Source organism: Colossoma macropomum, unplaced genomic scaffold (assembly GCF_904425465.1).
Source record: "Colossoma macropomum unplaced genomic scaffold, Colossoma_macropomum, whole genome shotgun sequence".
Classification (NCBI taxonomy): domain Eukaryota; kingdom Metazoa; phylum Chordata; class Actinopteri; order Characiformes; family Serrasalmidae; genus Colossoma; species Colossoma macropomum.
Window position 1 is genome coordinate 21,357 of NW_023495845.1, and position 144,179 is coordinate 165,535.

At 39.1% G+C, this 144,179-nt stretch overlaps 3 protein-coding genes across 6 annotated transcripts in view; 1 reads left to right on the forward strand and 2 right to left on the reverse strand.

Annotated features, from left to right (window-relative positions):
* The first annotated feature begins 2,364 nt into the window (after nt 1-2,364).
* On the forward strand, nt 2,365-30,509 carry LOC118803120 (WD repeat-containing protein 47-like). Its single transcript, XM_036563631.1, has 15 exons — nt 2,365-2,518; nt 4,491-4,657; nt 6,656-6,739; nt 7,257-7,341; nt 7,549-8,360; nt 9,241-9,352; nt 11,454-11,635; nt 17,299-17,526; nt 20,462-20,522; nt 23,955-24,115; nt 24,545-24,714; nt 24,866-25,036; nt 25,114-25,245; nt 26,348-26,566; nt 28,581-30,509. The coding sequence occupies exons 2-15, from the start codon at nt 4,500-4,502 to the stop codon at nt 28,721-28,723; spliced, it is 2,718 nt and encodes a 905-aa protein (XP_036419524.1). The 5' UTR covers nt 2,365-2,518; nt 4,491-4,499; the 3' UTR covers nt 28,724-30,509.
* A 10,498-nt stretch (nt 30,510-41,007) lies between these two features.
* Nucleotides 41,008-111,794, reverse strand: kirrel1b (kirre like nephrin family adhesion molecule 1b). Its single transcript, XM_036563636.1, has 15 exons — nt 111,498-111,794; nt 64,625-64,777; nt 60,373-60,522; nt 59,235-59,392; nt 58,159-58,309; nt 57,044-57,149; nt 56,111-56,259; nt 54,740-54,867; nt 52,961-53,087; nt 51,052-51,152; nt 48,996-49,212; nt 46,887-46,994; nt 46,031-46,137; nt 43,802-43,879; nt 41,008-41,620 (listed from the first exon to the last, which is right to left on the reverse strand). Exons 1-15 carry the CDS (start codon nt 111,547-111,549, stop codon nt 41,036-41,038), a joined length of 2,370 nt encoding a protein of 789 aa, XP_036419529.1. The 5' UTR covers nt 111,550-111,794; the 3' UTR covers nt 41,008-41,035.
* An 11,383-nt stretch (nt 111,795-123,177) lies between these two features.
* Nucleotides 123,178-144,179, reverse strand: part of cadm3 (cell adhesion molecule 3) — a 154,582-nt gene continuing 133,580 nt past the window's right edge. The window contains exons 10-12 of one of the 4 annotated variants that reach the window (XM_036563627.1): nt 140,640-140,684; nt 129,789-129,914; nt 123,178-124,254 (exon numbers count right to left, since the gene is read on the reverse strand). In XM_036563627.1, the coding sequence (XP_036419520.1) occupies nt 124,136-124,254; nt 129,789-129,914; nt 140,640-140,684 (290 nt within the window). In that variant the 3' untranslated portion in view covers nt 123,178-124,135. The remainder of the gene's footprint in view (nt 124,255-129,788; nt 129,915-140,639; nt 140,685-144,179) is intronic. The other 3 variants (XM_036563628.1, XM_036563629.1, XM_036563630.1) reach the window with 3 other exon arrangements.

The following is a 144,179-nucleotide window of genomic DNA, read 5'->3' on the forward strand; positions in this document are numbered from 1 at the left end:
TTATTAAGAAGAAACTCTGACATACTATGTTGAAATAATGAATTATACATACATACATCATCTAAACCGCTTATCCTTCTGGGTCACGGTGGGATGCTGGAGCCCATCCCACCCGTCATTGGGCAGAAGGTATGACACACCCTGGACAGGTCGCCAGTCCATCTCAGGGTAGACGGACAGACATACACAGTCACACCTAGGGGCAATTCAGCATGTCCAATCAGCCTGACTGCATATTTTTGGACTGTGGGAGGAAACCGGAGTACCCGGAGGAAACCCACGCAGACACGGGGAGAACAGGCAAACTCCACACAGAAATGACCCTGGTCACCCAGCCAGGAATCAAACCCAGGCCATTCTTGCTGTGAGGCGACAGCGCTACCCACTGCGCCACTGCGCCGCCGACTGAAATAATGAATTATTCAATTTTAAAAAAGTAAGCAATTATTTTGGTATGATAAGCTATTATTAGTCAATTGTTTTGCATTCTGTTGCCAGAAATGGAGAGTAAAAATATCAAAGGCAGGAATGGGCTTCTGTAGGTGGCCTGTGCTCCGAAAAATAAAAAATCCCCTAAACGTCCACCCCACCACAGGCTATACAGTGTTGTTATTTGGAAAATGTGTTTTTATTAACATTATAATGCAAATTGTTGAGGAAATGGGTCAAAAGTTTTTTTTCCCTAACCAGTGGAGAAGTGTAGGTCTTGCAACAGCTAAAATTTGTCAACTAACAACATTAAATTGAGGAGTTTATTACATATTACAATTTTTTGGAGGCAGCTTTGATCTAAAAACTTAACATCTAAAATGAGCTGCAATCTCAGAAATGTGAAGAGGCTGTGCTATTAAAGAGCCCATACAGTGGTAAACCACACTTCTCTTGCTTTTCCAAAGTGAAAGAGTCTGTACAACCTTAAAATGGATGGTCTTTCAAGGGTTCTTTAGTAAAGAAAATGGTTCTAAATAGAACCATGAACACTCAAAGAACCCTTTGCATAATTAAAGGGTTCTGTGCATCATAAAAGGGTTCTTCAGATTGATGGAGAATGTACTGCAGACGGTTCTATATAGAACCTTTTTAAAAAGGGGTTCTATATAGCACCAAAAAATGTTCTTCTATTATTATGATGTCTAGCTTGTAACAACAGAAGAACCCTTTTTGGTGCTATATAGAGTCATTTTCAAAATGGTTCTATATAGAACCCTCTAAAGCACATTCTCCATGAATCTGAAGAACCATTTCACCATACAAAGAACCATTTAATCCTGCAAAGGGTTCTTTGAGTGTTATGGTTCTATATAGAACAATTTTCTTTACTAAAGAACCCTTGAAGAACCATCTTATTTAAGAGTGTACGTTAACATTGTTTCATAAGGAACTATTAACTCATGTGATGTTATGAAGCCAACGTATTTACATATATGCGCCCTATTCATGTTGAAGTTGTAAGGAGTGTTTTTGCCCAGACTGTTTTTAAAAAGGGAAAAAACAAAGCAGCCAGTCAGAACAGAGCTCATTTACATATATCAGTCTTAAAGGCACAGCAACAAAAACTTTTTAATTGTAAGGGACAAGGAAAGGTTGGAAAATTGTCATGTACAAAAAAGGATTAAGACATTTTTTGGCACATAAACCCACACAAATGGCATAAGTGGAAACCAGGGGAAAAATATATACAAGAAAAATGTAGGATATGGGCCCATTAAAGGGGCATCCTGGCCTAAAACTAGTATTTAGTGTTATTTGTTATGTTATGTAAAATTCTATAGCGCAACATTGTGTCCTATGGCCAGTTGACAGAATTCACAATTTTAGATCGTTTTTGTCCATCACTGTTCTCTGACTACAATACCCAGCATGCATTACATTAATATATAATTGGGAATGCCTACAGTGCTCAACTAGGGAGCCTGCTTGCTAGCCACTGATGTCAAGGCCAATAAACTACATCCCTGGTGCAAGCTAGCATTACTGATGATGGTGGTCAAACTTCCTTATTAAAGGAATAATTCTGTTTAAAAATTAGCTAGCAAAGCAAATTTCAAACAGACCACCCCATCTACCACAGAGCACATAAGTCTTTCCCAAATTTACTTCCACCTTAAAGACACAGCATTAGAAGAGGGTTATCCTTGTCTTTAAAGCAGTAAATCTCACTTCAGAGGCTGTGGCGACGAGTAGGAATGCATCGATCAGATGTCGGGAGTGTCAGTTTGAAGTGAGCTCACTGAGGAATGTGGGAACTAATATCAGACTTCTCAGCTCTGTGTGGGCGGGGCTTCTTCTCGAAGCGACGCCGCTCTGCACTCGGCCCTGATTGGTCGAGCTCGGCGGAGGAAACGTTCGCCTGACAACCAGAGCTGGGAGGTAACGGCGCGGAGAGGCGAGACAACAAGAGGAGAGAGAGAGCGAGTAAAGATTAGCCAAAGGAAAAACACAGGACGGCGTGTGACAGCACGACCTCCGTGACCCCCGAGCGGACCTCTGTGCTTTGTGTATATGTAGACGTTATCAGGTGAGCTCTAAATCCCCGCTGAACGCCGTTATTCCTCCGCTCTCTGTAGAGGCGAGGCTGGGCTGCAGCCAGCGAGCGCTGTCTGTCTTCATGCCGCTTAGTTAGCTTATCGCTAGTTAGCCATCCTCCTCTCACTGATCTAAATCTGCCACAGCGGATTTGGAGGGATGTCTTCGTTCGTCGCCAGGATTTCTCGGGTGACTGTAGCGGGCTAGCGTGTGCTTACAAGGCTCGTTCTGAGCTGGTACATGTTATGGAGGAGAAAGCACCGTTACAGAGCCGTAACTGGCAGGTTGGGCTTCTGGTAGCTGCAGGCAGGCAGGCGGTGGGAAAGCGTGAGTAAGCAAAGGCTCCGGATGCTAGCAGCTCAGCTGGGTGGGACACGCCGGCCCACTTGGTTTATGAAAAACTGGGGGTTGGCTGCATTTTTAGGGGGGTTCGTTTTTCTTTTCAGATGCAGCCTGGTTTCGTTTTATTGGGCGTTATGCCGACTGTTTACTTCATTAAACGGATCAGTCGTTTGTGATAGACCAAATGTGAAGCAGTCTGAGAGGCGTGCCGTCCTGTAACAAAAATAAAAATATACAGGGATAAAAGTATTTAAAGGGGAGGTTAATGTCTCTGACTCTTCAGAACTGCTGCGTATTTCAGTTGTCGGGATGTCAACAAAGTCATTCGATTTGATGTGAAATGGTGCACCATAGAGAAACTTACCGAGTCAGATTTCTTTGCTGTAGGGCTGCAGCTGACGATTACAACTCTAATCGGTTAACATACCGCCTGTTTTCCTGAATAAACGACTGGTCTAATGATTATGAAGCTCAGAATGCTTTTGTTTGAGTGAGAAACATATTTAAATAGTGGGACAAGAAGCCTGAATTAGAAAATTCATCATTCCAAATATTAAATTGCCTTTGCTTACATTACTGTGGCATTTAATTCTCAGTTGAAAAACTATAACGTTACAGTCCTACTAAGGTAACATGTCTGAAGACAATAGATCGACTTAATCACAAGTACAATACAAGAAAACTTAGTCTCCTAGAGTTAATAAACCATGTAAATAAAACATGTAAATGCTTTATTTTGCTTTCTTATTTCTCATTTACTGGCTACTGTTGTTTTTGAACGTATCACCTTATGATATTCTTAAGTCTAGCAGACATTTAAGCATTTGTCTGTTTTCCCTTTTTTTGTCACTGTTTGTGTGAATCTGAGTGGGGCTCGTCTTAAATGCCTGCACATCACTGGCTAAACTCTACCTACATTTGTCTTCTGAGTTGTTATATGTAGCTAATGTTTATAATGGTAAAATACTGGTAATTCTGAAATATTAAGTTTTCTTTTAGGACTGTTTGGGACTCCTATAATTTTGCCTTACAAATCCTTGCATGTACCTCTCTGCCACAAATGGCTTTTTAAAAATATGTTTTAGGCCAAGACCTTCTCAAAAACCATCATAAAACCATGTTTTAGTGTATTCATGACTATTTTGTGTAGTAATGTTGTGGGAGGAAGGTTTTAGAAGTGTTAAACTCTTCAAACATCTGCTTCTTGTCACAACCGTGGGCAGTTCTGACTCTGTTACACATCGGACCACTCTGAACGACTTTCTTTACATCCTAAAGATTGAATTACTTTTGATAAATAGGTGGAGTTCCTCTTTAACATGCTTTTCGGCTCTCACACAGAAGTTTTCTCTGTCAATGTTGCTCTTTCATTATTTTCCCCTTCTCTCTTATTCTGTTCTCCATCCACTTTGTTCTTTCTTTTCTTTCACTCTCTCCCTATCTCACTGTTTTCTTTTTCGCTCTCTTTTCTTTAATTATTGTTCATTCATTCTATTCTCGTTTTCCCCACACTGCTCTCTTTCTGTCTCTCATTCTGTTCTCTCTTCTCTCTGTCTCTTTTATGCACTATCCTTTCTTTCTATCAGGTTTCCTTACTTTCTCTCCCTCTTTCTTCGTAACAGCCTGCCACCATGACAGCAGAGGAGACCATTAATGTGAAGGAGGTGGAGATCATTAAGGTGGTCCTGGATTTCCTGAACTCACGGAAGCTGCACATCAGCATGTTAGCACTGGAGAAGGAAAGTGGAGTGATAAATGGGCTCTACTCAGATGACATGCTTTTCCTCAGGTTGGACTTACACTCAATCCATCTAAGCTCATCTCACTCGCACACTGGAGATTTATGAGCCTCTTAAAGGAAATACTTAATTTTTTTTCCAAACTGAGTATAAACCCGTCTTTTATCTGCACCATCTGTGTTGTACAGTTGATTACCGTGCACAGTAATTGTGATATGTTTTTGTTACTGTGAGTAAAAGTATAGAAAATGACTTGAAACTCACTGATTACAGAAAGCAGGTGTTGTCTGTGGTAATAGACTGTTTGCTACATATAGGTTACATACAGATTAGTTTCTGCGATGTAATGTTCTTTAGCACAGCATTGCATCCATCAACAGTTAGACAGAATGCATTCAATTTGTATTCCATGGAAAAGGAGTTTCTTAAGCATAGAGGCACTTAAAGAAGCATTTACTTGTGTTCTCTGTGGCCAAAATCAAGCCAGTGTGTATTGTCCTCCTCAGGTGTACAACTGAGAACGTTAAAATGTAAAAATTCTAGAAAAATGTTTGATTGATTGTTGGCTGTGAATTCCCAAGCTAATGAAATGCTAAAGAGACACTGCATTCACTTAAGACAGCAAAACAGATGTCTAGGCTAAATGGACTAACAGTAAAGGTATTGCATGAATCCAGTAGCCACTCATACCGATTTTTAATCCTGTGCTAATCAGTCATAAACATTACAGTTGTCCTGTGGTAAACTGGCGTTATCCCACTTCCACATGAATAACTAATCCCTTCTGAATAGTACTTCAGTTTCCAAAAAAAAGGAGTAGCTTAGTTGTGAAGTCTCTTCTTCATCAGCAATGGCAGGCAGTGGGAGGAGATGTGAAGGAGGACTTTTAATTTGAAGGAGGCCTGATTCACACATTGTTATTTGTTTACAGTGTTAGCGTGAGTGAATACCAAAGACTGGAGACAGTGTGGGCCTCTCCCACTGTTGCTGTGTGAGTGTTGAGGGCCAGCACTTTTACAATAGTACCCATTCATGCTGCCGTCCTGATACTGTCGCTAGGCTGGAAGTGCAGAAAGGTCAGATTAGAGCTGAGAGCAGACCCTAGACCCTAGCTGCAGTGTGTGAGGGGTTTGTGTGCTTACAGTGAGTATGTTTGTGCTGGTGTTAGGGGTGTGAGGGCTTCACAAATTCAGACAGGTGCTGTAAAATGGTCAGAGTGCCTCATCTGGCACTTCCATTTTAGAAACTCATTAGACCTAATGACCCTTAGCTGCTTAATTTGTAAAGGGTAACAGACTTGGGATGAGTGGAGCACACTGAGCAATGCAAAATTATTGGGAATTTTCTCTACAAGGAAGACACACAGGTGACAATTTTTTATCAGTATTGTGATAAAAACAGCACAGCATGTCACAGTGTGTTTTTCTTAGTGTGTAAGTGCATATAGGTGCGCCAGGGCTTAAAGAACACTGACCAACTGCATGTTTTGCTACAAAGAGAGCATAATTAGTTCTGTTTAATTAGATTTGGTGCAGCACAGTTTGCAAAATGCTGAATATCATTGCATGTATAGTTTTTAGTATTTTGTATATGTGGCACTACTTTGTCTCTTCCTGCTCAACAGATGTCAGAAATAATACGTTGTGACATGAAGTTCTTGCAGTATTATGATATTATATTTTTGTCATATTGCCCAGCTCTACACATAGGGGTGAACAAAATGTCAAAAAATGTAATATTGTAATAGTTGAAGGGATGCAGTAATATGGTATTTGTAGGCTGATGCTGATATCCAGTGTTTTTCATGTACATATCTGCCGATACATAAACAGTTTGGCTCTCTCTCTCTCTCTCTCTATATATATATATATATAGTATATATATATATATATATATATATATATAGTACTTTTTGAATACCGAGTTAATAAGAGGCTGTCTGCGTGCTTTGTCCCTTGCCTTTCTCTCACTCTCACTCTCTGTCTATCTCTCTGTCTATCTCTCTGTCTCTATCTGTCTCTCTTTCTATTTGTGCCTTTCTCTCTCAGGCAGCTTATTCTTGATGGGCAGTGGGATGAGGTGCTGCAGTTCATTCAGCCTCTGGAGTGCATGGACAAGTTTGATAAGAAAAGGTGAGCTCTGTCTCCTCTCAGGGTTCTTAGCATGTTTTCTTACTAAATATAGCATGCTCAAATCCAGATTCAGACTAGAATCCATAGCCAGTTTCTGCTGATCACTGCTTCAGGTAATGAGGCAGTGGTAACTGTAACTGCACTGTGTATTGATACATTTGTAATTGTAACTGGATCAGGTACTGGAATGTTTTCCCAATGACTTTTGATTTTATGTCAGGTTCCGCATGATGATATTTTATTGTTACCATGAATGTCACAGTGCCCTTTTCTGAGTGGTTATTGTCAGTATTGACTAACTATATGTTTTATTACGAAGTAAGCATAATAAATAGAAAAAACACCATGGTTGTATATTTATTACTGTTATTATTGTTTTTTAAATGTGACATAGATTTTATTTGTGTCTGTTACAGCTTAATCTCAGAAGAACTAAATATCGTAATCCATATTGTGTAACGTGAAAAAGTCTTGAATAATTGGATATAATATTTATTGCCATATTGCCAACCCCTAGGTTCCGCTACATTGTCCTGAAGCAGAAGTTTCTGGAAGCGCTGTGTGTGAACAATGCCATGTCAGCTGAGGATGAGCCGCAGCATGTGAGTACTGCTGCCTGTAGAATTTATGCCACTGAACTGTCACTCTGATTCACTGCTGTGTGATGTAATGGCAGAGCTTTTTGTCTGTACAGACATCGTAAAGCTAAACTCTGTAAAGTTGAAATTTCATTTTGTGTTTACCTTCCTTCTCTCTCGCTCTCTCTCACTTTACCGCTTTGTCTCTCTCTTCGCTTTGAACCCAAACAGCTGGAGTTTACCATGCAGGAAGCTGTAAAATGCCTCCACGCTCTGGAGGAGTTCTGCCCCTCTAAGGAGGACTACAGTAAGCTGTGCCTGCTTCTGACCCTGCCCCGACTGACCAACCACGCTGAGTTCAAGGACTGGAACCCCAGCACGGCGCGGGTCCAGTGTTTCGAGGAAGCCTGCGCCATGGTGGCAGAGTTCATCCCGGCTGACCGCAAGCTGAGTGAGGCCGGCTTCAAGGCTAGCGGTAACCGCCTCTTCCAATTACTAATTAAGGGTCTCCTGTACGAGTGCTGCGTGGAGTTCTGCCAGAGCAAAGCCACGGGCGAGGAGATCACAGAAGGTGAAGTTCTGCTAGGAATTGACATGCTGTGCGGAAACGGCTGCGACGATCTGGACCTCAGCCTGCTCTCCTGGCTCCAAAACCTTTCCCCCAGTGTCTTCTCCTGCGCCTTTGAGCAGAAAATCCTCAACATCCACACAGACCGCCTGGTCAAGCCAGCCAAAGCAGCCTACGCTGACCTGTTGACCCCGCTAATCAGCAAATTGTCGCCCTACCCAGCCTCCCCCCTTCGCCGCCCGCAGTCAGCCGACACCTACATGTCTCGCTCGCTCAACCCAGCACTGGATGGCCTCTCTTATGGCCTCTCAGGCCTGGAGAAGAGAGGAGGGGGCGGAACCACAGACGCAGGCAAGGCTTCGCCCATGTCACACTCGTTCGCTAACTTCCAGTATCCTGGTGGGCAAAACCTGAGCCGTAGTCTAATGATGGAGGAGTCACAGTGCCACAGCATCTTTGAGGAGTCACCTGAGAGGTAATGTTTTGGTTATGCAGCCCATGAAAGCAAGAGAAGTTAATGATATGATAAGCAGTGCTGATATTTTCAGAAGTATGTGGACGCCTGACCATCACACCTACATGAGCTTGTCGGACATCTCACTCCAAAACCATGGGCATTAACATGGAGTTGGGCCCCCTTTTGCAGCTGTAACAGCCTCCACTCTTCTGGAGAGGCTTTTAACATGATTTTGAAATGAAGCTATGGATTTTTTTTTTTCCATTGAGTCAAAAGCTATGTGCTTCAATGAGCTATGTGCTTCAGCACTTGCTGGTCGTGCTCTGTGAGTTTGCATGGTTTGTTTCTTTGTGGCTGAGCTGTTGTTGCTCTTAGATGCTTCCGTTTCACAATAGTAGCACTTGCTTACTACTTTTTAGTACAACACAGTTTTCTAACATGTTATTTTTAGAGAAATGTGTTTCCACTCTTTCTGCTTCAAGCTAAAATCAGCTAGAGCTCTACCTTCTCAGTGACGTACTTAACAACATCTCCTTGGCAGCGGACCTACGTCCAGCTGCTCAATCACATACATACGCACATACATACGCACATACATACATACATACCTACATACCTACATAAATGCATTTATTAGCGTTTTTTTCTAATTCTGTATCACAGAGGAATCATATTGTGTACGTATTGTGAAATTTGTGTTTCCTGTTTGTGTGTGAGAGAGGCAGAGATGGGGACACAATTTTTATGCTGTAATTATAATAACAGTGTGTGTGTAGGTATGTGTGAGAGAGAATGAATTATGATTGGTCTCTCATTGCCTTGTAGTAATTATTTTTATAATAGGTGCGTGAGAAATAAAGAGAGACAGAGTAATGTGTGTTTTCTGTTGGTATTGCAGCTCCAGAACTGAAACTCCCTCTGATAAAATGATGAGTTCAACGGGTCCTCAGAACTCCCGCCCAGTCCCCGCCCCAGGTCAGGATGCCCCAACTCCCTCAGATAGGAATGAGGTAATGACATGAAATTCCTGAATTTGGCATTTATCGATTGACAGAAAATGTTATGCTCAGATAGATTGGTATTTCACACATTTGTAACATACTGACATTTGTTATTATTAGTGTAGTTTTGTAGAATTGTTGATCGTGTCTGGCAGATTACAGCATCCGCTCTCCTCTGATCAGCTGTTAGCATTAACCCTGCTGTGCTCAAGTTCCTCTCACTACTTCTGCTACTCTCATTACGGCTGCAGAAATGCTTTACACAAACGTGGGTTAAGATCTGCTGTGATTTTTACACATTTTTACACGCAAGCTAAAGTGACTGGGTATCACGATAGAGCAGCTGTATATTTCTCCTTCTCAAATGTAAGTTAACTTGACAAAATTATATTCTATATCATTTTGGACCCTTTCTATTGGTTTGTTTATCATAAAATTTTGACACTTTAAACAGCAGCTGGCATTTTTCCATTTATCTAAAAAAAACAAGGTTTTGTTCCAACGGTGACAATATCAGGCTTACTTATTTGGCTGATTACATATGCAGCGTGTTTATGTATTTTGGTATGTTAGACTGCTGTGCTGTTGTCAGGGGTTGTGTAGCACACTGTGTAGCGAGCTGAAACTATTTTTCCTATTTTTCTCCCACTGGAGCTCACAGTGGGCTGTTTCCAGGCTGCAGTTGGTAGGTGTGTCACTGTGCGTTGATGAGTGTAAAAGAATGTGAGTGGCTGCTTATTTCCCACATCTCCATTTATGAGATGACTGACTCGGGTAGGGGTGATTGATATGGCTTAAAAATAATATTAGAATTGCTAAGACCAAGCAGTGTGAAGATGTGGTCACAGATACCAATTTAAGAGGCTTAAAATTTTGAAAACTGATAATATTGATAATCTGAAATAATTTTACATGCTCAAATGGTCAAAAATGGTTGTGTGTTCATAGTAAATAGTAACATGCAAACACAGTGCCTTCCACAGTGTTGTTTGTGTATCTCAAATCTAATGCTGGATCATCAGTCAACAATGCATGCATGATGTCATGAGTCTCATTTAGCGTGTAGATGTCAAACACATTTGCAAGTACCGCCTGTCCATTTCAAGGTTCTCATGGTTTTTCTTTTCTTCACGATTCTCTCAGTGTTAGTTTTGATTGTTTGATGACTTTCAAATGGTTTGCAAACAAAAATGCCTTATCCCAAAAAGTCTTTCATGAGATTTGTAGCCTCTTCGTAGACTAAAACATGAAATTTGTTCTTGTTATCGTCATCTTTGTGTTTTTCAGTTTCTTCTTCTGCTTAGTCGTTTCTCCTAATTTTAGTATGCCGTGCCGTATCTTACTACATTTTAAAAAAATGTTTTTGAAATAGACCTTTAAGATCTTCAGATTGCAGTAGCATGTGAATACCTGGTGCCCTCACTGGATTTTAGGACTTCTTTTTATTTAGTCTTAGAGTTAAAGCCTATAAACACCTAGTCTCTACAGAAAGACCATGCTGACCTATCAGTGTCATGGTTTCAGTCAAGATAAAAGCAACAGAACAGCTAGTCTTGCTGTTAAACCTTTGTTTGTTTATTATTTTTGTTTTATTTATATAGGTGTATTATAGTCTGTTTATATCCAGCTTTTTTGTAAAAGTGTAAGTGTGTGTGCAGTATATTAAAAAAATAAATAAATAAAGTCTTTGTCACTGTTGCTTGAGGAATCAGGTTGGCTTACCTCTTCTGTATTTGATGTGAAGGTTATGAAATGTTGTAATACACATCTGTTTATTTTCCCTTGCAAAAATTCTACTTGGTATGAATAGTTATTTAGGGTTACTGTCTCTGGGTTTGCTGAATGATGAAAGAGAAGGATTTTGTGGTGTTTCGCAACAGCACTGTCACTCTTTTGGTTTTATTCTATTTGTCTCTCAGGTTAAATTCAACACTGATGTATTGATGTGAATGTCTCAAGTGAAATACAGAACTGCTTTAGCACTAATATAAGAATGCATAAAAGTGTAAATGGAGTAATACAGTTATTGACCTCTTAGACTGCAAGAGCCTGTATGTTGACACTCTCTCTCTCTCTCTCTCTCTCTCTCTCTCTCTCTCTCTCTCTCTAGCTGCGGGACTCCACAGAGCAGTATCAGGAGTACTACAGGCAGCGTTTGCGAGTGCAGCAGCACCTGGAGCAGAAGCAGCAGCAGAGACAGCTCTATCAGCAGATGCTGCTGGAGGGCGGAGTCCAGCATCAGGAGACTCCACCCACTGCCAAGCACAACCTCACAGAGACCTTCCTCAACAGGTCAATCACAGTGCTTTATGTCTGGCCTCATGATTAAAAAAAAAAATAATTTTAAATATAAATTAGTCCATATCTTTTAATATAGATAATAATAATGTGCCATTTTCAGTCTGAATATTTAGAAAAACAAAAGACTTACTCTGGTATAAGCTGTAAAGTGGCTTATAAAAGTGATTTATATACTCTAATAAGTATGTATCAAATTTTGTTTTCACAGTCTTCTTTTGTTCTGACTTTTTTCCCTGAAACTCTGGCTGACCATAATTTCAATATAGAAATCAGTTCCTAATTACCTTTGTTTTGTGACTGAATGGCTAGACTTCTTCCTCTTCATCTAGCGGGAGAAAAGGTGCTCATTGCCACCTGGTGAGCTGAAGTTGCATTTGTTTAAAGTTCAAGCCATTGTTGCTAAGACCTGATTGAGGAACAGAATGGCATAATCTTTTTACTAAAAAAGTACTCAAACATGCAATGTCAGTGTCAAAAATTGCTTGATTTTAGTAGTTATTGTTCATGATTAATCACCCAGGCCAACATTCAAAACTAAACCTCAGTTGTTTAGCTTGTGCTCAGAACCTCAAAACTACTTTACTGCTGTGATATAGTCCCACAGCATCATATTCATGCACAATCATAAACCCAGCACCACCTTATGGAGGCCTTCCTCACTTGCTCTGAGGTCAGTGTGCTTTACAGCACTAAACAGGTGCAAGACCGAAACAGGACAGAATATTCTTTATAAGCACCATCCATGTAGTCACCAGGAGTTGCAACTGACTTGACGGCCCTTAATAATTAATCATGATCAGGTGCTGTTAGTAGGCATACAGAGGGGTTTGTTGACATTGTCTTTGTGCTGTATGTGTATATGATAGAGAGAGAGTCCTCTGTGCTGTGTATACTGTTCTGTAGCCACATGTCTGAACGAGTCCATAAAATCCACAGTCCCACCCTTTTGACTGTTTTTCCACTTGTTTGGCTGCAGTGTACACTTAAAAAAGCTCAGGCCTGCACCTTAATCTGGATCTTAACCTGCTTTACACCAGGTTAAGGTCATTCAGTTTCTGTTCTACATAAATGTAGCTCATAATCATGCTTGTGAGTACATGGTTGAACTTAATAACTTAACTAGAAAGGGAAAGTTCGTGAACGAACTTTAAGTTGGCTTGAAAAAGCCAGTTAATTACGTTAAAACGTTAAAATGGTTAAAGACTGTTGATAGTTGTTAAAATGTTGCCAAAATGTTGCTAAGCAGAAACTGCAATATCCGTGGTGGATGGTAATTCGTTGCTAGGTGCTACCGTGAATGAAGTTCCACCTTAAATTCTGTGCCACATTAAATTTAGTGCTATGCAAAATGCAGTTCCACCTTAAATTAACTATGTTAATTGAAATTCTGCCTTAAAATTTGTGCCACCTTAAACGAATTTCCACCTTAAATTCTGTGCCACCTTAATTTTAGTGCTACCTTAAATTAAGTTCCACCTTAAATTCTGTGACACCTTAAATTTTATACAATGTTAATTGCAGTTCCACCTTAAACTCTGTGCCGCTTTAAATTTAGTGCTATGTTATTTCAAGTTCCACCTTAAATTCTGTGCCACCTTAAGTTTAGTGCTGTGTTAAGGAGAGTTCTACCTTAAATTCAGTGCAAACTGAAATGCAGTTCCACCTTAATTTCAGTGCCAGCTTAAAGTCAGTGCTACCTTAAAAGCAGTTCCACCTTAAAAAATTCATTATTTGTGCTGATACTGCTGTGCATTAGGCTGTGAGCATGTGAGACTTTGTGTTCCATGCGTGAGTGTGTGTGTGTGAGAGGAGCCCATTGTGACATCACAAATTTGAATTTCACCAATTCATTCCTATGGGAAAAATATCATCTTTGAACGATAATTTTACGAAAACCGTACGTCGGAACGAAAACTGTGGGAGGAATAGCATTTTATATTTTGAGCGTAGAATAATAATAACAAGAAGATTACGAAGAACAGTAAGTTGGTTTTTTCCAAGCCAACTTAATAATAACAATATACTGTAAAAAATGTCTCATCAATTCAACCTAAAAATATAAATCATGTGGTAACAAGTAAATTTATTAACTAGTTTTATCAACCTAAATAAATACTTTGAATGAACAATTCTTTCAATCAGTGTAATTTTTTAAGTTAAACCAAACTAAAACTAGTTTTTAAAAAAGTAATTTTTTTAGGTTGAACTGACAAGCCATTTTTTACGGTGTAATTAGACCAACAAATATAAAAAAAATCATATTGAGTTATTAAAATGATTTTTTCAATTGTTATTGTTAAATAATATTCATGACAGACTGTTTCACAATAAAAATATTCAGTAGTTGCAATATATATATATTTTTTTAGTTTATAGTGTTTGTTTAGTTTCATTAGAAAGCATCAACTAAAAAGCAGAGTGAATCGTTTTTTCATTCAGTCATTGGAGTGAAACATTTGAGCTTTTCTTATCGTAGTAAAAAAATAAATTCAAGTTAATATTCAGTAGAAAATTCAAAATTTTGAAATTTTGCAGCCCTGGACTCTTGGATGATGTGGCTGTTAAGGAAGAAACAGGCTTTTCCAAACGAAGTTTAGGCTTAGCTTTAGAAGTTTATTTCACCTCTGTTGATGCTGATACATGGTGTGCTGGGTTCATCTGAGCAGCGGCCTCGTGGGTGTGTGTTAGATTTCTTGTGATCAACTCTGCCAAGTCATGATAATTTTGTCTCTTATAGCAAATTGTTTATATACAGTATTGTTTTGATATTTGTGAGATGTTGGTCAGTTTTATTGGGGTTCTGTTGAGTGATCTGTCTTTACATTGTTGAGTATGTTTTAGCAGGAGTTTATTTGAAGCTCATTTTGGGAGCTTTATTTTATTTGTTTATATGTTTGTTCCCCCTTTTTGAAAGACCATGTTTCTGAATGAACAAAGAGCATTTCCAGAACTCTGCAGGTTCCGAAATTTGTGTTAGGGCCAGCTTAATAAATAATGCAGAGAGACAGTAGGGTGGAGGGAGAGAGAGCGAGGAGATCAAACACTCATTGTCCTGTCACACAGTCAGATGCTGAAACTTCATTGCTCATGACACAAGCTGTTTATACAGTACTGTGCAGAAGTCAGAGCACACCCTTCATTTCCATTCAAAATCGGTATTAAATACAGATTATTTTTAGATTGCTTATTTTGAGCATTTTGTGTGTTACACTTCCTTTCAGTTTTTTGAGGAAGTCTGCAGAGATATTTTCCACACCTCCAAAGTTCAGTCCTTAGAATTGGTTGCAATTAATCCCAAACAGATTCAGTTATGTTGAGGTCTGGACTCTTTCTGAGAACACCAGCAGCTTCTTTGTTTAATTTGCAAATGTTCATCTTTTTTGTCTGTTTTCTTTTATCAGTAAGGGCTTCTTGACAGCTACACATCAGATAGTGCTGAGTTGACTTCTCAGTTCAGCAGTAGGAGGATGGACAGAAATACCTGTGGATTTTTTTCAGATCTGAAGCACGACTGGAACTTGATTTTTTTCTCTCAAAGATGAAAGCTTTAAGTAATGTTTTGGAAACTCCCCTTCCTTGTGCAGGTGGATTATCTTGTAGTCAGTCTCCTCAGAAATATCTCCTGACAATGGATAACTTGTACTTGATGGCAGTTTTGACTGGAGTTTAAATAAATGAAGGATGGTATTTATAGATGTGATTTGAATGTGTAAACTGTAATTCGAGGCATAAAATCTCAGAATTAAGGCAGATTTTTCAGGCTTTCCCAAAGTTTCTGTTTTTAGGGCTATTTTTTAAGAACAGGGCTAACTGAAAGGTGTTGCCATGGCAGCCACAGTAACCTTGGTAATGAAGTGTGCTCATGTCATAGTATTCTTTTGTGGTTTTAGAGGGAGGGAGGGAGGGAGGGGTGGCGAAATTGAGAGAGGAATGAGTAGCTAATGAAAGGGGGATGAGGAGGGCAAAAAGAAGACCACCTGGGGGTCTCCAGATGGTGCACTTAGAGTCCAGGGAAGGGGTGGAGGGGGACCCCCAGGGAAATACACTCAAGTACATGCATGAATATGAGGTCATATAAATATAAACACCCACACACAGAGCTTTGTCTCTCAGTAGCTCTCTGGATGAAGCTCATTGAACGTGGTTAGTAGACTAACCTGTGTTTTATTATTATTAATAAAATTTGCTATCTGGCTCGTTTTTAATATCCAAATCATATCTGAGTGCTCATGAAGTGAAGATCTAAGAGCTGATTATAGTGTAATGGAAGATTATTCTAATACTATTATGCTAATGAAAACCCTCCATTGGTACAGAAGTGTATTCAGTACAAAGGCCATGAAAGGATGAAAGAACAGTAATGTCGTAACTCAAGCGTATTGTAGGTTAAGAACTTATTAACCTGACAACCGACTAGTTTCTGTTGAGAGCAAGGTTGTGAATTGCTCACATACAAATTAAATTGAGTGTGCTTGTTGGCCTCACATACCCAGGTTGCAAGTCTGCATGTTTATTTAATTCAGATATAGCACATAGAATCTGAATTGATATTCATGCTCCACCCAAAAATACGTTCTTTTCACAGCTACTGTTTCAAGGTCAACCAAGCTTTAAGGAGCTTTGGTTTGATGTGGAGTGTGGTGTCAATTTCAAATGATACTTATTGTCAACACATGAAAGATGAGGAAGGCCATACTGTTTTTAATTTTGGTTTTAATTGTGTGTTTTGATGTAAAAAACTACGGCTAATCTATTCTAGTATTGTGACCTTTCATGTGGATATCAAATACACTGCAAAAGACAGAGACTGCCTTTTATTGGTGGCCATTAAGAACAGGTTATTTGTTTTTTTACAGGATGAGATAGTTCACTTGGATATTGAAGGAGAAAGTCAACGTAAATTAAAAAATTCTCTTTATTAGAAGATGTAGAGAAAATGGGACACCTAACAAGTGTGGAAGACCTGGTAGACCGCCAAAACTATCACCATCAGATAAACAGTACTTAAAGCTTTCGTCTTTGAGGGACAGGAGAGCTCCAGTCTTGCTTCACATCTGTCCATCCTTTGTCTGTGAGAAGACAATTCCACACTATGGAGTTTGATGTGTAGCGGTCAAGAAGCTGTTACTGAGGAAATAGACAAAAAAACAAACATTTGCAAATCAAACAAAGAAGCTGTTGTTGTTCTCAGAACAAGTGACTGGTCACCCTGGAGTCCAGACCTCAACATCACTGAATGTGTTTGGGCGTATGTGGATTGTGAGAAGCAGAAAAATGCAACCAACTTCCAAGACTGAATTTTGGAAATGTGGTATAATATCCCTGCAGATTTTAAATATCATGTGAAATTAATAATGCATGCTAAATTTATGCATTTTGACAAAAATAAAAGTACTTTATTTGCTGCAATTTTCATTCGGTTGAATACGATTTTTGCGAAAGGTCTGTAAAGTTTGCCCAACCTCACAATTACTGCCGAATATATTTTGGACCATCCATGGATGGGTCAGTTTTGGGGGTACTGAAATAACTGGTGTCAAATGTCAGAAGATGCAAAGTGTGTAAAGTAAGAAATGTAAAAATATACCGGATGCGTTTGTGAAGGTGCACGCGTATGTATATGTGCTTACATGCACTTATATATACTTCTGCAGGTCCATTCAGAAGCTGGAGGAGCTGAATGTGGGGATGGATGATCTGGGAGAGGAGGTTCAGGCTCTGTCTCTACAGTGTAATGGTGGAGGGGGAGAGACGGATAGAACAGCAGGGGCTACCACAGACACCCCACATCCTAAGGAGGGAGTCACCAGCAGCACTCCACAGAGACCGGGGGGCAGAAAAGCCATACAGCCCCCTACTGAATCCCCTGTGTTACCCCAGAGGTGAGATCAGACATGGCTTCTCTAACAGCTCACACATACACATACTCAATTTAACTGGGTTCTGTATCACCTGAGCACAATTTTAGTGCAACAGAGCCCAGTACCCAGGACTACCATGCTCCACCCAGAGCCTGAACAAATTAACTAATTTATTACAGAATGAGGGGCGAGGATACCCCAATGTGGGCGAGGATACCCCAAAACAATCCTGCAATGGACTGGATTAAGCCCTGAATCTTTACATGCCTAGCCAACGCTCCTGAACCAAACAGAACCAACCAACATTTCTTGCAGTAATATGCAGAAAGAATGTCATAGCTTGAGTCGTTCCATTAAAACAAACAGTATAGTACATAGGAGCAGTACATAGATGTTTATTGAAGTGAAAAACTTAGTACGTTTACATGCACACCAATAGTGTGATTAGCCTAAGACTACCAGTCTGACTAAAGGCAGGTTTACACTGTGCGAGAATCATCACAGTAATGCTGTCACAAACAAAAATTGCAAATCGTGAAAGAATTCTTGTATAGTGACTTAAAATCTGTGGTCTTTAAACATTAATATGACATGCCCCAAGTTGACCGTTTTCCTGCCTCTTTGAACAAAGGCTGCCTACAATAAAATTATTGCAGTGTCAGAAATTTTGCGACTCAGTCTGAACAGCCAGATCGGAATTCATGCGGCTTTTACGTCAATCCAACTTGACATTTGTCATAACTTCGCGCTGCTGAGACCTCATAAACATTTGGTATATTTCTGTACAAAACTTAGAAGAGACTAATCCAAAACCCTCTGTGTTCAAAGAGATTTCGAAAGAAATGGCCAAACGCGGCCGTAGGAAAGCGTGGCTGAATAACGTGTGCTTTTTACAGCAAGCTCGAACACATTCTGGATGATGAGCCCAGCTGTCAGTCAGTGAAACTTCATGATCGCTCCTGTGATGCTGGTGAAGATGAAACTGAAAGCTCTGGTAGCAACTGGCGTTTGTTGGAAGTTTAGGAGCTGATCTGTTCAGACTAATGTCGCATGTAGATCGCATTTAAAAGATAATGTGAACAGCCAAACAAAAAAATCAGATTTGTGCCACTTTTACCTGCTGTGTGAACATAGCCTAAGATGTTATTTGCAGTGTGACCTGCAGTAAGACTGATGTAATTATACAGTGTAAAGAAGGCTTAAGACATGATCATAAAAGCAGTACGATTCACTTGTCATGGTCCCACAAAGGTCTTAGTCTTGATTAAAACGTGCTCCAGTTAGTTGAACGGTTTGAGAAGGAGGAATTCAAGATAAAAAGACATGTAAACACATAGATCGCTCCATCGACAGTTTTGGCAACACTTTTGCAGTTTATAAAAAATTATAAAAATATATAGTAACTAAATATATATTTATATATATATACAGGGTGATTCAAAAAGATTCATCAGATTTCAAAGTGCCATATTTTTACCACCATGAGGAATCTAGGAACCAATCACATACCAATTGAAAGAGGGGGTCATAGAGTTTCTGACTGTCAGTATGGCAGTGAACCTCAAATAGCTCAGTGCTTTCGTCGTTGGTACCAACAGTTTCAAAGAAAAAAAGGTCACCAGCATCACCAGATCTCACGTGTAACGTTTTTATGGGGGTACGTTAAAGATTCTGTTTATGTGCCACCACTCCCAACAACACTGGATGATCTCTGAAATCGCATTGAAAGAGCCGTGAGTGCAGTGGCATCCAACATGCTCAATCGAGTATGGGGTGAATGTGACTATGGCGTTGATGTTGTCCGTACAGCTGTAGGAGGTCATATTGAGCACTTGTAAAATTACATAAACTTTATGCTCATTTAAACCATTAACAGTTTACTGCATTAGATATCATTCAGATATCCATTCCTTCAGACATTCATCTCCAGTCTTAACAAATGTTACAGGGGAAGACACTTGCTGATATGCTGATAAAGGGAGGTAAGTAAAGTACTAAATGCCGGGGTGCCAATAATTACAACTTACATGGTTTTGTGGTACACAAAAAATGTGTTTGCAGTTCTGATGTTAGTAGCTGTTAGTTTTTCAGGTAATTCTCTTTCTATTTACTCTGGGTCTGGGTGACATCCAAAAATAATTAGGATGAAATTTTTTGGTTAAAAAATTGTGATCATTGATAATATACAGTCACTGGGACACTAAATCTGTACTTAAATCAGTGTTAATATTTATTACCTTTGTCTGAGAACATTGGGCGTAGACAAGGATCAGAGGAACCTTTTCTCCAGGTTAGAGTTAACTTAGCTGCTCTATGCTAACATCCAGTTAATTTAGCTCTTTTTTTTACTGTACCGAGTCACTTTGAGACAAGCTTAAGTTCTAAAGCACGTTGGCGTTCATTTTCAATTCCATTCATGTACAGTAAATTAAGGGGAATTTGTAAGGTAAAACTAGCATTACAGTGCATAGCAGAGAGAAATAACACAGGCAGTTTCAATCTCTTCAATCTTACCATCTCTTTCTCTGTCTCTCTCAGAAACTGACTACTGGTACGTGAGCCAGCACACTTCTTATACATAAATCCCAATTTCCTCTCTAATTCTCTCTCAATTCTTTTACAAAAAGAACTCGCCCAGGCCGAGTTTACACATCCAAAACTAGGCCTGTATTTGTGTCACATCCAGTCAGACACTCAATTTTAATAATTTATCGCTTCTCATATCGTCATTGTGATGTCTTCATTGAACATCATATATATCATATAGTTTGTATCAGAATCTGCAAAAAAATCTGCAAACTTGCAGCTTTGTTAGACCACATTCTTAATCTATGTTCTTCTACAATATTTTATAACATAGTATATAATAGTCTGTGTAGGAGATTGTGACTGTGATGCATGATGAGTGTTAAGGGGTTGTCAGGAGTGTGTAAGTGTGTTGTGTTTTGTTGTGCAGTGGGCAGAAGGAGAGAGGAGGACAGAGTGACGGAGGCATGACACGCACTAAAGCGGCAGAGGTATGTAACTGTAGCAGTGAACACACACCCTTACACTTTTTATTTTACTTTATTGGCATAGCTGTGTAAATTGCAAGCAATTACATGCCACTGATAATAATTAGACATTGTAGCAATGGTTATAATATTAACAGGCTAGGGCTGGGACCACTAATCGATTTATCAATACTTCCATGAAAAAGTGGAATTTATTATTTTTACCCCTTTTTGTTTGTGTGAGCCTTATTCGTTATCTGAAATTCCAGTCCTGACTCTATTTCATGTATGATTTAAAGGTTAGATAACATGCAGTCCGGAGACTTAAGATGCAGGTAATCATATTTGTTTGCAGCCTTTGATTTCTTTTAGCCTTTTTTAATGTGTAGTCCATGTCCGTATCCATCAACAAGTACATTGTGTGGCTTCAGCTTTGTTTTTTTTTGTTTTTTTTTGAGGTGCATGATGGATGTGAGAGCGTTTTACCCCTCTGACTTCTTTGGTCTTGCTTGTTACACTGATAAAACCGTGCTGCAGCCTTCCTGGCCCAAACACTTTTCCTAATGAAACATGAATGAGTTACATCAAAGTCAATAAAAAAGACAAAGCCTAGTACTGTTGCTTTCAATAGCCATATAATTTTAATAGGATGCAATAACAGTAAAAGAAAGCTACAATAACCTGTTGGCTGACTTCACAGTAGGTGTAAGAAAGTTAACAAAACAGTTCAAAAACAACACAAAAACAAAGTTCAAGAGTATAATGATTGTTCTATGAAATTGATTCAAAGTCAGAGTTGAAAACACACTGCAGACTTTTAATTGAATTGGACTTTAGACTAAAATCCTTTTGCTCTAGGTGATTGTTTGTATAATTAAAACAAATAATTGAACATTCCATTTTCTCACCACCAACACAATAATAACTCTTTCAAAGCTTTACCAAGTTTCAAGTTGACATGAAAACATGAAAAGTATTTTTTTTATTTATTAAACTAAACCTTTAAATCTACATCTTTCAACTTCACTTTAGAGGAAATCAAAAATCCTTTTAAAAGCAACATTGAAAAAAATGGAAAAAATGTAAGTATTAATTTCACTAATTGAAATTTAGGGGTTAGGGTTTGGGAGGCTTTTAAGTTTAGCTAATCGTCACAGTCCTAAACAAATCAGTTGTAAAACATATTAAAACAATACTTTTGTTTATGGGCCTCAAGTCCCTCTCTCTTTTGTTTTCTCTCTTTCTCTATCTCTGGAGGATTCAGTGTTTAATTAATGCAGTTTCCTAATCCTCTTGGCGTGCATCCAATGCATACAGCCTCACAAGTAACAGCAGTGCTCCACACCAATTGCATTCTGCAGTTCAGTTATAACAGGGTTTGGATTTACATGTGGGCAAGAGTTTAGTGCAAAACAAATGGCCCTGGAGACGACGAGAGCAGCACACCGTGGGACTCCACCCAGTAAAGAAGAAACAGACAAAGAGAATACAGGGCGGGGCCCAGCAGAGCCATAACATCTTGTAACAACTAGTCTTCAACCAGTGTGGGCTCTTTGAAGGCCGATTACAATACCAATTTACACATTTTTTTATAACCAATAAAATGCCAATTTAACACTGATCTTAAATACAGACCGTGTAGATGGACACCACAGAGATGTGCTTCCTGACTTATTGATATTTAAGTATCTATAAGTATAATGAATGGATATTCAGTTAATCTCAAGAAAGAGGAAGGGGGGGAAAAATGGTTTCAGCTGATGTTAAGATATCATAGTCATTACTCATAATAAACAGAGAAAACTGGTTCTAGGGTTGCAGTGATATACCATTATATGAAAATTGTTGGTTATCACACCATGTACATTTGCTTCTTACCGGTATTTTAAAAAATGTAACCGAACAGGCAGTCTTCCCTGCGCGTACATCTCTCCTTTTCTCCTCGACTGCCTGTGAAGGCTGTCGCTACCTGATTTGAACCAGAAACCTGATCTGGACTACGTATGCGCAGCAGATTTATGTTGTTTACAATATCGTTTCACAACGTTCCTGCGCAAATCGGGTTGGTTGAACACTTTAACTCATGCGTAGTCCAAATTGGGATTCCAGTTCAATAACCGGAATGTTTCAGGTCCGGTTTAATAACCATTAGCGTTTGTCTGTTTACCTAAAAGACTGACTGACTGCTTTCCTCAGATCTTATGTGATCTATTTTGGCTTTCTGTGGTCTCAGCATGGCTTTTATTCAATGTAGTAATGGTAAAATGCTAAATGGCGTGCTGTGAAGCACTAAGAAATTGAGCAGTGCTCAGAGACATCAAGCGCCAGTGCCGTACCTCCATTAAAAAAATGGTTTTCGGGGTGTGCTGTGGCCTTCAGACTTAGCAATGGGTGTAACAGATATCTGTCCTCGAGGACAACTCCATATTCGTTTTTGGGATATCCAAAGTAATCCCACACATGCAGTGGAGAAAATTGCAGCGATAAGGGAGACTGATATCACCAATTTTCATCCTCCAAAATAGAAGTTAAAATCAGCAGAGTGGGATTACTTTGGACATCCCAAAAACGAATGTGGAGTTGTCCTCGAGGACAGATATCCAGTTTGCCAAAAATGGTAATGCAAAGTGGCTGCAAAGTGATGGGAGGAAACCCATCAGACATGTTCGCCCATCTTCAAAAATACCATCCCTCAATGCAGATCAAAGGTTTTTGTTCCATTTGTAACTTTAATCACTAACGAAAAAACGTGAACCTTTAAACATCGATCATAAAATGCGCTAGCGGAATAATGTCCACATCCTGGCTATCGGCTACATCTGCGTTGTCTGTCTGTTTGGTAACCTCTTGGACTTAAAATCAGACACACACTGACCCTGTTCTGACCCCATAGAAAAACACAAAAACAGACTTATACAATGTTATATACATTTTAATACAAAACTGTCACTTACAAGTTAAAATTTAACAGAGTTTCACTGAATTGTTAACCTGTATATTTTCTCTCTGACTTTTCTTGATGGAGCATCATGAAAATCCGAATAGCGATTTCAGTATTTGAATACTGTTATCTGGAGCAGTTAACAAAGTACCCAAGCCCTGCCCTGGTATACCTAGTATAATATAAAGAGCAGTTAGCTGTTGTTTAGCTTCTAAGTAGACTTACTTTAACAGACCCACAGAACTACGTCTCTTTTGCAGCTTAAGTAGTTTTGTATATTGTTTTTTTGTTTACATCATGCTATGTGTAGTGCACATAGTGCGTAAGGGGGTGCACTATATCACACAAATGATATTTTAAAAGCTTATTGTACTGAAAGATTATCAGCAGTGTGGGTGTCTCCATAGCCTGATACCAATGCTCAAAGAATTTGAATATCGGTTTGATATATTGACGACCCGATGTATTGGTTGACCGCTAGTAACAGCGTATTTTGGTGTGCTTTTCCTCTGTAGCAGGGGGAGAAGTGTAAGGCGAAGTTTGTAGCAGTGAGCACTATGGAGGACACTCAGGCTGTGCGTGCTGTAGCCTTCCATCCTTCAGGAGCGATGTACGCTGTGGGTTCCAACTCCAAAACCCTGCGCGTGTGTGCTTACCCTGATACTCTCGACACAAGGTATTCACACACACACACACACGTTATTATTAGTCTGATCAGGTGTTTTAGAACAGAGAGAACTCCACAATGTGCAGGGCTGGAGTTTTCCAGAACCAGGGTTGGGAAACCTCAGGTTAAACAAAGAGGTTTAGCTATATTCATAACCTTGTTTATGTTTACCATCTTGTTTATTTTGCTGATTGACTAATTTGAAATTGTGAAATTGACATTGGAGAAGCTGGCTGCTGTCTTGTTGGGTTGCATCTGAACTGACCCTTTCCAGACAGCTGATTAGAACAGCACAGGCTGTTCTATTTATTCTTAATCTACTTTTACATTAAGAGATGCAGTTAATGTGGGTTTATCAAAGTTATTGTTACTGTTACATTGTCTTTATACGCTAAATAATTGAGCTTGTTCCTTTCTGTATTTGTCTGCATCTCTTAGTGGCTCTAATGCGTCTAAGCCCCCGGTGGTGCGCTTTAAGAGAAATAAGCATCATAAAGGTTCTATATACTGTGTGGCCTGGAGCTCTTGCGGTCAACTGCTAGCCACCGGCTCCAACGACAAATATGTCAAAGTACTGCCCTTCAACCCTGAAACCTGCAACGCTACAGGTGAGCACAGAGACGAAGAAGGAGGCACTTTCACCTGCTCTCAGTTCTCTTGCATGCTTCTGTTGTTTGCAGATTCTAGTAGGAGGTTTTTCACAGTCTGCTTGCGCTCTCTCTCTTTCTTTCTCTCTCTCTCTCTCCCTCTCTCCCTCAGGTCCTGATCTGGAGTTCAGTATGCATGATGGGACTATTAGGGACTTGGCATTTATGGAGGGTCCTGAGAGTGGAGGATCTATTTTAATCAGTGCTGGAGCGGGAGACTGCAACATCTACACTACTGACTGTCAGCGAGGACAGGGGCTGCACGCTCTCAGTGGACACACAGGTATGTATATCTTTTCAGTCTGCTACACCCTGTCACATAGTTTAAAAGCTCTTATTGGCTGTGCTGTTTGTCCTCAGGTCATATTCTCTCTCTGTATACGTGGGGAGGCTGGATGATTGCGTCTGGCTCGCAGGATAAGACCGTGCGCTTCTGGGACCTTCGCGTGCCCAGCTGTGTGAGAGTAGTGGGCACAGCCTTCCATGGGTCAGGTGGGCATCGTTCATTTCATTTAACCCCTTAAACCATGAGGGCACATGAATATGCCCACACTTTAATTCCTCAAACTAGATAACTCAGAGTTCCTGTGGATCCTTTAAAAAATCTTATAAGGTCTTAAAATAAATATTGAAAATTTCAGGTCATAAAATGTCTTATCTTTTTACTGTTAAATTTAGGGATGTCTGATCCAGGCATATTGTAATGGATGAGGTACCTGCTATAATAAGCTTAGTCAAGTTCAGATCCTTTGTTTTTTTTTTTGTTTACTCCATTGTCGTAGAGGTGCTGAAAAAAAACATTTTTCCACAACCTGTAGCAATGTGGAGTGTTTTCAGAATGAAGTGATTTAAATGTCTGCAGTATTGAACTGTTTAAAGAGGAAACTTCAAATGTGTAACACTGCAGTTCCAGTGTTTCTACTGTGTTTAAACTAGCCACTTTTTGTCTTGGCAGCATAGGATGTGAGAGTGCATGCAGAGACAGTTTTCTGCTACTTGCCATGAGCAACATGCCACCAAAATCATGTATTAAATACACTACACCCTAGATTTAAAAACAACCTATCAGAATGTTGTTTTTACCGGCTACATGCACCATGTCTGGTATAAAACTGACGTCAGCTGAAGCCTGTTCAAACATAAGAAAGAGGAGCAGTATGCTGTGGCATGTTAGAGAAGCATGAAATAATCATCCTATAGGATGGTTAATTCATATAAGAAGTCTAAAATAAAACTATTAGTTCAGAGTGCATAACGCTATGCATATAATAAGAAATGAAGTGATTTAACTGTATAATAAAGTAACTCGTAGCCAAATCATCAGATCAGTCAATTAAAATGGACCCTAAGCCAGTTTTACAGACTATTAAATGGTTATTTAACAAAGAAAGAGGACTATAAAAAAAGGAAACATATCATGACAGAATGTCACATTATGCTAACCGTAACACTGATTTTGCAGTAGTACCTACATCGTGCAGATGGGACTTATTTTAGAAATGTCAGCTAACGTAATAATGAATAAAAAAAGAGTGTTTTTAAATCTCCCAAAATGCCTGAATCTGCCTTGTATGTTTCCCTGGATGTGTTCTAGGCAGTCCTGTAGCCTCAGTGGCGGTGGATCCAAGCGGGCGTCTGTTGGCCACAGGGCAGGAGGACAGTGCCTGCATGCTGTATGACATCAGAGGGGGGCGAATGGTACAGACGTATCGTCCACACACCAGTGATGTTCGCTCTGTCCGTTTCTCCCCTGGAGCACACTACCTCCTGACCGGCTCCTATGACGCCAAGGTTATCATCACTGACCTGCAAGGTAATACATGCCACACCCCAGTACCACCACAACATCTGCAGCTTTAGCAATTTACGTTTCACTGACCTGTTCTAGAGCTAATTTATCTGCCCTAATCACCTAACACAACTCCACTTCCTACAGCCTTCAGAAACTCTTACTACTGCTGACTCTCCCCTGCACTACAGCAAACTCACCCACACTACAGGAAATGATAGTTCGCACTTTGGGAGACGGCTCGTTTAACAGTTTACAAGTTGCTAGTGTTTTGAGCATTAAATTCTGCAATAGGTTGACTGTATCTGTGGCGATATGAACTTATATTTCTTCTTTTTTTGTGGAAACATGGCAAATGCAGTATCTGGTTTGTTGTTGAATAAGGAATTTTCATGCTTTTGCTATTTGGACCACTTGTATATGTGGTACTGAAATCCGATACATATCTGATATGTGGCAGTGCGACTTCTGTCTGAACAGCCAGATTGGATTTCATTATAATTTTGTGCTGGCGAGAACAGACTCCTGAAAATTCCTGTTACTGTGGTTACTTTTGCAGTCTTTGTTTTGGACTACAAGCGGTACTGCAGTGTAAGCAGATAAGCACAGCAACTTTTAATGGAAGAAATGAAACAAGCAGCTATTCACAACGAGGTTCACTTCCGTAAAAAGAAGTAAAATAGGAAGTACAGAAGGAGAGGAGCGAAGGGAGCTTTACTCAGCAGAGGAGTGAAGGGAGCTTTTCTCAGGTCAAGTGTCCTGATCCAGTAGCTTATTGATCAACCGTCTTTGTCACTGTTTCACCTTCAAACCTTGGGCATCATTCAGCAATATCTTCTTAAGTTTTTTCTAAAATTTGTTCTTAAGAAAGGCCCTGAGAAAAAGTCTATGTCAGATTCATGACGTGTTCTTAAATTGCAGAATTGTTTGCAACTTTGTGCTCTTGAGTGTGTGTAGATTCTGTTCTTACCTAAGAACAAATCCTAGATAAGAAAACATTGATGAATCTTTGTGAAAACTGCATACGTTATAAGAAGAAATTTCTTCTTAAGAATGGTCTTCATGGTAGAGAAGCGAGAGACATGTCTCAGATTTGTGTGCAATATTTACAACAAAATAATTATTTATTATTAATATATATATTAAGCAAAAATAAAAACAGTCCACATAATGATGCTCACTGCGTGTGACTATCATACTGGACTATAAGTCAGCAGCAGTCAGGACTGGAGTTGAGAACCCAGCTATAGAACAGACCTGTACCAAGTGCTGAGAAGCTGCTCCAACATGAAATACCACATTGAAGAAACTACTAGTACCTGGACATTATCAGCATTTAAATAGCATGTACTGCTCTGTACCATTTAATGAACATAACCTGTACCAGTCATTATGTAACAGTGCCTAATGTGGAAACCTTTACTTTATTAACAGCTTCTGTTTATCAGACACACTCATGACAAGATTGCAAATTTCTGCTAGCAGGGAACTGAGATTCTTCATTATATTATAGCATCAAGCTAACGACAGTGGATTTTTTTCCACACTATGTTTAGTACTAACATGGTTCAAGTCTTCACACAGACTGCAGACAAATGAAGCTTGTAACAGGCATTCAGGTAATCTTTCTACTTTGTAAGCTGTAGATAGACTGTTAATCTGTTAGCAGTCTGACGAACTGCTTAAGTTTGAGATGCTTTCTGAGAACCCAGTGGTGCCACATTTAAAAAAAGTATCATCAAAAACTATTGTACTATGAGTACAAATGATTTTTTAAGGACATACATTAGAAACATACAGTTGGTTAGTGTTCTTTAAGTTCTTTAAGACAGTATCCACAATATGCTCAGAAATATATTGCATATTGTGATGTCATTTAACAAGATAGTGATAAATATTGTTATATTGAGCCCTAGCAGTGTCTCCAACATATCAGACATTTCTCAGCCAGCCAGCCCCAGTTACCGCTTCCAAAACTCTGTTTTTCCATTTGGTCAGTCCTGGATTAAAATACATTTGTTTTTTGTCTGTGTTGTAGGTGACCTTACGAAACAGCTGCCGTTGACTGTAGTAGGGGAGCACAGTGATAAGGTGATCCAGTGCAGATGGCATCCGCAGCACCTGTCCTTCCTGTCCTCGTCTGCTGACCGCACAGTTACGCTCTGGACACACAATACATAGGGCTGCCGCTAGCCACCAGGGGGAGACAACGCAACACATCTCACTCTACTGAGCAAACTCACCTAGGTGGATCTAAATGTAAATAGTGTGTGTATGTGTGTGTGTGTGTGTGTGTGTGTGTGTGAGAGAGAGAGAGCGAGATTGTATGTTATTTATTATTTATGTGCTCTTTTTCTCCTTGTTCTCTGACAGCATCTATTGCTTGCTTCCTCTTTGTGAACATTGTGTATATAGTAGCAGTTACATTTGTTACAGATCTTTGCAGGTGACCTGCTTTGCTAACTTCCAGAGTATCTTCCATGCATCAGAAGATTACATAGAATCTTTAATAGGAAAAGAACTCTTTTAAACTTTTCAAGCTGGATTAGTTTTGTCTGGGGAGGTACTGTAATTTAAAGTACCCCTAAAGTCATAATTTAAAGCCCAAAAATAAAATCTGTTAAATACTTAGTGTATTATTGTTATGCCCAGGACACTTCTAAAAATGGCACAGAAGTATCCCTAAACCTTAACACTCATTAAGAATATGCCCCCTTGCCTCCCTTTCTCTTCCCCTCCAGGTAAAGAGTACAGCCATCTATGTCCAAACAGATTGAGCAGGTGAGTTGTGTTATGTCTCTCTGTTGTGAGACATAGCACAACAGAAACAAGCAAGCTCCTGCTGTGACATTTCTAATCAGAAAATAAAGTAACGAAAGCTTCAAATCATCACCTATTAAATGTTAAACCCATTAAAATTGAACAACTTGAATGGGTTTAACATTTAGCTAAAAGCTGAACATTTTACCTTAAATTCCAGTATGTACAATGATAATAAGCCATCACAGGGATGTTAACCATCTAAAAAAACATGTTGCTTGCACTTAAGGATCCTTAAGCGATTAGTGCTAATCCAACATGAATCTGCGATGTTCGTAATTTCTACAATCTGACAGTGATAATTCCGAATTGAATTACATTTAACCCGGAGCTCCCTCAGTATTAGTAAGCCTGTTTGAATCAGTTTACAGTGATATAATAACAAAAGCTGCTAATAGACCTGTGAGGTGTGTTGTTACTGAGTGGCATCTGCTGTGTGGCACTGATCATTCAGTCATATTCCTTACAGATTACATTACAGAACCTCTTCAGATAAAACTAATCCACTTTGAGCACAGCTTACAGCAAACAACATCTAAAAAAAAACAAAACATTTCTACAGTCTAGGGTGTGTTCCATAGTTAGATTACAGTGGTTTTATTGTTGGAATTGGAGCAGTTCATCCAAGCTGCCTACATATAACCCCACCATGAGCCCTTTTCTATTTCTGCGGACTTTCTACACGGCACATTTTATAGTCTCCCTGCTCTGGCACACCTGATTGAACTACAGATGGCACAATATCACTGACGCTGAACTCTTGAGGTCAATACTGATACTGACAAAGCTTTAAAGTGAGCTTTTAAATGAAGCACTTCACTGAAGATTTAACATCTAAAAAAGTAAGCTATCATGTTCAAACTACTCAAACACTCTGCTACCCCACAGGAAGGAATACACAGCTAACAACATCACGTCACTCAATGTGAGCATGTGCTATTTCAGACCGGACTTGTTAGAGGATTGGATCAGATTCATTCTTTTATTTTCCCTTCTGATATCCGGTCCTGTATTTTCTGCTGATATAAATGGGTTCGATGACAATACCTGGTGTCTGATCTAGGCTTGGGCGGTATCTGTTTTTTCATACCATAATACCTTTGTGACATTTCATCTGGGTGTATGGTATATGATGGTATTTGTGTAACACACAGACAGACATTACATTAAGATGAGCTACTGCTGAAAGAAGTCATAACTCTTTTTGCTGTCTTGTTTAGCGTTATTTCTAAAAAAAACAAAAAAACAAAAAGTAGTTTTGTTTATTATTAGGTAACCACTTTACGTGGTTACCAATTAAGTGAACACAGTGCATGATTTCCAAGCCAACATTCAATAAATGTCCAAACCATCTATAGAACAACTGGTAAATGTTAAACAGTGCTGCTAGATATGAGCTGGTTAGCATTAGCTTCAGTATGATAGTCATAATATTTATGATAGTCATATGGCCCTTAATTTAACTGAAATTTGGCCAGGCTCAATAACGTTTATTTATATGATGCTGAAGTTGGCTTCCTATTCACCAGCTTCATGTTCAGATTTTCCTGTTCCATCTTAAATGGTGCAGCATTTACATTCTGAAGCCTGAGGCACTAGAATGTAACTCCTGCAACATGTAAGGTGGAACAGCAAAATTCGAAGAAGCAGTTTCCAGATGTTCTGTTCTCTGCTGCCACAATCTTACCTGAAGGTATTCCAGAGCAGCCACAGAGTGCACCCATTTACAGTATAGTGCAGAACTGAGTGACTGGTGTTGGAGTAAAAGCTAGAGTCGAACATGTTTTCTGGTGTGTGCAGAGAACGTGCGGTTCTGATGCTTCCAGCTCTTTGTCATGGCTGAGCTGCTATTATTCTTAGTTTTTCCTGGCTCTGATTTCATAATTTTAAAATACCATCATCATTTTTACACACTGTATTTTAAATACCATATTACTGTCACACCGCCCAAGCCTAATCTGATCACGTGCCATCTCTACCTCTGAAATCATCAGGTAATTAACAAGCACATCCATTCAGTCAGTTAAGTCAGAAGCTAAAATCTGCAGTGCATGGGGTCTAAGCACTGAACCTCTGGCTGAACTACTTTTCTGGGAAAGTTTCGTATCTGTGGATGAGTGTTTTTGCTTTTTTATCTGGGAATGAATACAGATATGCTCTGAACTGCGCAACCACCCATTCAAGAAGTCCTCACAGCTGTCGTGTGAATAGACGCTTTGCTAAAATGTGCCGTGTGTGCAGTATGGTGCCTTGAGTCATAGAGTCATTTATAAAGCTTTACATACATTCCTCTAACCATTAAACGTACTTGGAGCTCAAAAGAAGTGACCCAGGTTGGTGTAAATTCCATTCCAGTACTTACAGTTCAGTTGAAATTCAGCTCATGAGCTGATATCCCACTTGACCTTCAGTGATACCTTATAATTTCTTTTAACTCATTCCATGATTAGAACCTATGTGCTGAATTGTCACTGTTAGCACACAGAGGCTTTATGTGGTTAAACAGTGTCCATCTTCTCACTAGAAACAGCTTTTTTGCTGCTAATAATGCTAAAACGGAAACACAAAAAGAGCGTACCTTCAATATTGTGGTCTGTAGTGCTGCAAAGAGTGCAGTCTGTATCCGGGAGCTTATTGTGCTGCACTATGCTATTGCTAAACTAGCAAAACCATCCATTATTTGTATGAATGTAAATCCAGTAAAGTAAGTGTCTCTTTACAATTCAAAAGTCAAATCTCCACACTTTGACCTGAATAATAACTCTGTGTCCATCTCTTGTGAATGCCTAAGAAATCAGTTGATGTGAGCAAAATATAACTTTTTTTTAATGCTGACCTAGAATGAAATTCATGTCATTTAAAATTCATCTGAAGAAGCTCCTTATCAGCACTTGCTCTGATCTTCATGGGCTCTTCAGTATAAAGGGAACAACTTCAACTTTGTGACACTGATGATGCTGATGACTTTTATGTCTTTCTCCATTTCTCTTTTTCTCTCTATTGTGTTTTCTTGCACTTTGTCAGGAGCTTGTAATATATTTTACCATGATGTAGATTTTATTTATTTCAGTCGTTTTCATTTTTATTGATAGTTTATTTTATATCAGAAATAAACTAACATTGGCATATTTATTTTAACACCTGAGTTAAAGAGCGTTGATCTAATTTCTCATTGAAATTACAGTCTGTTGTAGGTAGCTTTTTTAAACAATTTGGAACTAATGTCATTAACAGCTTATGGAAAAAACAAGTGTGCTGCTGTATAGTCAAAATAAAGGCATTCTTTGTCACTTTCACTTTTGTGTTGAGTGGTGGTGTTAATATTAGAGGTTGGAGTAATAGATGTTAGGGGTGTACAATTTTGAATCACAATCAAAAATCAGAACTTTATATTTAGACCTTCAGAACTAATTAAGATTAGTTTGCTTCACTAAACAAAAGTAATGTAGTTCAGCAAAAACAAAAAAGCAGCAACAAATGCTGTATGCAGAAAGTTTGGGCACCCAAGTGAAATGACGTTTTGTTGATTTTCTAAGTGAAAATAAGTTAACACATCTTTCTGCACATTTTAATGCACAATTACATTTTGTTTGCTGAACGTAATGTATTTTATTTTTGTTCAATATAATGAAACTTAAAATGTGGCCTGTGCATGTGTTATGTTGTTTTTGTATTTTATGTTTTATTTTCTCCAGTGATGACACTCCATCTAGAGACAGGCACTATGGCAAAAATATATCATGATTATTCAAGAAATTTTCACAATGCATGATGTCACAGTATTTATTTAATTTTTTAATAAATATAAACTTGGAGTGAACAAAAATGTAAAAATACGGTCAAATACTATTTTAACATTTCACATAATATACTGCACTAAATACAATTACACAGGACTACTTATGCTCTCTTTTTGATGAAGTATGATCTCTTTAAGTATAGGCAGTATCCATGATGTGCTCAGAAAAGCATATTGTGCTAAAGTTTATCACAATAATGATAAATATTTCCATATTGCCCAGCCCTAGCTCCACCCAATACCTTTGGGATGAGTTGGAGTGGCGTTTGAATTCATCCAACATCTAGTGAAATCATCCAATATCTAGTGTGAATCCTTTCCAGAAGAGTAGAGGCTGTTACTGCAGCAAAGAGGGACAAACTCCCTATTAATACCCTTGATTACAGAAGAAATTCTGGATGAGTCTTATACTTTTGGACATACAGAGGTGTGAAAAAGTATTTGCCTCTTTCCAATTTCTTCTATTTTTGCATATGTGTTACACTTGTAACACAAAGTGTTAGATCATCAGACTACTTTAAATATTATACAGAGATAACCCAAGTAAATATAAAATGCTTTTATTGAAGGGCAAATTCTGTTCGGCCCTACTTGGCTCTATATGAAAAAGTAATTGCCCCCTTAAATACTAAATTAATCAGTTAATCAAATTCAATTGACTATTGGGTTCAGTTTCACAAGTCATACCCAGACATGATTACCGCCAGACCTGTTGAAATCTGACCATCACTGAAATTGAACCTGTCAGGCAATGTGAAGGAGACTAGAAGGTCTCAAAAAGCAGCACAAGATGCCACATTCTAAAGAGATTCAAATACAGATGCAAAACAAAGTAATTGAAATCTACCAGTCTGGGAAAGGTCATAAAGCCATTGCTAAGGCTTTGGGACTCCAGTGAACCACAGTGAGAGCCGTTATCCACAAATGGAGAAAACTTGGAACAGTGGTGAACAAAATTTCACCAAAAACGCATTGATGACTCATCCAGGAGGTCGAGTCAAAGTCCTGACTTGAATCCCACTGAGATGCTGTGGCAAGACCTTAAACAGGCAGTTCATGCTCGAAAACCCCCCAGTGTAGCTGAATTAAAACAGTTCTGCACAGAAGAGTGGGCCAAAATTTCTCCACAGTGATGTAAGACTCATCACAAGTTTTAGCAAAGGTTTGATTGCAGTTGTTACTGCCAAGGGTGGCACAAACAGTTGTTAGGTTTGGGGGCAATTACTTTGTCATGTGGGTGTTACAAGTATTGAATACATCTTTATCTTAAATAAATGTAATGATCATTTAAAAGCTGCATTTTGTGATCTGATGTGATGATCTGAAACATGTTAAGCATTAAGCAAAAATAGAAGAAATCAGAAAATATACTATCAAATACTTTTTCACAGCTCTGTATGGTGTATATTCATACTGATCAATCAGGCAAGAAATGACGAACTTCAGTTACTATGAAAGAGGTGTATTTATTCAATTATAATGTGGAAAAATAATCACACACAATTAAAAAAAATCTTGTGTAAAATAAGATTAGGGGATAGAACAAATATGAATAATATAATTTTATTTTATGTACATGTTGAAAAGATGAACAAAATTATAAAATACACAATGACAAGTAAAAGACTCAATATGAACACAATAATACTAAATAGTCTTTTATAACAGGAGTAAAATAGGTACAATAACCGGGCGAGAGAGTGTCACTTACACCACAATGCTCACGCGCACACCCCAAAAGTATTGCACATTCATTCAAGAATCATCCCACAGACGAGGTTGTGGAGATTCAGAAGTTAACATGTCTTTTCTGTTAGCAAAAGAAAGGAAATTGTAAATTGGCCATATTTGTTTATGCTTTTTTTAAGGTTCATTAAACGTTAACGGACTTTCCCTTTTCATGTTTCTAGCATTAATTAATAAAGGGGTTGAAGGTCCGCTCCAAAGTGTACAGAGGCTCTGAGCCAAATACACTAAATAAACTCAACACATTGTATATTATACCATCCTTTTCAGTGCTGTAGACTCATCAAAGGCTTTAGCAGAAAGAAATTCCTTCCCGCTCTTATAAATAATTCCAAACCTTTCTAAAAGCTGAGTCTGTGGGATTTCGTTTCCGCTAACTTATTCACTGCACGCTTTAGACGCCGAAGACCAACGTCTGTAAAATTTAAAAGTCTGTCTGATGTAAAATCTGTTCCCTAATGACAATGTAATAGGAAAGCAGTTCCACAGTTTTTAAAATCACATCTGAACTCATTAGAACCGGCAATCTGTGCATCAGGAAATGCATCATTCATCAATGTCAAATGTGTTTAAAGCCAAAATTAGGATTTGATCTAAAACCCAGCCTATATTTTGTACAGGTGTTCAACTTGGACGTTACAAAACGTGCACAAATATGCATAAAGAGGATGTCCACCAGTCTGGAGAGGAAAAAGAAATGGTACCTTTATAATGCAAGATTCTGACTGCATTTAGTCTTAAAAAGGAGTTTATAGTCTCGTTTTGACACCTTTTTTTTTCAACTCGGTGGACACTGTATGGTCCAAATGAACTGTACAAAGGTACAAACAATTCACATCAACAATGAAACAAATAGACTTTCCACACAATGTCTTCTTTTTTTACTATAAAAATATCGTAAAAATGCTTTCAAATGCCATATTCTAAGTTCAAATACAAATGTGGAAAAGACCGCTATTCTACTTCAGAGGGGCAGATACATGATGCTGGACAAGAGGACTGTACAAATAGAAACAGTTGAAAAGTTCCTATCTAGGATATGCACTTTTTGTGTGCTCCCTCACTCAGAAGCACTTAAAGTAGCAAACACTTGTGAGGTTGTTTTTTTTTTAAATCATTATTATTATTTATAGAAGGGAAGTTTCCATCTCTTCTTTGGTACTCTTGAGTACCGTGTATGAAAAATCTAAAATCCCCAGCATCCTTTCTTCCAGAACGCGAGGTGTTGCGAGGCTTGGGCATCAACACATACGCCAGATCATCTTTGAGTTCCTCGTAAAATTCAGTGTTTCCCAATCCCGGTCCTGGAGTTACTTCACTTTTCCTTGTTCCAGTATGCCTGACAGCTCATAGCCTATTTAAGGCTGTCATACTGATTAACTATTAAACTCAATTACTCAATTGAAATTATTATTTTTGAGGAATCTCGAAACCAGTTTTCATGATGAAAATGCATATTTTTTATTTTTCTATTTAGTGGCATAAGTACTTGTGACTGGGCCTCCTTCTGTCTTTACTGGACACTGCAAAAATGGTATCTTGGTATGTGAAATTATCTTAAATTTAGTCGATATATCTGATATTCCTAATTTTTAGATTGTTGTAAGCTTATTATATGATTATTGAAGTTATATCTAGATATTTCTATGTAGGTCAAATTATTGGGAATTAATTTGGCTTGTCTCAAACATATTTCTTACAACAAGCAGAATTATCCACCGATATAGTGAGTTAATTTGACTTACTAAAATTACTTAAACCAAGTAAAAATGTCCAGAAGTCAGTTACATAATCTAATCGTAAGCTTACAATGATCTTGATATGAGAAATATTAGATATATCGACTAAATTTAAGATCATTTCACTTCATTTTTTGCAGAGGACTGCTTATATTACTCCTTACCCATGACTTATGGGTAACTAAAAACAGTATATTTCAGCCATTAGACTTCATTAGAGAACCACCTGGGTTGAGCATATACACAGCAAGTAAACAAGCAAATTGTCATTTTTTTTATCAACTGTAGTAATGAGCAAAAGTCTTAGGCAGACAAGAAAATTGATCGAACTGTTTATCCTGGCAGTAACCAGGTTTATGCCAGTAAAAACACTCTATAACATCAGAATAAAGATGAATTAGTGGTGTCAAAGTTAAAGCATTAATAACCTTAACGTGATAACGGCGCGACTGTGTTTAATGCCGTTAACACATTTTCCCAGTTCAAACCATTGTTCCACTCTGAAGCCCTGTGGGCGGTTGCACCAGCTGTGCGTAAGTTCAAACGTAGGCTAGTTGTAATGTAAGTGTTTACTAAGTTCAGGTTTATGCATTACTAAATCAGGGGTTGCACTACACAATGTAGTTTTAATGTTGAGCTTAGTAGGTACTAAATATGTACGTTTTGGGGAAACCTTTTGAACCACATAGAAAGCACTAAAAAGATGAAAAATGACTTTTTTTGGTTAACTAAGCTAAACACTCTAAACGCTATACACTGTGATTTTATTTACAGCTCTAATCATTGGCCTGGTTTAAACTCTGAGCATGAAGCTAAACACCCACAGCTCCAGCATAGAGACTCAGCTGCTGTTTCTGCATATTTATTATATTTAATTAATATATAGATAATTAGTTTAATTCAGTTTAACTTGTACACATCGTTCTCTTCCATGCTGGATATTTTTTCCATTGAAAAAGTCAGATCCAACCGCCGCTGCATTTCCATGACAGCGGGTTTACTGATCAGTTCGGAATGTTATCGTCATGTTAAAGCGACTTTACGCCCAAACTTGCGTATAAACCTGCGCAAACCTGGAGCAACCCAGTCCAGCTGCTCATGCACTGTTGCTGTGAGTGAGACTAAAGGCCTATAGTTGAAATACAACCTTTAAATTAATTGTGTTATCCGCAGTCTTATCCGCAGAGAGCCTCTGCGGATAAGTAGGGACTCCCCTGCTTTAAGCTCCATTGATGGCTGTCCTGATAAAAGCTACTGCCATGCTGTGAATTCATCACAGAAGCATGTTGAGTATGAAGTATTAATTCCAAGCGAAACACACCACTGATGCTGCAGTATCAGTAATAGACGTAACATTAGCACTGGAGGACGCCTTCAGAGGATTTCACTGGACAGTGCTTGGGGTAAACCTGTAGATCAACAACCCACAAACTAACTAAAGCAACAGCAAAATGGTTCCCCCTCAAAATAAGACATAACAGTATGAGAGCGAGAGGGCTACGGTCATGAAGGAGCCACTGTTGCTCTCACTGGACGTCGGTGATGAGAACTGTATGCTTGTTTACCCTCTGTTCACAGGATTTTCAGTTCATGCTGAATTACTGACAGCTATACATACATTCTGGTGAAGCCTGTCCACTCCAAGCTATAACAAAATGCTTTTTAAGTGAAAGAATCTCTCTTTAGGGTCAAATTAGAACAAATATGACAAATGTGATTAATCAACTCCAATATATAAGGTAATTAATCATGATTGTTTTTAAACAAACAAATACTGTAAAATGTAACAAGAACGCTTTGTTTTTACAAAGTTATTAATATGCTGGTTAGGAGAATACAGTTAGAAGAACATGGGTTTGGTTCATAATGTTTTGCTAGACTCCAGTCCTGATCTGTTAAATATAATGTAATGTATAATGTATGTAAAAAAGTATTGAGTAGCTGAAGCAGGTATTCGGAAGTGTAAATACTGCCACACAATAAGTCACAATGTCTTGTTTATTTTTTTTGTTTGTATTTATTCTGTTCTGTTGTGTTAGTGTGTTTTTAACAAATAAAGGCTTACTGCCCAGATAAGCCTTATGTATCTTTTTCTCAGCTGCCTAAGACTTCTGAAGTCTTCTTAAAGAGTTCTTTTATCTTTTCAAATAAAGTCCATTTTTATTATTTGGCCTTTTTATATAAATATGTTTTCTTGAGTTTGAGTTTATCATAGAAAAACTATAGAGTTAGTAAACAAACCCTTTTCAAAGATGTGCACAGCACCAGGATTGGGAAACACTGTTTTAATCTTTTGAATGTGGTCTTGTTTTGCAAGTTGGCAATCTGAAATAATCAATCCTTCCTTGGATACTCCAAGGAACGGCAAGAATTCGATCCATCATTAGATGTTCTCCTATAAACATGTGCAGCAGCTGCCAGTTCAAAGCAAACATCATGACGCACTGCCAAGAAAGTCGGCAATAAACTGTATGACTTGTGATGTAAATGTTATACTCTATTTTTCTCGGTTTGCATCACAGCAGACTGAGGTGTTCTTTTGATGAGGGGCAGCAGCAAAGATATTGTTTTGATTGTTTAATGTTTCCCTTGTCAAGACATTCAACATCTTTTCAGGTACGACACAATGTTCGTATTGCGTCGCATCAGAGAAAAACCTATTTGGTGTTTCCAGGCCTTTACACACACATACACACACACTCCAGTGATGCAGGCTGCGTTCGTTGCTCGAGAGTGAGCGTGATTTTGGCACCATCCGCAGATTCCCACTGTCTGTCTCTCAGCACACGTCAAAGAGAGTGAACTTCCACGCAATTCCTTTAGCATCCTATTGCTTCATTTCAGTGAAGTGGGTCATCAAAACAGCTGTATACAATCAGGGGCTTCTCGGTTTTTAAAAAGCACTCTTGCTTCTTGACCCTTTTTTAAATATATTTACATGTAGTGACAGGCGAAGAGAGATAGCAGGATAATAGAGGAGAGGATGAGTTTGAATCCGCATGTTCCGTATGTACTCATTTTCTCCTCTCCGATGAATTCCTCCCGCCTTATACGTGTTCTGTCTGTATGACGTTTCTTTCTCACTTTGTCTTGGTTTGGCACTGTTAGAATATCAAGAGACGCACAATGGAGACATGATACAAAAGTACAAAATACAGCGTCTTTGTATGTGTGTGTGTGTGTGTGTGTGTATGTGTGTGTGTGTGTATATGTGTGTGTGTGTGTGTGTGTGTGTGTTTACTGAGAGATGGCAAAACTAATTTGTGAAACTAGCTGTGTTGGTGTATCATGGAGGTGTAAAAATGCATTGATCTGAAGGTGACGATTCAACTGCATCAGTGTTGGGACTTTGTAACTGATGCGCTCTTTTTTGGCCAAAACGAAATTCCAGACTCTTTTCAAAACATGAAAATGAAACAGAAAGCTGAGACTACTGTTTTACTACCTGTAGTACTGTGAGAAGGTCAGAGGCTACCCTTTATTTATTTTCAGCCATTGAGTACTAGTTATTTATTTTTCAGGACATATTTCTGATGAGATGTAAGATATAACCAAGTCGGGGACCAGTCCCAAAACTGGAACTCAAGTAATGCTTAAAAGAAGCAACCATGCCAGATCTAGTAGACCACCAAAACGTTTTTTTTCCCCATCAGATAAACCGTACTTAAAGCTTGCGATCTTTGGAGAAAATGCTTCAGATATGCCAAATTCCACAGGATTCACACTGTGAGAGGACAACTCAGACACTATGGGTCTGAAAGGATGTGTCGCTGTTAAGAAGCTGTTACTGAGAAAAGGAAATAGACAAAAAAGAGGAACATCTGCAAATCAAACAAAGAAGCTGCTGGTGTTCTCAGAACAATGGTCTGACCACCCCAGGGTCCAGACCTCAACAGCACTGAATGTGTTTGGGATTACTTGGATAGTTAAAAACGGAAAATGCAACCAACTTCTAAGACTGAACTTTGAAGGTGTGAAACAAATATCCCTGCTGATTTCTTTGAAAAACTGCCAACTGTTCTGAAAGGTTTTTCTCCTTATTTTGAATGGAAATTACATAAATGAACGGTGGTCCCTGACTTGCGCACAGTACTGTGTATTTCACTATTGTGTAACTAGTTTAATTATGAATCATAGAAATAACTGAATCATGGCAAAAAGATTCCATGATACAATGAATCGTCTCCTAAAGAATCATGATTGAACTGAATCATCAGTTCAGAGATTTACACCCTTGGAGTACTTCAAACTGGGTACAGCATGATCTGTGGTGTGATTTTTCTTTTCTTTCATATATTTTTTTTGTCAGTTTTTTGTTTTTTGTGTTTTTTTGCCATTTTTGCGTGCTCGGTGTGAGTGTATGTGTGTATCAGCATGTCCGTCACACACTCATACATGTGTCTGCATTCTCTGGGTGTGTCTTTGAGAGTATTCCGTTTGCGGGGACGAATAGGAAAAACGTGTCGAGCTTCCATACTTTCCTAATGCAGGGTCTGGCCCCGCCCCTTGACTCAGCCCCACCCCTTGACTCAGCCCTACCCCCTGTCCTGTGGGATACATCTCATAGGCCGGGCCTTCCTCCAAGGGCGGGGCGAAGCCCAGCCTGTACTGAGAGTACTGGGCCGTGGTTGGGTAGCCGTAGCTGTCGTAGGCAAGCTGATTGGTGGACTCCAGAAGGCCACATTCTCTGGAATAGTCTGTGGTCTGAGGAGGCGGGTTGGGCGGGGCTTGGCTCTGTTTGGTTCTGGCGATGGTGTTGAAGTGTGCGTAGGTGGTGTGGGCGATCCGGGACGGTGGGCGTGGCTCGTAACGACCGATGGGGGCAGGGTTAATGCCGGCCGTTGGCCCAGCTGCAGAGGCAGAGACGGAAGCTGGGTTTGGTGGGCGGAACTCCTGGTAAAGCACAGAGCGGGAGCCCGGGTGGATTTCATCGTGGGTCGTCGCTCGGACGTTGTAGTAGCCGTTCGTGGGGTCCTGAAAGAACACAAACATGCTGCGTTATAGCGCTACTCATCTGAACATGTGCGTGAATAAAAAATTAGAATTTGCTTCTTGAAAAGTTGAGTATGTCAAAATCTTAAGAAAAGAGCATATAAATATTGGAGCCAAGCCTGCTGGGATTAGTTGTGAATGTGTATGTTGGGGAAGCTAAGCTGAGCCCAATTAGCTTTTCAGTATGCTGCCAACATCTGTCTTTCTTCTTAAGCTTCACCCAACACTTTTGTAGCTACTGTTGTGAGATTGGACACAGTGTTTAATGAGAAACTGTAGTATGTACTGTTTTTTTAATAGGTAGATTTAGAGTGTGTTAATAATTTCTAATTTATTTTGTCACTCTGTTAGGACAGATGGGGTGTTTTTTTTTGTCACACAAAAAACTTGATGGTTGATTGACAGCCTATCATAAAGTTCATCAGCTCCTGCTGTTACAATGTTTCTAGCAAAGGGAAACTCTGTCTGCCCTTAGTTATTCTGAATGAAGAGATTTACCCAAAACATTTTCTGTCTCATAGTTGCTACGAATACCAACATGGCAAAAACAGACATCTCTTATGAGTTTTTATATGTAATGTTTATGATGGTAAAATAGTGCTAAATTGAAAAAGTTTTATTTTTTGCCTTAGAAAGCCTAAAGGACTAACTATACTGTCTTTGTAATGAATCATGCAGTTGTTTGATGTTGTTTATGTTGTGACGATATTCACAATATTCTCAGAAAAGCATATTGTGACATAATTTATCGCAATACCAAATAAATATTGTCATATTGCTCAGCCCCTATGTAATAAGACTGCAAAATGTTAGGTTTTGCTTGTATTTCTAACTGCACATGCAGTGTTTTAAGTTGTATTATGTTTTATTCTATAGTATGTTAAATTTAGCAAATAAACAGTAATTGTGTGTTAAAATGTGCAGTGGTATGTTCTCTGTGGAGGATGTGTTATATATAACTTGCACATATCAAAAAACGTCATTTGACCAGGGGTGCCCAAACTATTGCATATGAATGTACATCACACTTCGCTACACTCTGCAACATGAGTGCCTTAATGTGAGCATGTTGCCAAGAATGCGTTGTTATGGACGTGATTGAGAAGGCAGAGGTAGCGTGGCTTTATCACTAACTAGGATAACTACTCTAGCTATATGAGCTCAGTCCAGAGACAGTGGAAATATATTTCTCTGACAATCTCTGGCACTTCATCTACTGAGGAGAAAAAGCCTTATGTAAAATGTGGAGTCCTCATCAGCTTTCAGTGATGAACCAGTTAGCTGTAGTTTTAGCTCACGTCTGAAGAGGCAGCCTCCGTTACTCATCCAACATGAAAACCACTACTCTGCCTTTTTTTTTATAATAAAACACATTTCCAAATGTATTTCGCCTCTTAACACCAGTGCTAATGCCCAAAAGAGCCCTGAGTTAATTTCAACTGAAGCCATTTTTACCAGTTTGTCAACAGTTCTGCATGGTTCTGCAGGAGTTCAGATGTAAACAAAGTCTTTCAAAGCATTTTAGTCTGAGAAGGTGCACAGTAGAGAAACGTAACACCATAGACGTCTTTACAGTGGTGATGGGAACCAGGAGTCACCATGTCCACAACTCAAATACAGCCTTTGTTTTACTATCCAAAACCACCAGTGAACCTACAGGTGTCTTCTTAATTTTTATATGTAATGTTGATGGTAAAATAGCGATAAATCTGAAAAAATGTGGGCTTTTTTTTGGCACTATTTTGCCTTCTAACATCCTGCATGTACCTCTCTGCCATGAAAGGTTTTTTCTCAAAACTATCATTAACCAATGTAACTAATCAGTGTGTAACATCAAGAACTGTCACTCATTGTCTGCAATGACACAGTGTGTGTGTGTGTGTGTGTGTGTGTACAACTGTTCAAAGCTGTGTTGTAACAGTCACTACTGAAACAAGTTTCGGCAGTGTCAAGATTATATTGTTAGTGGCACAATGGAATGTTCAATCATTCATTTTAATAAAATAAACATAATTTACATATATACATATATTAAAAGTCTGAAAAGTGTTTTCAACTCTGACTTTTAAACCAATGTGATTATCCATATAGGGTGTGTATGTGTGTGTGTGTGTGTGTGTGTGTGTGTGTGTGTGTGTGTGTGCGTGTGTGTGCGTTTCTCACCTTCAGCTCGTACTCTTCTTTCGTCTCCAGCGTTTCGCTGCGCACGTCCTGCTTCAGGTCCATGTCGTCTTTGAAAGGCTGAGTGGAGGGAGAGAGGGAGACAGAGGGAAGAAACTAAACCATCAAAACACCACAAAACACACACACAAAGAGAGGAGAGGGAGAGAAGGAGGGAGGGAAGAGGAAAATACGACATCAGGTTGATCAGCAGAAGAAGAGAAAAGAAAGAAAAAGGTAGAAAGGTAGCTTTGGACAACCAGTTCTTATTTCACCGTCATTATATTAAGTTCATTGATTCATTTCATTCTTTCTTGGAGGCTGAGAAAGCTGTGCTGCTGATAGCAGATACTTCCAGAGCCTGATTACAATGTTCAGGCTGGCTTTAAACGTTCATACAACTGGCTGCATGTTGTGTGTTGCCTGCAACATAAGTCCTGTAACTACAGCTAAGCAGTTACACAAAGCAATTCAAAATCAATCAAACTTGCACAGAACACAATATCTTTCTCACAATAAAGTCATCCGAGTGGTTTTATTCATATATCGGCAGCATTTTTTTTCATCTTCGTATATTTTGTTCAGCTGTCACTGCATTCTTTTTTGTCTATTATTTATCTATCTATGGTTCTTTACTATATTTGTTTATATACGTGTATATGTTATAGCCTACTTGTCTGACTCGTGCTGTGCTTACGTATGAGCACAGTTTGGTCACCTGTAATAATTTTCATCATTAGGTCCCAAATGAATCTGACCTCTGCACAAAATTAGGGGCCGAAAATTAATCTAGATGCATATATTTTGCATAAAGCATGAACAGTGGCACAAGCAGCTCTTTACACAGCTGTTAGCTTTATCTGAAAGTTAACACAGCTGGTTACAGAAGCGTTAGCTTCCAGAAACTCATGTTTGTCATCAAGGCTCAGGAAATCTTGATTCAGTCAGTGGGGGTCTCCTTATCAACCGCCCAATAAACCATCTTCTGTTTTATTTTCTTGTCCATTGATTCAGTGAAATATGATAGGATGCCACTTGACATGATCACATGATGTGTTATTGCTGTTTTAATTTCTTGAAACTTGTTCTATGAAGTTAATACACTTGCAACAGTTGCGGCTGAGTTTCAAATGGGTTGCAGGTTTCAAGCTACTAAAGTTGCGTGAACGTTTCACCATGTAAAGCCAGTCTTAATGTTTATTTGAATGCTTTCCACGTTTAAGAGGACAGTCATATAGTACACTAGTAGTAGTAGTGCTTTTGGTTTAATTTGGGACAATATTGTGTACTCCTGACACCCGGACAGCCCTAAAGGACTTGTCTGGAGGGCTGGGCGTAAGCTCCTTCAGGGCAGCAGGTTTACAGCAGCATGGTTTGATCATGGCATGGTCTGCTCTATGTTGTGCGCTAACTTCCCTCTTCTTCCAGCTTTAAGTCACCCCAAGCTTTTGTTTGACTTCAGTCTGGTTCCTCCATAGAAAGTGCTTTCATTTAGGGTTGCACTGACTTGTTTTATTTCTGATCTGATACCAGGTCAGGATGGGAAATTTCAGTCAAATAAGTCAAATCATACCACTCTCAATGACTTTGTGTACATCTCAACCAGTGAACTTGGTATTCCTCTTTAACAACTCAATGCAGTTTTAGGCCAAAGTGTAATAATTTTATGCATGCAGATTTCACTGTGTTAAATAGAGTAAGCTTTTAATACATGTTAGTTCTATTAGCCTCATAGTTCCAGTACAAGAACAAGCAAACTTTAGACACTCAACATGTCTTGACTGATCAACTAAGGAGAAAAACTGTAAATTTAATTTTTCGCCAAACCTTTCCAGTAAAGTATGAGATTAGCAATACTCTAGATGCAATCCTAGGTTCATGTGATGAACTACAGAGGGCAGTTTGTTGAATAGTTACAATAAGACTGTGGCTCAGGATGTGGAAGTGGCTGTTAGTCCCAATGAAACGCCCAAAAAGTTTGGACACATGATTTTTAATTATACTTTATTAATCAATAAAAAAGGCGTTCTTTCTATGAGGGCCAGACTAAACTGAGCAAACCGGAAACTCACAGGAGTTTCAAGAAAGTGGTTTGATGCTACTCTTCTTTTGGCAACCACAAAAATGTGTATGAGAATGAGCTTTAACGCTTCTTGAGGATTTCTGCAGCTCTGAAGAAGAGAGATGTTGCTGTCCACTTACTAGCACACTCACAGAATACATTGTCTTTACCATGCGAGTTGCCGTGGAGACGCTGGCCGAGTCTTCCTCGAGGCTATGTGTCTCTTTGTTGACCGTCTCAACCTTGATGTCCGGCTTCAGCGTGACCCCACGACGACCTGTACACAAAGCAAACGCCTCAGAGGAAACTCTTTATTAGAGAAGCTCTATTCATCACTGCACTTCTACACTGTCTTTTAAAAGAAACAGATACAGTAACAATGTAGATACACTCACTGTATTCATTCACTCTTTAATCCCTTAAAATCCCAGGCTTAGTGCCCTCAGATTCTTTAAACTTCGCTTTCGACTTTTCTTTGACAAAGTATCTTTGTTTTCCTGCTGTTAACAGCTTATGACTGCTTATTGTCCTCATACTAAAGTAGAAGGCCCTCATACTAAAGTAATGGACATTTTTTTTTATTTCAACACTCCTGTGAAGCATCGTTACTTAACAACAGTAGATGGGTAGTGAAGAACACCATTTATCAGTTCTATGAACGATATATTTAAAGAATTATCACTTAAACTGAAGTGACCACTTCTGTATGTATTTTCCCCTGTGTCAATTTATGTTACTTCACAAAACATCTTGTCACCTTGTGAATACTGACATAAGCTGTTCGTGAAAGGAATTCCTTCTTAAATAAGCTATTCAGTGAGTATGCATTTAATAAAGTCCCTTATGTAGGTAGACTTCAAGTAAAGTGTTGCTGCCTACAGTGTGACAAAACAGAGAGCAAAGCTCAGAATATTTACACAAACACAAACACCTTAGTGATGACTGGAACACAAACTAGACGCAAAACACAAATTACAGAGACATTCAGAAACTTTCAGACGTGAAACGCATGCATGCTCTACTCACTGCTTTTGCGCTGGCGGTAAAGGTAGAAGGCCAGAGCGAGCAGGCACAGGATCAGCAGCATGGAGGATCCAACTGTTCCACCAGCTATTATTCCCACAGGCACGATATCTGAGAGAGAGAGAGAGAGAGAGAGAGAGAGAGAGAGAGAGAGAGAATAAAGGGGGTCACAGAAATTTTAATTTAAAGCTTCTACTTACGGACTTCATAAGACATGCCTAACAGTTTATAACTCACAGAGATTCAGCCTGGGGCCTGTGATCAGTAACTCTAGAGCAGCCTGCCGTGGTAACACATTCCTTTGAGTGTATAGATCACAACAGTGTTGCACTCAAGAGTCTTCAGTTATGCATTCATACAGTGAGGGGGATCAAGTATTCAGAGACTTTTATTTGTGTTATTTAACATTTGCTGAGAACATAAAAAAAAGCTCTTGTGCAAATTGTACCTGGTGTCATTCTAAAAGACACTGCCATTGGCTGGGATGTTTTCATACAAGAAATTGCAGTCAAGGTGAACATGAAGTTCTCAGATACAACATTGTTAAAGAGTCAAATGAAAAAGGCTACAGAGCTCTAACAAAAACATCTTTGTCAACACAATGGTTCGATGGTATGAGAGTGAAAAGGTAATGGAACCACAACTAATTGTCCCCAGACAGGTGCACCATGCAAGACTTCACTATACACTCCCAGCCTAATGATAAATGAAGTAAGAGAGAAGCCAGCAGTCACTTGAAAAGAATTGCCGGATGACCTGAAAGCACCAGAAACAAGTTTCACTAAAACAATAAGCAATGAACTGTACTGCAATCCTACACTGCATGCAAAACTCCCCTGCTAAAATGTGCATGTGAGCATTTAGACAAACCAGAACTCTTTTGTAAGAATATACTCTGGTCAAAGGAAACAAAAATACATTTAGCTCATCATGTTGGGAGAAAGAAGAGTTGCATGTATGATCCCAAGAACACCAGACCCACAGTGAAGTATAGTGGTGGGAGCATCATGATATGGGGCTGCTTCTCTGCAAACATCATTGAAGGAAATCATGAATGGAGCGATGTACCGGGACATACTGTAGGAGAATTTAATCTTATCGGCCAAGAAGCTGAAACTGAGAAGATGAACGTTTCGACAAGACAACGACTCAAAACATATAACCAAAATAACTCGAGTGGTTTCTAAAAAAAAGGTGAACGTGTTCACCTTGACTTGAATCCCATTGAAAATCTTATTTTGAAATTGTAAGTCTCCCATGAGGGACCCTTGTAAATCTTGTGGAACTGAAGTCAGTTTGCCAAGAGGAATGGGCCAAAATTGAACCACAATGCTGCAAAATGCTAAGAGGTTCTTACTATAGATGTCTCAAAGCTGTAACTGCCAGCAACAGCAAATATCCTCATTTATGCTTTTGACTACACACGTTTTTGGTCATATTTGTAATGAGGAACATACTTTATTCAAACAGTCTTTATTTGTTTTCAAATAAACTAAGGAAAACGATACTTTCAGCTGCAGTTGTGCTTTAGACCCCTTCCCCGAGGGGATGAATCTGAAGATTGTGAGTGTGTTGAAAGAGTATTCAAAGAGAAAACCAAAACACAGTGAAGGCCGTGTCTTACGAGGATGTGAGTGAATTGTCTTTTAGTATCATCATATCTTCATCAGTGTAATGTTGATTTTGCAGTTGAGATCTAAACATCAAACCAGACCTTCTTTTTGAGTTTGTGCTCATGATGTTAATATTCAACAATGTATGATGTGGTCCAAAATACTCCTGCGAAATCTGACCCAATGCCTCTGACTTTTAAAGGATTATTTTAAGCTTTACAGGGCAACGTGCAGCAGCAGACGCACTCTATATTTTAGTGTGTTTTTCTCCTGAGTCAGTAAAGCTACTTCTTTCAACTCAACAGTGCTGATTTGTTGAACATGTTTGATAAATGTGAGTGTTGTCAAATACTCCAAAATATACCTAAATATACAGAATACATGTAATGTATATATATATATATATATATATATATATATATATATATATATATATATATATTTAACAAGAGTGCAAAGTGTTCCCAAATGAACATGCAGTTTGTGCATGTATGCTCACCAGTCTCCGCTAGAGTGATGATCATGGTGCCCGGGCCGAATGAATTCCAGGCAGTGCAGTTGTAAGTGGTCTGAAAGTCCGACTCCATGACGTTGTTGATGGTGAGAGTGGAGAGAACGGCACCCCCCTGTGACACAGGCTTACTCTGCTCTACTGTATACCTCTCCAACAGAGTTCCTCTCTCTTTCTCCCACACGTTCTCCTTCCAAGCCCACACCTACAGCCACAAAACATACAAACAGACATAAAGTAAATACATATTACACTCTGTGTAATAATATAATAGCTTGGCTCAGTCCTGAATATGGTCTCATTCATATTCTGAAAAAAATGATGCTCGTCAAACATTCTGTAACATATAGGCCTAATTTGTCTCCTGTGTTTTATAATGTGGCCACACGGTGGCACTGAAAAGTCTCCTGTAGTGCCGTGTTTTTGAAGTCAAATGTATTAAAGCTTAAATAACTTTCCCAGGGTGCGGACGTCTCTCTTTCTATTCCTCTCTCTCTCTCCTTTACTCTTTCCTTCATTGTCTTTCTCTGTTCCTCTCCTTTCTGTCTTTCTCCCATGATCTGTTTCTATTTCCCTCCCTCTTTATTCTTTCATTCTTTTTCGTCTTCTTTTTCTCTCCCTCTATCAGTTTCTATTCCCCTCTCACTCTTCCTTCTCTCTCTCCCCTTTCTTTCTCTCCTTTCTGTCTCCCCTTTTCTATTTCCTCTTTCCCCTTCACTCTTTTCTGCTCTCTCTCTCTCTCTCTCTCTCCTTCTCTGTCTCTCTCTCTCTCTCACTCAGTGAAGGTGTTTTAAGTGCTATAAGCTCAGCAGGTTTTTGTATGTGAAGTGAGCTAAAGCAGATCGTTTATGAAATATGAAGAACACGGTGGTTAAATATGCACACCTCGCTCTGTCACAGATAATGTCCCTCTTAAGCTGGAGAAAGAGAAACAACAGGGGCGGAGAACGTAAATGAAGAACAAAAGGAATTATCCATCTCTCCTCTCCTCACTTCTCCTCTCCTCCACCACCCCCCCTCATTCATTTCATTCTTCATATTTCATAAGAGCCGTGTCTGTGCATTAGGAACCATCCTGTGATGTCATATCGCATTATCCACATGGCAATCACATAGAGGAGAGACAGAGAGAGAGAGAGAGGGGAGAAAAAAACAAAAGCAAGAAAGAAATTCTGGAAAGAAAGAAAGAAAGAAAGAAAGAAATAGAGAGAGATACATAAGAGATAAAAGGAAATAAAATAAAGAAAAGAGAACTAGAAAGAAAAAGGTACACAGAGCACGAGAAAAGAAGGAGAGAGAGAGAGGAAAAGGTAAAGAGAAGAAAGAACGAAATACGAGACAGAAATAAACAACTGAGAAAGAAAGAACAAAAGAGGGAGAGAAAGAATAAAAAGAAATAAAAGGAGAAATAAAGAGTGAAAGAACAAAAAGAGAGAACAAACACACAAAGAGAAAAATAAGAATTAGAGAAAGAAGAAAAAGAATAAAAAGGAAGGGAAAACAAATAGAGAGGAAAAAAGAAAGAAAAAATAAGGGCATTTACTTGAATCCATTAACATTGTGAAGTGGAAGAGGGAGAGAGAGAAAGAGAAGGAAAGAGGGCAGGAAGTAGAAAGGACAGAGAAGAAGGGGCGATGAGGGAGGGGAGGAGAGAGAGAAAAGAGGAGTAGACAGTTAGAGCTGAGTAAAGTGCTGAGATTGTTAAAAGCTCTCACTCGTCTGTCATGTCCTTCTGTCTGCTGCTGATGATCCACTCTGAAAGCTACAGCGCTTTCTTCTCAGCTGTCTCTCTCTGTTTCTCTCTCCCTGTTCTGACCCTCCTCTTTCTTCCGCCCCACATCAGTCTCTTCATCTGCTCTCGTTCACTATGATTCTCTCTCTTCTGTCTTTTCACTGAGCTCTGAGTTATAAGCGCACAAATAAGTGCAGGACCCGCATTTACTTTAAAGCCAGATAAATGGTCGGGTTTGGAGTTCAGCTGAGATTGAAGTGAAGTGTACAATCCTGTGTGTGTGTGTGTGTGTGTGTGTGTTTGTGTACTCACAATTTTGTCAGGAGGGGGGGTGCTGGCAATGTAGCATTTGATTTCACCCTTCTCCCCCCTTACAGCGTACTGGATGGGTTCACTTGAAATGATTGGCGGGCCTGCCGACAGATTAGAACAAAAGAAGCACATCGTTACTACTTATTTACTTATATTAAAGAAATAGTTCTTCGACAAATCACACATGAGATGTAGCTGAACAGCCGGGACATGTTTTGTGTCTAAATTTTCTTCTTTAGTTTAGAACTGGAGCAATGAGGCTAATTTTGCTAATCAATCACTACAATCACTATCAATCACTACAACCCAATAGTCACCCAAATAGCCCAAATCTGTTCAAGTACATCACCGAAACTTCTCTCAAATCACATCCAGCTCTTCATTAAGACTGTGTTGACTTACAATGTGGTTTAGAGCACAGTATGACTGTGGACTATAACCATGAACACAACTTCAACTCTATGGGCATCCAACAATACCAGGGCTGGTCTTGGATCAGATTCCAGCCATATTTATGGTGGTCACAGTCACAAATACTGACTCGAGATCTGCTCTCCAAGCCTGAGGTAGTTTGTGAATACAGACCCTGTTGTCTACAGTGGCTGCCCACAGCATTCAGCTACATGGTCATACTGTGTTTTAAACCACATTAACAAGTCTGTGCAACCTTCATTAAGACCTGGTTGCGGTTTGAGCAGGTTGAGAGAAGTTTTGGTCATGTATTTTTACATAAACAATTTGGGTGACTATTGAGGTCTAGTGTGTGTTTGCAATGTTAGCCTTGATGCACTAGTTCTAAACTAAAGAAGTCAGTTTTGGACTCCAAACATGTCTCAGCCAAACTCCAATTTGGGGTAAGTGGAAACTTTCTGCCAAGTTATTCCTTTATGACGAGTTTATTTGGTTTGTACAACTGCAAAAGCCCATATGTAGAAGAATACTTAAGTTCTTCAAGCTCATACCTGCAAAACTGATACATATGAGTTCCCAAATACTTAAATAATAGTACTTTTTTGCTATACTTATGTGTTATTTTGGAAGATTTGTACCTTGCTCAAGTATAAATACTTTTCGACTTTCACTGAAATATAAGTTTAGCTCCATAACCAAACTTTTAATTGAGTGTGATTTTGATGAAGTACTCATATTTTCACTGAAGTGCAGAGAAACTCCTGTTAGTTTCTTTAGTTTCTGGATAATAAGCATTAAGATTAATACCTGAAAAATAACCCTGCAGATTAAAAAATGGTTTGGCAAAAAGTCCAATTGACACAGTTTTCCACTAACGCTAGATGCAGTTCATCAACCAAGACATGTTGGTGTTCAAACTTTGCTTTTTTAGTTTAAAACTAGAGCTACAACATTAACGCTGCTAACAAACACTAGAAGTCAATAGTCACCCAAAATCCTTTTTTTAAATACATCCCCAAAACTTGCTGAAACCGCAGGCCTATCTTCAATAAGGTCATGCAGGCTTAGGACACAGTAAGATTGACTGTGAACTATAAAAATTAACCAGATTTCTTTACAGTTGAATGCTGTGGTCAGCTATTTTAGACAACAGTTGTTGAGCCAAATTCTGATCACCCTTCACGGGCATGCACGCCACACAGGCATATAAACACTAGATTATATTCACTGTTTCAGTTGTTCCTATTTTTAACATATATCTTCATGACTATAGTCACCCTACATGTAGTGGGTTGAGAGAAGTTTTGAGGATGTATTTACGCTAAAGATTTGGGTGACTATTCACTTCTATTGCCTTTGTTAGCCTTGTAGCTCCAATTTTAAACTAATGAAGCAAAATTTGGACACAAAACAGAAATGAGTGTCTGTGTTTGCATTTGTGTTAACTAGTATACACGACTAGTGTGTGTGTGTGAGTGTGCGAGTGTATTGTACTAACCATTTACTGTGAGTGTGACCTCTGTCTCCCCGACTCCAATCCTGGGCACGATGGCTTTACACACATACTGCCCTGCATCCGCCTGACTCACCGACTTCAGGTACAACTGATTATTATTACTGAGAACCTGAAAAGACAGAGAGAATTACTGTTACAAATGAGTAATGAAGGCTGTATTATGGATGATTCAGGGTGTAACAATGCACCTGAAACAACCTGAAAATTGACTTATCCATGTTCCATCTTCCTTTGTAGCAACTGTTGTGAGGTTGGACAAGCTTTACTGACCCTTGGCAAAAATCATTTTCAAGCTAATAAGAAACTGTAACTCAAAACTTTGCTAAAGTGGCCACATTTCGAAAGTTTTATTCATTTCAAGTGACTTTTATTTGGCATGTGAAAAGTATTCAAATCACAGTATTAGGATGGATCAGGTATAGTTTTTTGTCATGCAATTGAGAATTTAGAATAAACATGATAGGCTAATCTTAAAGTTTGCCAGCCTCGGCCACTTTTCACCATGTATTATACAACATTAGCTGCTGTAACAAGTTACTCTAAAGAGATCTACCTACTATATTTTTTAGGGATGCATTGATGCATTTTTTTTAAGACCAAATACGAGTACATATTTTTTACTAAGTGCATATTTTATACCAAGTCCGACACCAAAATGAGTAACCTACTTAGAAAGTAGTTGTTAGTGTAAATGAGTGCAACGGACATTCAAAATTAAATTATTAAAATTATGCTTTAGCAAGTTAAGTTACATAGTTTCCTTGAATCTAATATCTTTGAGAAGAGCGAGTTTTATTCTTATTCTAAGCTTGCTTGTGGAGTTTTTCGTCTTGTTGGAGTCTTTTGCTTGACTGGCTGAGCTGTAGTTGAATGTTGAAGCCACTCTGTGATTTTAGAAATCTTGTTCTTTGGTGAGTCACACTGTATGTTTGAATAGACCATTGTGTACAGACAAAGCCTACGATCTATATGCTCACACTGTATGAAAATGCACAGTCTGATTAAAGCAGCCTCTGTAGAGACAGCCTTTACAGACAGCTCTATCTACAGACAATTATTAATAAAGCTGTTTCATGCTGCATGTCCAAGTACTGAGCAAACATGCTGAGTTACAGCAGCTCGGCTTGTAGGACAATACGGCTTGATAGGACAATAAGGTCTCTCTACGGACTAACATACAAAGACAGTTAAAAAATCACTGTATTAACCTTTTTATCTTATAATTCTATTCAGTCAAGCGGCGTGAAGTCGGCATACACTTGGCTCGTCACATGGTATCAGCTGGAATCTTGTATTTTTATGAATACAAGTGCAAGGAATTGAGCTCAGTATCAGGCCGATACTCCATACCAGTATCAGTGTTGATGCATCCCTAATATTTTTCCTGCCATACTTGCCATATATACCAACACTGGGACAAAAACAGACAGCGCAGTTTGCCTCAGTCTACATCAGTAAAGTGACAATAGAAAGAGACAAGCAGAGGCGGAAATGTTTCTATATCATACAAAGCCACACAGACTCTGTAAACATACGGGAGGACTCAGTATGGATATTTGCTGTAGCTGTAATGCTTGCTTACATTACACAACAAAAACTACACCTGAACAGTACAGCTGTTACACAAATGCAAAATAAAAACAATTTAATATGAATAATAACGCCCACTAAATGTAGGTTGTAAACTACAATGTCTCATTAGGTTGAATGGGATTTTTGACAGTGTTCTGTAAAAATAGGTGTGTGTGAGTGCACTCGTACCATACTGGAGCCTTTCTTTGTCCAGGTGAGTGTTAGAGGAGGATTTCCAGCCCATTTACAGTTCAGAGTGACATCAGAGTCCACATCCACCGTCACTGGCCTTGGCTCCACCACCAGGATCGGACCAACTGGACAGAAACAGTCAGAAGAAGCAGAGAAACTGTAATACTGTGAAACACTGTGACAGACAGGTGAGGGTGTGAGTTTGATAAAGAAACATTCATAAAGAATGCTTAATGGAGATGTGATTGAAGTAAAGAGAGGAAGGTAGACAGAGAAAAGGGAGAAAAATGAATAATAAACATTTAGAAATAAATAAGAATGATGACCAAAGGGGAAGGAATTTCCTCCAGACTGCAGAAAAACATATAATCTAGTGAACTGGTGATGAAATAAGCTCCTTATAGTCTTATAGCTCCATGATGAAGCCTCAGTGGAAAGAAGTAAAAATTATAATTATTATTATTATAGGGTGCTGTTCTTAACCATGGTAAACTCTGATAATAACAGTGTAGTACTTTGAGTGGTTTTCTTTTAGCATTTACTGAATGGGACTGGCCTTCCGCCCAATGACAGCTAGGATAGGCTCCAGCACCCCACCGCGACCCAGAAGGATAAGCGGTTTAGATGATGGATGGATGGATGGGACTGCATTTCTGTCCAATTTATACTGAGTGATCAGACAAAAACTTATTTCACACCAACAGTTTAAAACTTTTGGAAAGAAGTGGACAGATGTAATACGATGAAGGAGGATGGACGAGTGAGGGAGTAGATGCATGGACAGATCAAAGGATGGATAGACAGATCACCTGCTGGATGGGTTGACAGCTAGATGGATGGCTGAAGAGGTGGATGTTTGAGTAGGCAAATGTTTGGATGGGTGGATGGAAAGAAAGTAGGGGGATGGATAGAAAGATCATCAGATGGATGAATGACAGATTAACAGCTAGATAAATGGGTGGATGGATAGATCAGCAGATAAACAGATAGATAAGCAGATGAATGGACAGATCAAAAGGCAGATGAACTGATGCAGTGGTATGAAAGAAGTTTGAACACCTCTGGTCAAATGGCAGGTTTTATTGATTTTCTAGGTGAAAATAAGTTGACAGATTCTCTATAAGGTACAAATAAATATGGAATTTCTGCTGATATTAATGCACAATTTTTATTTGTTGACTTTAACATATAACATATAAAGTATACATTATTTTTTTACATTATTTTATACATTTAGGAAATATACAGTGACTGTGCATTAAAATGTGCATCAGTGTGTTTTCTGTAGAACATATGTAAACTTATTTTCACATAGAGAATCAATAACACGTAATTTGATGGATATACAGAGAGAGAGATACAACGCACAGTGTACGTCCACCAGTATGCTGACATTGGTGCTGCCCACAGCATTAAACACCTGACAGGAAACAGGCTCAGTGAAGAACGAGTGATCTGCTGTCGTCACAAACACACTCTCCCGCGCTCCCTCCAGGATTACTCCACCTTTAGCCCACCTACAACACACACACACAGTTATTATATCCATCCTCTCTCTCACATCCCCCTTTAAACTTCAGTCATAGTTGTCACCAGTGATACCAAAAGCATGCACTCAAAAGAAGGATTCTGTCAGAAGTGAGGATTCTGAACCTTTCTATATTTGTACTGAGCCCCTAAAGTTACACTGTGAAAAAAATTGCAACGATATTGCCTTCCCTTGCAGTATTTTTGCATTACTGCACAAAGCTTTTGTGTTCACTTGCAAAAGTATTGCTTTCCCTGTAAACATTTTGTATCCTCTTGCAATAATATTTTTACATTCCCTTACAAAGTTTTTGTCTTCACTTGCAATAGTTTAGCGTTCCCTCTCAAATGTTTTGCATTCTCTTGCAAAATCCTTTGCATTTGTGAGGAAATGAAAATTATTGCAAGTAAACGCAACGTCATTTTTCTGTTTTAACCACTGCCCCATATGGGCTTCATATACTTGTGTTTTTATTATAGTTTAAGTCTGAGTCAGCCTCCGTCACTTTTTACCATAATTTCTAATCATTGTTTGACACAAAATAGAAAAATGTCAGAAATGCAGGCCTCAGCTATCGATACAGAATATAAATTGAATACAAATGTACTTCATTATCTAACTACATAATTCATTATTAATAATTATATAATAATTATAACAACTAATAATTATATAATCACATAAGTACATTTAAATTGTATAAACAGTAAAGCAAGTAAAGAAAAATGACAGCAATAACTTTAGACTTCTAATGGTTACACACATACACTTACCTGTAGCCCATGACGGGAGGGTTTGCTGTAGCTTGGCAGGTAAACGTTACTCTCTCCCCCTCTAGAACAGAACGGGGTGAGATTGATAATAAAACCGTAGGGGCATCTAGAGAGAGAGAGACAGAGAGAGCTGAATGAGCATTCCAATTAAAAAATTCCATTATATGTGATTCTTAAGGTTGGCTTTACACAGTGAGACTTTCGTGCAACATTAGTTGCTTGAAAACGATGTGAAAGTGAACTGGATTTCACTAATAACAACTGGATTTGGGAGGTTGATGCTCATAGCATTCCTGTTCTTGCCACACTTTCAGTTTCACTCGGCTGTAGCGAGAGATGTGAACTGCATGCTTTCCCAGAAACGCTTCAGAGACGTATAACGGGGCATAAAACAGTAACTTTGTAAGCACACATTCCTTGACTTAGCTAAAACAGTGATGAGCAACACTTCCATTCCACAACTGGATATTCCGGCCATAATCTCAAGATACAGCAGAATAAAGCTGGAACAACAGCCACAGATGATAGAAATGCTGCAAATATGTAAATTACACCTCATGAATGACTTTATAGTGAGAATGATACCGTGTATAAAAAAAAATACGAGCTGCAAATCTGGGTGTCTAACAGAGAAACTGAAGGTGTTGCATGCAACTTTAATCATTTTTGAATTCTGTTGCAGGCAAATCACAATATGCAACAAGCTGCGCTAACGTTCCACCGTGAAAAGGCAGACAGAACATTCAGCTCAAATTCATCTGTAGCTGCATTAAAGAGTTAGCAGAGCTCATCAGTGTTTACATTAGTGTGGATGTGTATGATGATGGGGGTCTCCCAAGAGAAAACTATTCCCAGTCTGCCTCTGGACACACACACACACACACACACACACACACACTAACAGGACTTGCATCATGAAGTTCATTTGTTTTGGCATCTGAGAACATATTTTGTGAGCACATCAGCTGCCCTGTACACTGTATGATCATTTCATGACAAATGGAAATGAAAGAAAAAAAGGCTTTCAAATTTTTTTACACTGTTTTTTTCTTCTCCTGTACAGTTGCTGTTTAGTAGATGCACACACTCAAAAATGCACACACACACGGACTTACGGTGGACGTTAAGTGTGATAGTGGTCCGTTTGCCCAATGGCACGGCCAGGTTAGAGGCCACACAGGTGAAGTTGCGTCCGGTGTCTGTATCCACTGGCTGGATGGGCAGAAAGCTACGCGTGGTCACACGCTTCCTATCAGGTAACACCTCCTGAGAGAGAGAGAGAGAGACAGAGAGAGAGAGAGAGAGACATGCAGATACAGTTATTGACATAAATTTGCTCGCTTCAAGATGTAATACTTGAAACTATCTGCCAATAAAATAATTTCACCAGATAAAATGACTTAAAAATGGAAAATACACTATTTTGACTTGATTAAGATGATTTCACCTGCCAAGATATACTTTTTGCAGTGCATTATATCAGTGGTCATTGAGGAGCTTCTGCACAGTACTGTAGTACTTTTGCTAGCATATTCATGGTGTTAGTAGGGGATGTTTATAGTTACTGTTATAATTAAAGTAATATGTTATATACAGTGTGGTCCAAAAATCTGAGTTGTTTATTTCAAACCTGGAAAAAACAACAGAAAGCTTTGGAATTAAAGAAAACAAAGCATAGAAAAGTTCTTATAGATAAATTGAAGAGGAAATATTAGTAATAATAGTTCTCCACTATTTCTGCTCGAGTGCACCCTGCCTTTAAAGCAAAAGGGGGACAAACCAAATGCTAAGAAATGCATGTTAAAATTTCAAAGATTCTACGTTTCACTGAAACTGTTATGCTGATAATATTCGTAATGAGAAAATTTGCATTAAATTGGAAAGGAATGCAATATAGAACAATGTATGGGACCCAGACTTACGGGCCCCACTGTAAATAACTATGTATGAAGGATTTCATTCATTTCAGTCCACTCCAACAACATATATCATGAAAAAAAAGAAATTTCTGAAAGTGCTCTATAATGTGCTATGGAACGAAACTCCTCATATAGTTACAGTAGCTGTATTATGTGTGGTGTGTGTGTGTGTGTGTGTGTGTGTATGTGTGTGTGTGTGTGAGTGTGTGTGTGTGTGTGTGTGTGTGTGTAAGTGAAACTGAGTCTGTATAAATGTGTGTGTGTGTACTCACAGTGCTAGTATGGGCTCCTTCTACTATCACTCCGTCTTTGTACCACTCTATAGTAGACAGCGGTTTGGCTCCTCGTGACACACACGTCAGGTTATAGGAAACTCCAGCCATCAGCAGAATTTCTGGAGCTCCTTCTATCACTGGATCATCAGGAGGAACTACCAAGACAGAAAGCACACAATCACACTATTAACTTCAACATTTTCATTACAGAGTCTTATTTAAAAGACTCAGAGAGCAGCTTTAGAGGGCAATATTTTCTCTCAACAATGTTGATTTGTGTACGTTTACTGAATCCTGTAATTCTAACAACAAATTTAGCCAGAAACAGTATGAGGGGAAGAGTAGTGGGCAGTATGGCCAAAAGAGTAAATCATGGTATAATCAGGATTTCTGACTGTTCTAGTACATTTCACAGCATTTTTATAGTGTATATTTTTTTCAAATTAAACCATTTTGGATGATTAAAACATTTTTGTAGATTAAAAATGGCCTATTATTCTGGACGTCCCTTCAGTTTTAATAAGAATCACTTTAATAACAACTGCAATGATTCTAAATATTTTTAGTGTAAATACATATAAAACAGTAGTTTTGCTGTGTTATCTGTGTTTGTTACGGCAAAAATGGGGAAAATGAGTAACTCCTGCCATTCTTCAATCACTATTATGTAGAGCAGTGGTTCCCAACACATTGTAGTGTTTACCTACCCCAACACACCTGATCCAACTAATCACCTAATTAACAAACCCTTCCCGAGTTGAAGTTGGTATGTTTTGGTAGGAAAACACAACAGTGTGCAGGGCAGGGGGTCCTCCAGGACCACGGTTGGGAACGACTGGTGTAGACTATAATTCTAACTTCTAATTCTAACTAAAACTGGTGAACACTGTGCTTAGCTTAACGCTGTCTTAAAAAGCTTAAACAGAACTCCTGGTCTATCCTAACAGTGAGATGTGCAAAATAAAAATCCTTTGAAATGAATAATGCAAAAACCACAATTACTCATTAGGCTGAACGTCATTTTAACAATGTTCTGTGAAGCTTGCAATGAAAGAACACGTTTGTGGGCGGAGCCTGGAAAGGTGGCCTGCACACAGACAAACACATGCAGAGTGAGTGTGAAGTGAGCTCTTACTGAGTACGGTGAGTTTAGCTCTTCTGGAGCGAAGAGCAGCTTCAGTGGCCTGGCACTCATACAGAGAATCGTCCGACAGCTCCGCCGAGGAAATCTCCAGATTATACTGACCAACGTCCACTATCCGCAACACACGGTAACGAGGCCACGCTGTAACACACACACACACACACACACGCCCAGATTATACTAACCTGCCATTTTATTAGGTTTATCTACTACACACAGTCGTCTGCAAAAGTTCGGGCGCCCCTGGTCCAATGACGTTTTGTTCTGAAAATAACACGTCCTCTACAGACAACATACTTCTGCACATTTAAAAACACAGTTGGAATTTATTTGCTGAATGTAAGATATTGGGAAAAATAATGAAACATAAAATGTAGCCTTTGAAAAATTATAGGATATTTCTCATTTTGTGTTTTATTCTTTTCCAACATGTTAAACTCAGCAAATAAATAGAAACTGTTTTCTAAATTTTAAAATAAAATTCTAAAGTGTTTGCAGGAAATGTCTTATGTAGGTTTGTTATCTGTAGAAGATGATTATTAAGATGATAAATTATTTATTTTCACTTAGAAAAGCAACAAAACGTCATTTGACCATTTGAGTTCAAATGAAGCGTTCAAACGTATGACTTTATATATAGTATAACAATACAGAGTGTTAAAAAAAGTCAGAATTCAATTTGATTTCATACAGTGTCTTGATTTTATTTGACCTTTTTCAAATAAAAACAGCAAAAATAAGGAGTGGCTGAAAATGTGCCTCACATTAATATGTTCATATATTCAGTTTATTAAAGCACTCAACATTATAAAAGTGCAAAATCTGAAACAAAAGCTGGTCCTAATCTAACACTACCGCCACAAGCTAACACACTAGCCACATGCTTACATACTAGTCACAATACAGTGCTACAATACAATACAGAACGATATCATATGTTTCATTGTTACAGGCTGGGTAAATAATATTGGCCCACGTTGATGCTCCATAACGCTACATACATACATACATACATACATACATACATACATACACACACACACACACACACACACAACACTCACACACACACATGCCTACATTACACTGCCCGATCTTCTCAATCAGAGAGAGTTGTCTGCGGCTGCTTGTAATATCATGTTCTATCCACCAGAGGGCGGCCCAACACTCCAACACATTGACATTCTGTAAGCGTTCTCTCCTCACACACACACACACACACACATTATGACATCATTGATCTGAATGGGGGGGGGCACCAAAGTATTGGCAACGATTACATCATCCTTTAGCTCAACCAATCCACGCACATAGCCAACGTGTGTGTGTATGTATACGGGTGTGTATGTGTGTGTGTGTGTCTGTGTGTGTGTGTGTGTGTGTGTGTGTGTGTGTTCGCACATCTATAGGTGTGTGTCAGAAACATCCATTTTCATTATGATTAGAGGGCTGAAGTAGGACTAACAGGAGACAGAGAGTGTAAGGACACGAAGCAAAAAGGACAAAGAAAGAAAAGAGGATGGAAGGATGAGTCTGGAGACGTAGAGAGTGGCGAGGAAAGAAAAGAGCGAAGGAAATAAGGAGGGAGGGAACAAAACAGGGGTGTGTTGGGTGAGATGTATTGGAGGTAATAGCGGTGGGTGTTATATACAATGGCTCAGTGTGTTTGTGTACGCACCGTGTGTTTGTGTGTGTGTGTGTGTGTGTACATGTGTGCATGTGTGAATGCATCATGCGTGTGTGGAGATACTGTATGTGTATGAATGAACAAACATTGTATGCGTGAATACAGTGTATGTACAAGGCAGCGTTCAGTACATAGTGTATGTACACAGGCTTTGTAGGTGTATGACTGCGTGTGTGTGTGTGTGTGAATTGTGTAGGCATATGTATGTGAAGACACTATGTGTGCACGCACTGAGCATGTACAGACAGGTGACGAATACCATAAATTGTCCTCAGTAAGGTGTTTTGGCCACAGCAACCCACCAGACCAGCTTCAATGGGTCTTAGCATAGAGTCTACAAGTCTGTGGAACTGTACTGGAGGGATGGAACACTGTTCTTTCAAAAGATATTCCTTCAATTGGTGTTTTGATGATGGTGGTGGAGAGCGCAGTCTAACACGTCAGTCCAAAATCCCTATAGATGATCAGTTTGGTTGAGATCTGGTGATCTGTTGCCCATAGCACATCATTCCTACTCAGACCTCACGGCCTTTTTGTGATTGCTGCAGGCTAAAATGCTTTAATTTTGCAGCACATCTCATTATTTACATCAGTATTTGCATTTGTGGGAGGGTGTGGAAGCATATTTTATATATTTTATACATAACTTGTTTTGAATGTAGCCTAGTTAGTTCCTAAAAACAAGGGATAAACAAATTGGAAATTAAGTGTACCTCTAATATATAAGACCAGCCATACAGACTCCAATTAAAACAGTATTTTAACACTGTTTTAAATTCTCAAAGAAAACATGGTAAATTGAAATGACGTAATGAAACTACTTGTATACAAAATATGCATCCTATTACTACAGTCAGATTTTTAGGAAAAATGAGTAAGAGAAGTGCTCTGACAGCACTGTGTGTTATCTAAATATCTAAAAATAATCTAAAAAATTCTCTAAAGGTAATGAGCATATCAGTGCTGTCCAAAAAAAAACCCCAAAAAATGTCCATTTTTCTATTTTAATTTTTTTACATCAAATGAGCACAACAGGTGTCATTTACATTGTGTCAAAATTCATGATGAATAGACCAATAGAAATGAAAAATTACTTAAGTAATATAAAATCTCTACATTAACTTACATTAAAAGTGAAGAATGTTTTTGCCTTCTCCTATAAATCTACCACTTTGGAGATTCTTGTTTTTTTGGGGTTTTTTTCAATTTGAAAACAACTTTACAATTCCCAAAATGGCTTGGTGTGCGAAATGGTGAAGGATGACTTTTCTGACTGTATCACTTTTTTCCACAGCTCAGTAGATCAATGCCAGTGTTTTGCACCTGTCTTAGTAATGAGGGGGTTATACACTGATATCCTCCTACAGTATCCCTCTCTCTGTTATTGTGGATGGACTGTTCCTGCCGACACAGCCTGATCACATCCTGTATTCACATTCTCAGTCACCTGAGGAACAGCTGCTCTCCCAACCCTATACACAATTTCCGACCCTGTACACTGAGGTCTTAGCCATAGATCTAAATGCAAGTGTCACTTTAGTCACTGTTCCTATTGAAACTCTAGTCAGTTGCGCAGTCTTTGTGACTGAAGCTGCTGCCATCCGTGTCCCAACAACTGAGAACTCTCTTTCAAAGACACTTAGATCTTTTCCTCTTGCCATCTTGATCCAAAATTGAGGTCAACTGGGCCTGCTCAGCATTTTATACATGCCAGAAAGCATAGCAGGATATTCATTCATGAGGTAAACCTGTCAGGAAGCAACTACACATATTTTATGTTTCTCCATGTGATTATTCAGGATTTTCATTATATTTGTTCCCATTCTTTAAAATCACTGTCTGCTTGATCAGCTCTACTTACCATATCGGGGCATTTAGTTGTTCTACAATTACAGACTGTAGTCCATCTGTTTCTCTGCATACTTTCTTAAACCCCCCACCTTTAATCTGTTTATTGATGGGCAATCAAGACCCACACAGGACCACCACTGAGCAGGTATTACCTGAGTGGTCATTTTCAGCAGTGTTGCTGGGGCTTTTAAACACTTTGGTGTCACTACTAGACTGAGAATATTCCACCCACTGATGAAGGACTAGAGGATGATTAACACAAACTGACACAGAAACAGATGAGCTATTATTTCTGACTTTACATCTACAAGATGGACCAACAAGGTATAGAGTAGACAGTGAGTGGACACAGTGTGTAAAAACTCCAGCAGCACTGCTGTGTCTGATCCACTCGTACCAGCACAACACACACTAACACACCACCACCATGTCAGTGTCACTGCAGTGCTGAGAATGATCCACCACCCAAATAATACCTGCTCTGTGGTGGTCCTGACTAAAGAACAGGGTAAAGAAATAATGCAGAGACACAGATGGACTACAATCCAGAGTAATTCTACTACAGTTATATGGATGTGAACCTGATAAAATGGACAATGAGCGTAGATACATGGAGGTGACAAACTGGCCAGTGAGTGTGTGTGTGTGCTGTATGTAGTGTGTGTGTGTGTGTGTGTGTGTGTGTGTGTGTGTTTCTGTTCTTACCCCTCAGGTCCTCTCCAATGCCCAGCGCGAGTCCATCTTTGGTCCACTGGACGATGCCGGTGTAGTTAAACACCACACAGCTCAACACCACTCGCTCACCCAAAACAACCGACTGATCAGCAGGCTCCTGAGAGAATCTCGGCCCACACACCACTGAGAGAGAGAGAGAGAGAGAGAGAGAGAGAGAGATTCAATGAAAGTCTTAAACTTTATCACACATTTAATACCCAAAGAGAAATCAATACATTATAAGAGACTAAAAGACTGAACATGATCCTATGAATGTGAACTGAATCAGAGGCTGTTTTCATACATTTGTATCATCAGGTGGAAACACATTTATCAGCATTCAGAATATTCTCTCTTTCTTTCTCTTTTTCTCTTTAGTTCAGTCTTTCTCTCTCTATTATTCTCTTCTTATATCTACCTTTTTTCTCTCTCCCTCTGTCTCTCTCTGCCTTTCTATTGTTTCCTCTCCATTTTTTTCTCTCTCTCTCTCTCTCCCTCTTTCTCCCTGGTCCCCTCCCTCTTTTCTGTCTCTCCCTATATCTGTTTCTATTCCCTTCTATTCCCTTTTCCCCTCTCGTTCTCTCTAGCCCCATCATTCTCTTTCTATTTCTCTCTCTTGTTTTTTTCTTTCTCCATCTCTCTTGCTCTCACTGTCCCTCCCTCTCTACCTGTCTCTCTCACTGTCTCTCCCCCTATATCTCTTACTGGTCCCCCCTCTGTTTCTCTCAAGGTCCCTCTTTCTCTCTCTCTCTCTCTCTCTTTCTTTCTCTCTCTTTCTTCCTTTCTCTGTCTCTCTCTCACTGTCCCCCTCTCTCTCTCTTTTCATCTCTCTCCCTGCCTCTTTCTTTCTGTCCCCCCCTCTCCATTCTCATCTCTCTCCATGCCTCTTTCCTTCTGCACCCCCCCTCTCTGTCCCTCTTCATCTCTTTCTTTGTCCCACTCCATCTCTCTGTCCCCCTCTCTCTCTATTCTTGTCTCTCTCCCTGCCTCTTTCTTTCTTTGTCTCTCTCACTGTCCCTCTATCTCTGCCCCCTGTTGCTCTTACGATCTGTCTCTCTCTCACTCTGTCTCTCTCAAGGTCCTTCTCTCTCTTCTTCTCTCTCTCTCTCTCTCTCTCTCTCTCTGTCTCTGTCTCTCTCTCTCTCTCTCTCTCTCTCTCTCTGTCTCTCTCTCTGTCTCTTTCTCTCTCTCTCTCTCTCTCTCTCTCTCTCTCTCTCTCTCTCTCTCTCTCTGTTAGAGCAGTAGTGTAAGTTAGGTGAGGTAACTGGTTAGTAGGTGAGCTGATACAGAGCAGGTCATCTTTAGAGGATTACTGTATGAAGCGGAGAGCAGACAGAATCTCCACACTTAACACTCTTACACACACAGCTCCTTTGTGCCACTCTCATAATCCGTCTCTTTGAAGACACTTCTGAGGACGTCTTCATTCCTCATTGTCCAGTGATTCCCCTTCGTCCTCACCGGACGTTTATCAGCTCCTCTCGTGTGAGGTGTGTGTGCTGTGAGTGTGTGCAGTTCACACTCTCAGTGTTCACGCTCTTCTGTCTCTGAGTGATCAGGTACGACTCAAGAGCAGCAGAAGATCAGACAGACCGCGTGTGTCCGGGGCGATTAATGAGTGATGTCATCTCGTTAAGTGTCTCTAACGACTGTCTGCAGTTAAACCTCTCCACCAATCACAGAGCGCGATGACATCATCGTCTGGGTGCTAGGCCAAAAAATGTCTCATGGAAAAGAGCAGTTACATTATTCACTTCAGTCTCAAAGAATCCCTCTCCCTCTCCCTCTCTCTCTCTTTATCTCTCTATCTCTTCCTTCCCTCTCTCTATCTTTCTCTCCCTCTCTCTATCATCCTTCTCTCTCTTTCTCTCTTATATTTCTATTTCTTTTCTGTTTTCTCTTGTCTCTCCATATCTCTTAATATGGCCAGTTCCTTCCACCAGAAAAAGTAGTACTGTTAGCCTTTTGCTTTATGGATAGAGTGTTTTAGACACTTTACAGCTTAATCTTAATGTCGTTTTGTTCCAGACAGTCTGTAAAATAGTTCACAGCCCATCCTGTTTGCCAAACTACATTCTGTTCATTTGCGTATATATAGATACTTTAAAATCTCACAAAAACAAAGACAAACGTGTAGAGTTTGGGGGTTTTGTTCAGACACCAACAACAAGTGAGTAATTATATGTAATAAGATTGTGTTTTCATTGCTCTTATAACACTTTAGGGCTCTACTTAAGGACATCATAAAACATTAATCTTAAGACTTATTATTCAGTCACTACTATAAAATATTCAGTACCTGCTGTTAATCTAATCTGTAAGTCGTGTAGTTAAGAGAGTGAGAAACTGATGTGTGGGCCTAAATATCAGCACTCAAGGTTTAAGGGGTTAACCTGAGGTCTTTTAAGCAATTATTCAGCCAAAGTCAAATATGTAGTTTCGCAGTACCCCAAATGTAGCTGATCAGCCAAGTTTGGGGTATAGACAAAATTCAGGCTTCAGGATGGCTGCTGCTACTGTTTCTAGCTACGCCACTTAGTTTTATCTGTTCATAGATTATAGTATGTCCTACAGTGTCAGATAACCACATGAGCAAGTCTAATTGTAACATTTTCCTTGTGCAGGCCCTCTGCAAGAGGTACTGACATATTGAGAAAAACAAAAACAATAATATAAAATGCATAACTTTTGCACAGGCCACATTTTATGCTTTTTCCAAAATGATAAATTTAGCCAATAAACAGTAACAGTGCATTAAAGTGTGCAGAAGTGTGTTCTCTTTAGAGAATGTGTTCAATTAAAATCAACAAAACATGTAATTTGACCTGGGACACCCAAACACATATATTTGTATAGCATACTATCTTCTATCATTATATATTATCATATATTTATCAAATGATTAAAGTTTAATTGTGATTTGTCACATTGGAAGTAATTGCTTAAATTTGAGCCTAAAGAAAGACTTTTTCCAGTTAAAAAACATTTTGTTATGTATATGACTGGACAAAGTAAGTTGCATTGGAATGTATTTATTACATTTAATAATTCATTAACGTTATTTTTATCGTGTGAACACGGAGTTCACATGAACCTGAACATGAAAAACAACTGATTTTCTATAGACTGAACTAGAGTGAACAAGGTTTCCATGTTCTGTCTCCTCTGTGATTCTAACCTCTGGCTCTCATCCTGTTAATGCTACACCTTGTTTCGAGGGAAACGGGAGCTTTCCACTCTGCTGTTGCTTTTTTTAAAATTTACTGCTCGTTGATTTATCTGTAGCTCTTACACGAGCATTGATATTACTGGCATCAGCGGTGTGATTTGCATGTAAATGATACTTCAGACTCTACGTCCTTCAGTGCTTCCTTTGGACTCTACGTCCTTTAGTCTTTCCCTCTGACTCTATGTCTTTCAGTCCTTCCCTCTGACTCTATGTCCTTTATGTCCACCACCCATCCAGGAATTTCCTTTAGTTTTCTTGTCTGTCTAGAAATAATTGAAAAATATCCAGGAATTTGATCATTTTCATATGACAGCATTTCTTACGAACTTTAAACTCCTACACTTTATGCAATCAGATCATTTGTATACAAAGAATAGGTTTCATACTATCCTCAACACAGTGACAATTGTTTGCACTTTTGGTGTCATGTTTAGTCAATATGCATCACTGCAACATGAAAACTAAGAAGATTAGGTTCTGTAGCTGAACTGACATCCATCTACCCATCCACTGAATTAAGTAGCAGATCCAAGAATTTAATCTGAGATATTTTACCCTCTACAGTCCATAATATCATCAAAAGATTCAGGAAATCCAGAGAAATCTCACACACAGAAACCACAGCTGAACACCTCGGACCTTTAACCCCTTTAGACGGCACTGCATTAAAAACTGGCATGCTTCTGTGATGGACATTGTTGTGTGGGCTTGGAAATACCACTGTTGTCAGTAGACACTGCACAAACACAAGTTAAGACTTTACTATGCACAGTGGAGGTCAAACATCAACAGTGTCTAGAGATGCTGCAGACGTATGTGGGCTAAAGCTCATTTGAAACGGACTGATGCCCAGTGGACACTGTATTGTGCCTGTTGTGGTCTAACAAGTCAACCTCGATTGTTTATGGAAATATTAGATGTTGTGTTCTCTGTGCAAAAGAATAAGATGACTATCCAGATTGTTACCAAAAGCCAGGGTCTGTCATGGTATGGGGTGGGGGTGGGGTGTGGGGGTATTAGTGGGTAACCTGCACATCTGGCACCATTAATGGTGAAGACATTTTGGAGCAACACATTCTGCCTTTTAGACAGTCTTTTTCAGGAACGTCAATGCTTATTTCAACATGACAACACCAAGAAATGTTCTGCACCTTACAACAACACAGCTGCATAATCAGAGAGTGCAGGTGATAAACCAACCTGCCAATAAAGGCCCTGTACAGGTTGCACAGCTATAGCCTGGTATAACAAAAAAACTAAAAAAACAATAATGCTTTCAGAACTGCATCAGTTTGTGTCTTAAGTCGCCACACGATTGTTAAGTGGCCCTGTCTCAATTTGTTTGGACGTATTTACAAAAAGCAATGAAGTTCATACAGTAAAATGTAAAATATTGTGATTTTGTACTGTTTTAATACAGGACAAACAGAAATTACTAATCACTGATCACAAAGTGGGGTTGTATGTCCTTTAGTGATAAAAAAATCTGAGCATAGCAGTAGCTGGAAATAACTTTTAATTATTATTGAGACAGCCATCAATGGAACTTGCTATATAAAACCTGTTTTTGAGGGCTACTGTCACTGAGTCATGGCAACCGTGCACAAGCAGCACGGTGGAACTATGGCTTGTCTTTAGATACAGACATAAGAGAAAAGACAGAAACGCCTGTGAACATTGATTAGTGGAGGAGTAACTAACTAAACACTGGTAGGGACATAAATGTGTAGTTGGGACTACAGAGCAGACATGAGAGGAGAGACTGGAGAGCCAAGACAGGAAAACTATAACAGATTGATAAACAACTTCAGGCATGATTCAGGCATGCAGCTGGCAAGATGCTGATTGGTGGGTTATGAGCTTCCATTGCTTGTTAGTTACATGAGCCTCATAAAGAGGCAAACTTCAGACACCAAACACATCTTGGCTGACCGACTATATTTGGGATGAGGGGAAAATTGTGTAAATTAGATGAGCTGGATGAGCGTGTGCTGCTCGTCTGTGTGTGTATGTGAGAGTGAAGACCTATGAGTGGTGTGGGGCCTCAGCTGATAACATCAGAATGTTAAACACACACTTAACATTTATAAAAGTGTTTTTTTGTGTTTCACAGCATTTACATGTGAAGATCAAGAACATAAGGGCCACATTTTTAGTCACAGAACCAGATATACACACACACACACACACACACACACCCACCAATAGATAAGAAAAATAAAAGAATCACTTCTATAATCTAAGAATAGCTCAGCCAGTTTGCATCAGAGTCCCAGCGTATTATTCTGTAGTTACAGAATAATAAGCCTTAGTATGTAATAAGACTGGGGGTTAATATATCTGTAGGAGGGGACATTGGCTAAGGGAATTCTTCTGATGTTTACAAAATTTTGGCATAGTTTTATCAAGAATGTAAACTAAGTAATTCAGAGTGGTTTAATGTGAAATGCTTTCCAGTGAAACTTACAGAATAAGAATTGTTTAATTGTTTAAAAGCTACTTCACAGAAAGTTATTACACAAAATGATGTCTGATGCCTGAGCCATTGTTTTAGAATAGATTTGAGATTTGGTTTTGGCATAAATCATATATATTTCAAAAACATTAATGGCAGAGAGGTACGTGCCGGGAAAGGCAAAACGGTCCAAAATATTTTTTATATATATAACGGTCCAATATTTTTTTCAGATTTACCACTATTTCACCATCATCAACATTACATGTGAAACTTTGAGGACACGTGTAAATTCACTGGTGGGTTTGGATAGTAAATAAAATGGCTATATTTGTGCAGATGTCGCAACCCCTGGTTCCCAACACCACCACTGTAAAGAAATCTAAATTTGTATGTTTCTCTACAGTGCATATTTCACATCAAACCACTCTAAATGACTTGGTTTACGTCTCATCATTTCAATTACGCAGCGATCTCCTCTTGAGTGTCTCTTCTTAGGTTTGAGAAGAGATCTCAATAAAATGATGCACTGTGCTCAGATTTCCAGAGATAGTAACGCTCATGTTAATCTGCAGCTGATCTAAAGACAGTTTGTTTAGTTGTAGAGGTAGAGAAGATTCTGTGTCTTGGTTAAATGCTCAGTGGACATACAGTGTTCATCTGACCAATAACTCCCTCTCTCTCTCTCTTTCTCTGTTTCTCTCTCCACCCTCTCTCTCTCACACACACACAGTCTGTCCTCATGTCCACTGACCCTGTCCGCATATTTATATTTGCCTCAACCTTCCAGCAACATCTTGCTCTAATTCGTAAACAAAACAAACAACTGTGTGTGTGTGTGTGCGTGTGTGTGTGTGTGTGTGTGTGTGTGTGTGTGTGTTGGAAAGAAAAAGAAAAGAAGAAGCAGATCTAGAAAAGGATTCTGTTGAAAAGGCCAGTGCAAGTCAGAGAGAGAGAGAAAGTGAGCTACAGCAGTGTTTAAAAACCCTTTTTCCACTGAAGTCCACTTATAACATTTCTATGGTTTCATATACCAAAAACAATCATAATTCATTTTTACATAGACACTTTCCAACCTTTCTTAATCCTTTAGAATTAAACACACCGTCACCTTTAAGACTGATATACAGTCACATGCAAAAACATCCCCAGTCAAATTACGTATTTCTAAGTCAGAGTAAGTGCACATTCTCCACAAAACACACTTAAATCTGCAAAGTGTAAACAGATCATATTTAAGAATATTTCAATATTGAATATCTGAACATATGATATGCTAATGACGTTCTCATATGATAGAAACATGGGAATAAATAAAAACATAAATAATCTTTATTATTGGGATGTTGAATGCTTTTGTCCAGACATTTGTAATCGATCAACAGAAACCTGAACCTGCGTGAGAGAAACGCTTTAGACAGAAGATCCTCTTTACAGACAGTACTGACAAAACCTGGAAAAGGGGCTTTATGGCCATATTGTAGACATTCTGTCAGCATAATGTGTAAGAACAGCTATGACTTCCAAATCAAAATAGTGTAGCGTCCCTTAACTGGCTTACTCTGCCGTGGGAGCGCAGAAGGCGCGGCCATGCAGAGCAGCAATGGGTGGAGGCTCTCAGACTGTAGGAGAGACTTTGTGTTGAGGCTATGTGTCCGTATAACTTGGCATATTAATAATCTAAATTTATTTATCCATTAATAACAAACAGTGATGATTGACTATAAGACAGATACCAGAAGGCATTTTTTTAATTCAATATTTCACAAATTTTGGGAACAACTAGCGAATTAGCTAAATTATCATTAAATGATAAATAATAACCTGGAATTATCCATTTCATTGGCGAACCTTTTACTTGAAGCCTGTGAAGCTTGTGACAGACATAGTAGCTCATATTTTACCTTTTACAAGTTTAACAGTGACTCTTTCAGTAGAGAGGCCTGATGTAGAGCTGCTGCTGCTGCTGTTTTTCATTTCTAACAGCCCACTGATTGAGCTGCCGCTTGCATTCAGTCAGTGACATATTTAGGACTTCCAGAACATCTATACTTTCTTTTTTCCACAAAAATTGGTCTCACCTATTAGAAATCACAACGTGACTTCAAGACTCTTCAGCTCTTGAAGTCCTAACCAATAGGAAAGCTCGCTTAGCTGTATCTACTCAGATACCACAGAGAAAAACAATTGCTGATTGGCCAATTTTCTGTCGGGTGTTTCAAAAATGTATCCCTTTTGTTTCCATCCAAAACGTAACAATGAAACAAGAGTAGTACTGCAATACTTGTAAAGTCGAAAAGCAAAGACTCTACTGAATGAAATCATTAGTCCTTCTCTGGAGGCCTAAAAGACCCCGAGGGTTCCACTCTGATCTATTTATAGCCATTTCTTGTTAATTTATCTAGCTTGAGATTTGACCGACACTTCTGAGTTATGAGGCATGGTGGATATTAATTTTATTACAGCTTCATTCTTGCTGTTGTAGAGATTTCCCAGTTATTATAGAATTGCCTACAGCTTTGTTCATCATTCTGAAAACATCTAAAATTTCCTGCTTTTACAGTTTGTAAACGATTTGAAGTTTTAGAGCTCTTGCAACATAGAATCGTTTTATATATTCATCTGCTCCAAAATGAATTTTTATATTATAGAAAACTGAGATTTCAAACTTGTGAGCAGTAGTGTAAACTGACTGAATGCAAATGTAATGCATTGTGTATGTATTAGTTATGAAATTCTGTTTAAATGATGATGCTCACTGAATGAACAGCAAAACCACAGCAATAACTCCAGACCTGTAAGAGCTAAAGGTTCTCTTCAGTCTTCACACAGGGGTACTGACCCCAAGGTCTAAGCGCTGCCTCTGTTTTTTCACAGAAAACAGAAGAAGCATTCAAATCTTTAAAAGGTTACAACTACAACTAGCCATAGTGAAAACACTTGTTCAGTCTGCTGCTTTTATGGAACAACCTAAGACTCTTAGCTTCCACCCTCTTTAGTTCACCTGTCTTAAGCCTGTGATTTTTACAAGCATCATTTTCTTTTTCTTCTTTTTTGTTTCTTCTTTATGTCTCTCTTTCTCTCTCTCTCTCTCTCTCTTTTTCCTTCAGGCCTTTAATTATGCATCTCTTACACACTCTCTCTCTCTCTCCCTCTCTCTCTCTCTCTCTCTGTCTCTCTCTCTCTGATTTTTTCCATTTGGTTTTTAGGCATGTTTTATTCACTCGTACATTCACTTTCTCTCTGGTGCTAATTGCTTCTTAAGAGTAGTAAACATGCTAGACCCCCGACCCCACCCCCCACCACACTGCACACGCCAACTCGTATTAATGTCACCCTGCATGTGTGTGTGTGCGTGTGTAAAGATTGGCTGATTATTGCCCATCGGCTATGAACAATATTAGCTTAAAATGATACAGTTCCATCCACACACACACACACACACACACACACACACACACACACAAATGCAGTCTTGAATGAAAAACACACAGTACAAACACACACTGTGGATTCACGCCAGAGAGCACCCTTCATTTATAAAATCTACAGCCAAAATGGCCATTAAGTATTTTAAGTCATGAATTGTTTTAGCATCAAGATAAAATCAGAAAACATATATTCAACAGAATATTAGACAAAAGCTTCAACAACTAAATAGACAATAAATGTTTCTGTATTTAGCCTTTATTACAGCTTCCATTATTTTCTGGAGACTTGCTATCCCTGCAGATTTTTCTACACCTGCAAAGTTCAGTCTTAGAAGTTGGCTGCATTTTCTGCTTCTCACAATCCAATTAGCACCAAACACATTCAGTGATGTTGAGGTCTGGACTCTGGGGTGGGCAGTTAATTATTCTGAGAACATCAGCAGCTTCTTTGTTTGATTTGCAAATGTTTTTTTTTGTCTGTTTCCTTTTTTAAAAAGAGCTTCTTGATGGCTACACATTCTTTCAGACTCATAGTTAAGTGGTCTTCTCACAGTGGGAGGAAGGACAGAAACACTGTGCATGTGGGTTATTTTATATTGCACACACACAAAAACACACACACACACACACACAAAGCCACACATACACACACACAAAGACACACACACAAAGCCACACATACACACACAAAACCACACATACAGACACAAAGCCACACATACACATACACACAACCACACACACAAAGCCACACATACACACACAAAGCCACACATACACAGACACACACGCACACACACACAAATGTACACACACGCTGCTAAGTCTCTAGAGCACACACACACACACACACGCACAGAGTGATGAGTGACTCTGCACTGAACTCAAAGTGCATCAGCTTAAGTGTCCCTCCCAGTCACACTGTGTTTGTGTTTTAATGTGTCTCTTTCTTTCAGAGTTTTTATTTTCTTCTGTTATCTGCTGTATCTTTCCTATAATATTCATTAAATGACTCTCTGTCTTTACTGCTCTTCTCTTTCTCTCTTTCCTTCTCCCTCACCTTCCTCTCTTACTCTCTCTCTTTCCTACTTCCCCCATCTTTCTCTTTCTCATTTACCTCCCCCTCTCCCTAACCTCTCCTCTTCTCTCTGGAGAATGTGTGTAAGTGGGGCAGGGGACAGAAACAAACAGATGAAACTTCACTCTCTGCTTTTCACTCTTTTACTCCTTTTCTCCCCTGTGACTCCCCCCTTTATCCCCCCCCTCCATGCTCCCCCTTTCCATGTTAGATGTACTCTTCCCCATCTTTCTGTATTCGTCCCTCTTTTTTCTCTCCTCTCGTTTTTATGATAAGCTCTACTATGAATTGACTTTGTTGAGGACGTACTTTCAGTGAGCATCAGCTTAGGTTTTTATAAACTGTGAAAAGCGTCAGGTCAATTTAAAAGCGTTAATCTCGTGTTTTGGCATAAGGGATATGTTGGGGTGCTTTAGCATTCACACTGCAAATACTATGTGGTCATATGCGTCCTGACCACCTCCAAAGCTGGATCACAACATGTCTCTGAGATGTACTGGACCTTGTTCATACCTGTACTGTAGCACTGTCCACTTCTGATTAGATCACGCAGGACGCAGGTTAAGACCAAGAATAAATGGGCCCCAGTGCTTGTTTAGAACGAGGTTGATGACTCTTTGGCTACGTTCATATTACCAGGCTGAAGTGGCACAAATCCATTTTTTTGCCTTAATGTGGTACAGATCAGATTTTTTCAGAGCTGTGTGAACATGCAAATCTGATCTTTTCAAATCAGATCTGAGCCAGTTTCATGTGTGGTTCTAGACTGGATATGTATTCGATTTGCATCCATGCGACCTTAATGGTCAGATCAGACTTTTTGTGTTTTTTTTTCCTGCACATGCACCATTGTTTAGTGTCAGTGTGTCAGCAGGGCCTGAAGTTAAATGGTGCAAAAGCAACATGTCTGACCCTTTTTTCACCTTCATTTTGATCTATTAAGGAACAGCTGAGATCAGTTCAGAGCAAATTATCTTGTGATGAAGGCTTGTTCTGCTGGTTAGCCTGTTTGTTGTTCATGACAGATGTGTGCACATTGTTACAGAACACAGGTTCGTTTACATTAAAGACAGATTTGAGTCACATATCCACACAAATGTGAACCATCAAGTTAGAAAGATCAGATCTGAGCGAAAAATCGGAATTGAGCTGTGAGGCTTGTGATGTAAATGTAGCCTTTATCATATGTAGACCTTTTGTTTGGCGTGTACTGGGATTAAATTTGCACAATTAACAAATTTACAAACACCTTTTATGTCAAATGTCACAAAAGTTTGTGAAGTACGTAAGAAAAAAGTACAAACGTTAGTAGAACTGACCTTGAAGCCTGAATTTCAACCATACGTTTGTCCAGTTTTACAGATAACAGCAGAGGAACACAGGGCACAAATTCATGTGGGGAAAATGTAACACTGATTATTTAGATAGTTAAACAGTTATAAAACATGCTTTTGTTGATGGTCTCCTATTAACAAATATCCAAATTTTAACAGCAATTTAACTTAAATTATCTGATTTGTCTAGCGACTATTACAACTAGCCCCTCAGTCCGTTACGATTACCCCCACCTGTGGGATAAGTTGCTAAGGCTACGTTCACACAGCAGGTAAAAGTGGCCCAAATGTGATTTTCTTACCAAATCCGATTTTTTTGTTTGGCTGTTCACAATATCTTTTAAATGTGACCTATATGCAACACTAGTCTGAACAGATCAGCTCCTAAACTGACCCGCATGCACAAAAGAACAATGCTTCATGTTGCTCCATGTGGCTCATCCAGAGGGAAACAATAATGACTGCCAACGAACGCCAGTCGCTCCCGGAGGGCTCAGCTTCATCTTTACCAGCATCACAGGAGCGATCATGAAACTTCTTGACTGACAGCTGGGCTCATCACCCAGAATGTGTTTGAGCTTGCTGTAAAAAGTGCACGGTCACTTCTTTGTCCTCTGATTCTTTAAACTTTGCTTTCAGACTTTTAACTGTTCTTTGACGCTGCAGCCTCAGTCGGCCATTTCTTTCAAAATCTCTTCAAACACAGAGCGATTGTGATAAGTGCCTTCTAATTTTTGGTACAGAAACATCAAAATGTCTATGCAGTCTCAGTATATTGGATACTTATCAGACTTCGGTACAACGTATGAAAGCGTCTCAAATCAGAATTAAAAATGTCAGATTTGTGTTTTTTGCTGTTCACACTGCCACAAAGAGAACACATCTGTGTCACATATGAAGAAAAAGATCAGATTTGGGCCGCTTTTACCTGCTGTGTGAACAAAGCCTAAGTGACAATTGCAATCACAACACTTTCAGCTGAACGGCTCACAAAGAAAGCAAATATAAGCTATTTGCTTTCTATTTGCAATGCTTGTCAGCTACTATGATTGGGCAATGTCTACCTAACTGGCATATGACAGTGTGTACTGGGTAACATTGCGATGGACGATGACATTGATGACATATCTCAAAACTATGGTAAAAGAATGTCTCAGGCATCAGGCGATGCACTTGTAACCATTTCATCTGATAGCTTTCTGTGAGGGAGCTTTTAGAGGAATGAAACTCTTCAGATGTCTGGTTCCCATCACCACCACTGTGAACCGTTCTGTTCACAGAGTTTCTCTAGAATGTCACATTTTATATCAAGCCACTCTGAATTACTTTATTTATATCTTAACCATGCAATTATGCTGAAATTTTGAACAATATGATTTCTTTTTTTTCATTCACAAGCTCTCCAAATCAGTGTCTCTCTTTCTTTTCCTCTGTTTCTCTTTTTACATCCGTCTCCACATGTCTTTTTTATCATATTCACTTATTTTTTATGTCTGCCTTGATTTTCCTCTACAGTCTTGTCCTCTGCTCCACCCCTCCCCTCTCTCTCTCCCTGCATCCCTCCCTCCCTCGTTTTCTCACTCTGCCATTCACACGTTCACACTTATGGTCCACTGAGTTGCAATTTTTTTTTGTTTCCCCTCTGCACAAATCCTTCACACCATACTTTCAGTGTTTGGGCTTATTTATAGAGTTCATTCCTTCACTCTCTCTCTCTCGCTCTCTCTGTCTCTGCACCTCTCTCACTCTCTTTATCTTTTTACCTCCCTCTCTCTCTCCCTCACCCTCTCTCTCCAGAATAACTTTAATTAGCGTATAGCCTGAGGTCAACCTCTGCTCCTCCACTCTGCTCCTACTGTGGTACACACACACATACACACACACGACTCAACACAGACACACACAAAGACACACACAGACACAAATACATGCACTCCACAAACTCAGACAGACACACACACACACACACACACACACACACACAGCCACATTTAGATAGAACCCCGCTCTCAAACCCTTGGGCCTTATACATACAGGTTGCGTATGTAATTACAGAGGACTTGATGTAAAGGCGTTGGCGAAATGTCACTCAGAAGTGCCGGGGGGTGGAGCCTGGGGTGCCACAGCGACCCAATGACATTAGAGATGACACAGAAAAGAAAGAGAAAAAGAAAAACATGCATGTCTGGGGATTCAGAATGAATATTTCATCCGTGAGACCCCCAACCACCACAGTGAAGAAGACTGGAAGTTTGATTTTTTTTCTGATGATGTGTGTGAGGAAAGGAGAGAGGAAAAATATAAGAGAGTGATGGAGAGTGAAAAGAGAGAGAGAGAGATAAGGTTGATCCCAAAGGAATGGCATTGAAACGTCTTAGTTTTAAATGAGGCTGTCCCGAGTTCCTCTGTGAGTTTCTGTGTGTGTGTGTGTGTGTGTGTGTGTGTGTGTGTGTGTGTGCGCGTGTGTGGGCACTCGTGCGTGTGTGAGTGCATCTTCTGCATGTCGCGTGTCTGCAATCATGAAATAAGTCAAATGGAAAAAAGAAGCCCCAAACAAAATACCTCCTCCTATATATTTTGCCCCTCTAATACTCTAACATGTTCCTGTCCTCCACATGCTGTTCTACACATCTTGTTTTTGCTCACTTACTATGTCGTTATAAAGCATTTTGAGCTGCTGCATGTCAGGAAGGTGGTCTATAAGTAAAATTATTATAATTATTAAAGTTATTATCATATTATATTATTTGTACTATTTATTATTACAATATAATACTGTTTACCACGGGGCTAGTGTCCCTGCCATCTGTCCACCCCATTCCTTCCCCAAAGCTCCCAGGGCCTGCTCTGTACATCACATCCACCAAAAATAAAAATACTCCATAACATCAGTTTATGTACTGTCTATGTACTATGAAGCCTGAACCAGACTCCTAACTGCAACTCTGAGTGACTAGGCCTGACAGGTACAGCTAATAGAACTCAGACTATTCTGAATGCAGTTATAGACTGTAATGCTTCTAGTAAGAGACAGAGAATGTGAGAGGCATGTTTTTTTAAAAAAGAAAACATTAATTCAAAAACAAACCTGAGCCCAAAAACGAACTCAAGCAAAATCCGCTTGAACCTAACCCGAAACCTGATATTTTGTAGCAGACTTCTATGCCAGGGTGTTACCCAGTGTGTGATATAACCCCTGATATTTAAGGGGGTCCCATCTTGGCTGACTTCTGCTAACTCACTTGCCATAGCTGCACTAACTGGTTTATTAACAATTCTTCTGAAAATGCTCTTCCACACTTTTAACTGAAATCTTATTCATCCCCTCTTTTGTCTTTGGTTTGAGAAATGAGTAACAGTTCACTCTTCCAGCAATCTCTTGGGAAACTGGGCAAATTTTCAGATTTACAAATATGTTGTGGCACATCGTAAAGTCTTTCAGAGGTATCCTGGGCTTAGTTACAGTTGCTAGGCTATGAAAGAACTGGTTGAACCAATTTGCAGCAGCGCCACCCTGAGGCAGACCAGTGCTGCATCTTTAGTTAGTTAAGAACACCAAAGACATAATCTTGCCAATTGTGGATGAAGCAGCTAAACAATGACCTTTCCCTGAATTTATATTGAAGCATCTATTTTTCCCAAACACACAACAATGTCATGAAAAATTAATTTTCAGGGACCCCCTCAGAATTTTCATTAACCAAGAGGTTAATTAGGGGTCCCAGACCCCCCCCAAGACCTCCTGTATTTCGCACCTTGGTGGTAGATGAACAATGGCAAACTGAATATTCCTTTATTTTCAACTGAGCCGAAAAAATTCTGCCACTAGCAGAATTTAGCGGCAACATTCTGCAGTTTGCAGTAGAAAGCTGGATGATCTGTCAAGAGTTCAATTTTCAGTGAAACTTCTGCTGTCAACTGCAGCAGTGAAATGAACCAGATGTGGATTTTTTTTGGGAGCCATGGATGCCAAACATCTTGTTGAACTACAGACAATCCCAGTATTATACAACAACAATAAAGAGTACAGAGTGCCTTTCTACCTTTCTGCCCTAAATACACAATCTATACTGCTAAAAGCTGTCCTTTGATAATCACCCACTTTCCTCTTTACTGCAGTCACCACGCTAAAATTTGCTTGGCTTCTAGTTGCTGTCAGTCATGAGGCACGGAACAATTTTCATCAACTGCATGCAGACGCTACACTGGTGTTCCTCAAGGCTCGATACTTGGCCCTCATCTCTTTTCCCTCTATATTTGCTCTCTTGGCTTTTCCAACAGATAACACTCAACTCATTCTCTCCTGCTCACCTTGAGATATTCAGGTTTCCACCTGCATCTGACCATATCTGGCTGACATCTAATCAAGGATAGCAGCCCACCACCTAAAGCTGAAACCCAGCAGCAGTGAGCTGCTATACATCCCTGATAACACATGTCCTTTATGTGATCTTGTCATCTCGTTTGAGAACTCCCTGGTCACTCCATCCTGCAATGCACACAACCTCTGTCAGTTTTTGTTCTTCATGCATGTTGCAAACCTGACCTGTACAACATCCAGTGGTACATGACCCTTTCTTTCCATGGAGGCTACTCTGGTGCTTGTTCAGTCCCTTGTCATCTAGAGATCTGACTACTTCAACTCACTCCTAGCTGGTTATTATGGACATGCCATCATGTCTTTGCAACTTATCCAGGATGGAGCTGCATGTCTTGTCTTCAACCTTACAAGGTCCACCCAATTTTCTGCAGCCAGATGGTGGAATGAACTTTCTCTGGCTATCCCTCATATTCTCTGATCTCTGTGAACTGTGTGTCTATGTATCTGGGGATCAGCACTGAGTTCCTATTGCTGACATTGTCTTAGTTCCAGGGTAGTGTTGTAAACAAGACTAGAGGCAAGTTTGAATCAAGACCAAGACCTGGGCACAGACTTTGTAGTAGTCAAGTCCGAAACAGGATCAAGACTCAGCAGGTCTTGACAACAATTTCTGAGTCCATCTTACGGAGGTGAGACCGAGTCACATGATGTTGAGACCAAGACAAGACTGTTAATTTATGCTCTCGAGAACAGAGTAATGTACTACAACACTATTCAAGGGTATCTTTAGAAACTAGCCTTTCTAACAAATCAATAATCAGTCAATGATACAGATCAATAATAAGCACTTATGATTACGAATTGCACTCTGAATGCACTCTGAATGAGCTTGTGAGCAGCCAAACATATTGCGCATGGAATTTTAAAAATCAAGTAGCCACTCCCATCTCTGTATGTTACACCAAGATTTCTTATTAGTTATAAATGTTGAAATTCCATTACCCCACCTCCCTAACTAATTCAATTCCATATATATGTAATACATGTGTACAATGCACTTAATCAATTTATCTGAAACTACTCAATTTAACTCCTTAAACTGGAGGCTTATTATTTAATTATACTAAGACTTCAAAATCCAATAACTGCAACAAATGATTCAGTAACAGTTACGGAATTAATAAGTTACATAGATCTGAGAGATTGAAGAGTGGGTCTTTGTAGTTTAAGGGGTTAAACATTCCAAGGCCTGAAAAGACTGTCTTTGTTTGGGTGTTTTGACCCCAGGCATGGTGTCTTATTCGCCCTCAATGAAGTGGACTTCTCCTGGCCATGACCTTTTCAGTCCACAATGACCTCAGTGTGCCCTTAGGCTTTTTGAAGAGGCCACAAGGTGAAAGGACACAACATGGATTGATGTTGTGGCTTCTTTTCATTTCCTTTTGGCCTTTGGTCTCTCTTTCAGCGTACTTCAGTCCATTCACCATATGCACCATAACCATACACTTTTCTAAAGTTTAAAATCAATAAAACGTTGTTGCTGTTGTTAATTTTTTACACTATAATTCACATGCAAACAAATTACATCTCTTACTGGTTTTCTAAGTGCACATAATTTATAAATTAACTCAACTTATAAACTTAGCAATAGCACCCACAACAAACTAATATACTCTATTTATCTATCTTCTATTGCACAATATTGAAAAAGAAAATAAAACAAAAAATATAAAATGTGCCATAACTTTTTTACAAGCCTCATTTTATGTTTTCAAACCTGTAAAGTTGCTGTAATGGATATCTATCCATGTCTTCCATTCCTCCCCATTTCATTTCTTCTTCACTTTCTTTTTCTGAAATCGCAATCTATTAGGTGTGGGCAATGTGACAATATCTAAGTATACATATATATATTATATCGTCAGTACATCCAGAACACTGAACACCTGCATGTATGATAAAACGACAGGTTTAGACCAGCTATAAATAATCTGTAAACAACAAAACCAACTGCATAGCAACGAATACTTCACTGCAGTGGTCACCATTCCTCCTCCTGGAGATCCACCTTCCTGCAGGTTTCTTCTCTACCTCAAATCTAACACTTCATTCAGCTACTCATCCTCTGAAGGCCATTATTAGATGGATCAGGCAGAGTGGATTAGATTTGGAGCTAAAATCTTGAGGAAGACAGATCTTCAGTAGCAAAAATGGGAGCAGCAGATTATGGAGCCAGTCCAGGAGGCAGTACACTGTGCCATTATTTTATCACTTAAATTATTTTTAGTAGTTGTTTGATTTCTTTTCTCGTGGATTTTACTCTAAAACCAAGTTTATGTGTACATATAATAAAAACTTGTCATCTGAACTGAAAAGGGCAGTTCACAAGAGAAAATGCAATTTTCAAAAAAAATCTTCATGAGTTGAAAGTGTTCTGCATGGAGGAGTCGTCCAATTTCTCCAACCCTGTTAAACAAAACAGAAAGAGGCCTAGTGCTGTTATTTTCGCCAGGGGAGGCTCCAAATACTGAAATTTAGGGTGCCAATATTTTTGGAATCTGCATTTTTATGAAAATTTGTGTTATTAAAGGAAACCTTTAGTCCATTCCAAAAATCTTTTTGATAATAAAAGCATGAGGCTTACCCCTTTGTTTAAGCCCAAAATACCACTCATTTTTATTGAAATGAAAGATTACATTAACATTAAACATCCCATTCTGTTACAACCAAAACACTCATAACACTACCAAAACTTTTCAGTAGTGACAATGCTAAAATACTAGCCAGTACAAGACTAGCAAACACATCAAATCATAAATTATTTTCATTAAAACACAAAAAATTGTATTTACTTGCAGAAAATATGTGTTTCAGTAGTGACAATTCTTAATGATATACACACTGATTTTCAGACTTTGGGACACATTTACTTTAAAACAAAGGGATCTAACAACAGGGATGCAGTCTCACTTCCTGCAAGTCCTACAAGTTGAAATTAAGGGGTTTGTAATTGTGACACACACTTGCCAATAGAAAATACCCTATAAATGGTGATTTTGTAAATATTTAGGTTATTACTATCTCCATTAATGGCCTGGGTTTAAATAGAGCATAACATAACTCCTGTAAATATCAAAGGTCTGAACACTTCATTGCTTTTTTAGTTTTTTTTTTGTTTTTTTTACTCTGGTACTGTAGTTTGAGTCAGTAGAATGGTCCATATACAGTCGCATGCAAAAGTTTGAACACACCTGGATGAATTACACGCTTTATTGTTTTTCTAAGTGAAAATAAATGAACACATCCTCTACAGGGAACAAACATTTTTTTGTTTTTTGTTACTTTCTGTTTATTTGTTTACTTATTGTTTATTTACTTATAGTGTTTAACATTGTAGTAGAGAAAAATAAAAGAAAAATAATTTACTCACACTCATTCTTTCTGTATTTTAGGGGGCATATACAGACATATATAAATCAATATCACACCTGTCAGAAGAAAACTTTGTATCTCCATTTTTTGTTTAAGTTTTTGTCATAATTTGAAAGTACCTGTTGCCTTTTACATTATACGTAAACTTCATGATAAATGGACTAAAAGAAATGGCCAAAAAATGTCTGGTTCCACTGACTTTTCCATTGACATTAAAAGTAAAATAGGTTTTTTCCTTTTCCTGTAAGTTTTCCATTTTGGAGATACAAGGTTTTTCTGACAACAGCGATCTGTACATATATATATATATATATATATATATATATGTATATGTGTGTGTGTGTGTGTGTGTGTGTATGTATGTGTACATACATACAGAGAGACAATTTAAAATGTGGCACTACTGCTTTGCTGGTGTTTTTCGTCCACTGTCCATTTTGTCCTATTTGTTCACATACCTCTGAAAAACAGACGAATGTGACCTGTCATAATGTGAAAGTATTGTGATGTTATATTTTTCCGCTCATCCTTCACCCTTAAGTTCTATCATTCTCATCAGCAAGTCTTTCCTTCATTTTCCCTCATTCCTTTCTCACATTCATCCCAGCTGAACATCAACCTGCTGTCTTTCCTACTTTCTTTCACTCATGATCACTTTTCCATCTCCCTCTCTCCTGCATTCTTTTTCTGCCTCTGTCCATCCCTCTATTTCTCTTTCCTTTCTGTCTCCCTTCACTCCCTCTTTCCTTTCTCTTCAGTCTCTCTCCCTCCCTCTGTCTCTGTGACTGTCTGCGGTTTTCTCAAATCATTAATGGTATGTGTGGTATTTCCTTTTACGCCCCCTTCTCTCGTCCTCTCGCTCTCTCTGTTCTTTCTCTTTATCCTCTCTCTTCTTCTGCTATCAGTGACCCACCCTCTTTTCTCTCTCACAGTCTTTGACATTGGAGTCATCAGGCAAGTCAGAGCATGTATGTATTATGAAATGAGGAATTCAGATTTTAATCATATAATTTTAATTCTGTGCAAAAGTTTTTCTGTGTTAACTTATTTTCACCTAGAGGATCAACAAAACATGTAATTTGACAAGGGTGCCAAAACTTTTGCTATGACTACACATACCTGTCATTTAAAAAAATATTCATCAATCACTTATTAGAATATTATTCAATTACAAATATCCTGAGTAGTAACAGCTTTAATGTTAAATGATAGTTTGTCGCTCTCTCTCTCTCTCTCTCTCTCTCTCTCTCTCTCTCTCCTTCTCTATGTTTTGTCTGTGATCGTGGTCCTGTATTTCTGTATTGGGGTTTTATGGTTACATATCTCTCTGGTCTGTCCCTCCCCCTCACTGTCCCCTTCTCTACAAATTCAAATTCAAATGGACAGATTCGAATGACAAAGAGCGCAGACAGCAGCTGCATAGCAGGTCCGACGTAGCCCACACAGCACACGCAAACTACACCACACAAAGGGCTCCTTCTCCCATTTGCCCCTATATTCCTTCACCTCTCGTCTTTTCCTCCCTCTTTCCATCCTCCCAGCTATCTCTCGCTCGCTTTCTGTCCATCCCCCGGTCTCCCCCCCTCCGCTTTTCTATACCTCACTCTCGCTCTCTCCCTCCCCTCAAATCTGAAAGTTCTGTCTCCATAGCAACAGCTGCCGTCTGAGAAAATTACCCCAAAATCTCTCTTATGTGTTCAGGCTCTCCCTCAGCAGCCTCCTCTCTGCTGGTAGAGAGAGGCAGGGAGACAGAGAGGAAGAGAGAGAGAGAGAGATACTACACATATTTATACACTATATGTCCATATGTTTGTAGACTCCTCCTTTCTTCTGAAATCAAGGCTATTGCTACAAGGTTGGTTCCCCCTCTGCTGCAGGAACAGTTCCTATGGGAATGCTTTACAAGTGCTGGAACATTGCTGTGAAGATTTCATTATATTCAGCCACAAGAGCATTGTCTTCACTGGCAAAAGTATGTGAACCTCTGGAAGGTTGGTATAGTTGATAATTAGGGTCAGGAGGTTCAGTCAATTGGATGACAATCTGGTGTGAGTGTCAGGTGACTGACATTACCCTATTTAAAAACCTGAGTCTTCACTGTTATGGTCTGGTCTTTACTATGCATATTTGTTAGAGCATTCTATATCTCAGTCAAATGAGATTTCTGAGAAATCACGTGTAGGTGCTCATTAGGCTGCAAGACACTCCAAAACTATTTCTGACGAGTTTGGACTTCACCAATCCACTATCAGGTGGATAGTGTACAAATTGAGGAAATTCAACATTTTTACCCATCCCTGGAGTGGTCATTCAATAGAAATGACTCCATAACTAAGGTGTATAATATTCTGGGACATCCCAAAGAACCACAGAGTAACATCTAAGGATCTGCAGGCCTTTCTTACGCTGGCTAATGTCAATGTTCATGAGTCCACAATAAGGAAAACACTGAACAGGAATAGTATATATAGAATGATAGCATGGAGAAAGCCACTGCTATCCAGGAAGAACATTTCTGCCTGTTTAAAGTTCCCTGAAGACCACCTGAATGAGCAAGAAAACTACTGAAATATTGCTATGTGGATGGATCTTTATGGCTTGAATAAGAAATGTTATGTTCGGCAAAACCAGCATAAGAACTTCATCCCAACTTTGAAACATGATGGTGGCAGTGTTATGGTTCAGAGCTGTTTTGCTGCTATTGGACAAGAACAGCTTGCCATCATTCAATGGAGCTATGAGTTCTGGATGGTATCAAGAAATTCATGAAGTAAGGAAGACAACGATCCAAAAAACACCAGGTATAGCAAAAGAAATTTTACACTTTGGAATGGCTTAGTCAAAGTTCACACCTTAATCCAATAGAAATGTTGCAGTAGAACCTAAAATGTGGCATTCATGCAAGAAAGCCCAACAACATAACACAGTTGAAGCAGTCATGTAGGGAGGAATGGGCTAAGATTCCTCCAAGTCAATGTGCAGGGCTAATAAACAGTTACAGGAACCGTTTGGTTGAAGTTACTGCTGCTTAAAGGGGTCACACCAGTTCCTAAAAGCAGAGGTTCGTATACTTTTGCCAACAAAGACATTTAATGCTAGATTAGTTAGTTAAATAAACAAATGAAAAACTTTTTGTGTTATTTGTATAATTTGGTTCTCTATATCTATTGTTATGTTTTAAATGAAAATCTGTTGATATTTTAGGTTATATTTATGTAGAAATTCACATGATAAAGGGTTTTCAAGCAGCACTGTATTGAGATCAAGTTTTTTTTAACCACATTCTTTGTTAACAGGTGCATAAAAGCAAGCACACAGACATTATGTCAGGTGTCTACATATTTTTTGCCATTATTTCAGTCTATTTAGTCTATTTCAGTGTTACAGGCACATTAACAAAAACAGCCTGTGTAATTCTAAGGGATAAAAAGAGGTTGGAAATGGTCATGTTAACATGAATTGTGGCTGTTTTTGCTATGTAAACCAGCACAAATGTTATAAGTGGACCTCCTTATGAGGGAAAAATATGAGAAAAATGTAAAATATGGGCCTTTTAAGAAACATGACATAAAAAGAAATCATGGCTTGTGTGTAAAGCACTGGCTGTTTGTAGTGTATCTTGGTGTGTAAGACATGAGTGCCTGCAGCAAAAATCACAATTTGGTCTGACGGTTTTAACAGCAGTGCACCAATGCACTGTGGTCAAATTTGGTCAGTTGACACTTTCCATTTTCCAATAGCCAGATCACCTTATGGCTTCCACTCAGGGCTCAGTGTAGTACATATTGCAATTACATTGCTGCATATTATTGTGATATGTCTTGCAAAATATTCTAAACACATTAGTGAACCTTTGATAAGATGTGGTTAAAGACTGGCCTGCATTATTTTTAACTAAAATAATTTCCTTCTAGTGGATCATGTGAATGTCTTGATTAATCTCATCATCCAAAGAACAGCTATGATTGGTCAGGACCCTCACAGCACAGAGTAAAACATTCAGTGATTGGCTAGAGGTTCATTTGGGCCAATATCGTAAAAAAAGTGAACAAACAATATATTGTGCAGCCCCACGCTGTTCCTAACCAACTTACAGACCAGTATTGTCTGCAAAGTAACTGTTTCTGGACCACCTAAACACACTTGTTCTATTTCTGACACCACCTAGTCTCATGCTGTAGTGACCCACAACCACGCACAAGTGACCAGACTGAGGTCCCACCCCCACAAACAACCCCTGCAGGGACGTCAGTGGTCATCAGATGATGTTGATAATCGAACCCTGCAGCCAAGTGACACAGCTGTCTGAGCACATGAACATGAAAAGGTTTTCTAGGCTGTAATTGAATATGCTACCAATGTACAAACAAGCAGAGCTTTCTGTGGTTTAGACGGTCACTCAAAAACTACTGTAAGAAAAAGAACACTTTGAAATTGTATTAAAATGCTGAACTCAGCTGTAGATTATATCCTTTGGACAAAATTCTTTACTTTTACTGGACCATTTTCCTGATACGAATGCACAGACTTTTCAAGATGTAAATAAAGTGATTCAGAGTGATTTGATGTGAAATGCACTGTTCTAGAGAAACTTACTAAGTCAGAATTGTTTACAGTGGTGGTGACAGGAACCAGATGTCTGAAGAGTTCAACTTTTAACATTACATATAAAAACTCAGAAGATGCTTGTTGGTTCAATAGTTGTTTTGGATTGCCATTTAAAATGACTACATTTGCAACCTCTGGTTCCTATACCACCACTGTAAAGAATATCATTTATAAATATAGTATTATTATAATAATTATTACTATAATTGAATACTTTTCAACATTTGCACAATACATGCTAGGTCTCACAGAGAAAACAGAAACAGCAGTGCCTTACAGGGGTGTAGCCAGGCTGATCACAGTTCTACTCAATCAAATGACTGCATTTTTTTTTTGTTGCATTTTTAGAATAATGAAATATGATTTGGTTTCTGTGAGTGCTGTCATTGCATTATGGCCTTTTCGTTGCATTAGGGCCACTTCATTGCTAAATGTGTATAGTTCAATTAACCAATCAACCAAGCTCCACCTTATTGTTCAAGCTATTCAATCACTGTTTAGCAACCACTAATATCCTCTATTGCCTCAAGCTCAGTTCATTTTCAGTGCGCCAGTGTTTGAATTTGAAATTCCAGCTGTGGTCAAAAGGTGTATCCACTATGGGGCCTGTAAAAGTGAGGTCCTATCCCGGATAGAGTATATAGTTTCATACCCATATACAGTCCAAACAAATTAAAAAACATCTGGTCATCAGTGGTCTGTGAATTAGATACAGTGCTTTTTTACTACCAAAGCTAAAATGGACTGTGTCAAAATGTTAAACATCATCAAAGGTAAGACGTAAATGGTCCATAAAAAAGTTTCATGCCAGCTGTGGCAGTACGCTTTAGCCTGGGATGATTAGGTTTATGTTTTTTGGAGTGTTGGTTTGCTAATCTTTGTACATCTTCTGATTCTAACTCTATTGTCATGTTGTCTTCTCTGGGCAAAAATTGTGCCTGTGGTGAGCCGATGCATGCTTTACAGTGACAGGCGTTGCAGTGTTGGTTGTGTTTATGTGAATGCAGCATTCTGGTTGTTGCGTAAACAGTTTTGCTATTGTTATGTCCATAAGGCTGAAGCAGTGGAATATGTAGAGTGATGACGGCACTGCTGTCAGCAATAATCCATAGACATTGTGTACGTTACTGCACTTGGAAATTGTATCAGTCAAGACTTTTTCATAAGCCTACCCAAAAATTTATTTCTGCTCACACCACTGGTGATACATTTAAAAATCTGACCAAAATTATGAATACACGTATACGAATACGTATGCTGTCGCTGTTTGCAGTGCGTCCGACAAACTATTTTGTCGTATTGTCTCCTGTTTCTTTTTGTTTGTTCTACTATAACATTAGGAACTTGGCTTGCTCTTTAGCATGGTACTTTTGGAGGTGCTTAATTGAATTTGTTGTATTGTATTTTTGCAGTGCTACCACCACCCCTTGCAATGTTTGTTTTGCAGATATTGCACGTTGCCATCGAACTTGTTGGCGTAGCAAGCGTGAAATCCCTCCACACAGGTGACTCTTTGGCTAGCTCCATGTTGTTGTTCCTGTTTGTAAGTCAAGTCTACCGGCACGCTGCACATGTGCTGCTGACGTATGGTGTAGCACGCGTCACAAACAAATTAAAGTGAATGGATCGGCCTAATTACCCGATACCTGATCCAGCTAATTATGTTAATATCGGGACCGATATCCAATCCTAATATTAGATTAGTGCATCCCTAGAATACAGTGATTTTTATTTAATGTTTCACACACTGCACCACACCAAATATAATTAAACAGGCCTAATTCTGCTATATGATATATGATACTCAGAAAATCAGAGTGATGTAATTTATCATGATAACAAATATTGTAATTTTGCCAACCCCAGGATAACGTTACCCCAGTATTCACTTTTACACTGTTCACAGGTAAATGCTGTTACATTACATTACCCTTTTTGAAATGCATTTTACTGAACAAAATTGCATACCGCCTCAAATACAAGCTGCCCATCACCGCACACAAGCACATTAAAGAAACAAAGGAAAGCAGAAATGACAATCTATGAGACAGACAGACAGGATGGACAGAGTGACAGACAGAATGGACAGAGTGACAGACAGACTGACAGGCAGGCAAATATACACAAACTCATCCAGACAGCCTCTTCAGATAGAGGTGTGGACACACAAACACATTCATCCAAACACAAAGAAAGAGTGAGCAGGTAGCATGGCGGAGAGCTATTGCCATGGTAACACAGAAACGAGTGAACGAGAAAGCGGGGCGCGAGAGAGAGAGAGAGCGAGGGGAACCATGCCATCACCATGGTAACTAAAAAGAGGGATCATGAGAGGCAGACAGTTGGGCTAAAAACACAAAAGGCACATTAAGCAAGAGGGAACCCGCATCTTTCTCATTATCATACTGCTCTCTCCCTCTCTATCCGTCTCCATCTATCCATCTCTGTCTCTCTATCCAGCTCTATCTCTCTCTCTCCCTCTTCCCCCTCTCAACCCGCTAGTCCACCTACTCCTCCAGCCAGCAAATCTAATGTCTCTGTGTGTGTGTGTGTGTGTGTGTGTGTGTGTGTGTGTGTGTGTGTGCACACGTGCATGTGTGTATAGGAGAGAGTGATTGGAAATGTGTGTGAGTTGCAGAGGAGAGCGAAAAAGAAAGTATGCTTAACATAAAAGTATTCGATCAAATCAGAAATAATTTGTTATTATTAAACGTTTGTCTTAAATCATTCCAGTTCTAAAACCTGAGCTAAGCTACAGCCACAATGGAAGCTGGTGTGAAGTACTCTATATGTGCACATCTGTGACCTCCTGGCAACAACTGAATTCTGTATTACACCTCCAAGTTACAAATAGTCCCATTTACACCTGGTCACTTCATGCGTCTTGAGTATATCTGGATAAGGCCAAGCCACATAAAAATGCAAGTGTAAACGCAACCAAGATGCATGTAGAACAGATCTGATCGCTCAAGCTAGTTCAGGAGGTGGACTGAGACACATTTGAGCCACGTTATAGCAGTGTAAATGCTTCTGTCTCTCCAAGACACATTTGTCAACCAAAATCCCTCCCAGTACAACCAAAACCCCTTTCCAGTACCACCACAACCCCTCCTAGTACAACCGAAACTTCCCCCGATGGTTGAAGCCTGAACGGAATAAAATGCTTAATAGCGATATGGACAAACATTACTGTGCATAACAAACTGCAGACAAAGAGGCTGAACGGATAAACAGTTGGTGATTGGCAGCCACGCAATGAGCGACTTTTCATATTCCGTCCAACACAGCAATCGGATTTCAGTCTGACTAATCAGAGACGCATTTGACTACTAAGTTCATATCCATGTTGGTAAATTTTTATCAGGATACAATTCAGATACTAGTCACATGAAGTGACAAGGTGTAAATGAGAAGAAAGCATGCTAAACAACTCAACCAGTAATGTCTTTGAATTAAAGTACTTACGACAACGGCAAAAACAATAGAAGAAAAGGAACCATGTCAATTTACAAAGTAGAGTAATATTACATGATTTTATTATAGCAAGCTGCAAACTTTCAAGGCTTACTTGGCGTCAGATTGACAAAGACCGTTCAAACTTTTTGGCGTGAGATGAATTTATTTCTTTGCATGCAAGTCTGAAATGAGACTGAGGTTAGAAGACTTGGCATCTGGAAAAACTACAAAACTCAGTGAGACAGGGATGACACAGATAAGGTCACAGTCTACGTGACAACATTGTAACAGTAGCTGGGATGTAGACCGTTAGCTGTGACACAGTCTTGCATCCTTTTATCTCAGCTCTCACCAATGAGTCTGAGATTTACTCTTGTCCAGTCTCTTGCTCTGTCACTCTTTTTCTCTTCCTCGCTTTCTCTGACATCTTCTTTGGTCTTTTGGCAGCCTCTGCCAAGACGTCCATGCTGGGAATACCAAGCTAGCTGCTGCTTATGGCTAGCTGAAGAGCTATAGTTGTTGATGTGTGACGTAATGCCATAATGCAGTTTTCGCGAGAGGTCTCGTGCCCACTCCCCTAAAGTTACACAGCGCTAAAGCAGCTGTTCCTGGCCCAGAGTGGCAATGACAGAGATGATATTCTTCTTGTTATAAGTCAGTGTATGGATCGTTCTACTGAACTGGTTGAAAACACATTTTGGATTTTTAACTGACTTGGGCTTTAGACTAAAATTATTTTGGCTTTGACCCTATATCCTATATGTTTATTTTATTAAAATGAATGATTGAACATTACATTTTGCACTACCACTACAATAATAATGCCTCCAATTTTTTGACAATTGAGTAGATCTCAAAAATGCCAGCCAGTACATGACTAGCAAACACAGCTTCAAGCAGTTGTACAAACATAAAATCATAATATTTATTCATTAAAACACAAAACATTGACTTAACTGCAGAACGCATGAGTTTCAGTAGTGACAATTCTTAATGTTACACACTGATTCTTAGACTTTGGGACACATTTAGTTCAATACAATGAGATCTAAATGCTCACCATGTAGCCATGAGGGACAGGGATGCTGTCTCACTTCCTGCTCTAAATGCAGGGGTGTGGTTAAAATAAGGCTCCACCTAAGGGCTAAAACTCTTTGTGTTTCAGGAGTGACATGAAAATGTGGGGCAGTGATCCTAAAATAGTCAGCATATTACGCTATGTAAGTTATAAAATTCTGTCTTCTACACCCAAACAGTACACTATTTGTCCCGTATGGAGCTGTGCACTCATATCTGAATACCAAATGAATATTTATTAGATATGTTATGTACTGTTTGGGTGCCAGAGCGTTTTAATTCCTACGCAGTGCACTAGGAGCAGTACGGAGCAGGGAGCCATTTGAGATTCAGCCCCAGCGTGGAAAAAGAGACGTACACCAACTTTGTGTTAATATAAGAGTGGAAATTGCAAAGAGGCGCTAATGGAAATTAGCATTGTCATTACAGTGGAAATTTGCTGCCTCACATGCTAACTGAAATAAAAGCTCTGTGATTAGCAGTCTCCAGGCTACTGACGCTAAGATGGTGAATTGGGGACATTTATAGATGGTACACACTGATGCACTCTACAAGATTTAAGTCAAAGAGAGAAGCAGAGCGACAATTATTTGCTTTAAATGAAATGAGTATTCATTTATATGACTTTGTTTACTCTACTTGTTTATATGACATTCGTTGACTCTACTTGTAACTGAATGTGATCAGTCATTTAAATGCTCATGCCCTGGCTGACTGTCAGCGTGAAGATAGACTCAAAAGAGTAGCTCAACCAAATATGCTAATATGAATAACAACCAAAGGAAGACAGGAACCACCAATTAGAAGCATTTATATAAGCTATAAGTGGATTTTCACTTTCAGTTACTGTTAGCAACATTAGCATTCCTGACTAAACTGTTCCTTCAACACTAAGAGACATTTAAAGTGTTGTTTATGCTAGCATCTGTGACACTTTTGGGGAACTGACTGACTAATTGACTGGCTGTGTAAGCGCATGTGTATGTGTGTGAGCGTATGTGTGTACGTGCTTGATGGGGTGATGATCTGCCTGAACTCTAAGTGTACTTTCAGCCAGTGATGGAGTGTCGGTCACTGAAAAACAACCCTTTGGTTCTACCTCAGCTGACCAGCACACTAACAGTCTGATGCAATTTTCAAGACTTACATGTTGTTTTCCTCAAAATTTACAGGAACATTCCACATTGATTAGTCGATGTGGCTAGACAGTGAGTCAGGGGTCAGCTGTCCGCCCAACTACAAACTCACAGGAGTTCCAGGAGCCAACTCATATAAACAGTAAGGCAAAAGTTTGGACTAACAGATGTAGCTTTTCTTGTGAATTTATGTGTATAAATTCTACTGAAATTGAAATCATCCTTGTTCATAACTCAAATTCTTAATGACAGAAAGTCTCGCCAAATTACTATCCAAGTGGCTTTTAGAACTCCAAAAATATAGTGGCTCTTCCACAGCGATGATCTACCCACAGCACCAGTTCTAACCCTCCTGTTGGAGATATGCTTTCTGCAAGGCTTAACGACAAACTAAATCTATCACACATGATCCAGACCATCATCATCTTTGAAAGACCTTGTTCAGTAGGATGACGTGTATTAGATTAAGGTTGAAGCTAAAGTCTTCTAAAGATGAACTGAGGTGGTTTCTGGAGTTCCTGGAGGCAGTTGCCAATTTTCTTGTTATGAACCATTTTTGTGGTATTTTTGCGATTAATTAAACCAGCTATGTACTTATATATTATTTCTATATATGTATATATATTTAACATATTGGTTATTGCCACATGTTGCAAGGTTTCATGGTTCAAGCTGTTCAACACAACACAGACCAATGATCTATCTCTACCCAAGTACTGCCCACCAGTAGCCACTGTTACTGTATTATTGTGGTTGTTGTTTTGAACAAACTTTATAAAATGCTAGCAAAAACCTATTCAACCTAATCAGAAATTGTACAGCAATTACATGAGGTCATGATTTCACCATGTTTCACGTGTGAAAGGTCATGATATGGTTTGTTGTAGTTTGTAATTGAGATAATAATGTAAAAATTAGAAAATAATGGAAATTCATTATTGTTTCCAACCAGCCTAGTTTTGATTAGCTCCAGTTCAGTAGTATCCAGCCCAGTAGTGTAGCATTTTAAGCTGGAAATTAAACTTTATGTAGCGATTCTAAACAAACTGCACTACAATTTCTCCAAAGATTGAAAGGATTTTTTGCAAAAAGCATCTCTAAAGCTTGCCCAACCTGACAACAGTTGCTATTAAAAAAGACTTTTTTTGCTCTAACACTGTGAATCTGAAGATATGAGGTGATAATTCCATGATGAATCCAGTCAGGTGTGTTAGAGCAGGGAGAACACCAAAATAGGCCATCCACGACAGGTTCTGACTATTAATGAGGAAACATAATAACATATGGTATTATAACATAATATGACCTAATAATTGAATGATAACATTATCAATCAATTAGACACACAGTGAGCAGTGAAACCAAACTAGTCTCAGAGGAAGACAGATGCACAGAAAAAATGTGCATTTCGTGCTCAGTTTAAAAAATGACAGAAATGTTAAAAGATGCGCAAAACAGTTACAGAAACCTTAAGGCTGCTTAAGGCTTTATGATGTTGTGTCAAACAGCTGGAACGCGTGGATGGACGGTGCTCCACTACCCCAATCTCTGCTCTCCTCTTTACCTCATGCTACCCCCACTTTAAACTGGTCCTACATTTCTGTGCTATTCAACCCAATCCGTCCTTCCTCCTCTGCTGCGTTGCTATGGCAACCGTCTCCGCTGTGCTCCCCCACTTCTCCCCATCTCTCTTCTACTCTCTCTCTCTCTCTCGTTCTCAAAAACCTCTGCTTAGGGTGTTGCTATAGAAACAGATTTATTTAAAACAAAAAAAGAAAGAAAAAAAAGAGAAAAAAAAAGAAAATTAGCCTTCGGTATATTTTTTCTCCACTCTCACCGCCCTGCCACCCCACCACACCGAACTGGACACAAAAGGTATGACATCATCCAGTGACATTATGGCATCCACACACTGTATTCACAGTATGGTCGCATACTATTTATGAGAAATAAATACAAATGTATTTCTGTATATTTCAGTCTTGTTGAGGATATTCTGTCCTGAGTAGGCAGTCACTCTGAAACCCAGTCCAGGGGTCACCATTTTTATGTTGTAAATGATCAGGTCCCAGAACACTGAGTGGTGGTGGAACCCATGGTGGATCTGGCAGGTCAATGGGGCAGGGAGAGATCCCGGAATAAATAAAGAAATAAATAAAACTGTAAAAAATCCATCTGCAGTAGACATACAGCTCAGTGTGAGGGTACTTCATAACGTTGAATCTTACAGCTATATGTTAACAAGGCTCTTATGCATCAAACATTCTCTGATACCTGGATTTCCTAAAAACAAACTGGCCAGTAAAAGCAGTAAAAACTCCAGCAAAAGAAGACCCAGTCAAAATCAGTTCAGTAACAGTAAAAGTATGGTTTTTTTTTTTCAACAATGGTTAAATAAATCTGTAAAAAGGCCTGGGTTCGATTCCCCAGCCAGGTGACCAGGGTCCTTTCTGTCTGGAGGTTGCATGTTCTCACAGTGTCTGCATGGGTTTCCTCCAGGTGATCTGGTTTCCTCCCACAGTCCAAAGACATGCAGTCAGACTGTCAGACAAATTGGAGATGCTAAACTGGCTCTAGGTGTGAATGTGTACATCTGTGTGTCTGCCCTGTGATGAACTGGTGGCCTGTCCATGGTGTTTCCTGCCTTCCACCCAGTGAGCGCTAGGATAGGCTCCAGCACCCCCCTGCGACCCAGGATAAGTGGCTCAGAAAGTGTGTGTGTGTGTGTGTTACTGTAATGCAATAGTTTCACTAGTACAACTACACACTTAAAAAAGTTGGCTCTTCAAGGATTCTTTCAAGACAATGATTCTATTTAGAATTTAGATTTCTATATAAAACCATTTGGTTCTGTTTGGAACCATGAGTTCTATATAAAACTATTTGCATGCTAAATGGTTCTTTGCATTTTGAAATGCTTCTTTTTGTTGGAGAATGTGTTGTGTATGGTTCTATATAGAACCCTTTGTGAAAATACTTCTATATAGCACCAAAAAGTTATTGTTATGATGTTCAACTCAAGTAGATTGTTGTTCGGGCACAGATTAAGCCCTGGTTGTTCCCTGCTGTGATTTAACTGATCATGGTAATAGACGGATTAAGTTGTTAAGGAGCAGGAAAACTTTAGCCATGTCTCAAATCTAAGTATGTCTAAAGTGTACATGCCATGTTTAAAGCAAGTCACATGTTTACCCTAAAGTTTGAAATAACTGTCTCAACTAATTGTGGTGGATTCAGACATCATTTCTCAAATATTCGGTAGGATTAGGTTTTCAGGTTTGGGTTACTCATAGATCTCCTCCACCTGCTTTAGTTTTTTCCCCCTACATCTTCCTAGAAGATGGTTCTTTAGTAAAGGGAATGGTTCTATTCAGAACAATGAACTCTATATAGAACCATTTCATGATTAAGTGGTTCTTTGCATGGTGAAATGGTTCTTCAGATTGATGGAGAATGTGTCATATATGGTTCACAATGTACAACAGTAGAGGAACCCTTTTTGGTGCTATATAGAATCATTTTAAAAAAGAAAAGGAAGAAATCCAAATATGTGAAAATGAAACCAACTCCACTGCGGACGAAACGTATCTTAGCTCTGATTCGCCAATAAAAATTCAATTTATTATCTCTGGGTGTTTCTGAATAATGACCGTATGCCTGGATGTGTTCCACAGGGTAGTGGAGAAGAAGAAGCTCTGTTTCAGTGAGATCACTGGGTTACCACAGTAGTTTAATTCACTAGCTCTACTACCTCTCTGGGGGTTTGTGTGTGTGTGTGTGCTTTATTAGCTTCTACATGTACATAAATAGAACATGAAAATATCATTAAGCCAACATGGCAACCAGATGCTATAGTGTGTGTGTGTGTGCGTGTGTATGTGTGCATCCCTGTCGTCCTGCTGGGTTTGGGAACTAAGCCTATGTAGTGATGGTTTGTGTGTGTGTGCAGACCTGTACACCTGTGCTCCACTTATCTGTTAACACACATGAAGAATAGGTGTTGTCATAACCCTGCTGTTGTAACCCACCTGTATCTCTTACAATAGTAGCCCACTTAAATTTAAAAATTGTAACAACTTTCTTATGTCAAAGGCCCAAAACAGCAGACTTTAGTGCATGTCCTGCTATAACACCCAAATCAGCTCATGAAAAGCTGCAATTAGCTGACGAGTTGAATCAGGTGTTAAATCTGTAGAAGCACCAAACTGTAGTTTACTGTACATTGTGCAAAAAAATAGAAAACTGTACAAACTGGTAAAAGGTCTGACAGAGACAAAACTCTGTGAATCTGTGAATATTTGAATATTTGAAAAAGAAATTACTGTATTATACTGTAATTCAATACTTTCACTAATTATTCTGACACACAAGTAATAACCATTAAAATATACAAAAAATGTCTGTCAAATAAAAATTTCTGTAAATGAACAATAGCAGTACACCATATTATGTATGATCTACTTACATGCATTTAACCTTAAAAAACGAGTACTGTCCATTAAATTTTACAATACTTTGACAGTGAAAATGATTTTTTTTACAGTGTAGTACTGAGTTATTCTAAGGCTGAAATTTTACTACTCTGCTCTAGTTCTACAGATCCAATTTCTACTTCACATTTCTAGGCTAACGCTACATTAATACTGCCAGTTTCCAAATCTCTACCAATTTCTAATACAACAACATTTATCCAGTCGTCAATGAAAGCAGCTGTGTACTTATTACCATATTAAATAATGCAAGCAAATATCACTTACATGATTTTAAGATTTCAAAGTTTAAGCTGTTCAACATTAAGCAGACCAGTGGTTGAGTACGTTTTGCATCTTTTCCGCTGCAGCACATCTGTTTAAAATCATGAAGCACTCTGATGATTTAAATCACCCAACACAAACCCGCCATGCAACAAACAGTAGCTTCATACTGCTGACAGCCAGCTGCTCCTGACAGTAAACTGACAAGCCAAACGAAATAGTGTGAATAGAAGAGGACATTCTAGAACAGTGTGAATGCGGGAGAACATTCTAGAACAGTGTGAATGCGGGAGAACATTCTAGAACAGTGTAAATAGGGGAGAACATTCTACAGCAGTGTGAATAGGGGAGAACATTCAAGAACAGTGTGAATGGGGAGAAGATTCAAGAACAACATGAATAGGGCAGAACTTTCTAGACCATTGTGAACGAGGGAGAACATTCTAGAACATTGTGAATGGGGGAGAACATTTTTCAGGAAGGCAGATCCAGGCGCAGGGTTGGTGACCACTGTTCTAGAACAGTGTGAACAGGACAACATAGTAGAGCAGTACAAATGTGAAGAACATTCTAGAACTGTGTAAATGGAGAATGCATTCTAGAACAATGTGAACAGTGAAACATCCTAGAACAGTACAAATAGGGGGGCAACATTCTTAAACAGTGTGAAAGGGGAGAACATTCTTAGAAAAGGGTGATTGTGATGAGAATGTTCTAGAACAGTGTGAATGGGGAGAACATTCTAGAACAGTGTGAATGGGCAATACATTCTAGAACAATGTGAACAGGCCAACTGTCTAGAACAATACAATGGAAACAATGTTCTGGAACAGAGTGAAAAGAGAGAACCTTTTAGAACACTGTGAATAAAGAGAACATTCCAGAATGTGAATGGGGAGAAAATTCCAGAATGGAAATGGAATCCAGAATGGAATTCATTCAAGAATAACGGGCCTCGTTCACCAAAATCATCCTAAGTTTTTAAAATGTGTTCTTGAGAAAGTTCCTAAGAAAAGTCTACATCAAAGTCGTGACGCGTTCTAATAATAGTAATAATTCTAATACAGCAGAACTGTTCACACCTTTGCGCTGCTGAGTGTGTGTAGATTCTGTTCTCACCTAAGAATAAATCACAAATAACAAAACACTGGTGAATGTCAGAATCTCTGAGGCCCAATGTGAACAGGGAAACACTACAGTACAAATGGGGGTAACATTCTTAAACAGTGTGAATGTGGGAGAACATTTCAGAACAGTGTGAATAGAGAGGACATTCTAGAACAAAGTGAAGGGGGAGAACATTCTATAACCCTAATTCCATAAAATTTGTGATAGAAGGTAAAATGCAAATTAAAACAGAAAGCTGTGATTTCTAAACTGTCTTTTCTGGCAAGTATTTTACTGAACACAGCTCAAAGAAGAGATATTCAATATTTTACCTTCTCAACTTTATTCATTTTTGTAAATATACACTAATTCTACAGTGACGCCATCAGTACATTCCAGAAAAGTAGGGGGAGGGGCAACGTAAGACCGAGACGTTTGTAGAATGATCAAAAACACTTGTTTTGGAGCTTTCTACAGGTGAACAAGTAACAGGTGATACTATCATGATGAAAGGCTCAGTCGCCACCTTTTGTGAAAAACTGTGAGAGAGTACAGATGAATACAGAGATTATACAAGCTTTGCTCATAACTGAATGTCTATCAACAAAGGGTGCATCTTAAAGTGGCTGAATTCACTAATCTGGATACATTTGGACATTTAGTCCACCACAAACATTACACTTTGGCCCCCAGAAATGTTTGGAAAGACTGTAGGCCAGTCAACGATCAGATGGACAACTTAAACGTTGAACTACTGATGAGTAACATATCACTGTTGTCGGAAGAAAACTTTGTATCTCCAAAATGACAACTTTACAGGAGAAGGAAAAAACCTCCTTTACTTTTAATGTAAGTCAATGGAACCAGACTTCTTTCAAGTAATTTTGGGCATTTTCTCTGAAATTTAAACACAGTGTAAAGGGCAACAGGCATTTTCAAATGATGTCAAAAACTGAAAAATGACAAAAATGGACATACAAGGTTTTCATCCGACAGCAGCGATATAATATGCTACATTCATCTTTTCATCAAGCAGCAAACTAACAAAAGCAACGGTAAAGCAGAAAACCACAGTTTCTCTCAAGAGCCTCTAATGTAAGAAGAATCCACAAGCTGCATGAACAAGAGCGAGAGGCTACAACCACAGAGGCATTGGAACTATTCACTGTGTATATGATGTAGAAACTCATTGGCTGCATAATGTGAACAGTGAACAGTGTTCACACAATGAAAATACACACACCTTTCTAAACCACTCATCCTCTTGGGTCGCAGGGGGATGCTGGAGCCTATCCTAGCAGTCATTGGGCAAGAGGCAGGAAAAACCCTGGACAGGTCGGCAGTCCATCACAGGGCAGACATACAGACATACATATTTACAGTGTAGGGCCAATTTAGCATCTGTTATTAAATTGTTGACAATACTAAATACATTCTGATTAAACTTATTTTGTCCACTTTTATAGCTACAACAAAATGAACTTCTTTTTAAAATGGAAAAGAAATCTTTATCTTTCTGTCTTAATTTTCAAGCAAATATAACAAATGAGATTAATCACAATTAACTACAAACAGTCCAATGCAAAACAACCTGAAACCTACAGCACTGTGGAAAAATCTGAGACCTTTTATTTATTTAATTTCCAGTCAAAAGGGTCCTTAAGTAGAAGTGTCAGAAAAAGCACATATTTTTCAGTTGTGTCCATCCTTCCGCTGTGAGAAGACAACTCAACACCATGAGTCTGAAAAGATGTGCAGCTGACAAGAAATTCACTGTCAGAAAAAAAGCTTCTTTTCAGGTACATTTTTTCGTTCATCAAGATAAAAACTGTTTAAGGGTACCATCAAAGGTGCAACAGTGGTTTTAAAGTCCCACTGTGTACATTAAGTTTTTCCCAGGGTAAAGTACAAATTATATTATGTTATATTATATTATATTATATTATATCTGTTGTTTTAAAACGGAACAAACCAATAAAACAGCCCAGAGTCAAGACAAGGTATTTGGAGTCAATGCAACTTAAAACAATATAGTTACAATGGATTATAGCACAATTTTATTAACTATCTAAAGGTAATAAAGACGCACCCCTGAGGGTACCACCCTACTTTTTTTCTGAGAGTGCTGTTACTGAGGAAAAGAAATAGAAAAAAAGAAAAACATCTGAGATGTGGAGTCAAAATCTGTTACTAAGATTATCTGGATCATAAGAAGCAGAAAATGCAACCAACTTCCAAGACTGAACTTTGGAGGAGTGGAAAAATATCCCTGCAGATTTCTTTAAGACTTCTGAAAAGAACAGAAGCTGCAACAAAGGCAAAGAGTGACACACTAAATACTGCAAAAACTTGATATTATATTTAGTTGTTGAGGCTTCTGGGTAATTTTCTCTCTTGTATGTAAATTTCACCTTCTGTGAATTTAGTTTCTCTCTGAATTTGGTGTCTCCCTCTGACACTGTCTCTCCTTTCCTCTTCCTCTCATCCAGAATGACAGGGCAAAATGATTGAAGTGTGTCAACCCTAATTCTGACTGACACACACTGTCAAATATGCAAACGCTTGACTTTTTGCATGCGTACACACACACACAGACTCACACACCTGTATTACTGTCTTTATAGGGGTTTTGCTATTACTGATGTATTACAGCAGCTGTGCAGTAATTAGTATTATAAAGTATTAGTCCAAACACTTTGTCTCTTTTCATTTTTCAAATAAAAAAAAGTGTAGAAAGAAACGCTCCTCATAGGTGCCAACAAAATGTTCCATGATGGCGTAATTTTCCTATGAAGAGAGTAGAGCGGACTACATGCGCTCATGGTTCAGTTCTTAGTCATGTTTAATGTGTACTAACTATCTCTCTGTCTCTCTCTCTCTCTCAGTGTAATGGACTATAAGTGGCCTAATAAGGACAATCATTATTTTCCTGCACTGAACCATACTCGAGTCATTTTCCAGAAGATCGCAGAACATCTCTGTTCATCCATGAAACCTGAAACAACATCATACAGCACTAATGAACTTTCAGCATTTCATATCTCGCTGTACTTCTTTTCATATCACATCACATTTTACTCCTGTACTTTCCTTCTGCACGTTTCCTCCACCAGAGAGATACTGCACAGTTTGATAGGCTGAAAAATCACATGTACACAATTTCCTTCTGATCCCAAATGAAGCAGTCAGCCATGCACTCATTCATATTGTGGGGGGGCAGGGTGGACATGTCACCTCCATGTTTTTAAATGTTGCAATAATTTTGTGGGGTCGTGATATGTTTGTACAAAAAAGTACACATCTGAGTTGCAACAGAGCTGTCAGATATTACTTATTATAAAGCTATCAATACATTTAAAAACACTAATTTAGTTTTGTTTTGTTTTTAGTCAGTAATGACAAAAACATCTTTTTTCATCACTTTTTTACTGTACAATGTACAGTCACTCCTTTTCCTTCTTAATTATCAAAAATATGTAGGACATGCAGATCAGAACTTTAGTAACACAATAGAAATACTGAATATGTGTGATATTATTTCTGTTAATGATATTACTTGTTTATGGGTTTTAATATTGGGTTTTAGTAATATGATAAGTGTAATGGTAGGCTTCTGTTGTTTACATTGCTGTAGGTAAGCGAAACCCTTCTGACATTGTTTTGTCTAAAGTTTGCTTCATTAGTTTTGGACTGGAGTTACAAGGCTAAAGTAGCAACCAGTAATGGAAGGTAATACTCCACCAGGTTAGGTTTGAACTCCACCAGGTTAGGTGAGAACTGCAAGTAAATCATCATAAAATATGTGTTTCGGTAGTGACAATCCTTAATGTTGCACACAAATTTTCAGACTTTAGGACAAACAATGGGATCTAACTGCTCACCATGTGGCCATGAGGGACAGGGGTGCAGTCTCACTTACTGCTTTAAAATGCAGAGGTGTGGCTAAAATAAGGACTAAACTGTTTATGTTTCGGTAGCGACATAAAAACCTGAGATTTTTATTTAAAAACCAACCTCATGATAAATCTTAAGCTTTCACCTGCACTTTAAAAGAAATCAAAAAGGTCTCTTTAAAAAAAAAAATACAAAAATGTAAGTATTACTTTCTCAAGTGTAAATTTAGGGGTAGGGGTTTGGAACAGATACCTCCCAATAGAAAATACCCTACAAATGATGATTTAGCATATATTTAGCTTAGTACTATCCCAATTTATGTTTTGGCTTTAAATAGATCATAACATAACCTTTGTAAATATCAAAGGTATAAATACATAATTGTTTCTTTCATGTTTTTTTACAGTGGGACCGCAGTTTGAACTAATTCAGCAAAACAGCACATATACTATGTACTATACTGTGCTCTGCTGTAGCCATTGTTTAGCTCTACACAGCTGCACGATGTCCACACCCCTACTCTCTCCGTCCATCTAGACAGCCAATGAGAGCAGCTGAATTAAGGTGTTGTTATTTACTCTTCACAGTTGTCTTTCAAAGAACAAAGAGGCCTGTGTTGAATGTACAAGCAATCAAATATCTTTAAATGCAACATCACACTTTTAAGAGCAGCAGTGTGAGTGAGAGGAGTGTGGTGCTGATTCGCTTTGAAACGAATAGAATCACCACTCTGGGAAAATGAGTATTGGTGTTGTTTTAAAATTGTATTTTTGAGAACACTAAAAGATTTTAATACAAGAAACATCTAACTCAGACTGTGCTGCTGTGTTAAGGTGTGGACAGAAGGAGTTTTATGATTAAGATTCATGAGCATTGTCAGCTGCACAATAGACGAATTTACAGCATCTTATAAAGCTGGCATGCACTCCTGTCACAAATAGTCAATAATAGTCTATAATTAATGTCATTATATACTATTATTATTATTATATAATATATTATAATATACATAAACACAGAATATAATATACATAAACATGCATTCATATACACACAACCTGTGTGAGTTGTGGGGTGCTAAGGGGGCTGCAACACCCTGAGATTTTGGCAAGTAATCATAATAATAATAATAATAATAATAATAATCATAATCATAATTTTAAATAATGTAGTGCAGTAAAGACCTGTACTATGTTAACTTAATATATCACATTTCCAACTCTACTCATTAAAGGACTCACATCATGAAAAAACACATTGTCTGCATTTTCAGAATGAAAGAGGTTGGTGTAGTACCCTTCACTCCCCAGTCCATACCGTCCATATATGGAAACTAAGCAGCCTGTTTTGCCATGTCATAAAAAAAACAACACATTCACTTATAATCCGCCCATTCAGCCTGCTTTATGAATGAGGCACAATATAAGGCACTCAATCACAACAGACATGTGTATGTTGTTGTCTGTCACCACATTACCGCACATTACGACACATTCTGTTCGATGCAAATTATCCAAAAAAAATGTAAAAAGCCATATTATTTTGCATGACGTCACTCTACATCATATTTATGCTGCTTAAAATTTCAGCACCCCAACTTAAAACATCTTCCCCTGTGTGTGAGAGAGTGTATGTGCATGTACCCAAGTATTACACACAGCACACAAATATTTGCCTTCTTTTTACATGTACTAGCATGCTACTATTTTGTAATTACAGTGTAATAAGGTGTTAATAAGGCTCATGGCAGTTGTTCCTGCCTTTTCCTTCAACTGTACGGCTCTGCGATGCTCAATATGACAAATGATGTTAGTTCCTCCACAAAAGTGTGTTTTGTTATGAACTCAAATGCCTCAGATACATTAAACCTGGTGGGCCGTGCCAAAAGACCACAAAAGCCCCCCGGCGGAGATAATGAAACAACAGCAATACGCTAATGAAAAGAAAACATGATTTTAACTTCATACCGCCTCCTTCTCCTCCCATCCCTTCATCCTCATTTCTGCTGCTGACACATTCACTCCTCCCTCCCTCCTCATCACTCCATCCCTCCATCACTACACATCTGTGTCACTCACTTGCCTCCTCTCGCTGTCACTTGTTTTCTCACACACTATCTCTCCCTCTCTCTCTCTCTCTCTCTCTCTCTCAGATACTAGCTGACTCCTTCTCTTCCGAGAAAACGAGGGACACCACTCTGTTTCTACTCCTCTCTCTTTCTCTCTCTCTCTCGCCATCTGTCTCTCAATCTCTCTGGTTTTTTGACAGCGCAGACGGTTCTGTGGAGATCATTCAAGTAGGCTAACACTGAGTCCCCAGACAAACACCAAATATACACACACACCAGTCTGGCTTTTATGTGCCGCCTGGTTTTGAAAGTGGCCACAGATGCAGGTCAGGGCAGTTCAGCAAAGGCCTGTCATGCTAAAGCCTAAGAATTCTCCTTTAACTGTAGATTTAACATTTAGTTAAGGCTCTTATTCATATAATTGAAAAATCGTAGTTTAATTTTCCTGACTTTTTTTAAATAAAAGAGTCTGATGTAGTAGGAATTCAAGAAAGCAATTAAGCAATTAAGCTTCTCTCGTACGTTATACTTTCTCTGATTTAAAAACCATGAACAGTCTGAAGTCTGTACTCCACCAGAGGGCCGTGTAGAGCCTGCATCTTCTGTTTTGGTCAGTTTTGGAGTATCTGGTTAGTCCACTGAGGTAAGCATAGAAAAACTACTGTAGTGGCTAAAGACTACTGCAAACCAGAAGGGAAGCTCCACACTGAGCAAAAGATTAAAAAAAGCAGTGATAAACAAAGTTTCAACATGATTTTCTGAATTTATCACATCTTGTATCAGCTAACTATGTTTTGTGGATTATCTAAGAGTAAATAAAGATATCCTCTACAGGGAACAAGCTTAAACATTTTGTTTATTTACTATCATTCGCAGCTTTTAATGCACAATTTCTATTCATTTAGGGGATAAAATATATGTGCTATAACTTTTACTAACATGTTTTTGTCTCCAATATGTTAAATACAGCAAATAAGCAGTAATTGTGTATTAAAATGTGCAGAAGTGTGTTCTCTGTAGAGTAGAACTTATTTTTATTTTGAAAATCCACAAAAATATGACATTTGACCAGGGTGCACAAACTTTTGCATACATATTTACATATGTATTTGTGGTCTGGGTTTAATATAAAACAGTAATAATTTGTTTGGACGCTGTGTGTTGTCCACCTGACGCTTTTTTCTTTGTTGAATAATGCCTTAAAAATATTAATTAATTAATAAAATTGATGTACTATGTAAAAACTGTTAAAGTTTCAAAACATACCATTACCTTTCCCAGTCCACACAGTCCATACATGTAAACTAAGCAGCAAAAACAGCCCATTTTAAATTTGTGGTTATGATAAAACAGTGGATTTGCGTATATTCACCTATTCAGCCAACAGCAGTTAAGCCCTGCCCATTCACGCTGAAGTTATAAGGAGTATGATCAGTCTTAAAGGCACAGTCACAAAATCACAACCCCATTTCCAAAGAAGTTGGAGCGCTGTTCAGAATGTAAATAAAACTAGAATGCAAAGATGTGCAAATCATATAAACCATATTTTTAAAGGAAAATACTACAAAGACAACATATCAAATGTTGAAACTGAGAAATTGTATTGTTTTTTGAAAAATATATGCCCATTTTAAATTTGATGCCAACAACACATTTCAAAAAAGTTGCAACGGGAGCATGTTTACCACTGTGTTTCATCACCTCTTCTTTTAACAACACTCTGTAAGTGTTTGGGAACTGAGGAGACCAACTGCTATAGTTTTGAAAGTGAATGTTTTCTCATTCTTGCCTAACATAGGATTTCAGCTGCTCATCAGTTCAGGGTCTCCTTTGTCATATTTTTCATTTCATAATCCTCCAAATGTTATCAGTGGGTGACAGATCTGGACTGCAGGCAGGTCAGTTTAAAAGAGTCTTTTAATATGGAGCAATGCTGTTGTAATACATGTAGAATGTGGTTTGACATTGTCTTGCTGAAATAATCAAGGCCTTCCCTGAAAAAGACGCTGTCTGGATGGCAGCATATGTTGTCAAAACATGTATACACTGTTCACTGTTCCCTATACCATCATGAATACTGGCTTTTGAACTGCGCACTGATAACAAGCTGAGTGGTCTTTAGCCCGGAGGACACAGTGTCCATGATTTCCAAAAAGAATTTCAAATGTTGATTGGTCAGACCACAGGACACTTTTCCACTTCCCCTCAGTCCATTTTTAATGAGCTCAGGCCCAGAGAAGGTGGCAGCATTTCTGGATCCTGTTTATGTACAGTTTCTTCTTCGCATTTTAGAGTTTTAATTAGCATTTGTGGATGCTGCAACAAACTGTTTTCACAGACAGTGGTTTTCAGAAGTGTTTCTGAGCCCATGCAGTGATTTCCACTACAGAATCATATCTGTTTTTAATGCAGTACTGTCTGAGGGCCCAAAGATAATGACCAGCAAATACTGTTTTTTGGCCTTGTCCCTTGCATACAGAGATTTCTCTGGATTCTCTGAATCTTTTAATGACATCATGTACTGTAGATGATAAAGAGCAGAAATTATTTGCTATTTTATGCTGAGAAACGTTATTCTTGAATTGTTGCACTATTTGCTTGTGCAGTCTTTCACAGAGTGGTGAATCCCTCCTCATCTTTACTTCTGAAAGACTCTCTGGGATGTTCTTTTTATACTCAATCATGTTACTGACCTGTTGCCAGTTAACCACCAAGTGTTTTTTTTTTTTTATTATTATTATTTCACAACTTTACCAGCCCTTTGTTGCCCCCGTTCCAACTTTTTGGAACATGTTGTTGGCATCAAATTCAAAATGGGCAAATATTTTTCAAAAAAACAATAAAATTTCTCAGTTTCAACATTTGATATGTTGTCTTTGTACTATTTTCAATGAAATATAGGGTTTAAATGATTTGCACATCATTGCATTTTGTTTTCATTTACATTTTGCACAGCGTCCCACACAAACGCCAGAACGGACCTCAGGGGAAAATGAAAACACAAAAGCAGTGTAGAATATAGGAACTTTAGGGATTATGTAGGACCTGAATTATTCAGTAACTTCTATGAACTAAGTGTGGAGTTATTATTGTCACTTTGCTATGCTCTTTAAATGTAATTACATTATTAGTACACCTACTTACACTCGACCACTTGCCACATCATCAGGTATATCTACTGTACAGGAGCACTTTGTAGGTCTACAGTTACTGACTGTTGCCCATCTGTTGCTACAGAATGTATCAGCCCTCTCTACTCCATTTATTAATGGAAAGCGACCACCATAGGACCACTGACATGGCAGTGCGCTGAGATAGCTGATGAGGTTTCTGACACTTTCATCTATAAAAATGGACTTACTACTGTCAAGTGTTACTGTGCATCTGCTGAATATGAATACGTTTCCTAGAAATTGTATATGTGCTAGATATGAATGCTACCTATTAGTAAGCTCTATAAATACTGGTTATAACATCATCACTGTGGGTGTGGCTGCAGTTCAAATGAAATGCATCAAAAAGCTCCTGGTAAGTATGCTAGCGTATGAATTTCTGTTCAGAAATGTCAAAGCTGTGATGTTGTTAAAGATCTTGTAATTGCTCACTTTGTGGTTTAAAATAAGTGCTGCACTGACACTGTTTCAAACATTACCAACATCTGTAAAATCTTTTATCGGTTTTCAATAATGGGCTGTTAATTATGCATCTTAAAAGTTAAAGCAGCATTGTCCACTTCGACCGTCCCACTCAAGCAAGTTACATGAAAGAGATGAGAGGGATCATATCCTATTAATGCAGACGCAGCATTTTAAAATAAACATCAACACTATTCTTATATTGTACTGTTGGGCTGTACTATTCAGATATTGGTCAAAATCAACCCTACTCTGCCTGAATTCAGCCTACTGTGTAGTCCACTACTAGTCAGTTTAAACAGCATGGAGACCCTCTAGAGGCAAATGTAATCTTTGACTGGGAAACTAGCCCTACACTCTTAAAAAAAAAGCTGGTTCTTCAAGGGTTCTTTAGTAAAGGAAATGGTTCAACTTAGCACCATGTGTTCTATATAGAACCATTTCACACTTAGATGGTTCTTTGCATAGTGAAAAGGTTCTTCAGATTAATGGAGAGTGTGTTCTATCTGGTTCTACATAGAACTTTTTTAAAATTGGTTCTATATAAAAGGGTTCATCTATTGTTACAATGTCAAGCTTGCAACCGCTTAACCACTTAAGCATCAAATGATGAAATGAAGATCCCTTTACTGAAGAACCCTTGTAAAACTGTCTTTGACTCACTGTCTGTAGAAAAAGATGCTCTGGAGGAGACACACACGAGCCCAAGGTCACCATGTCCAACGCTAAGCGTCGGCTAGAGGGGTATAAAGACCTCCAGCATTGAGCTGTAGAGCAGTGGAGCTGCGTTCTCTGGAGTTATGGAGCTTCATTGCAACAGGATGGGTTTGCGATCCACTACCAGTATCTGATCTCACTAATGCTCTTGTGGCTGAATGCATTCAAATCCTCACAGCAATGTTCCAACATCTAGTGCAAAGCCTCAGAAGAGTAGAGGCTGTTACTGCCCATTAATACACTTGATTCCAGAAGAAGCGCTGGATAAGCAGGTGTCTACAAACTTTTGGACAGACAGTGTCTGTAAGCAGAAGATAGTATGTAGGCTGTGTTCATCTCATTAGCATGAAAACTGAAAGACAGGATTGTTTTCATGTGGAAACGATGAACACATTTCAGTGTGTGGCTCGTGACACACACGGTCAGGTCCGCACCTCGAGGTGCTCGTGTGAGTGTCTGGTACACAGCAGTCTGCACGAGACTCTCTGAACACTGCTCAACCACCGACATGAATCCTGATGGTGGCAACCACTGACCAAGACCTGGACCTTCCTCTGCATGTACGAAAGCGAATCGAGTGTCATTTTGTTTCAAGATAAAACGGGAAGATCATGATATACAAGGCTGCATGTGCCCCGCTTGCCCCCCAATACGGGCTGTCTGAGCTGACACACAGTAAGCCAACAGACCAAAATACAGTGACTGTCATATTGTGTCTTGCAGAGTTGATTAGTTACGACAGCCAGTCTACATGACAAAGACTGAGAGGATCATAAGCTAATATCACTTATAGACACGCAGAGAGAGAGAGAGAGAGAGAGAGAGAGAGAGAGAGAGAATGAGAGAGAAAAAAATGAGAATGTGAGACAATGAGAAAAAGAGAACGAAAGAGAGGGAATGTGTAAGAGAGAGAGAGAATAAGTGTGAGAGAAGAGAGAAAAGAGAGAGACACACACACACACACAGCAGAGAGAGAGAGAGAGAGAGAGAGAGAGAGAGAGAAGTTGGACCGTTAAAGACAGACCACGACAGAAATGGCACTAAAACCAGACTGGAGAAGTTGTCAGGTCGTCTATGAGCTCAGGTTTGCTCTGACTGGCTGAAGGATGACCCTCAGCGCTGTGTCTCCTACCTTTGTGAACGGCGACCCCGATGGCTAAAGTTAAAATCCAAACCGAAGCCATGGCTCAGCCCCCGTTCCGCAGCTGCCCACCGGACCATCAATACACCCCGCGGTGTGTGAGCAGTAAATCCTTGAACTAACGACGGCGGTGCTGTGTGTGTGTGTCTGTCCACATGTTCCTCCGGAGCATCCTCTCCTCTCAGTCTCTCAGTCTGTGAGTGAGGGAGTGTGTCGCCTCCTCCTCTCTGGCTCCGCGGCTTCGCTTTCCTTCCGCGCCTTCATTAACGAGACAAGAAAATTCTCTCTCTCTCTCTCTCTCTCTCTCACTCTCTCTCTCTCTCTCTCTCTCTCTCTCTCAACTGTCCGTTGTTCGCTCTTTCTGAGGGTAAACAGCGCCGCTCACCCCTAGCGGCGCTCCGCGGTACTGCAGCGCCGCTGCTCTCGTCCTTCCACGCTGTTCAATGTCAGAGCAGCAGTGAGAGAGACAGCCCGCTGGAAACAGCGCCGGCCAGCTGCCGAGGAGCCGCCGTTATTCTTCTCAGCTGTGTGCAGCTACAGTAGAGCCTCAGTGTTGTGACCAGTGACCAGCTATGCAGACCTGCCTCTAGAATACAGCATTATCATTTGTAATGTCATCTTGTTTTATGCGACTGACACTTGATAACAAGAAAACAGGCTGTTATTAGCTACACACTTAAAAATGATGGTTCTCCAAGGGTTCTTTAGAAAAGAAAACGGTTCTATGTAGAACCATGAACACTCATGGTTATTTGCAGCGTAAAGAGTTCTTCAGATTGATGGAGAATGTGTTGTATATGGTTCTGTATAGTACCAAAAAGGGTTCTTCTATTGTTACAGGCTTGACTTCATAACAATAGCAGGACCCGTTTTGGTGCTATTTAGAAACATTTTAAACAGGTTCTATATGGAACCATCTACAGCACATTTTCCATCAACCTGACAGACCCTTTCACAATGCAAAGAATATATATGTACATACATATATAATTTTATAATTGTATATAAATATAAATGATATATAACTCCTAATATATACTCCTAATTGTTGTGGTGTATAAAATCAAGCGCATAGCCATGCAATCTCCTAAGACAAACATTGGTGGTAGGATGAGTTACACAGAAGTCTCAGTGACTTTCTCAGCCACTTTTGCCACAAGTCACATTATGAGATTTCTGCTCTGCTAGGTCTGCCTTGGTCAACTGTAAGTGTTATTATTGTGAAATGGAAGTGTCAAGTGACAAGAACTATGTGTTGGGAGCTTCATGAAATGGGTATTAGTGGCTGAGCAGCTGCACACAAGCCTAACATCACTATGTGCAATACCACATGTCGTGTAAAGCATGTCACCACTGGACTCTGGAGCAGTGGAAATGTGTTTTCTTGATGAATCACACTTCACTATCTGGCAGGCTGATGGACGAATCTGGGTTTGGTGGATGTCAGGAAAACACTACCTACCAGAATACACAGTGGCAACTGTTTTTCAGGGTTTGGGCCCCTTCCAGTTCCAGTGAAAGGTAATGTTAATGCAAGAGCATACAAAGACATTTTAGACAGTTGTATACTTCCAACTTTGTGGCAACAGCTTGGGGACCCTTTCCTGTTCCAGCATGACTGTCCCTTTTACACAAAGCAAGCTCCATAAAGATATTATTTGATGAGCTTGGTGTGGAGGAACTCCAGTGGTCTGCACCGAGATCTGACCTCAACCTTACTGAACACCTTTGGGATGAATTGGAACATTGATTGCTGAGCCAGGAGTTCTCGAAAAACACCAGAGCCTGAACTCACAAACGCTCTTTTTACTGAGTGGGCACAAACGCCCTAAGGCACACTCCAAGATCTTGTGAAAAGTCCTCTCATAAGAGCGGAGGTGGGATAACTCCATATAAATGCTCATGGTTTTGCAATGGGATGGCCAACAAGGTTAAATAGGTGTGATGGTAAGGCATCCACATATTTATGGCCATATAGTGTATTAGTGACCACAAATTGTTAAAGGGGTTGTGCATTATGATATCAAGAAACTCCCACTGACATTAGCTTGTTTTGATAAACAAGTATTAGCTTGTTGGTCTCTGTCACACAAATTTTCACATAAATATTTATTACAGAATTACAAAGACATAAAATAAAAATAAAACTTTATTTTACTCAAATGGCTTGACTGTTGTTTTAGTTAGCCAACTCTTGGACAATGCAAGTTCTATACTCTTTTATACTCTTTTACAGTTACCTCAAAAGAAAATGCTACAGTGTGGCACAATTCCTAATGGTGTTAAACCATTACTTCAATCAGGCCTAATTGGCACATCTTACCTCTTTAGATTCTGCCACTCCAAAATAAGATTGATCCTTCATAGAACTCAAGCTTCAGTCCCTGCTTATATTCGCTTTTGCAGTAACAAATTTGACAATATATAATATCCTTTCCAATAAAACTGTGGAAGTCCATTTGAAAGTATGTATTTGCACCCTTATGTAACCTAATGTTTTAAAACAGAACAATGAAATAAAAAGGCTGGGTGTGTGGAGTCAGCACAAAAAAAAATTTCAATGGATTATGGTACAATGATGTACCCTGACTAAAGGTACTGAAATGTACCCTTGAGGGTAATGTGCCCTTGAGGCAGTACCCTTGACAAGAAGGGTACTGCCCCAGTGACAGTTCCGTACCTTTTTCTCTTAGAGTGTAGCAGTGAGGTTGCAGATTGCAACCAACTGAATAGCCTCCCTCACCCCTCTCTTTCCAAGCATGTAGTAGAACCTATGGTGGTAGGTTTTTTGCTGCCCTCCTTTGCTTTTTCTTGCACTAAATAATAAGTAATTCTTGTCAAGCTTCTCCCAACACAATATTGCTTGCCAACATCGGCAGCAGCCACTGATTCTACTTCTTTATACGTCTTCCGAAAGGTGCTATATCACCACTACATTCAAGCTGCCGCTTCAATGTAAAAACGCAAAAGGCGCCCTCCAGAGACAGTGTGTGGTACGTCTGTTCTGGGCTACTGTAGAAACATGGTGGGGCAACATCGCAGCCTCTGTTGGAAGAGGACCTGCTCCCTGGTTAGACATGAAGGGCTCATTCTAAGCTAATGTAAACAACAATTTGTAGTTACAGGTGGTTATACACTATGAAAATCTGATTTTGTATACTATATTTCATTTCTGCTAATAAAGCTTACATGCTGCACCTTTAAATAATTGGTAATCAGTAAATTTGTCTATTTAAATTTAACCCTGCTGTATTGTCACAGTGTTCTTTCTGTCACTGACCTCATGACCTTTGATCATCTCTTTTGGAATTCTCTCTACTGCAAAATTTTCTTAGATAGCTTATAAATTGGTGTAATCAATGTTTTGTAGTTCTTTTGTCCGGGGGAAGATTTAGTAATTGGGGGCTGTAAGCAAAAGACTGGAATAGGGCCCCCTGGATGATCATTTTTAAATTAGTTGCAACTCTGGGCTCCCCAGTGACACATTTATCCACACTTCAAAAAATCTCTTGAAATAATGAAATAATCTTAAATGTAGTTGATATATGTAATATTTCTCATTGTTAGAATGTAATAAGATTCTTGAACTACTACTAGACACTGTTTTACTCATTTTAAGTGATTCTATTAATTGAATTCATCTCACTATATTGACAGATAATCCTGCTTTTATTAAGAAATATGCTATTTAGGTTAAGATTAACATAGAAATTGAGTAATGAGTGGTGAGATTACTTTCTTTCAAGAGCAATACATCATGTAATCCCATTTCAGTGTGAGAGAAGTCATTAGTAACTTGTAATGAATTGTTTTTTTGAGTAACTACCCCAACACTGTAGCTATACTATTAACACTAGCATTATGTACAGTCTGCTGAGTGTGTGCAGTGCTCTGTTCTGACTGAAAAACAAAGTTATCTCTGAGAGTAAAGAGATAAACTTCTTGCTTTCTTCACTCTATTAACACGTCTCTGCTGCACTTACATACAATTTTATTTGATTTTCCCTCTGAACACTCAAAAAACCTCCTCTCTATAATGTAGATTATCGCATAGTTGCCTTGTTCATACCAGTCTGACTTTATGCAGTTGTGTCATCATGTAACAACATGGAATAGTCCATTATAACCATGATTGAGGGGAGGGGCTGCATTGAAATTACTGATAATTATCATTATAGTCAGAAATTACAGCTGTTTTTTAGTGTATATGAATTTTAGAATAGGTTATTTAACATCAACACTTACAGTATCTAACCTGTATTTTTAAGATACACAGATACTTAAAACACTTACAGCAGCAATGCACATAGACTGGGGGGGGGTGGTATTTATTATGTCCTTGTTCAGAATGATCACAGCAGCAGGCACAAATGATCTTTTGTACCAATTCTTGCTGGCTAGTGGGACCTTAAGTTTCCTGCTTGATGGAAGCAGCTTGAATGATGAATGAAGGGGGTGGGTGGAGTCATTGATTATTTTTGGTTATGGATCGGATGTATAAATTCTGGATTGGCAGTTGTTTGTCTCCAATGATCATACTGGCCCGGTTGACTACCTGGGCCAGCAAGTTCCTGTGCTTAACTGAGAACACTCCCAATAAGTGACCTGTAGACCATGATCAGAGTTTGTTTGCTGGTGTTAAAGCTCATCAGCTTCCTGAGAGCCTCTGTCTTGCCTTTTTGCAGAAATAATCTACTGAGTCGGGGTTGAGTCCAATTTTCAGTAATTGTTCTCAAATATTTTAAGTGATTGAGTTGTTCCACTGGTTTGAAGACCCTATGCTGTCTGCTACCATCCTCCATCCAAAACATAGCTCATTGATCTTGCTGACATTAAGATCAAGGAAATTTTATAGGGCCCTTGACTCATGGGGGCCCTATAGGTGGCTGCCTACCTTTGCCTAGTGCAAAGACCATCTTGGCTTTTGCCCTCAGATGTTAAATTTCTGGGTTGGTAGTTACTTTAAAAATGTATTCGGTTACATGTTACTGATTATCTGTTAAAAAATGTAACTATAACCTAGTATATTAGTTTACACTGATGCTGCTGCTGCATAAACTAAACTAATCAAATTATTAATTTGCTCCACCTGTTTTCCCCGTTTTTTGTACTATAATACTTTATACTAACAATGTTTAACATCCAGTGTTGACCAGAGGAGGATGAGCTCCTCTTCTGAGTCTTGGTTCCTCTCAAGGTTTCTTCCTGTTTCTCTTAGGGAGTTTTTCCTTGCCACTGTCGCCCCTGGCTTGCTCATGGGGGCTTGGACCCGGATTTCTTTCTGTAATGCTGATTTCTTTGTAAAGCTGCTTTGTGACAACACCTGTTGTAAAAAGCGCTATATAAATAAACTTTGCTTGCTTGATTGCTTGCTTCATGTTGGAGCATTGTGCTCTAACTTTGATGATGGTAATTTGTAGACAGTCCCTAATCAGCTTTCAGCAGTTTCAGTTCAACGACATCAGCATGTACTACAGGTTTAAAAGGCATTAATTTCACATAAAACTAAGAGGAAGCTGATCATCTCAGTCACAATTAATGATCATTTACACAGATTAACATTTTGCACCATCATTCAAAACTACTATAGGAGGAAATAATATGTGTGAAAATGAAACTAACTTCGCTGCTCAGAAAACTTTGCTCTCTTTTTATGATTCAGAGCTGTAAAAGCTACATTTATATCTAGTCAATCTGTAGAAAGCCATGGAGCAACAAAGGAGAATAAAATAGTTTATTTCCAGATCAGATTAGTTTGCTGCTGTGGAATCAGGCTGTGTGTAAAAGCAGAGTTAAACGACTGGTTCAAATATCTTCGAAAAACGCTGCAGATCTCAGGTCTGACAATAAAAACAAAATCCTTATGAAAAATTCTGTTGACTGGCTGAATAAAAGGCCGTGAACTGCTGCTGGAGAGGGGGAATCTCCAGAAATCTCTCCTGGCAGCAGAGGCCTCTTCAAATCTTCACAGGACAATGAGTGATGAGTCTGCCTGCATGTGGTTTGAATGCAATTCTGCTGGTAATCACCTCATGTTTAGAATGTACCCGTAATCTGACCCCTGTCTTTTTTTACTGTAACTGTAATGGATAAGGGTTTTATTGTATCCTGATTGTGGAATGCCATTACATGTATTCTGTTACTACCCAACCCTGTTAAACAGTCAATACCTGTGTATGTATATATCACATTATTCAATAAAGCATCTCAAAAAAAGACCAAGTTGGGGCTGGGTGTGAGGGGGGGGTGGTACTTGCAGAAGAATGAGAAAGCAGATAGCTAGAAACCTATTGCAATAGCACGTTAGCTAGCTAACCACTCAGATAGGCTAAGGAAAAATCTGGGAAATACAGTCTGGCAGAAAATAGCTAGCTAACACATAGGGTTGTTTCTAGATATAAGCAGTTGTATACATTCCCAAACCACCAGGGGGCCCCGTTTATAGGTTTGAAATTTATGTAATAGTATTTGCCTAAAAAGCCGTAGCGAGACCAGCCATTTTCTTACATTGCTTCTTTAGAAGTATTCATTCATGCAAAATAATATGACTGGGGTGGGTGGGTGACGGCTGCGCTTAGGGCCATGAAATGTTCAGAAACAGCCCTGCTATCACTTTTCTAGTCAAATCAATTTTATTGTATACCTTACAGTAAAAATCTGTAGTCAGAGGAGAAAGAGAGGGAGGGACATATTTCTTTAGCAAGGATTTTGTTTTTACGTTATTCCTTTAAACGGTTTATGTTTCAGTGTAATAATAGGTGAGAGCTTCAGGGATGAGTTGCAGTAGTAGCTGTAACAGCAACAACAACTGTACATTTTTCTAACTACAATTTTTTTAATTCATGAAGGCAAAATTCTTCACAATTTGAGGTAAAAACAACTTTTTGCATTCTTGCCAGGGACTTGGAAAGACATTTTAAATCGGAAGTGCTGTAATTTTAGGCAACATCATTAGGGAATTTCTTCCTTTTAAAGGGCCCATGTCCTACATTCTTCTTGTATTCTATTTTCTTCCCTTGAGGACCGATTGGATAACATTATAGGTTATAGACAGACAACATCTGTGTGGCGTTATGTAGCAACAATAATCATAATTCATTTTTAATAGACCATTTTCCAACCTCTCTTCATCCCTTATGCTGCGTTCAATGTTTGTGTTGAAGAAACCGTCATTCCGCTCCTCAAAGTCATGCAGGCATAACGACGCTACAAATTACACTCATAATTTCGGTTTACACATAGAAACAACTGAAACTGTGAGTATAATCTGTAGCGCCCATATGTCCGTGTGGCCATGAAGGGGAGTCAGATTCTGTATCCTTATTCTCATCGAAAATTGCACATATGCAGCTCTCCATAAGGGGGGCTCACAGCGTGATCTGTATTTATGACAGTGGTGTACAAGCGAAATACACTCTGCAACTGCAGGGGGAGCCCAAGAGCAAAAAGTATCAATTCTCGCATAACCCTGCTTTAAAATGTCGAGTCTCATTCTACTGACATTTGAGTTGTTGAAGTAGGTGAAGTGCCATTCTAACTTCATCACTGTTTTCTTTTAAAGCCTTCTGTCTAACAGACGATCTTCACTGATCTGTGTTACTGAGATCAGAGATCTGTGTGAATAAACGGCAATGAAGAAAAGCCTGATGGAACTTTCTAAAAAAGATTTTGAGTGTAAGTATGAATGGTCAGATGATATAAGCAGTTCTCCACCTCCCACCACTTCCACTGCCTTCTCCCCTTCTGCTATGAGGGGCTACTTGTGCTATCCGAGTGGTGAATTATAGTGGACGAGGGCATGTTGAAATGGGGACGGAAGCTGGGTTCTGAAAAGCCAGGCTGTGGTACAGATTAGCTTCATTTTGAGCTTCATCGCTATGTCATCCAAGGCTGTTCCATGCAGAAGGATCCTTTAAATGCGGCTGAGAAATGGGACCTAGATTCTCACAATTTTCAAGGACGCTATTCGAGTGTCCTTCATGGACACCCATAATCACCCATAATCCTTTGCACCCACATCTGAGAAACATTCACCCACATCTTGAAACTACTACACATGGTTAAAAAGGCCAGTAAAATAAACAGTAACATGTACAGCCTGGAAAAGGATGGCATGCCCACTCCAGGTAAGGGGAAGGGACCTGCCCCAGGTGGAAGATTTAAAGTATCTCGGGGTCTTGTTCACGAGTGATGGGAAGAGGGATCGTGAGATCAGCCGCAGGCTGGGACAGGCGGCAGCAGTAATGCGATCACTGTACTGGACTGTAGTGGTGAAGAGGGAGCAGAGCCATAAGGCAAAGCTCTCTGTTTACCGGTCGGTCTACTTTCCAACACCTATGGTCGTGAACTGTGGGTAATAACTGAAAGAATTAGACTGCGGAGACAAGCGGCGGAAATGAGCTTTGAAATGAGGGTGGCAGGACCCACTGTACTTGATAGGATGAGGAGCTCGGTTATCTGGAAGGATATCAAAACACAGATGCAACTTCTCTCCAGGAGCCAGTTGAGGTTCACCAGGCATGGCCTACTTGGACGAGACCCCAAGGTCGCTAGAGGGATTATATCTCCAGGTTGGCCTGGGAGCAGCTCAGGGTCCCCCGGAATGAGCTGGAGGAAGTTGCAGTAGACAGGGTTGTCTGGGATTCTCTGCTCTCACCACTGCTAATGTGACCCTATCTGGATTAAGTGGTTTAAGATGATGATGATGATGATGATGATGTTGTATAATATGCTGTTTCTTTAGTTGTGTATCTGTTTTAGAGGGTGTAAAATGAATGCAGGGTATGAAATGCTTTCAGTGAGTTTATTAATGCTTTGCCTGCCACATATGATCTCATTCACATCAGTGTTTTGCTTGCCAGCTCCATTACAATTTGAGCACCAACTTCTTGGTGATAATGCAACAAAGCAGCCTTGGTAGACCGTTCCGCTTTGCAATACGTGACACAAACGAGGACACCTTTCTGAGCTGCAGCCTTGCTTATGGAATGCAGCTTGAATGTTTTTCTCACAAAATCAATCCCACCCATTTAAAAAATCAGATTGGTTCATTCCACCGTCAGTTCCTTATTATGTTCATGATTAAAGCTGGAGTAGGTGATTTTGTAGAAAGTAGGAAGTGTAAGCTAGTTTTTTTTTTAATTGGACCAAAAACATCCCACCCCCTACTTTCAGCCCTCCTTCCAAAGCCACCCCCCCCCCAAAACACATGAATGCACACAGCCTACAAACATACACAGACTACATACAAGATAATCATAGATAGCCAGCTTACACCTACAAGTTAGCTAACATTAGCGTTGGACTAACGCTATTCCCCCATAAACAATTTCAGATAACTACCTGTCCAACAGAAAAACTGCAACCTTGACATAATTTTCTGGACCTTTTAACTTCCCCAGGTTTCCCCCCTGTCAGAAAGACACACCAATGTTCACTCTGGTTTGACCTCTTGCTTTATCCAACCTAGTTTGAAGCCTTTTCTACTTCTTTCTTTTTCATTCTTTCTTTAGCAGTGCAAGCTGTTGTAGGTACTGTTGTGTGTGTATGGAGCTGTATGACGAACTCCGCATATGCGCAAATGAGTACCTATGCAGATCTGGGCAGGTTGTGAGGTAGGTAAGTAGAGAGGCAGGTAGGCCATCCAATCTGTGGCCTCCACAGATATCAGATTTTTTTTTCTTTGTATTTGAAGAAAAAAATTGATTTATTGATTGCTATCAGGATGTAAAGAATATTTCAACAAATATATCACATTTTTTTTTTTTGCCGTAAGGTGACACAACCGAGCGTAAAGAAGAGCAAGAGATCCAGGAGAGATGGAGATTTATTTAAAGAAGGGATGGAGATTTATTTAAAGAAAAGCAGGAGATCCAGGAGAAATGGAGATTTATTTAAAGGAAGACTTTGCATTCAAAATTAACGTAAACGGACACATTCGGACAAACAAAACCTGTGAGAAAAAAAACAAAACAAAAAGAACACGCAGTGTTTCCTTTGTTCGCTGGAGATGATACTGTCGTGAACATCTTACACACTAACACCGCAGACACACACACAAGCAGACACACAGGCCTTCGGACGTGTGTGTGTGTGTCCCAGTGAGTGAGAGTGCTCCTCCATTGAAGAGTGTGTTGAAGAGAAGAAGACTGTTCAAGGCAACACTATTTACACAAACTCATAGAAAATGGTGGCTTCTGAAAACACTGGGGTCACAGAAACTATACTCTTCTACACCTTCAACTCTAAAACATCTACATCATACAAAAAAGACTGTAAACAGAAGTTTAAAGATTTACACATACGCACAGCTACAAAAAGAGGAAAAAAAACATAATTTAAAAATTAATAATCGCTGAAATGATCCACCACTAACATAAGGTGCATCACAAAATTCTGCTACCTGTACGAGAGAGAGAGAGAGAGAGAGAGAGAGACAGAGAGAGAGAGAGAGAAAGAAATGGTTTACTCAAACAAAACCTGACCTCTAGTGGCAAAAGATTGTAATTGCAAATGAGGTCCAATCTAAGGGCAGTCTATAGAGACCTTTCTCACTGCTTCAACAAGAGGCCTATAAAGAAAACGTCTATAAAAAAAATAAGCTGCGAGTCCTTCATTCAGCTGGGTAAATTATAAATCCCTCATGGTGGTCTACTTCCCAAGTAAGCCTAGTCCTAACAATGAAACGAAAATAATACATTGATCCGAGAGCAGAGTCCCTCGCTGGACAAATAAAAGCCCTCTCACTGAACACTGGTCGTGGGCGAGGTGTCAGTGCTTACTGTCCGACCTCTGATATTAGCCACAATAAGAGCTCAACACTTAATAATGAGGCTTCCTGCGAAAGGTAAATAATACTGCAGAGGTCGGGTCTCTCTAGGTCTATGACTGACCCTAGAAAACAAAGGAGGAGAACGAGGACGGGCTTTGACAAACACGGACGTACAGTAGAGAGAGTACAGTAAACAGAAGAGTCTAGCTTCTTGTCTGTTTGTTTGTTTGCACATGCAGTTTTACCCTGCTTTCACTGAGTCACCCGCCATTCAAGCACAGGAAGTGATGTCATTAACTGACCACAGGAAGTGATGTCATGAGATGCGAGTAACAGGCTAATGTGGAGTGTGACAAAGAGATGTCAGTTTATAATGGGGTTGTTATAATAATAATAATAATAATAATAATAATAACAATTTCTTCCTGGGATGACAGCTGACACTGAAAATTGCGGCACCAACAATTACACCAGAAACTCAACTGGAGGAAAACAAAAACTCATACAAACAGTTGCAGTACTGAAGTTTTTCATAGCAACATTTTTTTTCTTACTCCAGATATCGATATATTTTTTTTTTCAACTTGATGCATTTTCACGCATGTAAGAAAAACCAGGCAGGCTTTTAGAGTATATACTGCAATATGAGACATTGAAACACAGAGGAGAGAGAGAGAGAGAGAGAGAGAGAGAGAGATGGAGAAAGAGAGAGAAAGAGAGAGAGATAAAGAGATTGAGAAAGAGAGAGAGAGGGTGAGAAGAAGAAAGATGGAGAGGGGAAAAAGTGAGAGAGAATTTGAGAGGAAGAAAGTGTGAGGAAGAGAAAAGGAGAGAGGGAAATGGAATGGAGGGTGGGAGAAGGGAAAAAGAAAATGAGCGAGAGAAAGAGGGAAGGAAGATGGGGAGAGAGAGACAGAGAAAAGAGACATGGAGTTGACAGAAGAAAGAGGAGAGAGAGAGAAAAAGGTAGAGTGAGAAGTGAGAGAGAGAGAGATAGGGAAGAGAGAAAGAATGGCAGAGAGTATATTTACAGCACACTGAACTTTTTCTGTCAAGTAAAAACAATGCTATATAATCATATATATATATTTATATATTTATACATTTATACTGGGGTTCCATACAGTGACAACAGCACACACGCTGCTTTTGCATGATTGTATTGAGTGTATATGTGTGTGTATGTATGTGTGTGTGCGTGTGTGTGTGTGTGTGTGTGTGTGTGTCTGCCTGTCCGTCTGTGTGCGAGCTGCTATTGCCGAGTAGTGAGCTATTTTGCAGTGCTGTCTCATATGTAGTATATGTTGTTTGCTGTAGTAGGTGAGGGTGGGTGAGGAGGGGCTTTGCTTGCTTTGGTGTGTGTGTGTATGTGTGTGGGTGAGATGTTTGGGAAAAGCGAGTGAAGAAAAGGGACACGTGTGTTCGAAAACACAGAAATGTATTTTATGTACATGCAATGGCGGATACAGTACATCTCCCTGCATACTGTATATGGATATTAATGTATATGTATGAGTTCAGTCTAAGTTAATGAAGAGTAAGCTGTCATATTGCCTTTGTTGAACTTAAATCTGACGTGTGCTGGGGACGAGTACGCAAGCCGTGTATTAATGGGTGTATGTATGTATGTATGCATGTGTGTAGAAGTGAATCCTCTGTGTCAGTGCAAAACTCCCTTCTCGGTTCACCACAGACTGAAACTGTTCATTTGATTCGTTCTTCAGTTCCACATTTTCCTTTTTTCTTTTTCCTCGTCCTTCCCCCTCATCATCCTTGTGTTTTTTTCTTGTATACTTCCTCCAGGCCAAAAGGAACTGAAGCGAGGGAAGAAAGAAAGGATGGAGCGATGGCGGGATGTTTAGATATAGTACTCTTTCTTGTCCTCGGCGCCGGAGTGGCCGCCCTCAGCGTTGATGATGGCTGTGTCAGCGTCCGGCGCGTCGTCTGAACCCTTTGCTTCGTGGGTGAGGTATGTACCTGACAGAGAGAAAGGAAAAACGCATTAATTCTTTAACCCTTTAGTGGAGGGGTCTCAAACTCAAAATCTCTGGGGGCCACTAGCCAGGTGTTTTCAAAAAAATTAGGAGGGAAAAAAGTATGAATTTCAACTACATAAAGGTTTTCTTCTGTCGTTTTACCCAATGCTGAAGTAGCATAATCGGGAAAGTCTGGAAAGTTGGGTCAGTAGCGTTTTGGGCCAGTTACTGTGAGCTACTTTGCACCGACCAGCCACTTCATTAAAAAACAACTCTTTGTATCTGAATTCTTTGTCCATTTTATCAGCTCCACTTACCATAAAGGTGCACTTTGTAGTTCTACAATTACAGACTGTAGTCTGTCTGTTTCTCTGTATACTTTGTTAGCCCCCTTTTACCCTGTTCTTCAGTAATCAGGACCACCACAGAGCAGGTACTATTTGAGTAGTAGATTATTCTCAGCACTGCAGTGACACTGATGTGGTGGTGTGTTAGTGTGTGTTGTGCTGATGTAAGTGGTCAGAATACGCTGCCCACAGGACGCTGCCCACAGGACGCTGTTGGCTGGATGTTTTTGGTTAGTGGACTATTCTCAGTGCAGCAGTGACACTGAGGTGTTTAAAAACTCCAGCAGCACTGCTGTGCTTGATCCACTTAGACTAGCGCAAAACACACTAACACACCACCACCAGTGCTGTTAACGATCCACCACCCAAATAATACCTGCTCTGTGGTGGTCCTGACCACTGAAGAACAGGGTAAAGGGGGGGCTAACAAAGTATGAAGAGAAACAGATATCTGGTATGTGGAGTTGATAAAAACGTGTAGATACAAGGAGGTGTACTTAATGAAGTTGCCAGCTGGTGTATAAAATTACACATATAAGCAAGTAAATCACACGTATAGGCAAGTGTAAACACTCAGACAAACTATAACTGTTACATCCAAGTGTGATTTAAGGGTTTAAACAGCGACCCCTCTACCTCAAGTGGTGCAGCCCTGGTTTGCTGATTGTAGCTGAGTCTCGTACAGTGCATAGAGACTAGATGAAGCTGAAGTTAGCTTCTTGTTCTTATTTCCCATTCTACCTTAAAGATGTAGCACTTGCGTTCAGATGCCTGTATAGGTGCTAGCATTATTTAAGGTGGAACGGAAATTGGAAGAAGAAGCTAAGATCAGCCTTGAAAGATCAGCATATTACAATGTGCTGTGTGATCTGACAAAACAGGCAGAGCTCTACAGAGTTCATTACTTTTTTCATGCAATGGCAAGAACTGCAAGAAAACAAGGTGGCACTGAGAAAAAGCTACCTAAGGAGGATGAGGACATATCCGAGCTGGTGGGCAGTAAACAATGTTGACCTTAACTTGCTTAGCTGGCATTAGTTTGTAGCATATTGACTGTTGCAACTGTGTCACAAGTTAGTTTGCATGAAGGCAGTGCTGTGTGTGTATATATATATATCTGTAGCAGGAGAAATACAGTAAGTGGGATGTGTTGGTCTGCATCATGAAACTCGCAGTCTGAAAACAAGTCACACTCTTGACCTGGTTTTACCTACTGTTGTGACCTAAAATATGAGAAAAAAATTACACATACCTGCAGTTCCTGCTGAACGCAAGTGAAGCTATTGTGAGTAAAGTGTTCGCAAAAATGGGGATGGTTAACTCTGCCTTCACAGTGGATTCATTTGATTGACAATTCCATTCATTTCTTTCCTCTGTCACACTATTTACCACCATGTCACAAAAAAGGGCCCATAGTCTCTGGACCAAAAAACCAAAAAAACAAACAAAAAAAAAAACAGCATCTTGTTGGTAACACCTCTTTACTTTTTACAGTCCTCCAAGTTATAGGTATTAACCAGGTTAATGTGAGGTACAAACTTGAAAATACTAGACAGTTATTTTAAATAACATTGACTGAAATGCTGGACTACTTCTGGGGTAAGTGGAAAATACATTAAAATACACGTAAAATACATTTAAATCACACTGAACAGGTTGTAGGTATTAACTGGGCAAGTCTGCGGTACTATGGAGCACAAGATTTGCCAAAATGAAAAATAAATAAAATTCAAAATAAATGACTTAGTAAATTAATATATCAATTAGAATCGCAAAGAATAATGACAATAAATCTAAAAATAAATTTACATTTTTTTTAAATAAATAAAACCTTACATAAATTAATATGTTTGCATGTCTATTTAGTAATTTCCCCTTCTCACTAATTTTTGTATTTATTTTTTTATTTATATGTTTCTTTATTAATATTTTTTCTTTTGTTATTCATTTGTTTCTATAACTATTCATTTCTATATTTATTTATTTATTCATTGCTCTATTATTTATTTCTGTATTTCCTTGTCCTTATGCTAATAAAGGGCCAGTCAATCAATGATGTCACAACGTCTTAATATTCCTATTAGTTGATCGATATCAGATTCTGTAGATTGATTGTACATGTCTTGCTCTATCAGCGGTAACTAAGGACAAGACAGTACAATAATGTCTGCTTGCAGGCTGCAGACAGCCAGAGATCTGAGACTCTTGGCTGATCTGGCTGAAAATGCAGGTACGGATTGTTTACTCTTTCGGACAGTTTGTTCCATTTAGCTGCATTTGCTGATACAGAGGTCGACCCCGTAGTGTTCAGAACTTTGGAGGAGGTTCATCGTCTTTTTCTGCAAAATTCAGATCACACCCAGACATTTGGACGCCGTTCTCACATACTGCCTGTGGAAGCCATCAAATGTTATTTATCGGCGGGTTTGTCTCTCCGTGACATTGTACTTCTTTATGGAGTTGGTAAAAGAACAGTTTAATCAAATGAATTAATGAAAACATAAATAAATAAATTAATACATGAATCAATACATAAAGCAAAGAATTAGATATGGAAAAAATATAAAAATGGCAATAATAAAACAAAATAAATAATACAGAAATAAATAAATTGAGAAATATATAACTGCAGAAAAAGGAAATATGTATATGATTACAATCCAAATAAGCAATATATACTTTATTTAGTTATATTTATTTATTGATCAATTTACTGAGCCATTTATTTTTACATTTTATTTATTTTTCATTTTGGCAAATCTGGTCCTCCATACAGTACAGCCACCACAGTACTGTGTAATTACTGTGAGTAAAATAATGATAAGTACCTAGGGAGACTAACTAAAGTACACTGAAATGACTAAGAGCTTCTAACTATTAAGTTGATAAAGAACATAGCAAAATATTCAGAGTAATAAGATGGTCAGTACAAACATACTACACTTAAGTTCAATGTAATGTCCCATGTTCAACTCTTGTCCACAATAGCCATAAAGTGTTTTGGTAGTCCCTCAGTTTTTGTGCTAGGCATTTAGTATTCTTCAACGGTGATGCAGTAAATGCCTATGATTTACAAAACCATAAGGGAACAATATCTTCGTAGGTGAAGGAGCAAGTCAACATTTACAAATGTTTTTTACCATGTTTACATGCTATTTTACATTACATTACATATTGAACAATGCCCTAGGTAATTTGATAACAGAGTCTGATAATATTATATTATATTATTTTGATTATATTACCCAGTGACTGCACAGTGGAAAGCAAAGCACAACACTATCGTTATCCAAGTAAAACAGTTCTGTTCAAATATATGTGCTTTTGCCACTGTTCTTCTATGAGGCACGGCAACATTCGAAAAGCAGAATGAAAGTTTCATACACTGAGCTGCAGACATGAATCATGCAAACACTACTTGCCACCTGATGGGCTGAATGCATCGTGTTGGCTGAAGTTGATGCATGTACAGTGTGTGTGCGTGTGCATGTGTGTATGCTTAAGAGATCCACATATCCTAGCTAGGACATATTTTCTAGATCTTTTCTATGCAAAATTATTCATGTTAAAGAAACATATTTTATTTGTAAAACAAAAAAGTGCCACAGTAATTCATTTTCAGGTCTTACTCTTTGCTCTAGCACCACCCTTTATTCCCCAATGGTGTAGCATTAAAATTTGTCTTATGATAAATCTAGGATGCAGGTTAGAGTAGCCTAGATTCATTGAGCCACCATTGTGGAATCGTTCCTACTTTTTGAGGGTCGTTGTTTTTTGACATGTCTAGTCATTATTTATTTTCCTTAGTTCTTAGTTTCCTTCGTTTCCTTGAGTAACATGATGAAGTGCCTGCGCATATGTGCTGCCAGACGGTGATGTGCCTTATTAATGAACTGGTTTGCCCGAGAGATGCTATAAATAAACAAACATTCGTCTACCTCACAACTGTTACACAGGGATTCGTGTGTTTGGTAAAAGATTCCCCAGGTGACAACTAGTTGGTTGTAACACAACCACAATGTGGGCCGTGCCTGATAGAACAGAGTGCATTGGAGAGAGTCTGGTTAGATTTATGCTCAGGAACTACTGATTAGGTTTAGGCTTGAAAAAGACCTTTAACTTTGCAGTTAGCTTAAAGCGATAGCTCAGAGACAAAGAAGGAAAGGAAATACTTGAATAAATACTTGATTATTACATGTGATAACAGGTTATAACATAATGAGTGCAGATGTACTGCATGATTACATACACAGTTAAGCAATGAACATCATACTGTGCTCTGTATAAAAAGCTGAGCAGGCCCAGTTTACCTCAAATCTGAATCAAGTGACTTTGAAAGAAGTTATTATTGGGGCACAGATGGCAGAAGCTTCAGTCACAAAGACAACTGGCTAGAATTTTAATAGGAACAGTGACTAAAGTGACACCTGCATTTAGATCTATGGGAAAGACATCAGAAAATATGATTGGAAATTGTGGTTGAATGTGCACATTCAGTGACTGTGATGCTCAATTAGTGTGATACGTAAAGAAAAAACAGAAGAGCAGCTGTTCCTCAGGTTAGGTTGGTTTCAGATCCAATTAAACAGGACTGATTATGTTCTCTGTGTAAAGAAACATATAACTGGTCAGTGCTCTTTATGAACTGACTGGCTGAATAGCATGTTGTAATGTTCTATATCATGATAACGATATATATTGTCACACTACCCAGCCCTATGGTACAGTTCTCAAGTGTTTGAGCAGCTCCAGAGGGTCTGTTATGCTGTAAAGGCAGCTTGCGGGCATGGTTTGGGTCCATTTGTCCACTTAGAGGGAAGGGTCACTGCAAATCAATAAAGTTATTCCAACTGATCACCTTTATCCTTTGAGGAAACCTTTCTATGCTGATGGAAGTGGTCCCTTCTAGGCCGATAGTGCCCCTATCAAGAGGGCACGAGGGGTCACTGAATGGGTTAATGAGTATGAAAAGGATGTAAGTCATATGCTATGACCAAATTACCAAATCACTGAATCTCTGTCTCCAGTCTGTAAGTATGCTTATGTGTGTACTGACTTATGAGGGCATGTTTTTTTAGTCTGATGCACACATGTTTACCGCTGAGTCTCTTGTGTTATTTGTGTTTGTTTGTTTACCTTTGTTTCTGATGCGGTACTCGTGTCTGTGCATGTGTGTGCGTTTGTTTACCTTTGTGTCTGATGAGGTATCTGCCGAGGACAATGAGGAGGCAGAGAATGATGAAGACGATGACGGCCACCACTCCACCAACCACAGCGTGGTCTACTCCTAAAGAAACGGACATAGCTGTGGGATCTGAGAAAGAGAGAGAGAGAGAGAGAGAGAGAGAGAGAGAGAGTGAGAGGAATGGGAACAAAAGGTGGATCGATGGAGAAAGAGAAGAAGAAGAGAGAGAATAAGGGCAGAAGACAGAAAGAGAGAGAAAGTAGGACAAAACATTATTTAGTGTCTGACTGAAAGCAGATAATCTGGTTAACACTGTAGAAGCAGGCAAGATCAAAGAAGTTTTTTTTTATATATAATCAATTTTAATTATAATTCAAATGATACATCATTATAACTGCATTTATAATAATGTATGATATGCATTAAAAGGGCATGCAATTTTGAATATAATGATTTATAAAAAGGAAAGTTCCAGTTCTAAAATCTGATTGGCTGAATTGTATTTGAAACTGTTTTATAAAGTAATAAGCCATAAGAGGCCATGTGTGCTTTTTCCACAGGTAAGGGTGTTATTAGGCATGATACAAAGCAGAGTTAATGCCTTTTATTTGTGATAAAATCTCTGTAATGCTCTGCCTCAATTGACTAATTGCTTTAATAAAACGGCAAAAAAACCCCACCGCCAAGACATGTAGTTTCATTAGAGTATATTATTGTTGCTAATCAACCATGGACTGCTGAAAGAGGACAATGTTTCATGGTTCCTGCTAAAAAAAAACAGTGATTCATACAAAAAGAGCGTACAGTAATAAAGCGAAGAACAGTAAGTAATTATTTATTAATATTGGTATATTTAAGCTTATTGTGACTTGTCTCTGTTTTAGAAAAGCAATTAGTCATGGTTGTTTACCACAGTTTAGGAGCGCTGTTAAAACGTGGCTTATTGCCTTTGCTTTCGTGATTGTGAGATCACTGTAGATTCTTATTATTTAATCTCAACAAAGTTAATGAGATACAAACAAGCAGGTAGGTGAAGAAGAAAAGGAGCTGACACAGAGACAAACAATACCAGCAGTGGTCTCCTGAAATCACCTGCTTTGATTCAACGTGCTTTGTATAGTTTTATATAGTTTTTGTTTTACTTATCACACCAGCTGTCAGATTACTGCATCAGCGTCTGCATCCTTGCGTACCGAATTAAAACACTTTTATTTGCTTGCCACACTTGCAGCAATCAGGAATAATCACAAATCTTCTTATCTTTCTGAACATGATCTCACAGATCTCCGTACAGCTGTCTTACTTACCAAATCAAACGAAGTGAAGAAGCATATACAGCAGTCGAACACGAACACGTTTTAAAAGGCAGCTCAATGTATAATTAATTCTTTACTTCTTTGTTTTTTTAGTTTGTTAGTTCTATATTTGTGTTTTATTATGAAAAGTTGGGATGTTTTGATGAAATCCAGTACTTTTATCTCTTCATTGTTACTTATTGGTTGTACTAATCACTCCACTTTGTGTATTTCATGAGTTTCGTCATAAACACAGCCATTGTTTTAATATATGCTGGATTTGTTTATGGCTGCAAAGGCACTCTGAGCTGCAATTCAGTATGCCCTATAAATAAAAGCTTCATACCATTAAAGCATTATGGAGTTCTTTTCAAGGTTAGCATGTATATTGGATTTTTGTTTATTTGTTTCAAGCATGCATGCACTCTATTTTAGATTTTTTTCTTTTTTTCCCTCTCTCTTTCTCTCTCTCTCTCTCTATCCGCGGCATGGATTCTCCTGCTTTTTGATCATCTCGCCTTTGCGAGCTTCCACTGAAATGTTGAGACAGATGTTTCAGCGAGTTTGAAATATATGAATAGTTTATCAAAAACTTCTTTCATTTTGCCTGGACACGGAGGGAGGGGGGAATAGATCACATTTCATAACCACACACCACTCGTTCTCATTCTCTCTCTCTTTATAATCACAGCGTGGATCTCAGAGCTACTTCATCGGGACCAGACAGAACGGTCGAGAACGAAAAAGAGAGAAACAGAGGAAAACGAAAGATGAAAAGGGGAGAAGACAAAGGAGTGAACAGAGTGAGCGCGGCATGACATGACAAGAAGCCCTGAGAGAGAAAGAGAGAGAGAGAAAGATAGAGAGAGAGAGAGGGAGACAGACAGACAGACAAGGGAGCTGGAGAACAAAGGAACAGCTACTGTACTTGACACAGCAGGGAAATCCCGAGGGTCAGAAAGTGTACCTCTGCGCAAAGTGTGTCTTTACAAATCAGATTAAGTTTTCCAACCTCACACGGCAGGTTCGTTTTGATCAGTTCGTAGTATTTTTCTCAACCAGTGCTGCCCTGCAGCGAGACCAAGCCCAAAAATTGAGATATTACTGGTTTTTCTTTTCCAGTTCCACATGGTTTAAAATCTATAATGGTCTGAAATGCAAGTAATATTTTAAAAACAGAATATCAGACCAATTTTGTGCATTTTAGCAAAGTAATAATTTAATTTCAAAATAAATCTAATATATTAGTGGTGAGCCACTGTAAGGCTGGTTCATGCTGCGCATTTAAAGCGTTAAATATGATCAAACTGATATAACCAACCATACAATATCCTATTTAAAGCATTCTACTGTGTTTGGATGAGAACACCTCAGTGGTAACCCCTTTTCTCAGTACCCATAAAATGCAACTTCCATCTGTGTTGGAGCTCCTTCAGTTGAACTATGCATTTTCCTTCACTAATGTTGATGGAATACATTTTGATGGTAATGTGTCTGACTCACAAAACTGTAAGTAAACTGGATTTTCATCTTTGTAGATGAGCAAGCAGGTCAGCATTTATAAAAAAATGATGTTTTTAAGGTGTTTAAGTGGTATATTTTAGTGTGGCAGTTTTTTTTAATATCACATATACACATTTTTTAATATCAACAAAAGCTGTCTGTTTTACCTTGACACAGGGGTGTTTCTGGAGAGGTATGAATTGTTTTCTTAGTAGGAGGGTTCTCACCCCTCCCTTTTCACCCCTAATTGCTCACTAGCAGCTCAACACAGAATGACAACATTTCACACACAGAGATCCAAACAGTGAGTGCATTTACACGCATTTAATAATCAGATAACTGCAGAAATTCCGATTTTGTCAGTAATCTGATCAACGCGTTTACATGCACTTGAGTAATCAGTTGATGGGAAACACTGGGTCTACATGAGTCGGGCAGTAATTAGATTTCTGCTTTGCAACTGGCCAATAAACTCACAGAAAAAGATGTGTCATAATCGTAATGTAAATACATCGCACCACTTTATCTGAAAATATGAACATGCATCGTCTAGAAGATGAAGAATATTCAAATCCTTCATTTCATCAAGCATGTAGTTGGTTTCAGCGTCACTTCAAATGTGTTTTGCTGCCATCTCGCGGCAATTGTTTGTTTATTTCTGATACTGCCATCAGTTTCTGCACATGCGCAGACTAAGAAATCTGAAAGAAATCTGAGTAAGAGTATACATGCACTGAAATCCGATTACTGAGCTAAAGTCCAGCTCTCTTTATCAGATTTCTTAAATGGATTTCTAGACCTTACTCCAATCTAAGAAATCGGAGTACGCTGTTTACATGACCATTCGAATACCCAAATAACTGCAGGAATTCGATTATGATCGGATTATTGAGTACATGTAAACGCACTGAGCGTCCTAGTTAATCTGATATAAGAGTTATGTGGAATTTTTTTTATTTGATTTTATTGATTCCACCAGAATGGCCACTAGAGGGCATGCAAAAAGAGGCTACTGCAGAAGATGACAAGAGAATGAATGAGAAAGAACTTTCTGTACTTTTCACCCACGATGTTCTCATTTCTAGGATTCTGTATATCTCTGACTTAATTAGCAGACCAACTGATGTTTAACTGACCTTTAATATTACTAAATAGTCACTAAATTGGGCTGAATGATTTGTAGAAAATATCTAATTGTGATTTTTGTGACTGCAGTTTAAATTGTGGTTATTTTCTAAAAATTAAGGTCCCCAGGCCTGTTACTTTTTGGACAAAAAGACCAGAATATACTTTTTTTCTGACCTGAGGCTTAAACACAGAACATAGTACACCAGACTGCCATTTAGTCTATTGCAATAACAAAATGAATCATGAAAATAATAAAATATTCATATTCATATTGTTAACCTCTATACACGTGCTGGGTTGCTTTTGTTTGGCCTAACTAATTACAGGCAGATCATAAGCTCCATGCTTATAAAGCTTAAGACAATGGCGTCTTATTTTCTTGTTCTATGTGTATCCAGAGTAAGAACTGTTCTAGTTTTATTTCTCCATGCTGATTGTTCAAGGATTTTAGCTACAATAATATACACGCATGGTGACTACTGACCAGTATTACTAGACTGAGTGTTTTCTTGCCAAATTCTTGTTGTACTGGGTGGGGAAAAAGTGCTTTGGAGGGTAAACAGAATTTGGGCTGCGTTGTCATAATTTATGTAAGTTTTAAAGCTGATAATATTAAAAGACTGCTTTGCTGAATAATGCGGCTGAAATCTGAAAAGGCTTCTCTCTACATCCAATCTGTCATCAAAACTTTGAGTGACACATTTTTTTCATTCCTGTTGGAAGAAGCCCTCAAAGCCAAGACATGGCATGGATTATCCAGTTCACTTGGCATGACTGACTGTACATAGCACTGCGATAGTCTGCAAATTCAGAATGGCTTGGGGTCTGTTCAGTGTTTTGTTCAGGGGTCTGTTCAAAGATAAGCAAAATTTAAAAATGCATATGAGAAATAGTTGTTTCTTTGCAAAATTATTATAGTAACTTATTTGCCTTATTGCATGGGATCATGGGGCTGTATACAAGCTATTTAAATGTAAAAATGTTAATAGTTTAAAACCACTGATGAGCTAATACTACAAAAGCAAATATGTGCAAGTAATGAGAGAAGGATACACATATAAACCAAGTAATCGAAATAGCCTTTTTTTTTACTTTATTCAACTTACTTGTTGTTGAGGAGATGATGCTTGATAGGAAGGCAAAAATTCAGAACACAGCTTTTGGTTTTTTGTTCCAGTGACTATATACAAAAATTTGTTAGTGACATTTTTGGGCATTTTTAAAACTCATTGTTATTTGGAACATTTTTTTTTTGTTAGAAGCTATGGAAGCAACCCTGCTACAGACATTCCCACTGTTTGTCACTGCCCCAGCATAAAAGACTGCTCTAGCATGAACACTGGAATGACTGGTAGGGGGCCTGTAGGAGTGACCTGCATAAACCAAAGAACCTGAGCTAGCTAGCTCATGAATTACAGTTTTACTTTTATTTTGTTCTGTTAGAAAATTTCTACCTAGCCTGTTCTAGCCAGCTAGCTTTCAGACAGCAAATGTGAAACAACAAGCCCTGCGTATATGTCAACTGGTGCCGTGACCCAGATTTGGTGCATCTCAATATGGCACCGAACCCCAGGATCTGATGCATCTCCACAGGATCCGGTACATCTTTTCACTCAATGAATTTCCCTGTGATAGCAGATGGATCTAGCGGTTCTGGCGAATCCTCCCTTTTGGTTGCTGCAAAATGAGTGAGTGATTTCTAGACAAAGAACTTGCTGCCTAAAAGATGGAAGAGGACCAGTTTATGTGTACTTTTTAAGCTATTTTTGGTTGGAGCCCCTGTTATTTTTAGAACCTATGTTACCAAAGGTCATGGACACAAGTGTGCCAGCTAATGTACTGTAACGGCAGTCAAAATAAGAGTCGATTGAAGCCATGACTCCGAACCGAGATCACCCTTTTTTGAGGAATCAGGCAGATATAGCCATAGCCCAACACACAAAACCCACACAGCTACACCTACACCCCAGCACAGAACATTCCAATAAACACATACACATAACTTAAACTAACCAACATAAACAACATAAACAGGACCCCTTAATTAACTAGGGCGTGTGCCTCCCTGCATTCCAGCTCCTGGTTGGCTGAGTGCCCTGTAGCCATAGCCACTGCCCCATCCTTAAAATTCCAACACAGTCCAGACAAAGTCCCTGGGGTACGCTGCCACCCTGCAGTCTATCCAGAGCACGGGCTCCAAACTGCATCTCTGTGGGAGTTCTGTCCACTGGACAAGGGACAAGTCTGCTGCTATCGGGGACGTTGATAGCAGCACCGCTCTTCTCCACTGCCTTCCGCTTTCTCCATTGTCTGTCGTGCCAACAATGCTAGTGAGGCTGTTGTCAGCGTGTCCCGTCTCCAAGCCTAGCATTTCCTTCCTGAGATCGAGCCCGGGCCCCAGCCACTGTCAGGAAATCCAAGCTGAGAAAGCAAGCCTCCCATATGGATGTGAGCCAAAACTCACATACTCAACCCAGACCCTCCAATGAGACCATTTCTCCCCACCACATCGACTTGGCTGCCGGTGACTGACCTGAGCTGAGGTGGTGGATGCCTCCCATCCGTCTGATGTGCCTCTCTCAGTGTGCTGGACATAGCAGAGAAACTGATGAGCTCGTGTCAACAAGCACGGTGAGCCATCTGTCATTAACGCTGCACTGCACCCACAGCCCGCATAGGCAGCCAGGCTTCCCGGGAGGCTTCCGTTTCTCCGCCAGCTTAGGCTCACGGCATTGCTTGGCATGGTGTCCCCTCTTACTGCAATGCCAGCATACCAGTTGCCATGTCACTGCTCGCTTGGGGGCCATGCGGCACGCCGCCTCAGCCTCAAGCTCCTCCACTGTCATGCTGTGTTGCTGCTTACCTGGGGCTGTGCAGCTTGCTGACTCCGCTGCAAGCTTCTTGCCCATGTTGCACTGTGTTGCTTGCCTTGCTGTCTCCTTGCTCCTTGCTGAGGTCAAGCTTTGCCATCATTGCCTCAGCAATGGCTAATTGAAGACCAGCCGGTTTGATGAGCAGCACCAGCAGCTCCTCCTGCAAAACCCAGTTGAGCACCAGGTGAGCCTGCTGAATCATCATGCATAGCTCCACTGCTAATCCGCTAATCCACTCTCCCTCTCACCTCTGTCTCTCCAGGAGCAGCTTCCTGACTGACAGCGCTGCAGGTTCTTCCTCGCATGACCAAAGCTGGGCTCCGCCGCCACATGCAGGTTCCTTCTCGTTGGGGTTCCAGCTGGGCACTGCAGCTGCTCACCAGTTTCTCCTCAGCAGACTCCAGCCAAGCTCCACCAGGTTGCTTTCGGTTTCATTCTCTTCAGCTTCTCTTCTTCTTTTCCACTGTTAGTTCTTAGGTTCGAAGTAGCAACATTCTTTTCCTGACTGCTGAAAAGCGCTTTACCACTTCCAATCGCCAAGGAAACAATGGTCAAAAGAAGAATCGATTGAAGCCATAATCCTGAACAGCTCTTCAATAAGCAATTGTCAGAAACCAACACATAATGATACACAAACTCCCAGGGGAGGTCACCTTCAGCCGCAGGCTTCCCGCTATTGGTGACCCCTCCTCACACACAAACAACCCCCACTAAACCCGCTCCCTGACACAACAAAAAAACCTAGGACACACATATATATAGCCCAACCCAACAAACAACATTAAACAACAAAAACAGTCCCTTTGTTGAAGGGTGCGCGCTGCCATGAGCCTTTGCATGTGGCCATCTGCCTAGTCACACCTCCAGAGTCTGAGGCACCAGCATCAGCCAGCAGCAGACCAGGGTTCTTCAGCCCAGGGTTTGCAGAGGACAGAACTCTGAAAACTGGGATTTGCAGAAGACAGTGCATGTCAGACCAGCATGGGTTCTGGGGTAGAACTCGCAGACAAGAGCATGACAGAGCAGCAGTCAAACACAGACTGGGCCATAGCTGATGTCACAATTGAGTAGAGAACTACATCACTGCATCTGGTCTCCTGACTCACAAACTCAGAAAGAGGTTTATGTTACTAGCAACCTAGCTAGCTGTCAAGATAAGTCTACCCGAACGTTAGCTACTACTATCAGTGTCAATAATTACTGTTAACTATTTAGTAAGTGTAATTTTCCTGAGTCTGGGTTTCTCTCAGTGTTTTCGCCCGGGAGATTTTCTTGTCACTGTTTGCCACCAGTGTTCCTCATTAAGGGTCTAGGCTCATATTTCAGTGAAACTGCTTTATGACAGAAAAAAAGCACTCCACAAATAAAACGTAATTGAATTGAATGAGTGAATGAGTGGGTGCCCCATGTCCCTACACTGCTCCCACTGAATGAGAATTGCTTTACTGAATTATTAAAGGCCAATTTTGAAACGATTCTGTTAGCTCATAGCCAACAGCGATTCATCTAATTCCAATTACGGCTCATTTAGGAGTCCAATAGCAATAATAGCATGGCAAATTTTGCTGTGATAATATATAGCCAGTCATTAAAAGAGTACATGCAAAAATGATAACACTACAACTAATGAACAAAAGATAGCATATGTCAGTTAGCATCGTGCAACTGTTAGTGTTTATTCATTGCCAGCTTTATTTGCTAAGTTTGACAGCATGTTTAAAACCAGTCATGAAGGAATTTGTTTCAGTTCTGCTTCAAATAATTATATCTTAACCACTAAATTCTGCATATTTTGAAAAATCAGTTGAACTCTCCTTTAATATAAACAACACATTACCTTTAAAATTCTGCATCAGTTACAAAGTGCCTCAACTACAAATTTTACCTTAAATTAGAACAAAACACCAAATCGAGAACACATTTATGTTATATTCTCCTTTCAGATTGATTTTAGACATCTAAAAGAAATCTTGCACTTATGATTACTGTGTAAAAACAACCCATTTCTAGCTACAGAAAGAGGCTTGATTGTTAGTCTGTTCAGTGAGCATTATCTAGGTCAGTCTTTCCCAGTCCTGGTGCGCCTGCAGTGCAAATTGTAGTGTTTTCCCTGCTCAGACTCAGGAAGGATTTGTTAATTAGCCAATGATTTGAGTCAGGTGTGCTGGAATAAAGAATACACTAAAAGACCAGCATTTGGAGACACTTATCTCGCCATACAACCTCTCCTAAAAGATGCCTTTGAAATTCTTATGTTTTACGTTCTAATATAAGAATAAACATTGAGTAATATTAGCCTGGAGCCTTTCTGAGTAATAGTGGCCTTTATGTGAGGTAAACATTTGAAAGTGCAGGCGATGTGTTCATTTCTCATGAGCCAATGTGTGCGTTTGACCCTGGACCGGAAAATAAGCACTTTCAGCTTGCAGGCACGTATTTGGAGAGAAATCAAGGTGTCCTGGAGGACACCTAAGCAAAAAAGGCAGACCTTTGTACCTGTTATATATCTACAAAGAGCTGATCTTTACACTCAAACACCTAATGCCTGATTCATCTTTGAGGAAGGTTTGCATTAGGCTGCCTTACTACTATGTTGTATATTAAATATGCTACATGTTTTGTTGATTTTCAAAGTGAAAACAAGTTACAACATCCAAACTTAAAATGCAGGTTTTTTCTGCTAATTTTAGTGCATATTTTATTTGCTAAGTTTATCAGACTGAAAAAAATAAAACAAAAAATGTGCCATAACTTTACACAGTGCACATTATGTGATTTATTTCTTTTTGCAATACATTAAAGTCAGTGATTTCAAATTTTTGGATGCTGTGTGGCCTGGTGAGCAGCAACTTTAAGAAAGATTAATAGACTAACAAAATTAACAGACTAACAAAACACTAATGATGTGTAATAATGGGAATAACAGAATATTATATTACATTATACATACTCTAAACCGCTTATCCTTCGGGGTTGGGGTGCTGGAGCCATTTGAAAGTGCAGGCTATCCCAGCTGTCACTGGGCGGAAGGCAGGATACACCCTGGACAGGTCGCCAGTCCATCGCAGAGCAGACAGACAGACAGACATACACATTCCTAGGGGCAATTTTGTGTGTCCAATTAGCTTAACTGCATATTTTTGGACTGTGGGAGGAAACCCACGCAGACACGGGGAGAACATGCAAACTCCACACAGAAATGACCCTGGTCACACGGGCGGGAATCGAACCCAGGCCATTCTCGCTGTGAGGCAACAGCGCTACCCACTGCACCACCATGCCGCCCTATGTAACGTAACGTAATATAATATAATATAATATAATATAATATAATATAATATAATATAATATAATATAATATAATATAATATAATATGATATAATATAATATAATATAATATAATATAATATAATGATGCTATATAGAACCTTTTCAAAAGGGTTATATATAGAACGATCTGTAGCACATTCCATTTAACCATTTAACGCTGCAAAGAACCCTTTAATCACACATAGGCTTCTTGGAGTGTTCATGGTTCTATATAGAACCATTTTATTTACTAGAGAACCCTTCAAGAACCATCATTTTTCAGAGTGTAGTGAAACTAAATAGTTTCTGTTCCTATTATTAAGTGTATATTTTCTACAGGCGCGTTGAGTCCAGACAGACAGTTGTTTTTTTGTAGTCAGTTCTGTTGCAAAAGTCATAAATAAAGGCTGAGACTGAGATTCTGCCACTTACTCTTCAGCCCGAGAGAATATTTCACATCAGTCAGTTTCAGTTAGCCTATCCTCGGAGAATGACAACTTATGCTTGACTCACAGTCCTGCGCTTTGAAAAATGTTTTCAAAATTAAATTCTGAAGCCCCTCTGGCAGAAAGACAGACAGAAAAAAAGGTGTGGGAAAGGAGCCAAAGGAGAAACAGGAGGGGATACCACAAAGCACAAAAAAGAAGAGACAGAGGGACAAGAAAGAGGAGGAAAAAGAGAAAAACAGAGAGAAAAACGGAGACAAAAAGAAACAGACAAACAAACAGGTGACTGAAGACAATACCTGCAGCGTTGTCTGCAGCTTCTTCGTGAGAGGATGGATGGATGGCTGGATGGATGAATGGATGGGTGGATGGATAGGTGGATGAATGGATGGATGGATTTATAGACGGAGTGCCGCGTAAACGAGGGATCAGATGTGGAGGAGTGCGAAGAGAAAAAGGAACAAAAAGAGTAGATGAAAACAGATGACTTTTTGAGAGATGTGTGTGTGAGGCCATGTGATTGTGTGTGTGTGTGTGTCTGTGTGTGTGTGTGTGGGAGGGAGAGAGAGAGACTATGTAGGTGAGTGTGTGTCCCTGCTTCAGAATGCAAAAACTACACTGAAATACCGAAAGCATCTTAAATGTAGGTGATAGAGTTATGTGCAAAAGTTTTGTCACCCAAGTCAAATGATGTTTTGTTGATCTTCTAAGTGAAAATAAATTAACACATCTTCTACAGAGAACACACTTCTGCACATTTTAATGCACTGCTATATTTAACATTGAAAAAAAAAAACATAAAATGTAGCCTGTACATTTTATATTTGATATTTTCTTTTTTTCCCAATATCTTATACTCAGCAAATAAATAGAACGTGTGCACTAAAATGTGCCACATTTATGCTTAGAAAATTAACTAAACGTAATTTGGCGTATTCAAACATTTGCATATGACTGTGTATACAACATTTCTCATGATCAGATCACTGTTAGAATATTAGAAGGTTATTTACCCTACTTCTTGACATTTTTACTTACTTTCAAGGGTCTGCATTTTCCCCCTAATGTCCACTTAGATGAATGTGAAAGTTTATGTACCAAAAACACTCATAATTCATTTTTACATGGCCATTTTCCAATCTCTGTTTACCCGCTGTGGATCAAAATTTTTGTCACTGCGCCTTTGGAGTACTGTTTGGGTGGGATTAGTTTCACATGGGGAGGTAGGGTAATGTAATTTTACACAGGAGGTCTGTAACGTTTGACTGATTCACATGACAAGAAATCTTATCTAATGTCTTAAGTGGATGCAGTATGTCATTAACACTGTCATTAGATTGAGAATTTAAAACCAACAAACCACTGCGTACGATAAAACATTTTTTCTGTTATTTTCCATCTTTTAAGATTTCTGCTCATTCAGCGTTTCCTCTGAAATCAAAAGTATTAATAGGAAATCTTTCCCCCTTTGCTGCAGTAACAGCCTGTAACAGTGAGAAGGCTTCACTAGATGTTGGAACATCGCTGTGAGGATCTGATTGCATTCAGTGAGGTCAGGTACTGTTATTGGATGATTAGCTCTGGATCACACTCCACTCCAGCTCATCCCAAAGGCACTGGACGGAGCTCAGTCACTCCAGAGAACACAGTTTTACTGCTCCACAGCGCAATGCTGGGGGGCTTTATGTCCCTCTAGTGGACGCACGGTGATCTTAGGCTGATGTGCAGCTGCTCCAGAGTGTCCCATTTTATTGGCAGTGCTTTTCTATGGAAATTATACAAGCTGTGTGCTCGCAATTAAACAAAAGTAGAGTAGTTAATTCACTAACTCACTAATTAGAACAAGTGCATGGATACTTTTGGACAGTACAGCTCAGTTCATATTGGCTTATTTAAGAGCAGAGAATCCAAGTAAACACTTCTTTGAGTGCCTCCACCTTTTGCACAGGCCACGTTTTATGTTTATTATGCTAAATTAAGCAAATAAACCATATCTGTGTATTAAAATGTGCAGGAGTGTGTTCTCTGTAGAGGATCTGTTCACTTATTTTTTCTTAGAAAATCAACAAAACATGTTGATTAGGGTGCATAAACTTTTGCATGCAGAAGAAGGAGAGGCATGTTTTGAAACTTAAAGGATGTTCACACCCTACATCAAATTTTTAATTAAGAAAGTGAGGAAATTTCATTTTTTCTGTAAGTAATTATATTAATTACAGTAATTATAGTCATCAAGTGAAATTATTGTCCTGCTTTGGCTGCTAATTTTGCTTGTTTCAGAGAATAATTCTTAAAGTATCTGGCAGTGCTATAAGATAACATCACTGTGTATCAGCATAATGAGAAACATTAGCTATAATTCCTGCATTTAAGATGCTTTCACTTGCCAAGACATCACTTTTTTGGAGTGTGACTACAACTTCCATTACAAGTGTTAGCAACTGTAGCTATATAATGAAATAACCAGACCAAATGTTGCTGAGCGGGTGCCAGAGCTTTGTTAAGCCATGTAGTAGAAGCTAGGTGTTATGTTAGATTGTGTACGCAGGATAATCTTGGCTTTGTAGCGACTGATGTGTTAAATCCCGCATTATTGCTGAATCAAACAGCAGATGCCGCGCACGCTAGGTGCTCGTATTATACAGCCATCGTCTCCCTCCGCTCTGAAGATAAGTGCCTATCTCTGCTCCGCTCTCACGCAGAGCGCACCCACACACATACACTCAGAGTGCTTAAAGCAATCAAGTTTGTTACAGCAAATTGAGCTTTTGTAATTAGCATTATAATAGTAGCCTATTAAAACTAATGTACACTACCATTCAAAAGTTTCTTTCATTCAAAAAGCACTTACGCAGTGTAGAATAAAGCCTAAACTTACAATGAATTTTCAGTAGTGAATCACTATTGTCACTGCAATTTAGCTCAAAACCTCATAAGATATTTCTAGGTGTTTTATTTACAGTCTTATGCAAATGTTTAAACCCCTGGTCAAAATACATCTTCTACAGGAAACAAACTTAAATATGGAAATTTTCTGTAAATTTTAGTGCACAATTTTTATTTATTTGCTGAATTTAACATATTGAAAAGAAATAAAACCTGACACTAAATATGCCATAACTTTGTACAGGCCACATTTTATGTTGTATTTTTTTCCCAATATGTTACATTCAGCAAATAAACAAACTTGTGTTCTCTGTAAAGAATGCACACCTGTTTTCACCTAGAAATTCAACCAGGTGCATCCAAACTTTTGCACACGACTGTAATATCTGAAGTATTTTAGGAGCATTCAAGTTAATTAATGATAAATAATTATCTATGTATAGTAATTTCTTGCCATGAGATTTCATTACCACAAAATACAATGTATGTTGCATATTGACCATTTTGTGCTCTGCCCAAAAATGCATTCTTTCATAGCAACTGTTGCTACATTTACAGAAAGTTGGAAAAAATAAACATTCAACCCAGTGAAAAACCGTCAAATTTTTTTCTTTGATCATTTGAATTGTAAAGACCTTTCAACCGAAAGATCATTACAATTTCTCATTAGGCTAATTTTTTACCCAATGTTTTTCCTGCAATTTAGTCCTAGCCTTTTACCACCCACTTGCTAGGCCCCCTATTACACGATGCTACCAGTCTGCAAGGAATACATGAAGCGCCACCACATCTTTTCAAACTGCTGCTAACACAGCATCATTGTACAGCTCAAAACATGTGGTGGAGAATGCTAACTGCTAAATCTGGACACAAAAAGGCTGTCCAGTCTCACAACTGTAGCTTTTGTTTGCGAAACATGTATAGGTCAATTTTATTATAACTTCCACAATTCA

What these genes read in the sequence shown, in the direction of transcription:
- kirrel1b (XM_036563636.1), bottom strand. Translation starts at nt 111,549, where the DNA reads ATGGCTTCGGTTTGGATTTTAACTTTAGCCATCGGGGTCGCCGTTCAC. An exon ending in TATCACACTTAACGTCCACC is followed by an intron (nt 57,150 to 58,158) that starts GTAAGTCCGTGT and finishes CTCTCTCTCTAG; the next exon opens with ATGCCCCTACGGTTTTATTA. An exon ending in TTACCGCCAGCGCAAAAGCA is followed by an intron (nt 46,138 to 46,886) that starts GTGAGTAGAGCA and finishes CTTTGTGTACAG; the next exon opens with GTCGTCGTGGGGTCACGCTG.
- LOC118803120 (XM_036563631.1), top strand. Translation starts at nt 4,500, where the DNA reads ATGACAGCAGAGGAGACCATTAATGTGAAGGAGGTGGAGATCATTAAG. An exon ending in CCTGATACTCTCGACACAAG is followed by an intron (nt 24,116 to 24,544) that starts GTATTCACACAC and finishes TGCATCTCTTAG; the next exon opens with TGGCTCTAATGCGTCTAAGC. An exon ending in CGCTCTCAGTGGACACACAG is followed by an intron (nt 25,037 to 25,113) that starts GTATGTATATCT and finishes GTTTGTCCTCAG; the next exon opens with GTCATATTCTCTCTCTGTAT.